We start from the raw sequence: 144179 nt of genomic DNA on the forward strand, positions 1-144179 counted from the left end.
CATGCTCATGACTATGACTTAGACCATCAACCTTTAGCCTTTTCCTTCACTTAGTACCACACCCGAACCTATTTCAGTGGTTTTTGAGTGTTAATGTTTTTTTCGCTGAGTCATTGTCATTTTTGTTCAGTCATGCTCATGACTATGACTTCTACCAGCATCCTGTAGTGCTTCCTTCACTTAGTGCCCACGTCCGAACCCATTTTAGTGGTTTTTGAGTGTTCATATTTTTCACGGAGTCATTTCATGACCTACATTTATAACCTACATGCGTGTCACGTAGGTCATGACCTACGTTTATGTCATGACCTATTACTTACAGACACTAATGTCATACTATGCCAATTTTGGTGCCTACCAAGTTAACGAAACGACCATAAGAGCACCATGACGTAGGCGGTTGTTTCATAACCTACATGACACGCATGTCATGATATTCATGTCATGACATATCATTTATGCTCGTCATATGCTCTTGTCATAGTATGCCAATTTTGGTACATACCATGTTAACGAAACGAGCATGAGAGCACAAAGTCGGAGGCGGCTAGATAGATAGATAGATAGATAGATAGATAGATACTGTCAAAGTAGCAAATGTTCGCTAAGAAATGCTTGATATTTAAAAAAAATGGTTGCAATATATATCGCCAGACCTCTGGATTGTCAAATGGCAGCTTAGCAGTATCCACGTAAAAAAAAAAAAAAAACTCCGTAACCACTTCTTTCTGCAAGTACTAGCCTATGGCGCAAGAACTTCAAAAATTGCGAAGGAATTGGAGGAGCTGAGGAGCACGCAATAAGAAATTGAACAGAAAATAATAGGCGTAGCATGAACAGACAGGACATTGTGAGTTAGAAAACGCGGTTTGTTGATATTGTAGTTGGTGTTAATCGTCATTGTGAAGCTGGGCAGGTCATGCAATGCGTACGGCTGATAAACTGTGGTTAATTTCAGTAACAGAATTGGTGAGAAGAAAATAAAAACCAAGTTGAGGAAGACACAGAAGGTAGTGATGGGATTAAGATATTTTCAGCTACAGGATAGAGTCCGCTGATGCAATGTAGGAGTAACTGCTTTTCCCTGGGAGAGGCTTTAGTCTTGCTGATGACATATACCGGCTGAAGATAAAAACCAAGTTGAGGAAGACACAGAAGGTAGTGATGAGATTAAGATATTTTCAGCTACAGGATAGAGTCCGCTGATGCAATGTAGGAGTAACTGCATTTCCCTGGGAGAGGCTTTAATCTTGATGATGACATATACCGGCTGAAGATAAAAACCAAGTTGAGGAAGACACAGAAGGTAGTGATGAGATTAAGATATTTTCAGCTACAGGATAGAGTCCGCTGATGCAATGTAGGAGTAACTGCATTTCCCTGGGAGAGGCTTTAGTCTTGCTGATGACATATACCGGCTGAAGATAAAAACCAAGTTGAGGAAGACACAGAAGGTAGTGATGAGATTAAGATATTTTCAGCTACAGGATAGAGTCCGCTGATGCAATGTAGGAGTAACTGCATTTCTCTGGGACAGGCTTTAGTCTTGCTGATGACATATACCGGCTGAAGATAAAAACTAAGTTGAGGAAGACACAGAAGGTAGTGATGAGATTAAGATATTTTCAGCTACAGGATAGAGTCCGCTGATGCAATGTAGGAGTAACTGCATTTCCCTGGGAGAGGCTTTAGTCTTGATGATGACATATACCGGCTGAAGATAAAAACCAAGTTGAGGAAGACACAGAAGGTAGTGATGAGATTAAGATATTTTCAGCTACAGGATAGAGTCCGCTGATGCAATGTAGGAGTAACTGCATTTCCCTGGGAGAGGCTTTAGTCTTGCTGATGCCATATACCGGCTGAAGATTATGCTGATAATGATGATGATAACTTCAAAAACTGACTCACAATTTTTTAGCCGTTTTTTGCTATTTACTACGACCCAGCTGTTATTGTTTCAGCCGTATACGTTTCACGCCAGATCTGTTGCGTCAGCAGCTGTCTGGTGTGTATGTCTGTGCGCAGAACTCAACATGTTGCTCAACGATTTCAACTGAGAGTGACAGACAGAGGTATTTTGGTAGCGAGCTGAAGCTTTGTGCGGATATACGGGAGTCGAACAAATAGAAGGCCGTTTTCAGAAAGGAGCTGACGTGACTCCTTACGAGCACAAATAATACTGACAATTTAAATTATATAAATATATAAATACCTGTCATAATTGTTTAGCGAGCGATATCGCATAGCACATAAGTGTGTTCACAGTTTGTGAAAGATAACTGAGAGGAATCAGGGTAGTGAGCAAGCAAATTGCATTTTGCGAACTTGAACGTAAGTTCCTTGTGTGCAAGGTTCTGACTGGTGTTGCAGAAGTCGCGGGGTGCGGTAACGCTGAACTTAGCGTCATCAGTTGGCGGCTGGGAGTGATTATATTTCTTAATCGTTTCTTTTTTTTACTAGTTGTAACAGCGTGCCTTTATTTTGTATTGGCGGCTCCTCCAGGGCACCAAATCCGCCACGGGGACCCCAGAACTGAAACCGCGTGCTGGTCCGTGGGTTTGGGCTCGCCGAGGCCCGCGCGTGCCAGAGGTGCATGACATCGGCTGTTCGCGATAGCGGGCAGCCAATTATGTATGCGAACACCCCCTGGCACGCTCCGGCCTCGGCGGGCTCAAATCATGGACCACCCTCCTTCCAGTTCTAACCTCCCGCTGCCCATTGGATTCCCCGGAGATCCTGTGCCGTCACCTTTATTATAATCTCAGGTGCGCTGCTGACGCTTCCGTTTGCCGGTTACATGTGGCCTGCTGGAACAGTATTGTAAAAAATACAATCTATCGTCGTGACGAAAAAGCACTCCGCGACGGAAAAGTGTCCCACGACTTCTGCAAAACCAGTCAGAATCTTGCTTTTTTTTCTGTGAAGTGTTCGAGCCATTAAAGGCAGAGCGGCGAATTACTAAAACTAACAAAATTTCCGTGAGAACAGCTCCGTGTGATATGAGTATGCGTTTGGAAATTGTTAATGATTGATGTACAAAGAAAAAAAAAACTTGGCCTGAAATAGGAGACTCATACAGTGTGGGAGCAGAACGCGACGTTTGCTACTAGGAATAGCGCGGTGCGCTGGCCCACCAGTGACAGCGGAGCTTGAGGCTTGCGATGTATGATATCAGTGGCTCAAAAAAAAAAAGGAAACAATAAAGAAAAAAGAAGCAAGAAAAAACGGCCGTTCAGTGCACTTTGGCAGATAACGACGGTGCGGTCCGACTTACGTAAGTTGGCTCTAGGAATTTCGTCTGAAGCTCGTCGCGCTGAGGGCACTAGAATTGGAGCGGGCGACCAGGGTGAGCTCAAAGGCGAGAAGATAACAAAAGGGCAAGCGGTGCGACATTTTTTTTTGACGGTCCGTTAAGTTTCCCAATTGTGCTAGTGTGATCATATCTCGTACCAAGCGGGTGGGCACGTCTGAGACGTATATAGTGAAGGGCTAAAATAAGTAAAAGGGCATGGATCTTTGAAAGCGTGGTTTATTTCGCGGAAGCTTTGCCCTTGATAAATACAGAATATGCCCGACATTTGAACTACAAGAAGAGACCGGTGCAGTGGGTATTTTGGGAGGCGAACCTTAATTGCTCAATCAGTTTTTAGTGTGAATTTCTTGAAAGCGCGCACGCATCCTGCCAAGACTTTCTATAGTTTGTGTTACCGACTGAAGTACTTACGTTACTAAGAAATCCGCGCACGTCCTGCCGGGTTTCTCTGTGTAATGTCTGTACTCGAAGACTCCGTTCCTGACTTAATTCAGCTGAGCAGTGCGTTCAAAGAGGCTTAATCGTGGTACGATGAATAGGAAATGGTGATCATTACAAAGGAGGGATAAAAACAAAAAAAAGAACCTTAAAAATTTTGAGTCCTCACTAATGGTCACTATACTACTTCAGTCAGAACATTTTCTGACCCAAAATACTCAGGCGATCCGCTTAGCTTGGAGGTAAATCGGGCAATCATGAAAGTACCTTTTTCTTCTTCTCAGAACGGAATATGTGTCTCTTCTGATAACGTGTTCAGGGACAAGAACAACAGGTGGCATTGCATGTAGTGCCTATTCATCAATTACTAAGCCTAACAATGCATACTACAACGGTGTGATGTACTTTCCTGAAGCTACTGAACTAGGAAAGTAGAGAATATGGCTACTGGCGTCGTGTACGTATACTAAGTGAGTGGGGGCCCATTATCTAGTCTGGATTTGTTCTCTTCTAAACTAAACAGATTAAACTGGTTGTAAAAAAAGAAAGAAAACATATATTTGCCGAAATATGTTGTGAATACTGTACCCCATGCTAAGGAGCAGTTTTGGATTCCATATGGATAAATTTGTCATGAACTCTTAAAAACACGTCAGCAAAGAACGTGTTTGGGCATCCGATTTCAGGAGAAGATATTTATTATCTTTATTTATTTGTTGGGAACAACATTGGGGGCAGCATAGAACAAAGTACTGTAAACGGTCACATTTGCCAAGTTAGCTTGGGCGTACATTTAGCATACAAGTGATGCGAAGCTCTCCTCAGGTACCTTTATAAAAAATGTGCCAGTTTACACAATGATACAGCGAAGATTGTCAAATAGCAATGACCAATAAAGCGTGCCGCATGGTTGCTGTCTAACATCTGGACTAGCATTTACAAATACTGCTTTATTGCATTGCGTTCTTTTCACCTGATTTTTTTATTCTTTAATCATTGAGTAATTTACAGTTTATGAAGAACGTAGCAACGAAGCAGCTGCCAATATTTATAAATTCATAAAAAAATTATCAATTAAAACAGTGTTCTTCCTGTAGTGGCTTGAACAGAACTTTTCTTTAGATTACTTAAAAAAAAAACTCAATTTTGCAGTTGGACGTTAAAGGTGTGTCCACAGTTTGTATGATGATGCTATTTTATTCACTTCCTGAGAAGGTATTAGAACTGTTTCTTGAAGTTATCAATCCCGCGAGCATGCTAAACGCGCATTTTTGCTTTATTAGAAAGAGAACAAGGCGGCAGCGGTCCTTCGATGTATTATAATTAAAGATACAGACACAGAAGAGTAATAGTAAAGAAAAAAGCGGAAAGCTAATTAGAGGTTGTCACCGATACGTATATAGGGAAGCCTTTACTCGGCTATAATATCGTTCGATTTGTGGCTTTTCAGATATGCCAAAGGACATGATGAGACACTTTTTCACATGCACGTACAAGGTTCTTCAGAAGGATGTAAGTGGCATAGTCAACATACTTTTTCTGTTTTAATACAATGGAGCAAACTGGCTCTCGCGCCACGATTGTGCCAGTTCCCATGCAGCCCGCGATGGAAGCGCGTACGGCTGCAGCGGAAAGCACGACTTACGTGGTCCTGGTTCTAAGCGCCCTGCGCGCGAGCGTGGCGCGAGATTTGGAATATAGTACGACGTTTCCAGCGTGCCAAGTTGCCACCAGAGTAAACGAATACGTCACGCTCGCGACGTCAGGAGCGCCGACAATTTGCCCTTTGTATAGTTGCGTGCTCAGGACTTGGCCACCAGCACCTCTGCGACCAACTCTTGACGCAGCACATGCGCACCAGTGCGGGGCAAGTGAGCGCTTTTTCGTTCTTTCGTTTAGCGATGACTTGAACTCCGCGAACGTATCTCAGTGCACTCGAATCTGTTTGCCGGCATGCAGCCGGCCAGCCAAGCTAGCGGTTATGATGTGAGGTAGGGCATGTTCTATATTTCATAGGCTTACCCACCAGGGTGGGGCCAAGGGAGGCATTCCTCCCTGCCCAAAGTGAAATCCTAGGGAGAGGGGGGCGCAATGACATACTTCGCCTCTGCCCCCTAACTTTTCAAAGTGGGCACTACAGCCTACAATGGCTGAGACCAGTAATGCTTTTTATTACGTATCCCTTGCTTCGGAAGCGAGGATTCTCTTTCATGCTTCGCACCGACATCAATTACGCTGGCGAGTTCCTGCGAGTCCGAGAATGATTTAGGACCTTCAGGCTCCTGCAAGTGCTCGGCAACTCGTATGCTGCACTATCTGGTCTGCCAGATCTTCGCCAAATGTACGTCTAGGTAGCCAGCCAGGTTTAGGATCTTCGGGCATCTGGAAGGCGTTGGCGACTTGTACATTGCCTGCTCCGACACTATAACGTTATGTGCACCAGTGCACAAGGGTTGTCATATACCGGCAGGGCTGCTGTACCATCGCTGCCAGCCGTCGTGGGCCAGTGCCGTCGTGGGCCAGTGCCATCGTGGGCCACTGCCTCATGTTCGCAGGATAAGGGTCAGTGTGGGAACTGCCACCTTGATCGGCGACATCGCAGCCAGCCATCGTGGGCCAGTGCCATCGTTGGCCACTGCCATCGTGTTTGCAGGATAAGGGTCAGTGTGGGAACTGCCACCTTGATCGGCGACATCGCAGCCAGCCATCGTGGGCCAGTGCCATCGTGGGCCACTGCCATCATGTTCGCAGGATAAGGGGCAGTGTGGGAACTGCCACCGTGATCGGCGACATCGCAGCCAGTCGTAAAAGTAGATCCTTGTGAGGAGGCGCCATAGCGTGTACCGAAGAGTAAACACAGGTATCGAGACTACGCGGCGCACATGTCACATCGCTTGACACGTGGCACGATACGATGCAATGGTACATGGCGTGCCACCTGATGCATTGATATGCCAGTGCAATGCAAAGTGTGCACGCACAGATGCTGCTCGGCGCGCATCTCACATCGCGTGACGTCTTTAAAACGACAGGACGCGCGGCTTCGGTTTAAAACGACAGGACAAACGCTTCAAGACCAGGATCATGCTTGTCTGGCCTTCTTCTGTCTTACGCTTCCTCACGCGTTGTTAGGCCAATCATGATTCGTACAGCTCGCCCAAGTTTAGTTTCTTCAGGAATTTCTCGGAGCTTAGTATTAAGTTTTTGTGTGCCAGTGTCATGGTAATTTGCCACCATAACTGAATTCAGGCTGTCGAATCATGTTGTGAGCTGTGCTGAGGCTAACAGCCTTTGACATGTTGACTTTATTTATAGAAAAATTCCAACACTAATGCTCCGTCTAAACAGCTTAAATATCAATTTTCTATGACAGGTCTTACAGGTTGTGCGAGCGCCATTTTATTTCTCGCGAAATAATTTTACCATAAGGGGTCGTTTTTTTGTGAACATTGTGCATCCGTGCGGGCTTTCCTTTCCATGCAGGTGGTTACCTTACTCAAGACTAAGAACAAGCGTTTTTTCAAGGGGCGTGATCTGGTGGACGCCATTACCGACATGTGCATCAATGCTTGGCCCATGCTCAACAACAACGTGAGTACTCGACAACGGTTACTTCCGTCAAGTGTTAACGTTCAAAATTGAATAAACGGGGCTAGTTGTCGCACGTTCATAGCTTTAGTGGGCTGCGTTCTAGGCTGGAAAACGTAATAACATAGATCGTATAGGTGACACTTTCGTGCCACCGTTATGAAGAAAAAAATTAAATGCATGTAAGGAGATGTTGACGCCGGCCACTCCTCTGCTCCAAACACCCCCAGGAGAACAAAGTCATAGCGACGCAAAAAGCGCGCAAAAACAAGTTTCAGCAAGTATTTCGCAAGTCATGACACATAAGCCAGAAATGTACACGTTTTTACGCTAGCCCAGTGCTGCCCGTGTGAAGACAAAAATTATGAAAATTATTATTATTATTATTATATTTGGCATGCACACATATACACTCAAGGACACGAAGAAAATTGGGAGGGAGCAAGCTGACAACTGCCACCGAGAGGGGCACAACGCCTACCTACTCTTTCAGGGGGAATCAATAGAGGAAATGAAAATAGGAGGAAAAAAAGAGGAAATAAAGAAATGACGGAGACACAGACAGAAAAAAACAAAACACAAATAATGTCTATAAACGGGAGGCCAAGTCAGTATCCTTCAGAATTGTTAGCAGGGCTTGATGGGCCTGGTCATGTCGAGCAGCGCACCCCCTTGGAAACAGGCAATCGTCAAGGGTGGCACATTGCAGTCCAATACATCTATATTCCATAATTAGCAATGCGTGCTGCGCAATGAATGCGGGAAACTCTAAAACGAGATGTTCAAGTGTCTCACAGTAGCCACAAAACTTATACGACGGATTGTCAACACGTCCTCGTCGGTATCCTACGCACTGCGGGAATCGATGCAAGCGAAGCTTTCTGTAGTGTTTGCGTAAATTCGCGGGGATGACGTTCCCGCCAATGTTGATGTTGATGGCGAATATAAAGGTTATTGAGCGCTTAGTGCAATGCGAGAGTGGTGAGACGATGTTTTCCTTACAATGTCTGGTTGTAGCCGCGCACGTAGCTCTACGATTCGCTTCTTCAGCAGCGGTTCGTACCTTGCGAGGAGACGCCATGACGTGTACCGAAGAGACATACAGAATACGTGGCACACATCTCGCTTCGGGATCGTGTTGACTGCGCGCCTCGTCTGAATCGCATCTCGTTGTCTCCGCCTGCGCACGCTGCGTTTGCAGGCACCTTAACTAGATGGCGCCACCATACTGGCGGAGGTTCAGGTCGTCTGCGCCTGCACGTTTGCCTAGGGCGCATTTATAGGCCATTTTTCCGCTGCCTGACAGCGAGCACTTGCGTGACTCAGTGGTAGACTATCCGACTACCATGCAGCGGGCGCAGGTTTGATCCTGGCGGGAACCGGGTACTTTTTTTGCATTTCCGGCCAGTGCGGTTACGGACAAGGCCGCCGCCTCGGCAGACACCATCGCGAACCGAAACGGTATTGGAATGAGCCCATAACAGCTTACGCTGTAAAAGGATTAGATAAATTTACCATGACGTTTGCTGCCCGTTGCGCTCAGGCAAGTGTCTATGCACCACGGTGTGGTTCGCCCACAGCTACTCAGCTGCAGCGCTAATGTGTGCCCGCACAGCGCTAATGCCAGCAGTGGAAGCCAGAACGCTGCCCTGGCTCCGGCTGAGCCTATATTGCGCAACGTGAGGTTGCGTGCAGTTGGTTTGGTTTGGAGATCTGACCCTCCGCGCCCTGGCCCCGTATGCGCATCGGGACTGTGACAGCACGACAACGCCGACGGCGACGTCCCAAACGCGCCTCGAGCGTCCGTATAATAGCTATCGCAACAATAATCACCCGGTGAGTTGTCGTAAATATTTGCTTCGTCAGCTTATCAATTTCAGAGTCGGGTGGCGTTCACGCAAGTCGCAATTCAGTTTGTGGCATTCGTAAAAACTTGTCTAATAATCGTTGAGGCGGTCAGAAAATTAATCACTGGGACGTAACGACTGTTTTTTTTTTCTAGCAGTATCTATGCCTTGCGCAGAAGTCTTCAGCCGTACTAGCCTACTTTTCTTAGCCGCTTCAGAAATGATCATTCTCAGTGCGACGTCGCACTCCGTTTTGCCCAGGGAACAATCTAAACCGGTAAATCTTCGCTGTTTTCAGGTTCCCCTGACTGTGATGCAAGTGAAGGTGAGTAGCGTCGATAGCATATTAGCCACGCAACTGACACTCTCTAGAACAACCTCAGAATATGTATAAATAACCGCAGATCAACCAACAATAAAAAAACCACAAGCGTAAGAATTTAATCGACTTTTTTCAAACAACTTTATAGCACCACTTTTACTTTCCCTTGAAATTCGCAAAAACCTGAATATTGTAGGGAATAATTTTCTAGCATTTCGCAAGCCCAGAGAGCGTTATATGCGTATATTAGCAGCTCTAGGCGTCGCTGAAAGTGAAACAATCTTTCTTCTTTCCTGAATTGGTTCGTGTGATGCCGGCGATGGAGTCGGAATTGCCTTTTAATTGGTGAAACCTGTTTGTACTAAAGCCGATGCCCAACCTCAAGAATTCTCCAAGTGAGCAATGATCTCTGGTCATTGCACTACACGCAAATTACACGGAAGTTCGGGGAGGTGAACTTTTCTATGATTCTGTAGCTCTACAGATTTTGAAGGTGTCGTGTGTGACTTATAGCACAGCTCCACCATTTCATTTGGTGTATTTAAAGGGTTGACCATTTGTGTTACAAGTGACAATGTTCAATTTTCTAATTCACAAACTTCTCGAAATAAACATTTCAAAGGCCTAGTTCAGGGGCCATTTTATTGTAGAATTAAGGCCTAGTAGAGAACTCTGCTTCTTGGCACATGTTTCTTATACGTGGGTACCGTGACAACCAAAGCATGCCCCAAACGCCATTCGAGGGCTGTGACGTCAAGTATGTACATAAGTGGATGCAAATGCACGGTCAGTAGGTAGTGCTCTCATGAAGTGATGGCCAGCTCCCAGGCCCAGATGCACCATTTGTCTACAGTAGGCCAGCCTCACAGGCATTTTATCAACATAAAAAAGAACCTTTTAGCCGTGATAAGCGCACGGGAAAACACCTGAAAGCGAGAGTGGAAAAAACCGGAAGGTCAGCGATTTCTTCCGTACAAAATGTTAGCCGTGACGTAAACATTGTGGTGAACACACGCCATCGGCGGTGGCGAGGGGCATAACAATAGGCCATCCATCGTCCGTTTTGACACCTGTGCTAAGGAACGACTGGCGGGAAACCGCCACGCGCGTGGAGCCAAACCACCAGGCACATGAGGCCAAAGCATTTGGTGAGGATGATAGTTTTTTTCTACACGCGAACACGATCGCGGGGAACCTAGCTCTTAAGAGCTTCGCTGTAAAAATGAATGGTGAGATTCCCTTCCACGGTGCAAGAGAAAGCCGCAGTGGCAAGATTCCCGAAGTTTTGGGATGTGTGGACGGAACTGTTATAGCGATCGTCTACCATAAGAAGCTCTGCCCTGGCGAAACAGAATTCTATTGGAGCCGCAAAAGGTTAACAAACACCATAATGAAAACTGCACTCTTTCATGAAAATAACGTCGTCTTTACAGGCAGTCGAAATGAAGTGGCGTAATTGCACTGCTTCTTGATTTTATTTTTGTTATTTTTTGTTTTCTGTGTTATTTGATCTGGAATACGGGAAGTGCCGGCTATTCGAAATTATTTGCCATGAAAGTAGCAAAAATAATGTAATAAATGAAATGGAGAGAAATAAGAAATAAAAGAAATAAGAGGAAGGGTATTTTCTGACAAATGTAATTTTTAGGGCAAAAATAATACTTTAAACCTTATAAATAATAACTGGTATGTTTGCCATTGTGACAGAGCTTCTAAACTCCACAGGACGAAGACAAGTCATTCACCGAACATGCCCTCTGGACCTGCATGAACGCTACGCGCTACATGATGGCGCATGCGCATTGAAGTGCGCTTCAATACACATCACGGGACCAATAAAATGTATCTTGAAAATTCTGACACACACTCCGTCGCAAATGTACAAAAAGGACGCGGAGGAACTTCACGAATAGGCCGCCACTAGATTGACTGACGTGTTGTCACACGTCTTCGTCATTAGCCGAATAATATTGTTAAAGGTGTCTATGTGGCAAGACCGGCGCCTATCTTCAACTGAAAGGCTAGCCAAGCAATCGATAAGAGCCTAACTGTGCTGAACTTGAAAAAAGCAGACGGTAAGTCACCATGCTGTACCTTTGTACCAAGGAGTAGGACTTGCTAAACTTGAGAAACCTGTCAAACACTGCAATATGAGCTTGACGTATTTTCATCGAAACAACGCACAGATGCCCGATTTTCCATTTGGGACGATTGTTAGTGAGAATGGCTGTTGGCAAGTTGTAGTAAGCCCTTTTCTCACTAAAGCCGTATAAATTCTTACACGCTTAGGATCCCTTTAGCACGAAGAACTGGATGGATGTCATTTTCCTTTTGAAAAAAAACCATTTATTCTATTTCGCATTTTCAAAATATGCTCAAGCGTTCAATTTAGGAGTGGGCGAATAGTAGTTTGTTGAGACCGAACTGAATACGAATCTCGAATAGAGCCACCATCGAATTAAAACAGATATAGAATATTTTTTGAATAGTTTACGAATATTGTGCAGCCGTCTTACCATTAATATCAAACAATTCTCGCATCCTGGTATTGAGAACATTAGAAAGTCTATCATTACACTTCACATTATAAAGCATGCTTTATTAAAAGCAGAAAGGGAGCATTAGAAATAACTAAGCAAACGGTTCGCGAAGTCAGGGCTCTTATAGAAGCCTACATGGTCGTGTGTTATTATTTTACATAAGGTCAAGAAAGACATCATTGTGGGCTAATTACCATTTTTGTATATGTTCAAGACCAATCCAGAAATGCGTGTTATCTGCGGCGATGGCAGAGCGAAAGAAAAGAAGCAGCTTTTGAATTCATATCGGACGCCACACTTGGTGGTACCATTGGCCATAGTATTATTCACCATGACTCCCAAAGTATGAGAAGTTAATCAATTTGACTAAATCTGAGACGGTCGTCTGCAATTCATATACTACGCGTGATGGTCCACTAGGATGAACACCAATACTTCATATTCTATTCATCAGCATGCAAAAAAAAAAAACCATACTGACTTATTTTCATCGTGGGGTAAGGAAGATTACATTAACGGATTTATCTATAAAATTTGATCAGATCGTTTCGTATTTAGAAATTCTTTGAAAATATGCTGCTTAAGGCGGGAAGAGCGTTTTAGATAAAAAAGTTTACTCAACATACGATGCTGAAAAGGCGTACATATATGTAATGATGTGCGCTTATTTTGAATACGCAGTCCATTTTTGGTTATCTCCCCTCGCTCTAAACCCATGCAAAAAATAATTTTTTGCATGGGTTTGCAACAGATTCTTCTTTAGAGTTTGCTGAACAGGGTATCAATGGCTTCTGTGTGATTAAATGAATGCCGTAAGACCAGCCTTATTGCTTTGCCTTACCTAGAACACGAGTAGCGAGACTTCAAAGTTAAGGACCAGATAAACACAGGGGACCCTGATCATGAGAAAGAAATTTACAGAAGAATAAAATTGGGTTGTAGTGCATATGGCAGGCATTGCGAAATCCTGACTGGGAGCTTACCACTGTCGTTGAAAAGAGAAGTGTACAATCATGGCATTCTAACAGTGCTAACATATGGGGCGGAAACTTGGAGGTTAACAAAGAAGCTCAAGAACAAATTAAGGACCGCACAAAGAGCGATGGAACGAAAAATGTTAGGCCTAACGTTAAGAGACAGGAAGAGAGCGGTGTGAATCAGATAACAAATGGGGTTAGCTGATATTATAGTTGACATTAAGTGGAAAAAATGGAGCTGGGCACGCCATGCAATGCGTAGGATGGATAACCGGTGGACCATTAAAGTTACAGAATGTATACCAAGAGAATGGAAGCACAGTCGAGGATGGCAGAAAACTTGGTGGGGTGATGAAGTTAGGAAATTTGCAGGCGCAAGTTGGAATCAGCTAGCTCAAGAAAACGGTAATTGGAGATCACAAGGAGAGGCCTTTGTCCTGCAGTGAACATAAATATAGGCTGATGATGATGGTGATGAAACATTCTTTCGAGCTTCAACTTCAAAACCTCGCGACTCACATTCTAGGTAAGGCAGATCAATAAGGTTGGTCTTACGTCATTCCTTGAATCATAAAGAAGCCATTAATATCCTATTTAGTGAAATCTAAGCACGAAATATTATGCAAATTTGTGCAGGAAATATTTAAAGGACACTTGCATAAAATTGGAACCACAGGAGATAAACAAAAATGGATTTCATGTATGCAATAAGCACATAAAATTAGATATATGAACAAGTTTCCAGTGCCATACCTCAAAGAATAAAGATTTTAAATATTCTCCGGTCACAGACCCACATCTCCCCTTAAGAATGCGGCCTATATTCGTTGTACGAAATGAGGTGAAATAATAGAGGTTGCTATGTCTGTGTTACCATGTATCTTCATCATTACCATCATCATCAGCCTATATTTATATCTACTGCAGAACGAAGGCCTCTCCCAGCGATCTGTAATCCCCCCTGTCTTGCGCCAGCTGATTCCATCTTACGCCTGCCCTAACGTTGCGAACCATTTGCTAAGTTGTTTCAAATGCTCCCTTTCTGTTTTAATAAAGAATGCTTGATGATGAGCAGTGTAAAATTCTCTGCCGTCCTGCATTTAGCAATTCTAGTATAGTGGTGGTTATCCACCCTACGGATTACATAGCCTGCCTAGCTCCATTTTTAACAGCGGAGCTGTTTAAGCTGAGCGGTAGTCCGTAACATGCGAACGGAAAATGTGGGCCGATCCTTGCGGTATAGTGCAGAAAGGGTCCAAGCGCAATGGCACGTACCCCTGTGAACTAGCGAAGCTGAGTCTGGCTAAGTCTTGCTAAGCATGGTTTGGACAACTTAAGCTTAGGCAGTGATCGATAGCCAATTGCTAGCCAATCAATAGGTTATTGATAAACGATAAATAATAAATTCCGCAAAATGCTGGCGATGACTTGGTCGCACGGGCTTAGCCTAGCCCAAATACGTGACCAATACCTTGCGATAGCCAATCGATAGCCAATAAATCGCTGATCGATAATCGATCAATAATCAATAAATTCCGCAAAATTCTGGGGATGCCTTGGTAGTGCAGGGGTCAAATACGCGGCCAATACCTTGCGATAACCAATCGACAGCCAATCAATAACTAATCAATAGTGAACAAATAATCAATAAATTCCGGGAAATGCTGGAGATGACTTGGTAGTGCTTAGCCTAGCCCAAAATCCAGGACTAACTAGGTGCCCATCAGCTCCGCTGTCTAGCATTGCGCCTCCATACAAACTACTAATTTTTTTCCCTCCTAATGTCAACTAGAATATTGGATACTCCCTTTTAATCTCTAATCCAGACCGCTTTCTTCCTGTGTCTTAACGTTACGCCTAACATTTTTCTTTCCATCGCTCGTTGCACAGTCCTTAACTTCTTAATTTTCTTTGTTAACTTTCAAGTTAACAAAGCCTTATTGTTAGTACAGGTAGAATGAAATAACTGTACACTTGTGTAGGGTAGCGGTAAGCTGCTGGTCATAATTTAATGCCTGCTGTATATGCTCCTACTCAGTTTTACTTTTCTGTAAGTTTTCTTTCCCTGATCAGGGTGCCCTGTCAGTAATTTACCATGTATATAGATATTTTAAGATTCAGTTCATAACTTTAAATGTGGTATTGCTATTATTAGTAATATTAGGCTTGAAACATTGGGTACCAACTCGTACCAACTCGCCCAAAAAGAAGTATTGATGAATATTAGGCTTGCCTACATAAGGAAGGCCACCGACGGTAGAAAGAGTGCCAGCGAGCAAATGCTACCCGCAAGGGTACAACGCCTGCTAGCTTTGGAAGAGAAAACGTAGCCAGAAAAAACTGCTGCGGCTTAGCTCAGCGACGGCCGCTCGATAAAAAAAAATCACAGCATATCCACGAAGTGAATGATGATGAGTGGGCGAAGCACCGGAGGATCATTCGGGTAAACCATGCACAGCTACGGACGAGAGATAAAGAGAGCGCGCGTCGGGAACGAGAGAGAAAATTACACCATCTTCCCGTAGGGGAACCCTTAGTAGTATGCGAAGCAGCCATGGGGTCGACTCAAAGTAGTTTTATCAGCTGTATAAACTTGGACATGCAGCAGCACCGGCAACGCGCAGAACTGTTGTCGACGCCGTCGGCGTTTTGCCCGCGTTCGCACCGAACGCGCGCGAAGTGGAACCGGAACCGGAAGTGGAACCGGAACCGGAAGTGGAAGCGGAGCCGGAACGCCATCTAGTGAACACTTCATAAAACTACAGGTGGCTACATACTACTGCTACTACTACTACAGAGGAGGGAACGACCCACACCCTAAGGAGCTTCGCCCCTAAAAAAACTTTTTTTATCCAGCGGCCGTGGCTCAGCTAACCCTGGATATGCAAAGCGAAAGCTTGATTTAGCCTGGTTAAGTCTTGGTTTGGTTAGCCTAGTCTTGGTTAGCCTTTGGTTAGTCTTGGTTAGCCTTTGACTTAGCTGTAATTATTATACTTAGGTGTACACTCATCGATATAAGCCAGGTATAAATTATAAGCCGACAAGTCCAAGCGTTTTATGAGCCGAACGGCTATAAAAATTTTTTTATAGCTCTTCCTCAGTCTCCGACGCTAGCTTCGCGCGCTTGGCATTCCGGACCCTCTCCAGTGCAGCAGTTCGCCGGGAGAAAGACGCGTGTCAGACGCCGCTTGCGGCGTGGTCAGACGCCGGTAAGACGCCGCGGGGCGATCAGGCCATAGAGAAAGAAACGCTGCCAGCCAGCTCTGCGGTGGTTGCTTGGCAACGGCTCATTTCGCGGTGCTGCCACCGTCCACAACGAAACGTCGAAAATGCGGCCACTGCAGTTTTCGCTACAAAATAATAGTCAATAAACCAGAAGTAGCAGGTGGTGGTGGATCAGCAGAAGAGTATCATCAAGTTGGGAGAAAACATGCGGACGAATGCCGCACTCATTTGTGCAAGATGCGGATCACTTCTTCATGGCCGGCAATGCGCACGTGCGACGGAACCCACTGATACCGTGATGCGATTGCGCAGACAGAGTTGGTAATCCGAAGCACGATAGGGCTGTCATAGTCTGCTTGCTGTAGGTGACCAAGCGCTGCGCGTGAGTCACTCAGGAGTACAACTTTACAAGCGGTGAATTGCTCCTGCATGTATCTGAGCGCTACGTCGATGGCTACTGACTCAGCAGTTCTGATCAAGGCTGGCTATAGGTATTCGGATGAGCCTCGTGTTTCTGTTTCCGGGCATAACAACGCAGCAGATATGTACTTTTGTCATGATGCATTTGAGGCGTCAGTGTATATTTGTACATGGCCAGACAATTAATTTTTCATGACAGATTAGAAGGCGTTTTACAGAGCTGGCACTCAAAGTCACAACTTTTTCTGAATGCCAGGAAAGGGGAGGCGTGTGGGAAGTGAACTTCCCTTAAACTCTCAGCGACATCAGCTGATGAGCAATGCTCACTAAATGTTGTCGCAAAGTGTCATCGCCATTGTTCCAGTGCGAGATAAAAGACAGCTGTGGAGGTATTCTGCAAGAGTCCATTTAGTGGACATGTCCATTTCGTCGGCTGTTGGAAGTTCTGATTGGCTGGGCTGGGGCGCGCTTCAGCAAGAACCACGCGCCACAACGAATCAGCACTTCAGCAGCCGACGAAACGGACATGTACCCTAGGTGGACTCTTAGGGAATACCTCCCCTGATGAAGCGGGCAAGGAGAGCTCGTCCATGTAATACCTGCTGAAAACGCTTGATGTGTTGTAGTGCTCATTCATCTGCTTGCAGGCTGAGGGGCATCTGCGGCGCTTCTGTGAGTAACGGGGTAGACTGTGCGCCATGGGGCAAGCCAAGCATAGCTACAGTAGCAACGTGATGGTCGCACTACAGCTGAGTCATCAGGCAAAGTAGCATGCTCAGTAGTGGTAAAATGTACAGAGCGTCGGAAAGTATAGAGCAACCTGATAGATTTGCCACGTGGTTGCTTGATCGTATCCAGTTCCTCTAACAGTCAGCGCCGCAACAAACTTTAGAAGGAAGCGTGACTTTTGTCGTACAGATTTCATAGCAGACCCATAAGAGATGTTATCGACAATTATGGCACGTAGGCATCAATATTGTCGCACACAAGGTACTGTTGTCTCGTCAAATCTCAAGCAGCTCCTTAATCGACGGGCACGCTTTCCCGGATGGTAGGCTATGACCGCTAACTTCTCAGGTGAAACTGCTAGGCCGACTTCACTAAGATAATCTGCAGTCACATCAAGTGCTGCTTGCAGTTCTGCACGAAGGCGCAGACCATAATTTGGAGGCTCGCTAATCTACGGAAGATTATCATCAGCATTGACTGCGATGCCTACAAGATAGTTGTAGTCTTGCGGTAACTGGATTGGAAGAGAAGCAAGAGCACAGTGAAAAAAATAGCAATGTCAACTCTAGTTAACATCTACGTAGCATTACGTAGATATCAACAGAGTATGTGCCCATGGGACAATACCCAGCAGCCCATATCCAGTGGCACATACCGAGTGCTCCCAGTGGTACATAATCAGTTACACAAGCTCATGGATCCAATGTGCCGTGGCGCATACTCATTAGCACATACCCAAGATGGCGTCAAATAGTTTCATTGAAGCGCGGCACATATTCACTAATGGCACATACCCGTGGCAATGGCGCACTTCTTTAGACTGAAATACCTCGGGAACGGTTCCCGATAGTCGTTACAGACAACTGAGCTGAATTCGGCAGGAATGCGTCGCATTAAGAGAAGGGGTTTTAGAACAATGCCTACCCGCCGGGGTGGCTCAGTCAGCTAAGGCGTTGCGCTGCTGAGCCCGAGGTCGCGGGATGGAATCCCGGCCCCGGCGGCCGCATTTCGATGGAGGCGAAATGCAAAAACGCCCATGTGCTTGCGTTGTAGTGCACGTTAAAGAACCCCAGGTGGTCGAAATTATTCCGGAGCCCTCCACTACGGCGTGCCTCATAATCAGAACTGGTTTTGGCACGTAAAACCCCAGAAAGAAGAAGTAGAACAATGCCTTACGGCATACCACGTGTCACAGACCAGATTTAATTTGTCACACTTGCCAATTCGTACTTCCATTAGGCGGCCAGATAGAAAGTTCCGCAGGAAATTGTACAGATAACCTGTGATACAAGCACACTCGCAAGGACCAAAAAAAAAAAAAAAAGGAACTGCGACTCGGAGGTAAACAAAAGCTCGTACAACATGCATGGTCAGCAAACATACATTATCCACACTTGCCCTCCAGCTCTGATCATTCCTTTCTTCCGCATGTCTCTCTATCTGCTGCCTTGGAATGTTCGACCTTCGAAGTTTTAGGCAGCCCCCACATACTGTTCGTACGCGACTCTACCTGACAATTGACGCTGGTGATTATTATTATTCACGTAAACCAATATAAACGCGACAAAGAGAGAAAGAAAAGTGGACTTGCAATCATCTCTTAAATGGGGCAACGTGCTCACTCGTTTGTAGAGGAGAGAAAACAAAGATAAAGGGTAATGGAAGGCGGTTGAGATAGGAAAAAGGAAGAGGAAGGCACACCACAGCACATTACACTGCACGCAGAGTACCTTTAATGAACATATTTCAAGCAGTCGTGAAAAATGTACTCAGTTTCTTTCGTTTTCACTTACCGATGTCGACCGCCTTCTGTAGGGTTCACCTTTATGGGCAAGCACCGTACATTAGCAAACAAGAAATGAAGAAAAAAAGAAATAAAGAAAAATCATTGCCCTTTCCACTCCGTGAAGATGGTCGAACAGCGAAGCTGTGTTAGTTACACCGAGGGTTACAAGTGTTGCATGTGTTGCACGTGATGCAATTGCGTAAACACGAGTAAACACAGATCTACAACAGGAACTTATATTGGAACGTTCCGAGGCGAGAAGAGGCACTGGCTTCCGATCGACGAGTGTCTAGTTCTCTGGCCGAAACCTGCCGAGCCGCCACCAGGGGCATCGGCTGCAGTCACGGACACCGCGTGCGTTCGGGGCGAACGCGGGGAAACGCGGACGGCGTCGGCAGCCGCTCTGCGCGTTGCGCGTTATCCGAAAGGGCTACTACTAAGTGGTTCGTTATGAGAAAAGGGAAGGTTAGCGCTATCTTCTGCAGTCCTTGGGGAGCACGGCTCAGCGCCAATCCGAAAGGGCGCGCCGCACAGAAACACCTTCTCTTATCACATCTCCTCCTTGCGCCCAGCGCGGCCTTTCATTGGTCGCCTCCCCCCCCCCCTCACAGCGCGCGCCCTCGCATTGGTCGCCTCCTCCCCCAGCGCGCTTCTCCTCTGCTGATCACGTGATCTGTCTTCCCCCTTCGCGGCTCTCCTCATGTTAAAAAGCGCGCCAGTTAATAGGCTTTTGTCACACATTTAGTCTGTCTGTGAAATGTAGAAGCCCCTTCGTTTTTGTCATACGTAACTTACATAGATGCTAGCCACTACAAAATTTCAGACAACGCCAGCCATGTCTAACAGCTGGGACTATACTCGCGGACAACTTTCTGTGGCAATGAAGGGAAAGCTACGGAGGCAAATCGTGCACAGGTGAGAGTGCTTCTGAAAAGACTCCCGCGTTTTTATCTACGTTGGTTTAGGCTGCGGAAGAGAAAGCATAAACAGCTTATTAGCAACAGTTAAATAAGACAGAACACCACGCTGAGTGTAAAAGTTTACTTATTTTGCGGTTTTCCCCATCCTCGTCTGGACAAGCGCGAAACCATCGCACGTGGAAGCTGCGTCGATTCAGCGTCTGTTCCGAGTAACCAAAGCATTGTCAAACGCTGCCGGACTACTTGGCGCGGTAACACATGTGCAGCATCCACGCGGCCGTAGCTTTCCCTTCATTGCCACAGAAAGTTGTCCGCGAGTATAGTTGTTGACGAAGTTGACGTCGTAGGCTCTGTTGGCCTTTCTGCGTCTGGTGAGCAGGCAACTTAATTTGGTCGATAGGCCGTTGCACAGCATCCGCTGTTTACTACGAATGGGAGCAGTGGTATGCAATTTGGGACCATTGGATACAATTAGAAACGTTTATTAAAGCGAAATTCACTATTCCTCGCTTTCTAATGGCTAGGCGTCTACGATAAGTACGTATGTCCTCTGCTGACGTATAGCCTATACCAGAAAAGATTGCATCTTTTCAGCTAATGAATAAATATTGCTATCGCACTAGTGTTTTAGGTATGTTTGATTTAACGACTTTCTCAATTTAACGAAATTAATCTTTGCTGCGATCCACTTCATTAAATCGAGGTTGAGCTGTAGTTAATTATGTCCTTCTGAGCTTCCGGATTTTTTTTTGAGACGTATATTTGCCCGTCGCTAAGCTTCTTGCCGCATTTCATTAATTGTGACCAGTTTCACGTGGACGTGCTTTGATTTATATTTCAGCTGCATGGTGAAATAATTAACTAGGCAAGATGCGCAGCTTTCTAATAGCTGTTAGAAGGACCATTAGAATGCCGTTAGAACGCTATTATAAGGCCCAATGTGCTGGTACAGTTATAATTACGAGGCTATGTATATATAAGCGTTTTACTGCTGCCTTCCGTGTCCTTGGAAGGTGTGTCGGCTTCTTCTGTCACGTGTCTTGTTTCTGTTGATGACAGTCTCCATAAGGTGCATTTTGTTTTGGGATTCATCGCTGCGGGCTTTGAGCAATTAAACGTTTCGGAAAATTCTGCCATGTTCATCATGGGCACATTGACTCTGGAAGAGAAATGAAAACATAAACATTATTGCGTGTATTTAATTTGATGCTTGTGTTATACGATTTACCTTAGAAAGTTTGCATCAAAAGAGCAAAGTAATAGCTATTCGCTTCGGACGCCTGCTTCGTTTCTGTACTGCACGTGTTATTATGCGCAGTCGTATAACGGATGCCATTGAAATAGTTTTGTTGATGATCACGGTAGTGAAATAAAACATGACTGAGGGAATGCAAGTGATGAGGACGCAGTGGCATCTCTATTGTACGGGCTCCAAGATTGCCTGTTTGATGTCGACACCTGCGTGGCTGGGAACATCTTCCTTGTTTTACACTGTTTTTGAAGCACCGTTGACGCTCGCTGCTGGTTCAGATTTCGTCGTTCCTCGTTGATAAGTTTTCGTTGTTTCACTCTATTAAACAGCGAAATTTCGAATGCTTCCAAATTGACCATCTATAAAAAGCTGCCGTTGGCGCTTCTATATGAGCGATAGCATGCGCTGTCATTTCAAGCTTTTTGCGTGAACTGTGGCAGGATATCGCTTGCCCATTTGTAACAAAAGACACTTGCGGGGTGGACTGTGACCGGCAAGTTGCTGGTCGAGAACGTCGTCAACAGCTGGGTCTTGACAAGAAGGAAACCTTTCTGTACACTACGGACATACGCGTATTTAATGATGAAACCAGGAACGTCAGGCAAATGGGGACCGTGTAGGCAGCCTAATTACACTCAAGAAAATTCTCTCCACCGCGGGTAGCCTTCATGCAAGGCGAAGACATCTGGGGCCGAATTCACAAAGCTGTTTGTTCGTAAGTGCTGCTTGCCATTGACCAGCCGCCTTCACTAATAATATGTCCAACACTACTATTACCTGACACCTGCTTCTACGAACACTTTTAGCGTAATAATGTGGTACCCATTGCATACCTACGTATAAACTACAGTAGAGTTCTCCTGGGCACTCTTCCGAAGCGGCTTGATGTTTTAACCTGTTTTGTCACGTCGGATTTGTAGGCATAGCACCAGTGGCAATATTTATATTTTGAGAGATTACACGTCTTTATGGAAACCAGAATTGTAATAATTTGGGCATACTGGGACAGCCTGAATAGAGAAGCGGAAATTGATTGTACAATAATATTTGTGGAATCAGCCTTGTCATGCTCTAAAACTATTAGAGTACTTTCCTGCAGGGTCTGACTATTGTGTGCATTGCGTCACAATGATGTGCTGCCGAGAGTAACCGCACTATGGCGCAGTGTGGGACGGAAATATAGAGCTGACGTGATATCTTTCTAATCGTCATTGCCGTACTTGCACGCCACTTCGTCAGCAAATATTGCATGCGCCTGAAGAGTGATCACGAAATAACGAGAGCTTTACTTGCCTGTATTGGTTTGGACTGTACCTGCTATTTTCAATATCCCACCGGAGTCCGTCCTCAGTGATGACTTCACACCATGCCTGCAGAATGAGAAATGGTTGTCATTTCGCTATCTTCATCTGAGATCCAACGAAATAATATGTCGTTTTACAATTATTCTTGTCAACAAAACATACCATTGCATTCGATAGGAAGAATAATTCTTTTCCAGAGATGTGTTCGAGGCCATTTAATCGAGTGTCATTTTTCTCGCATCGTTTCTTTATTATTTCTTGATACGCCTGTAATTGTGACATATTTCATGAAGACTTTAGGCTGAAATCAATGACATGGCATGTTTGCTGATGTCAGAAGCCAACCGCAAGCCAAGAAACGCTATATGAAAAGATTCAGGCAGCAGCCATGTCTCGTTTTCTGTAGAAGTTATTGCGATTCGCATTCAAGTAATCTTGTGACACACTGTATTGCTGAAGACACCTTTATTTGAAATCGGTCGTGGTCATTGTGAGATTCCCATCTCCCCGGCTATATGAAACGTACACTTTCTCCGCGAGTGGCCGCCCACTTTGTTACGACCTTCACTCACCAGAGTAGGCCTCGACTATGACCATAACGATATGACGACAACTGTATAGACGACGAGTCTTGCCTAATGAGTTTTTTTAATTATGAGGTTTTACGTGCCAAAACCACTACCTGATTCTGAGGCACGCCGTAGTGGGGGACTTCGGAATAATTTGGACCACCTGGGGTTCTTCAACATGCACCTAAATCTAAGCATACTCGATGGGGGCGAAATGCGGCCGCCATGGCCGGGATTCGATCCTGTGACTTCGTGCTTAGCAGCCCAACACCATAGCCACTAAGCAACGACGGCGGGTTGAGCTGTACTATTTAATGACTGTGTAACGTGGAGCACTTTCTACGGAGAAAGGTGCGCAGAAGAATAGTTCATATGAAATGGGTGCCGGGACCAAGGTAGCGGCCATGCCGTCTGCCGATACCGACAGACACCTGTATGTTTCACTTATATTACCTTGCCGTAAAATTGACTTGATAGTTACATTTGTCTTGTAGTTAACGTTCATGAAGGAATAGTGGAGCCAGGGTGCAAGAAGAACAGGTGCTCCGACGACGCGGGTGCCACTGGTAAGAAACGCCTCTCACTAATGGTGGTGTTTCACGTCTGCACTGCTGCACGGCAGCACACGTTAGGAGGATGAAAAAGAGGGAATTCCGAACGTGTAATTGTAACTGTACGTAAAATTACAAAAGAAACATTGCTTCCGATTTCTTGCTAATGTTAGTTCACGATATCACTGATATTGCGACGTTCAAAAGGCACATGCAGGGCACCATACGCTTGATTGTCATCTTTTGGCGCTGAGACAGGGTTGCCTGGGCTCTTTTCAACGCCAGAGGTCCGTGAGTTAGCTGGATATTTGCAGCCGACCACTTCGACGCGACAAGAAGAGAAAGAAGCGACAGACGCTGAGCCCGCTGCACTGTTGGAAGAAAATCGGTTGTATGCGGCGGCACCACCGACAGCAAAAGACGCCATTTGGTAGCCATTTCCTGCTTGCATCTACTCTCGATTACGGGAGAGTTTTTTAGACAGCTGTTCCTATTTATACGATATATACGAATGTTTAGCCTATTTCGAAACTCTATAGTGGCAATTGCAAGGGACATACAGGTGTAACTCACCGCGAAAGCCATCCGCAATCCAACATTGTCTGCGATGTTTTCGTTAAGAGTATCGCTTCCTCTAAGCTGCGTTGGCAAGATATAAAGCATGAACGTGTAAGACGACAAACAGTTTCACTGATTAAGCTCAAGTTCAATAAAAATATTATGAACTATGATAGCTGCAGAGTTTCATGTAACCTCTTAAAGGAAATTTGGTCGTTGAAGGAATTCGTGTGAACTCTGAACTCTGCTATGCATTTTGTTTTACGGGCACATTCGAACACACACTCAAGAAATCCACTGGCCTGGACAAAGAACTGAAAAATGCATCCGGGAGTACATGTTTTGCAAGAAAGTATAGGTTCTGCATACCAACATATTGGCGGAATTTCTTTGAGAAGTAGGCTCGCGAACTTAAGAGAATGATTACGCTTCGGCAGGAGAAGAGTTGACAATCCTAGTAAAGGTATGCGTAGGCACGTAAGCGCGTAGAATAGAAAACGCTGACACTCAATTTTCAGGATTTGATCATAGGACATTCGAATTTGGAAATAGCCAATTGTCAGCGGGACGACCAGATATGCAACATATGTATTGAGATACGCAAGATATGTAGCATATACATTAAAGAAAAGTTTGTTAATGACAGACACATATCACGCTGGATACGCAACTGGGGGCACGTTCTCGTCGGATGTGGTATTTGCATGATCTGGATAGAATTGATGGGTGCTATGAAAGTCCCCTTTTAAACGGGGCGGTCAGTTGCGCCGCCTCTTTTTTTTCTTATTTTGCCGAATGTCATACCTATCTCGCTTTTTTACAGAAAATGCCAGCCTCACGCTTTCTAAGTCAATATACGGAACAATGTTTCTGTACCCCTCCGTTGTTTGTGGTGTCCCTACTTTTCTGCCACAAAACCTCCAACCTGTTTTGGACATGTTAACTTTCTCGCTGCTATTCCTGAACCCGAATGCTTCAAGGAGGTCAGCGAAGGCTAAACAGAACGCCGGGTAGATTTCGTTACATTCTAATAAAATTTATTTCATTTTTTCCCTAGCTTTGCCGCAGCAAGCATATGCTTCTGCTTTCTTGGTGTACCTCGCTTTATAACTACGCGTTTTAAGGCGTCCTGATCTCGCTTCGAAAAATAAAGAACGTCCTTTTGAATTATCATGAACTGCTTTTCTCCTGCTTCGTTTTTACCTCTTCGGTGGATACTCATAGCTGGTTTCTTTTCGATTGGCGCCACCCAGGAGATTACGTCAGACTCTCTGACTTTGCATTTGATGTTCTGTGTTGCCAAGTTGCTTACTATACTGGTCGCACACTACCTGGCCAACTTCCCACTTTCCTTCCACTGTGAGCCAATAGTTTCCTCGACAAATACTTGAACACTCTCACAATTCATTTGCTTCCTTGCTTATTGCTCAGACGTTCTTAGAAATCAATTTCACTCTGAGCTTCCCTAACTTCAAAGCTTGTCCAGCCCATATCACACTATACAGCTCTATTTGTAGCCTTCCCGTGAGCGACCAATGCGAGGCGTCCCACTGACCTATGGTTACCATCGAATCCTGATTGTACCTCTAACTTCTAGCAAACAACCGCATTTCCAAATGTAAGTCCTGGAACCAGTACACCTTTCCATATACCCGGAGCACCTCGTAAATATTGTAGCTCCAAATAGCTCTATGTTTCACAGTGGCCGCATTGCTCTTACCCCATTGCTATTATTGCGACAGAATTATATGGACCCTCCAGGTGGACTTTGCCGCTGGCGTCGACGTCGCCGTGCGGTTCCGTATAAAGTGCAAGGGCGATAAAGTCGTCGGCACGACTGTATCCTGTATGTACGAGTAAACGCGTGCGAGGGTGAGCTGGCGATCGCGGCTGACTTTGGGGCACACAAGGGAGAGGAGCGTGAAGGAAGCGCGCCGTCTTCCAGTTGCGCGCAATGCTGCGGGGGAGGGTAGGGAGGAGGGGGGGGGGGGGCGTTCTACTCCGGGCAGCCCGAGTGGCCACGTGTGCCCGCCCTCAAGGCTCCAGGGGGAGGATAGGGAGGGTAAGGGGAGGGGACAGTTTTACGGCGCGCGCGCCCGCTCGGGCCGCTGTATCTTCAAAGCCATCTGTTTTGGAGACACAGTCCGCTGCGCCCTGCCTGTTCGCGGCTTCGTTTGCGATGGTGCGAGACACAGCACGAAGGTCGATTCGCTCGCTGCTGCTGGCGCACTCCTCACTCCAGCGTTTTGACAGCGAGTTTCCGAGGTCATTGAGTGAGATGTGTTCAGGTTTGCTTGTGCGCGCGTGACACCATTCTTGTTAATTTAGTTAGTATGCCTGTTTACAAGTTTGTACAACTGATAAAACTAATATCCTTACTATTCACCAAGATAATTTCCAGAAGAATCAGGGCAAATTTTGACTTCAATCAACCTAAAGAACAGGCTGGCTTCAGGAAGGGATATTCTACAATGGACAGCATCCATGTCATCAAGCAGGCAATCGAGAAATCTGCGGAGTACAATGAACCTCTCTATATGGCTTTCATAGATTGTGACAAGGCATATGATTCAGTAGATATTGCAGCAGTCATAGATGCATTGAATAATCAAGGAGTACATGAGGCAAATATCTACAAAGATTCCACAGCTACTTTGGTTCTCCACAAGAAAAGTTGAAAGTTGCCTACCAAGAAAGGGGTCAACAAAGGAGACAAAATATCTCCAATGCTATTCACTGTCTGCTTAGAAATATTCAAGCTCTTAGACTGGGAAGGCTTAGGAGTGAGTATCAACGGCGAATATCTCAGTAACCTTCGGTTTGCAGATGACATTATCCTGTTCAGCAACAATGGGGACGAATTACAACAAATTATCGAGGACCTTAACCGAAAAAGTGTAATAGTGGGGTTGAAGAATAATGTGCAGAAGACAAAGATAATGTTAAATAGCCTGGCAAGGTAACAAGAATTCAGGATCGCCAATCAGCCTCTAGAGTCTCTAAAGGAGTACGTTTATCTAGGTCAATTACTCTCAGGGGACCCTGACTATGAGAAGGAAATTTACAGAAGAATAAAATTGGGTTGGAGTGCATACGGTATGCATTGCGAAATCCTTACTGGGAGCTTACCACTGTCGTTGAAAATAAAAGTGCATGATCAATGTATTCTGCCGGTGCTAAAATATGGGGAAGAAGCTTGGAGGTTAACAAAGAAGCTGCAGAACAAGTTAGGGACCGCACAGACAGCAATAGAATAAAAATGTTAGGCCTAACGTCAAGAGACAAGAAGACAGCGGTGTGGATCAGAGAACAAACGGGGATAGCCGATATTCTAGTTGACATTAAGGAGAAGAAATGGAGCTGGGCAGGCCATGTAATGCGTAGGATGAATAACCGGTGGACCATTATGGTTACGGAATGGATACCAAGAGAAGGGAAGCGCAGTCGAGGACGGCAGGAAAATAGGTGGGGTGATGAAGTTAGGAAATTTGCCTGGCGCTAGTTGCAATCAGGTAGCGCAAAACAGGGGTAATTGGAGATATCAGGGAAAGGCTTTCGTGCTGCAGTGGAACTAAATATAGCTGATGATGATGATGAAGTTACGCTATGCGCGAATGACAGAGCAACACCTATAGGTAGCATCCGTTATCACAGGACGCAACTATTCAATGTACTTCACATATGCACGCCATGTTGTATAAGATATTAGTGCTAGAATTCAAAAGCAACTTCATATATTTACTTCAATGTCAGCAGTAAAAAAGAATTCTATCCATAATTTTATGCTTGCAAACACCTATCAGTAAAAATAAGTTCTCAGAAACCTAATCAGTCTGCCATTCCTGCTACATTTAACGATGTGTGGGTATCCTATAGTAAAAGAATATACGTACCGTTAAGTTTACATCTGGGTTAATTATTTTGCCATATTGACTTATAAAACAAGCCGCCTTTGCCTCGTAATTCTTGTGCGTTTGGTCGCTCCACCAAGGATCCAGTTGACCTTCTGCATCATACTGGCTTCCTTCGGATACAAGTAGAAATTGAAAGGTAAACTTCTGTCAGCTTGAGTCCCACATGTATGGAATAATTGACTTTTGTAGTTAAAAGACATGGGCACGCCTAACATGGTAATTTAAATATCCCGATTATGCAGCACAGGTAATGTGCCTATTCCATCCTACGGGGAAACAAAATTCGCTTAAAAAGCCTTAAACATCTTGTCTTGTTTGCACCGCCAAAGACTTAGTGCTGGTGACACGAGAAGATAAAAACAATCTTTTGTCTTGTTAAGATGGAATGTTTTGCTTGTACACTGTTGCACATTGCCAATATTTATTTTGAAGTATTTCTTCAGACATTGAAAAATTCAGTTGTCAAATGTTTATATTGCCCTGGCTTATCTTTTTTCACAATTTCTTGCATGCAGCTCATACAATGAGACAATGAGATAAGGACACTATGGGATTATGGGATGATACAATGATACAAGACGGTAAATTCTATGCCGTTATTATTCGCTGCTGGTGTAAATTTCGGCAGCAGCACGATTACGCCACTGCCGAAAATTCACACTAGCAGCGAAGTAGAATACACTTGGTTACGGCAATATTAGCTGTTTTTGTCTGTTTGATCTCTGCGCCACCAGGTGGCAGTACCATACAAGCAGCTCACGTTTACGCCTCCGCCCCAACGCCTCAACGCCCAGTCTGCCTGCGTTAGCCCGATTACCGGACAAGCTAAACCTCTCTATTGTGGTAAATGCTTAGGTAGTGGACGTAACAGATTGTTATCGGATCAAGGATTGTTATCGGATTCGCGGCCACCATCTGCAGTGGCTGAATCTTCGCTTGTATTTCGTTATAGCATTGCCTCGTGCTGCTGCTGACTGGCTGCTGACTATCACAAGAAGCTCAGCTCTGCTTTCACCCTATCTGTCGTCCATCGAGGCACCACGGGACAGCTGCGGCTCGCCCCGACGTTACCACGACGGGAGCGCCACAGTGGTCTTTATAACGGAGCATGAAACATCACCGGCTTGGGATTCGCGGCCACCACCTGCAGTGGCTGAATCGTCGCTTGTATTTCGTTATAGGTAGGCATTTGAATTCTATATCTAGCTTACAACTTTTGTAGTTTTTGGCTGCTGATCCCCTACCTTCTGTGTCCATAGTTTGTTGTGCTTTGATGCGCGATGGGTGTTGATGTGTCCACGTATTGCGCGCGGATTGGCTCTTTTCTCACTCACAGTCAGCGAGTAAGCGCCCGAAATAGTTGCTTCAGCTCTGAGGCAAACTTTTACCGCTCTGTTTGCCCTAGACCTTGCCTGTTACTATCCTTGTTTCTTGTTTTGCTATTGCTTTGGGCCGGAGATGTGGAGTCGAACCCTGGTCCCACGATTGATGACGTTCTGTCCCTAGCCAATGAATGCCACGCTGAAACTATGGAAATGCTAAAGAAAATTCAACAAAACATCACTGGCATTGAAACTAGGGTAACAGTCATTGAGGGCATGTTGGGTGGTGTAGCTCAAATAGAAACCTACTGCGAGGGTATGAGCGACTCAGTAAAAGAAGTCAAGACGAGCATAGCCAGAGTAAATGAAGAACTTGGCGATGTTCTTGATGACACGAATAACAGAATGCGAAGGAACAACCTGCTTGTCAAGAGCTTTCCTCAAACAGAAAATGAAAACTACGCAAAAACAGAGAGCATCGTCAAAGAATTCTTTTCGGCTCACCTTAAACTAACTCTCGGAGACATAGAACGTGCCCATAGGATTGGCCAACGCCGGACTGGTTTCAATCGTCCTATTATGATTAAGTTTCTCAACTTCAAATCAAAAAACAGATGCACTGCGCAACGCTTTCAAACTAAAGAATCTTGTCTCACCCAAAGTACGGCTGGAAGAAGACTTCTCGCCTAAGATCCAGCTGGCACGTAAAAAGCTTCGAGATTTTGCCAAGGAAAACCGCAAGAAAGACGAGCGTTTTACGCTCCGTTTTAACACTCTGCACATGCAGGATGGCCCCTATCGGTACGACTCGTTGTCTTAGTCTCGTTCTAGTGAGTAAACAAAGGCAAGCCTTGAATGAATGACCAGCCACAGTTGTTCACTACAAACTAACTGCGCATAAAGTTGCATTGCTTCTGGCAAACTTCCGAAGCCTACTTAAGAAAGTTGATATCTTAAAAACACTTATACTTGCATGTGATGCCGATATCATAATCGGTACAGAAACGTGGCTTACCGAGCATATTGCTGATAATGAACTATTGTTGCCGAAGTCATTTGCTGTCTTTCGCAAAGACCGAAAAGTGTCACGGGGAGGTGGCGTAATAATTGCTGTCAAAAAGGAATTTCAGCCGCCTCTTATTCCTATAAACTCGCCGCTTGAAATGATTTGGATCGTTGCGCGTCATTGTCATGTGCACTGTGTTATTGGTTCGTGCTACCAACCTCCCGATAGTCAGCCCGATTTTGTCGATCTTTTCAACGATGCTATCGAACAGGTCATAAATAAGTTCCCGAATGCCATACTTGTTTTGGCCGGTGATTTTAATTATCCTGCAATAGACTGGTTGACACCTTCTGTTCTCGGTAACAATAATTGCCAAGAATGCCTTCACTTTCTGCATACTGTAGACCTTCATAACCTTTCCCAATTAAAAAACCCTACACGAGGCGAAAATATTCTAGATCTGATATTTACTAACCATCCTGAATACGGAAGCGCTCTTGTTCTCGAGGAAATAAGTGACCACAGGGCCGTTCACTGCACTCTGGAAGTACCACGCCCAAAGAAAACAAAAGAAATGCAAACAATACTTGACTATGCTCGTGCAGATATCGCCAAAATGAACCACAAGTTCACGGCTTTTGTGGCCGAATTCTTACTCAATTTCGCTAGCCGATCAGTGAACCAGAACTGGTCTTTGTATAGAGACAACCTTAAAAAATTGAAGATTGCTGCGTACCAAATCCAACTCCCGTCTAAAGCCGACGTTACTTGGTTCACACGTGACGTGAACAGAACCATGAACAAGAAAAAACGGGCGTTTATAAAAGCGTCGACATCAAATACCAATCTAGACTGGGTAAACTACAAAAGGCTGTCAAAATTTACGATGACCTCAATTAATGAAGCTAAAAACAAATACTTTAACTGTACTCTTCCCAATCTGATGATTACCGACGCTGCAAAATTTTGGCGAGTAGTAAACCCTAAAGAAAAGCAATCCAGTGTACAACTCAAATGTGAAAGTAGTTACCTGCTGTTGACAGAAGAATCTGCCGAAAATTTTAATCAGCATTTTGCTTCAGTTTTCTCAGAAGAGCTGCCGCTTTAAACTACGATGCTTCAAGTGCAAGCAATTTCTCACGAGTTTGCAACTATCTCGATAATAGAAACAGGCGTAGCACATGCAATAGAGAGGCTACCATGCAAAATGTGCCCTGGACCGGATGGTATCAGCGCAAAACTTTTGTAGCTAACATCAGATAATTCATCTTACATTTTATCACTAATATTCCAGCAGTCACTCGACACTGGGTGTCTTCCTGATGACTTGAAGATTGCGCATATCATTCCTTGCTTTAAATCTGGAGACAAGCACTTAGCTAACAATTACCGTCCTATTTCTCTTACGTCTATTTCCGGCAAACTTCTTGTACATATCATTTACAGTCACATAATATCTCACATTGAAAAGCCAGCAGCATTTGGCGGTTGTATTTTAAGTAGTGGTATGTCATTATTAACACGAGATGAATGAAGTTGCTGCTGCATATATGCTTTTTCTTGAAAGGCTTACCTGTCAAGTCAAGTCCGTGTGTGATTTCATGTCCAATCACCGCACCAATAGAACCAAAGTTTAGTGACCTATAGCAGAAGTTTCAAGATTTGCATCAAAGTCGTTTCTGTGTGTCAGTTAATTTATCAGGTTTCAAGTGCGAGAGGACACTGCTTCATATTCTCACAGAGAGGAAGAGCGTGGAAGAAATGCATATATACACTGTTTACCTGTAAAGGTGCAGTGACTGACACGCAATATGGCTCACTAACGCCTCCAGCAAACGGTCGGCTACATCTTTTCTTTCTCGCTGTTTCGCACGCATTCATGTTTTCCAAAAACGCTCCTATGTATATCTCGTGTATATCACTGCCGATGGGCGGTTATGGTCTTGAAAAGGTTTGCCAAATTGTAGATGTACTCAAAGTGCTCTGACAAGAACTGAATTTATTTTTCAAGCACGTAACCACGCTTCTGCTTGCCGGATACATTCCCACCTTGTAATTTTTATGTTTTCCCGTCAGAATGAATGTTTATCTCATAATTTATGGATACGCATAAGTGAAACATCAGCGAGAGAAACCGTATTCTCTATGCATCGGTAGCACAATTGCGGTGACTGTTCAGGTTGCTGCTCCAGTGACAGCATATGCAGACGCACTTGCGAAGAATAAATAATACGCGAATATCTAATTTTTCAAATACGAAGCGAATACGAATAGCAAGTATCGAATGTCGAATCGACTATCAAATAGTCAAACGCAGTCGCATAGAGACTTACATCAATATTTAGAGCCAACATATTTATTTTTGTGTCATAAGGTGTCCCGCCTCTACTGACTAGTCTAAACGAGACAGCTGTGGGGGACAAGCAATCAGTTTTAAGCACAAGAGCACTAATTCTTATGGGAAGACGGCATGAAATCCTCACAAGATCTTTAGAGCTGGTTTGAAAACAAAATTTTGAATAATGAATGGCTACTGAATAGAATAGAACTTTAGAAAAACGCTAAATGAATAATTGCCGTGAAAGGATCACTAGCTTACAAAAAGAAAGAAAAAGCTGAAAACACCTCATTTTTCGAATAAAACAGGGTAATTGTATTTGTTTAGGGGCAAGGACCCGTATTCGCAAACAAAGTGGCAGTTTCGACCGAAAGGCGGAGCATTGATTGCGATAGCAAATTAGTAGACAGATAAACGAAGTAAGGGTAGTAGTTTTGTCGGCCGTATAAAAGCGTAAACATTCGCTTATTAACTAAATAACAAGCACGATGTCATGGGCGCACAGGCCAACAGAAACACATCTCACTCACTGAGCGCGGACACTGGCTGTCAAAACGCTCACGTGACGAAAAGCGGCAGCAGCAGCGAGCGAGCAAATTAACCTTCATGTTGCGTTTCGCTTCAACTTGAACTAAAACCGCGAGAACACAGCGCAGATGAAACTATGAGCCCTCGACTCACCGAGACTCGGTACTCATCGCAGATGGCTTTCAAGATAGGACTCGAGCGGCCGCGCTCAACCGCGTCATGCGCAATCGCCGCTTGAGTACAACGTCCTCAGTGCCGTGCGCGCGGCGAAAGATGGCGTGCTTCCTCCCCGCCTTCCTCCCTTGCGCGAGCGAGATCGAGGCACCATAGTCGGCTTCACTCGCATCTACAGCGTATGGAGTGTGGTCCCGGTGTTATAGGACTTGAATTTTATACGGAACATCACGCCGACGCCGACGACAATGGCGGAAATGCGCCTGGAGTGTCCATGTACTTGCTATCGCAATAAAACGTTTTAGGCTAGAACTTTGTAAAAGCAGGTACCAGTTTTTCGGGATGTCGGACATGTTATCGAAGGCGGCCGGCCCATGGCAAACAATAGAAATGTACGAAAAGATTTGCGAATTGGGCCCCCGTGCATACCTTAGATTTGTGTGAATAAACCTAATGAGTGTGCCTCGGAGCAGGTAGGTTCCGTCCGGTGTTCCGTGAATTTCGGTGGGACCCGAGCAGCAGCGGCATCATGGTGACTGTTTCTGGCCTTTCCATTCTGCAGCGGAAATTCGTAGCTAAGCAATTTAACTTTTTCTCAAAGAGCAGCGCGCCTCGATAAATAACAACGTGCAATAAATGCACGTAAAGTGGCAGTGAAGGGCAATTCCTCATGCGCGCACGGTGCCTTTTTTTGCCAAACTACGGTTTTGATGCGACAAAAATGAATAAGCACGTATGGCGGACGAAACGTTTTCGCGATGTCTCCACGTCGGGACAGCAGTCAACTCAGATGATTTATGCAAAGAACAGCTCACCATGGAAGTTCATGTTTGAAAAAGAGATCCTGCAGTATGCCAGAAGGAAACACTGAAAGAACACACGAGCACAAAAAGAAACCTGAAATATTTCCGGTCGCACACATACCAGGTCATGCGTGCACAGACAAACATATTTATATATATGGAAGGCGGAAGGTAAAAGCGTGGTTTTTAACGTAGAGGGCTCCTTGGCCGCCGTAACAAGGAGTCAAACCCGCGACCTCGTGCTCAGCAGCACAACGTCATAGCTACTTAGTCACCTCGGCCACTCAAACTAAAATTCAATGAACCAATGATATTTTTATGCTTTTCGCACCAAGCCGCTAAACTCATTAGTGTTGTGAGCAAGCTCCACACCCTCTCATTCCAAGCAGATGACTTGCCACGCTACAAAAAAAAAAAAAAAAGAAACTTATCAAGTATATTTACGATTACTTCATTAAAAGGGTCACTAACTAGTATTAGACTGTACCTTCACTTTATTTGCGGCACGAGTTTTATGAAAGCATTTTTGTAGCCCTTAAATTAACACCTTGTGAATCGTCACTAACAATTGCTTGTCGAGATTATCGGAGAACAATTTCCTTCGTTTTCTTGATGAAACATGAGAAGATATACTGAAAGTTATCTGAGTGTACGAGCTGTAGGGTAGGACAGTGTTATAGCGTGCGAATACCTTGCGCCCTAGATCGTGGTTATGCATTGCCGCGATCATGTTGGCAGCGCACGCGGAACCTGGGGCCGACAGTACAGGCTACGCTATCTGCCGTCAACATGAAAAAAATATTCGTGCCCGAGGTTGCCTGTGTGAATCTGTTAGCGAGAACATGCTGACGTATTGATGCTAACATATGTTAGCATGAAGTGAATGAGTTAGTGATGTTTTCTTTAATTATTGTACGCATTACCGTACCAATATATAGTAATTGCCGAATTCGAAGCTGTCCAATTCCAGAACAAGTTTTGCTAAAATTTCGATTACCGTCGGCCTTGGAGGTTTCTTAGCCTTATAATCAGTACAGCATGTTACATTGACCGTTGTGTTATCACCCTGCCAAATGTTCATGTGAATTGAAGTAATGCGTAATGCAGGAGCGGAAGAATAATATTCTTTATCACTACATGAAATTCTTCTTGTTATTAAAATGTGCCCTATCGCCTTGCACAAATTGTTTCTTGAAGCCTGAACTCAAGAGACTTCCTTAATAAAGCTGACTTATTTGGCAATACTTCCGTGGTTAGATCATAATTAGAAGGTGCAGTTATTTTCAAGAAGCCACATATTAATCTAACATTCTTAATTCTGAATAGATTCAATGGAAAGTTGCAAACCTTATATATAGCACATTATCAAAACTAGGATACCCCTCAGAACTTATGAGAGCTAGTAGTTCTACGAGCCAATATCATGCAAAAAAAATTGTAGCCGATATAATTCTCATCTTGACGCCTCACTAACAAACTTCTTCTTTAGCACAGTATCAGTGATGTCAGCAACGAGGCTTCAGCGGCCACGTGAACGTACATTCTTTGCCACCTTACTTTGCCACAATAGATTCAGTCAAATAGTTTTTTTTCCAAGGACGATAACATAGTGGAGCGGGTTACCGCAATTTTACATTGTGCAACCTGTCTGTATGTATATGCTCTCTTCTTTTGGGCCCGCTGCTTGGCCCCGCATATTTTGTGCAGTACATAATTATTAGCGAATATGATTGAAAGTCTAGTTCACTTGGAGAACTACTGCCATCACTAAAGAGAGTCTACTTGCCTAATCGCAGTTGTCTCATAGAAAGGGTTTACTCCACCTTTGTTGACGGAATGGAACGCTACTGCGGCCAGATTTCGATCACATTCAGGGACAGCGTGCTCTGAACCTGTGCAGAGCCACGTTACGCAATTTACAGCTAGCAGTGATTGACTGGGCGGGTAATGGGTCCTTGCAAGGATATTTTTCTGCTGATGACTGTAATAGTGCTCTCCGAAACGACCAATTATGGTTAGATGGTCTCACGTACTGAAAATTGCGTGATTAGATTGAATTTTTAAACATACTCAAAATTTCGGGGACTAGCATTTTTAAGGTGCCCGAAATTACCTCCTGATATTATACCTTCAATGCAAGAAAAAAATATATCGGTGTGTCTATTAGGCAAAGAATCTTTGGACTATTTTCTTACCCACTTCATTGCCATGTGGATTGTAGAAAGCATTGACATTGGCGGGTCCGACTGGCCAACTGCAATGAGTAATAGAACGGCAAGAACAATTGTGTCTCAGTCATTTATAATTACTGTGAGTTTTATGTCTATTCAGCAGCTTTTAAAAGTGCCTTGTAAACCATGCGATGGGATGGGAAAACGGATGGAAGTGGATGGGAAAACGGCGCCGCGGTAGCTCAATGGTGAGAGCATCGCACGCGTAATGCGAAGACGTGGGTTCGTTTCCCACCTGCAGCCAGTTGTTTTTTCATCCATTTTCATTTTCATTAATTTATCATTTCTTTAATTCAATTAGTAAGTACAAGTAATTTCCTCTATGTTGTCCTTGGTGTCACTGTTTGTTGGCTTCTTATATGATTAATAGAAATCGGCCCCTCGGTTCCCTTTCTTCTCGTTATATATATATATATATATATATTTATCAGTGAAGTAAAGAGTAACCGGAGCCGGCACAGAAGTAGTTCAAAAAATAGAAGCACGTACAAGACTTTACTGGCGTTTCGGCCGGGGTTCGGCCTTCATCAAGACTCAATGGAAATATATTGTATTGGGAGTCTGGTGCCTTGAACGGCTTGCAAGCGGCACACGACAGTCACAAATCCCAGCCATCCCACAACCAACTATTCCCCTGACCCACTGCTGCTCCACCCGTCTGCTTGCCCTTCTTTTCCTCTTCTTTCACTTGCAGCGTTCTTCGTTACCGTTAAGCTTGCCGCCCCATCTCCCCTCGAGTTCGCATACGACTAAGACACGAGCTCAGTACAGGCATCACGAGGGACGTAAAGCTTCATCTGGCTGGCTACGGGCCATCTGATGCGCAGGGCCGTCCGGTGTGATAAAAAACGTCTTGTCTGCGATGTTCTCGTCGAGCCCGACCTGCCAGTAGCCGAAGAGGAGGTCGAGTGCAGTAAAAAATCTAGCCCTGTGAAGCTGATCTAGGGCGTCGTCGAGGCGGGAAAGGGGGTGTACATCCCGCTTGGTCATGCTGTTTAGGCGGTGATAGTCTACGCAAAATCGCGTAGTGCCGTCCTTCTTTCTCCCGAGAACTACTGGGGACGACCAAGGGCTGAACGAGCGAGATATGAGGCCAGGCTGTAGCATGTCTTCCACTTGAGTTGTCACTTCAGCGCGTTCACAAGCAGAAACACGACGAGGGTGGTGTCGCACTTGTGCATGGGAGCCAGTGTCGATCTTGTGATGAACAAGAGTAGTACAGCCAAGTTCGATCGCTCGGTGATAACGCCGAGAACCATCGAAAGATCACCAGCAATGCTTGGATATCGGACTTCTCGGATGACGTTAGGTTTGGGCCGAAATGGAACACATTAGGTCGATGGATCGTTCATCGCCACTAGCTTTATCGGCCTTAGCTCGTACTTCCGCCGCTTCGTGAAAAATTTTCGCGGCGATAGCATGACCACTAACCGAGCTCTTGAAAAAAGAGGCCTCGTTCTCGCCCCTTTCAACTGGGGCGAGAGGGAAGCCTTTGTGTTCTCGCATCAAATCGCCGTTCTCCCTACTCCACCCATTCTGGGCCATTCTGATTCTTCTGCACCTACCGAAGTCTGTGCCGTTGCCAGCAGCCACGGAATCGGCGGAGTACTAGCACAACTCCAGCGCGGCAAACACCGTGCCCTCGCTCACGCCAGCAGGCTCCTCTAGGCCTTTGAGTGCAACTATTCTATCACTGCACTGCTTACGTGTCTGGCCCTAGTTTGGGTGGTTGCGAAGTTCCGTCCCTACTTATACGGCCGACCCTTTTCAGTCGCCACAGACCATCATGAGCTTTGCTCGTTGTGCTCACTGAAAGATCCTACAGGACGACTTGGTCGCTAGGCGTTACACCTACAAGAGTATATATATTGTCATATACAAATGTGGCCGTCTCCACAAGGACGCTGATTGTATATCTCGCTACCCGGTCAACGAGCCTGAAGACACCTGCCGTAGCACCGCAAATGGCATTTTCTCTGTGTCTGCTTTCGTTAACATCACCGATGAGCAGTACCAGGACCTATCGCTGCGAGCACTCATCGAGCGACCGCACTCGTCGCGCACCGACCCCTCGGTTCGCCGATATGTCTTACAGGGTGGCATTCTCTCCCGACGGAACTTCCTCCCTGGTGGGTCTGGTCTTCTTGTCATATGCCCAAACATCTACGACGGACTGTGCTCTTTGAGCTCCATGACGTACCCACGGCAGGACACCTTGGGGTCTCTCAAACGTACGACCGCGTCCGCCGCCGCTTCTATTCACCCGGTTTCGCTCGTTCCGCCCGACGCGATGTTGCTGCCTGTGATTTTGCCAGTGTCGGAGAACGCCTCAGGTGCTGCCTGCCAGTCATATCCAGCCGATAACCGCCCCTGAGAAACCGTTCTCCCGTGTTGGATAAGATCTAACTCAGCCCCTTTCCCACGTCATCCTCTGGGAACAAATGGGTAGCGGTTGCAACTGATTGCGCCACCCGCTACGCCATCACACGGGCTCTTCCGACCAGTTGCGCCATGGACGTCGCAGACTTTCTCTTGCATGACATCATCTTGCTTCATGGCGCCTCCCGACAGCTGCTTACTGATCCTGGTCGTAACTTTTTGTCGAAAGTTATCACCGACATTGTGCGTTCCTGCTCCACTCAACATAAGCTGACCACCTCATATATCACCATCAAACCAATAGAATGACGGAACAGTGGGACCGTATCCTCCTGGATATGCTGTCCATGTACGTTTCGAAGGACAACTATGACAGGGACACTGCCATTCCTTACGTCTCATTTGCCTATAATTTTTTTCAGCACGACACCGCCGGAATTTCCCCATTTTATCTATTGTACGATCACGAACCGACCTGGCTCCTTGATACTGCACTTCCTCCTACGACCTCAACAAGTGAGTATGCGTGCGACGCCATCGTCCTGGCCGACCATGCACGCCAGCTTGCCCGTACTCGACTGACGGCCTCGCAAACTGCTCAGCAGCGCCTGTACAACGCCCGCCACCGTGATGCACAGTTTTCGCCTGGTGCACTCGTGCTCTTGTGGTCACCTTCTAGTCATGTTGGCCTTTCAGAGAAGCTCCTTTCCCGATACACGAGACCTTACCGCGTGCTGCATCAGGTGACGCCAGTGACATACGAAATTGCTCCCGTCAATGCTACGTCACCCTCTACTCGGCCATCCAGCGATGTCATGCACGTCAGTAGGCTCAAGTCCTACTCCACTGCTCCCGATCCCGGCCTTTAGTTGCACCGGGACGGCTCTTTTACCGCGGTAGGTTTGCTATGGACCCGTAGTTACGGTAACGAAGAGGAGTGTTGTGAAGACGACGACGACTGTAGAGGCTAGTGCGGAATGTTGCTTTTCGGCCAAACGCAGCGCATTCACTTGTAAATGTACTAGTATATTGCTTGTCGTCTGCATCTTCCCGCGGAAGTATATATATAGGGTGTTTCAGCTGATAGGGGGTTTATTGGCGTTTAATCCCGTTAGGTCCAGCTCAACGAGCACCCGAGCAGCTCCAGCCAAACGCCAGCGCGAGGCAAAACCAGCGACACCGATCCTTTCGTCTTTCTCTTCCTCACTTCAGGAGCCATGCGACCACAGCGACGCTTGTGCTAACTTCGTCATTACAATGGCCCCACGAGAGAAGACCAGCCATCCTGGCGACTCACGGTGACGACACGATAGAGGGATCGTAATACGGTTTAAGCCGGCTGACGTGCACAGTCTCGCGACCACGACCCCGCAGATTGTCAGACAGCATGAGAGGTTCGACCACATAGTTTACAGGAGATGTACAGGCGACGATCCGGTAGGGTCCGTGGTATTGAGCCAGCAGCTTAGACGAAAGACCGGGAACGTGAGGCGGAATCCACAACCAGACGAGGGAGCCGACACGGAAAGTGGTAGGGCTCAGGTCGGTGTCATGTCGATTCCGCTGGTGGGCTTGACCCTCCGTCGTGAACGTACGGGCAAGTTGGCGGCATTCTTCAGCGTACCTGGCTACTTCTGATATGGGTCGATATTCAGAGGCGTCAGGTTGGTATGGCAATACTGTATCGAGCGTGCACGAGGGTTCTCGTCCATACAATAAAAAGAATGGTGAAAAGCCTGCGGTTGCTTGAGTCGCGGTATTGTAAGCGTAGGTGACAAAAGGGAGAACCATGTCCCAATTGGAGTGGTCCGACGCGACGTATGCAGCGAGCATGTCGCCAAGAGTGCGATTGAAGCGCTCAGTTAATCCATTGGTTTGCGGATGGTACGCGGTTGATGTACGGTGGACGACGTGGCACTCGGCAAGCAGAGCTTCGACCACTTGTGAAAGAAAGACGCGTCCTCTGTCACTGAGGAGTTCTCGAGGAGCGCCATGTCGAAGCACGAAATTGCGCAGGATGAAGAAAGCGACCTCACGTGCTGTAGCGGCAGGAAGGGCGGCAGTCTCTGCATATCGGGTGAGATGGTCAACACCAACGATTATCCACTGGCTTCCAGACGTAGTGCATGGGAGTGGGCCGTAAAGGTCGATGCCGACCCGATCGAAAGGCCGCGCGGGGCAAGGTAAAGGCTGAAGAGCGCCGGTCGAGCGTTGCGGAGGAATCTTGCATTGTTGGCATGCTTCGCAAGCACGGATATACTTTAGGACAAAGCTGTACATACCGCGCCATTAGAAGCATTGGCGCAACCTTGCGTAAGTTTTCAGCACGCCTGCGTGAGCACTCTGTGGGTCGGCATGAAAAGCAGCGCAGATGTCGGAGCGCATGTGACGAGGTATTACGAGAAGCCACTTGCGACCACCCGGTATATAGTTGCGGCGGTAGAGCAGGTTGTCTCGCACGGTAAAATGAGAGGCTTGACGGCGGAGCGCGCGGGAGGGCGGATTGGCGGTGGAATCCGACAGAAGGTCGAGAAGGGCAACAATCCACGGATCCTTCCGTTGCTCCGAATGCATGGACTCGACGTTGAGCGCTGAGATAGTGGTGTACTGTGCCGAGAGAGACGCTGTATCGGGGGGTAGAGGAGAGCGAGAAAGGGCGTCCGCGTCAGAATGCTTGCGGCCAGACCTGTAGACCACTTGGATATCATACTCTTGAAGCCGCAGGGCCCACCGACCGAGGCGGCCCGAGGGATCTTTCAAGGTCGACAACCAGCAAAGAGCGTGGTGGTCCGTGACGACCACGCTGACATCACATTCACGAGACCAGTGAGACATGTCGGTGCCAACGGTGAGAAGTCGCGTCAAAGGTGCGATAACGGTCGCGAAATTGCGCACAAAGCGACGAAAATAAGAACAAAGGCCGATGAAGCTCCGGAGGGTCTTCAGTGACGTCGGCTTAGGGAAGTCGGCGACAGCTGGAAGTTTCGCAGGATCAGGGAGGACGCCGTCTTTGGACACAACGTGGCCCAAGATAGTCAAGGTGCAAGCTGCAAAGCGACACTTTTTGATGTTCAGCTGAAGACCAGCGTTCTTAAGACATGTCAAAACTTGGTGGAGACGTGAGAGGTGCGTCGAGAAGTCTGAAGAAAACACGACGATGTCATCCAGGTAGCATAGGCAAATGTTCCATTTGAGACCGCGAAGTATGTTATCCATCATGCGCTCGAAAGTTGCGGGCGCATTATAGAGCCCGAATGGCATGACGGTAAATTAATATAGCCCATCAGGGGTGACAAACGCTGTCTTCGGTCGATCGCATTCGGCCATGGGAACCTGCCAGTAGCCAGATCGTAGGTCCAATGACGAGAAGTACTCAGCGCCTTGTAAACAATCGAGTGCATCGTCAATGCGGGGTAAAGGGTAGACGTCCTTCCGTGTGACTTTGTTTAGGCGGCGGTAATCGACACAGAAACGAATAGAACCATCTTTTTTTCGCACTAGCACAACTGGAGAAGACCACGGACTCTGGGATGGTTGAACGACGCCACGCTCGAGCATGGCATTCACTTGGTCGTTGATTATACGACGCTCCGCCGCTGAAACGCGATAGGGGCGTTGTCTGAGGGGAGAGTGGGACTCGGTGTCGATGAGGTGGGAAACACTGTTCGTACGACCCAAGGCGTGTTCCGTACAGTCGAACGAAGAACGGAAAGTATCTAGGAGAGACAGGAGTTGCTCGCGGTGCTCGAGGGAAAGGTTGGCGTCAACGCATGAATCAAAGACTTCGGTAGCCAATCGGGAGCTTTTCGGAAATGGTGTCATGGCGTCGGGCGAAAGGCCAGAAGAGGAGCCAGGCACGTCCAAACACTCAGACATGTCAATAGGTTCGACACAGCCGAGGCACTTGTCGCGAAGCAGAGTCAGCGGGTATTGGAACGCAGCATAATTGTTGTACCAGCGGCTACGCCAAGAACGGCGAATGGAAGTGGTAGAGATTTGCGGTGAAGAAAAACAGATGAAGGCGTGAACAGTACCGAGGCGTCGGGCGCCGATGGACACAACAAAGCGACTGGTGTTGAAGTGCTTGGTGGCAGATCAGTATCGGCGGCGACAATAATCTTTAAGGGGGCGGGAGAGGCGGCAGGCAGAGTGGTGTTAACGACAGACAGAGCCACTTCGGCACGGGCACAGTCAATGACGGCACGGTGGCGCGACAGAAAGTCCCATCCCAGGATGACATCATGGGAGCAGGAAGGCAGAACAAGGAACTCAATTGTGTAAACTACGTCCTGAATAACGATCCTAGCGGTGCATGCGGCTGAAGATTCGATGGGCTCCGTGGTGGCAGTACGAAGTACAAGGCCAGAAAGTGATGTGGTGACCTTCCTAATCTTACGGCAGAGTCTCACGTATGACGGAAACCGCAGCGCCCGTGTGGATGAGTGCGAATGTAGCGGCTCCTTCAACCTGTATTTCTATAATGTTTTGCGGTGATAGCGGAGGTCTTGGGCATTTCGACAAGCGTGAAGCTCTTGCCTCCGACGCTGCAGCATTTAGTTTCCCTCGTTGGAAGGCGGGCGACGACGCATCGGCGATATCGAACGGCGACGCGGTGATGGTGAACGACGGGGACTGAAGTTCTGACGACCGGTCCAGAAGTTCGGCGATGGGTTCGAATCAGCATGCTGGTGGGATGCAGGTACCTGTGGCTCAATGACGACGTCCTGACGCGGCAGGCGACGGCGACAAAAGCGCGCCACATGTCCCGCGATACCGCACGAGAAGCATATCGGTCGATTGTCCCGCGTGCGCCAGGGATCTTGTGGCCGGAAGTACTCAGGGGGCATTTGAGGGACAGGGAGAAGCGCTGGGCGAGGTGGCGGCGCCGAGTAGGGGAGTGTCGTTGGTGTAGGACGCGACACGACTTGGTGCAGCAATCTGCAGCATGCAGCAGGGACAAAGGTGCAGCAATCTGAGCTGGTGCAGCAATCTGCTGGACTGGTGGAAGAGCCTCTGCAACCTGCTCGCGGATGGCCTGCTGCACGGCCGAGGACAAAGGTTGGACAGGTTCCTGGGTGAGACGGAGCAGCGAGAGCTGGCGGGCCACCTCTTCACGAATGAAGGCTTTGATCTGAGGCAGCAGAGACCCGTCATCAGCCTGTCCGTGAGCAGTCACCAAACTGGAAAGGGAGGCCACTTGAGGAACAGTTTAGGCGAGCGAGCGCTCGTTGCCGGGGTAATTCGTCGAAGCTTTGGCAATATGTCACTACGGCTGCAACGGTGGTAGGATTCTTGGCCATGAGCATCTGAAAAGCATCGTCTTCAATGCCCTTGAGGATTTCTTTAATCTTATCTTCCTCAGTCATCGTTCGGCTCACGCGGTTGCAGAGATCTATGACGTCCTCGATGTAGCTAGTGAAAGTCTCGCCCGGCTGTTGCGCTCGGTGGCGAAGGCGCTGTTCAGCGCGAAGCTTTCGCACCGCAGGACGGCCAAATACCTATGCGAATGCAGTCTTAAAGTCATTACATGTCGCAATGGTTGCTTCATGGCTGCGGAACCAGAGGTGGGCGACACCCGCAAGATAAAAAATAACCTTGGTGAGCTTTGTCCGATCGTCCCATTTGTTGTGGTTGCTCACCCGTTCGTATGACGAAAGCCAGTCGTCGACGTCGGTATCAGCGGTGCCACTGAACACAGCCGGGTCTCGTTCACGAACGGCACCACAGGTGACTTGCACAGTTGACGAAGTGGGTCGCTCACCGGCGTCGTCTGGCATGGTCGTGGGGGTAGCGGAGGGCAGAGTGCGGCTGCGGAGTTCCAGGGCGAGTTGTTAGGATAGTTAGGATGCCCAGCACTTCCACCAAATGATATGGGGTTTATTGGCGTTAATTCCCGTTAGGTCCAGCTCAAAGAGCACCCGAGCAGTTCCAGCCAAACGCCAGCGCGAGGCAAAACCAGCGACACCGATCCTTTCGCCTTTCTCTTCCTCACTTCAGGAGCCATGCGACCACAGCGACGCTTGTGCTAACTTCGTCATTACACAGCGAACACTTTCAGAATTTATTTTAGGTTGTCTGTGGCAGATATCCCAATTCTAGTTCATGAGCTGGTCTACTCGAAGAGGCGGACATTACTTGCACAAAAAATTAAAATGCATAATCGACTAATTAACAAAAATTCACTAGTTATGTTTTGAACTGTTTACCTGATGGCCCATATTGCAATTTACAAATTGTAGCCGTGTACTTCGCAAGGCGGATCCACTTAGAATTAATTCTCAGAATGACACCAGTTTCGAGATACTAATTTCCGAATTTTGCGGAGAAATGCATTGGCGTTCCAGTTAATTGTGTGCTTCAATGCATAAAGCGACGTTTTGTTAACAACCTAACTGGAACGCCAATGCATTTCTCCGCAAAGTTCGGGAATTAATATCTCGAAAGTGGTGTCATCCCAAGAATTACGTTCCAAGTGGATGCGCCTTGCGAACTCCACGGCTACAATTTGTAAATTACAATTTGGGCCATCAGACTGATTAGTTAAAACTTAATTAGTGAATTTCAGGTAATTATTAGATTATGCATTTCAATTTCTTGTGCAATGTCTGCCTCTTTGAGTACACCAGCTCATGAACTAGAATTGTGCTAGCTGCCACAGGCAACGTTAAAGAATTTTTGAAAGTGTTCGCTGAAACACCCTATATATATATATATATATATATATATATATATATATATATATATATATATATATATATATATTGTGACAAGTGTATTCGGCTTGTAGATTTGACGAAGCTTGACGGTTAAAACAAGCTGGCTCGTTGAAAACCGACCTAGCGCGAACCACACGATCGTCAACGTCTTCCACACTGGCTGGCACAGAGCTGGTGCCGACGTGCTCCGGTACAATCACTCCCCACGCAGAAAGGAGTCAAACTGGCGACTTAGAGGAATGGCAGCACAGGAGGGTCGTAGCACGGTTTCAGCCGAGCGACGTGAACTGTTTCACGCCCTCGGCAGCGGTGGTGGGAAGATGGCTCTAGCGGCTCGATGATGTAGTTCACGGGAGACGTTTGCTCTACTACTCGGTAGAGACCATGGTAATTCGAGAGAAGCTTGGTCGAAAGGCCGGGAGTAGTGGACGGGACACAGAGCCAAACTAGCATTCCTGGGGAATAGTGAGCACTAGATGCGGATTCGTCATGGCGAGATTTTTGGCGACATTGGTCTTGCGCGATAAACGAGCGAGCCAGTTGACGATACTCTTCAGCATAAGCAGCCGCTTCGGAAGCAGGCGTGGCTTCAGAAACATCGGGTCGGTAGGGCAGAATGGTGTCCATGGAACATGATGCTTCACGTACATATAGGGGAAAGAAAGGAGAAAAGCCGGTGGTAGTTTGCGTGCCGAGTTATAGGCGTACGTGACGAAGGGGAGCACCCGGTCCCAATTGGAGTGATCATCGGACACGTACATCGCAAGCATATCTCCAAGGATGCGGTTGAAACGCTCCGTCATGCCGTTTGTTTGCGGATGGTACGCAGAGGTGGTGCGGTGAACAATGCGGCATTCTTGGAGCAGTGCCTCAATAGCGTTTGAGAGAAAGACGCGGCCACGATCGCTTAATAATTCACGGGGCGCACCGTGTCGCAAAATGTAACGGCGAAGAAGGAATCGAGCGACGTCTATCGCGGTGGCAGCTGGCAGCGCAGATGCTTCAGCGTACCGTGTGAGATGGTCGACGGCGACAATGATCCACCGGTTGCTTGCAGGAGTGTTCGGGAGGGGACAGTAAAGATCAATACCAACACGGTCAAATGGTCGTACAGGGCACGGTAAAGGTTGAAGAGGTCCCGCGGTGCTATGAGGGGGAGTCTTGCGGCGTTGGCACGAAAGGCATGACCGCACGTACTGGCGAATGTATCGATACATGCCGCGCCAGTAATACCTCAGGCGTAGGCGGGAGTAGGTCTTGAATACACCAGCGTGGCCGCATTGAGGATTGTCGTGGAAGGCGGTGCATATGTGCGAGCGCAGATGACGGGGGATAACAAGCAGCCACCTGCGGCCATCGGTTTGGTGATTGCGGCGATACAACAAGCCTTCGCGAACGACAAAGTGTTGCGCTTGTCGACGAATGGTGCGTGAAACAGATTCAAGCGAACGGTGAGAGAGAACGTCAAGCAGAGAAGCGATCCAGGGATCCTTGCGTTGCTCGGCCGGCATGTCGGTGATGCTGAGGGACGACGAATCGCAGGTGGAAGTTTGTAAGCAAAGTAGGCCAGGAGGCAGCGGAGAACGCGATAGGGCATCGGCGTCTGAGTGTTTGCGTCCCGAGCGATAAATAACACGTATGTCATACTCTTGAAGGCGTATAGCCCAACGAGCGAGGCGGCCAGTGGGGTCTTTCATAGATGACAACCAGCATAAGGCATGGTGGTCAGTCACAACGTCAAACTGGCGTCCGTAAAGATAAGTACGGAATTTTCCGATCGCCAAAATAATTGTCAAACATTCTTTTTCCGTTACAGAATAGTTTTATTCTGCCTTTGTTAGGGTACGGCTGGCATACGCAACGACATACTCGTCATAGCCGTCTTTGCGTTGGGCGAGAATGGCACCAAGACCGACACCGCTATCGTCCGTGTGAATTTCAGTAGGAGCATTAGGATCGAAGTGGCGCAGTACTGGAGGGGACGTAAGGAGCCGGCGGAGCGTCGTAAAGGACTCGTCACAATCGGGAGTCCACGCCGAGGAGCTGCTGGCAAGTAGCTGAGTCAAGGGGGCGATAATAGCGGCGAAATTACGGATGAAACGCCGAAAATAGGAGCACAAGCTGATGAAGCTACGGATCTCTTTAAGAGTGGTTATATATATACACACACTATTGGTGCGCCTTGTTTTGGCACATACCACACCGACTTCAGATGGGCAATTACCTCCACGGCACTCTACTGCATGTCATGAATTCCTCCATGTACACAAGGGACTGCGCATTCTGTAAGAACCAAGAGCCATCTACCATATGGTCTGGGAATGCAAGATGAACCCGCCGATAGCGCCCATCCAAGCACCAACACAAGACCAGTGGGAGGCCTAGCTGACAAGCCAAAGTCCTGAGGTCTAGCTACGGCTGGTGAACAGGTCTAGGCTACCAGCACAGACCACGCCTACCTGGAATAATGTGGCCACCCACCTTCGAGCACCTACAACTTGGTTTCTGAAATAAAGTTTATTCACTTATATCTCTCGCCTACTTACTCTGCGTCCTCGTCGTGGTTTTCGTGAAGCTGCTTCAAATTATTTATGTAGTTGCTTTCTAATATTTTGTCCCATATATATAGGAATGAATTCTGGAGGGTGACGGGTGGAACCTGCACCAAGGGAACACACCCGCATAGTGATTACATGACAGAAATGCAACATGAAAACGGCAGGAAACGGGGTTAAATACTTGAGCAGGCATAGCGGTGACGGCGACATCTATCAAAATCACTTTATTTCACGTTATTTCAGGGCATTTCCTGCGGAGACAGAGACTAAAGGCTGAAACAGCCTGACAGGGCCCCTGCCCCCGTTCAGTTCATACAGCGTTTACTAGTACAATAACGTAAACAATGAGGTGCACATTATATAAAAATTGCAGTTGCACTCAATGTACAGCCGAAGAAGGAGAAAAAAAGTGAATTATAGTACATCAGATAACAAGTATGAGATGCATACCTATGCACACAGATCACGCAGATAGATATATACATATGCACAATGTTCACACAGGATTCATGTGTTAGCTAGTAGGCCTTTTTAGCGCGTTACAAATATGTAGAGAATGATTATGCACCAGTACACTGGGCGTACAAAAAAAAGTAAAAAAACATGAGAAAATGCTATGAATAAAGTAGAGAGTAATGTAAGACAGTGTACAGTACACATGCTGTTGTGACAAGAAACGTTTTGTAGATACTTTTAAGTTTACCAGGGCTATCTGTTCAATTTATTATGTCTTTCTGTTTATTTAGAATCTGTATAGCTTGATATGTTAACGATTGTTTCCCGTAATTTGTCCTGATCTTTGGAAGCCTCCTCCTATTCTGCCTAAACCCGTACTGATGTTCAACTGCCATATCAATGTCTTTGTATATGTTTGTGGCATGAATATGTTGCGCTAATTTATAAAGATAAACTTCATTGGCCATAAGCAGGTTGTGTTTCACAAATAACTCGCTGGTACGTAAGTCACGGTTATCCCCAGCATAATTTTCAAAAATGCGTAGCACGCGCTTTTGTAGTACCATTAATCTATTATAGTTGCGCTGGGTGGTGGTACCCCATACTAGCGAACAATAGGCAATCTTAGAATATACTAAAGTGTAATAAAGAGTTTTTTAAGCCGAAGAGGTATTAGTGTAGAAATCTTTCTAATGCATCCTATTGATCGAGCTATATCGACTACGAAATGGTACACATGACATGACCATGACAAGGACTCTTGGAACCAAACGCCTAGGAACTTTTGCTCAGTTGTTTGCTGAATACTCTCGGTTCCATACGCAATATGCATGACATGTTGGTCGCGTTTATTTGGAGGAGAAAAAATGATGTATTTGGTTTTAGAGGCATTTAATTGTAGACAATTATCATTTAGCCATTCGGATAGGTTTTGTAAATAATGATTAGTCTTTTCTTGAAGTTAACGTTTTGTCCGTGAAGTAAAAAATATGTTTGTATCGTCCGCAAACATTACTATATCAAGGGTGTTGTCAATCTGAGTAATGTCATTGATGTATAACAGAAACAGGGTAGGACATAATACTGATCCTTGGGGTACTCCATTTGTTACATTTAACGATGTAGAGGAATAATTATTAACATCTGTAAATTGAAAGCGCTTCGCAAGATAGCTAGCTATTAATTTCAATGACATGGCACGTATTTCATAACATTGCAGTTTAAGAAGTAGTATACTATTTTTAACCGAATCAAACGCTTTTCGCAAATCTAGAAAGAGCCCTAATGTATAATCCTTATTTGCAATTAAAGTTAAAATTAAATTATGGGGTATTACGTGCCAAAACCACGATATGATTATGAGGCACGCCGTAGTGGGGGACTCCGGAAATTTCGACCACCTGGGGTTCTTTAACGTGCACCTAAATCTAAGTACACGGGTGTTTTCGCATTTCGCCCCCATCGAAATGCGGCCGCCGTGGCCGGGATTCGATCCCGCGACCTCGTGCTCAGCAGCCCAACACCATAGCCACTGAGCAACCACGGCGGGTTCCTTATTTTAAATACCTTGAATGATTTTCTCGTTTGCACGATGTAGCGCTTGTTCAGTTGACTTGTATTTTTGAAATCCAAATTGCGAACTTGATATGATATTATATTTCTCTAAGAACTTTGTTATACGATCATTATTTGCCCACTCAAAGACTTTTGATAAAACAGGTAATACCGATATTGGCCGATAATTTGTAAGGGCGTTTTTGCCTCCGGATTTGTGTATCGGAACAACCCTTGCTATTTTTAGTTGGTCAGGGAAGATACCAGTGTCAAACATTAAGTTAATATTATGGGCGAGAACGTTTTTTAGTAAGCTGGAAACATACTTTACTGGTTCAGCCCTAAATTCGTCATAACCAGCGGCAACATCGTTTTTTTATTCTATTAATTAACTCTTCAGTCTCTTGCGGGGAGACATGATACAGAATAAACGAATTTGGTAAAGAGCGGATGTGCCTGGTTGGTTGATGACCGCCTATAATTGAGCTATCTGCCTTCCCTGATTCTATAAAATACTCATTGAAGGTGCTAGCCAAACGCTACCCTGCTAACGCATTCCCATTTATCTCAATCTCTTGTACGCTGGTTGTTGCATTTTTTCTGCTTGTCAATCTGTTCACTGTTTCCCATATCTTTTTCCCATTAGTTTGATGGCGAAAAAAATACAGAGAAAATAAAATTGAAATACAGTAACACGTGCGACGCGAGTGTAAGAGAGAAAATTACCAATTTAGCTTCCACCTTTTTGGTGTACAGGCTGCATAGAAAATATAAATTTTGAAGTGCCTAAAATACGGGGCTCTCCTCCTTTCGCTTAGGGTTTAATTTTGCAGTAGCTGCGAAGTAGATTGCACACTTACTCTGTTATAGAGTTCATCGATATAATCGGTGCTCGTCAACCGCAACGGGTAGCCAATCTTCGATTTCATTTTGATGAGCTGAAAGAAATACAGATCACAGTATGTGAAATCCTCAGGAGGCTCCGTTTCTTAGATTTGATGCGGTCACATGCTTTATACACGAGCTAGTAGCAGGGGGAAAAGAGAGAGAAAGACAGATAGAATAACCAGTATGTGTACCGGCTGGCTACGCTGCGCTCGAGTTAGGAGTAAAGAGAATGAAACGGGGTAGAACGAGATGAGGGATAAAAATTGCACTTATCCCACGCACTGTGAGAAATCGGTGTTATGTGAAGCATTTTGCAGATATATCTGGTTATCCAGTACTGCTTGGGGTTATAAGGTATAAAGCGTTACCCGCTAGAGTAACGCGTTTGTGTAAATCGAATAGTTGTGTGTGACACGAGCGTACATGTGTGTGTGTGTGTGACGACAGCCGTTTGACGACGATGACTGTGACGACGATCGTATGAAGTCAACGGAATGATTGCTGCTGGGTCCATTCGACGCGAATTCACACGACATGCCGTTTTTTGGGTTCTGCAGAGTTATTGAACGAGTGTAAGCGAGAGATACATGGATAGTGACGTCATATGCGGCTAATCAAACGTATCTAGGCCTATGTCATGTATTCCATGTCACAATGGCGAGTTAATTTTTATACTAGCGAAGAAAAACTGATAAAACTGGGTCGATCATGAAGGCGGTACAACGTCGCACAGCTTCTACGTAATGTTAGGTGCTACGCGGAAAGTACGGGGCAGTGTGGGCTGGTTACGAAAGTTAGGGTGGGTGGGGGGGGGGGGGGGGGGGTTGGGCGGTGCAGTCTAATACAATATATCAAAGCGCGAGCTGTTGCAAGGCAAGAGCACGTGAAACTGGCACGTGACACACATGCCAAACGTCTCCAAGGGCTAGTCGGCTTTGGCGCTAGAGAAGTATGCGTGCGATTGTGACCCTGTGATTCTGCTTCCTGCCACACAAGTGTATGGTCACGGAATGACGAACTCCGTTGGAGCGGCATCGATGACGTTCAGTCGCGGAAACAGGATTGTTGATGCAGCAGGTGAGTATTACGATATAATTTTGCCGCATCTGCCAAGAGGTCGGCTTGCTCTTAACACGATATTTTTGCTTGGAGACGTGCGTGTGAAGATCTTCCGCGTGGAAGATTTCGGAGACGAGCAGGCGAAGGTTGGCGCTTCGGGAGGTCGTGGCGCTGGGGGCATGTCAAATTAACCCCGTTTGTGCGGTGTCAGTCCGGAGGCGAGACAGAGGCAGACTGATTTGACGGAACTACAGGCGAAGGGTTGCCAGTGTCTGGTCAGTGAACTCTTTGGGCGAGCCCATGAATGAGGGCCAACCAGCTGATGGCGCCACTCGTAGTTCCGGCGTCGCCGTACAGATGAAGCGGCCTCAAGATGTTGTCGCAAGCACGGTAGACGAAACCGCCGTCAAGGAGCTTGAGAAACCGCCAGAAAAGGTACCTTCAGACAAAACTTTGTTACTGATCGTACACTGCAGCATTTTTCTATGTCATTATGAGTTCTGGGGACGATGTAAATGTTTAGTAGCGGCGCTGACACCTCGTTCTCGGTGGTTCACGTGCAATCGCGCCTTATGGTAGTGGAGTTTAGGAGATGCAATGAATGCTATACCCCCGCACCGACTCTATATACCACCTGTACTTGCATGCGTGGCATGCTGTATTAGTGCCAACTGTATAAACTACATGTAGTCTGTTTCATGTAGCACACAATGTCTGGCTACTTGAACGCACGGACATGCTGCAGGGCACTGAATGAACAGGAAACGCTGTGGTGGTTCATGGACCACTGAAAGTAGGATACATACCTTTTCGAGTGCTATTTTCTTAGTGTGGTCATCCATCCAATCGCTGCTCTGCACAATTTTACTGAAAGACTCTGTAAGCTTCTCGACTATATATTCCACCTGTAAATATTTGTAAAAAAACACTAAGAGAAACAGATGCAGAGATAATGTAAGCCTTTGTAATGGAAAGCTTTCAGCGGGGTCTAGAATGCTTGAAATATGGGAGCTTTCGTCTTAGTCTCAGTCTTGTGTCATGTACCGTCTGTGTTCCTATCGCTCCCCCTATATACAGGTTCCCCCAGCTTGGCATAGCAGGTTTTGACCATCAAGGCTGTCATAACGACGCTTGCGCCTTTATTTCATTTTTTTTCTTGGCCGCTATCTGCGATTCAGTTACATTCTTAAAGCGCAGCGTTCTGAAAATGCCGTCATTGTTTGTCAAATGGGAAGAAATATTCCCCCGAATGAAATAGTAATTAAGGCAACTGAATACTAAGAATTGCCCAATGCTTTCATAATGGCATGCTCACCTCTCTCCATAGTAAAGTGAATGCACTCGTCAGGTAACTGGAACGTATTCTTACTGTCTAGTCATGGTACAGTTCCCTCGTGCTGTCATACAAGATGAATTTTTATTACATGCGCTTCTGCTTGTGCCTTAAGGGTGAACACGGACGTTCGCCGTGTCGCGCAGGGTGAGCCAGCTTGTGTGAGAAGGGTGTGACTAATGCCAAACAATGTTCTCTCAACATGAGTACACATACCTCACTGTCGACACAGTTGTTAGCTCTTGAGATTTTATTATTGTTATTATTATTATTGTTATTATTAATATTATTAGACAAGATACAGTGCAAAGAAATATATAGGAGAGGTCCCGAGGTCAAAGACTCTAATGAGACCTCCTGTACAGCGTATAAGTAAAAGTATATACAACAGTTACAGCAATTAATGTCAGAAAAAAAATAGCAAAAGTAGTATTGGTTTAGGTTTAGCAGTATGAATACAAATCAGCTACAGACATGCAAGAGAGCAAGTATAATCATTATTATTACATTCAACTAATTACAGAGATAGAAGTAACTATAACGAAATTATGAAAGTAAACGGATAATAAGACATAACCAACTGAACTTTTATTTGTGTAGCGTAAGTATTAACAAAGTGTGCATTTGGAGGGACAAAAGGAAAAAACAAACAAGGACATAACTAAGTGGTTGCAGATGATAAAATGCGGTCTTTGAGTTTTCGTTTTAATTCAAATGGTTTAGATGAACTAACAGTAACAGCTAGTGTGTTCCGGAAGGAAACGGGCGAAAAATGGACACACTGCTTATCACAATTGGTGCGTACGTTGGGAAGAATAGAATTATTGTTTAATGCAAATCGCGTAAGATTAGTACGCGTTATATGATATCGGAGCATCAGACGGCCGCGGTGAAAGTCATCTAGTGGTTGGTATAAAAACGTACCAAGACTAAAGGTAATAAGTTCGTCTGCAGTAAGAATGCTATAGATCCGTGGTAACTGTTTGGCATTGCAATGGTTAGGACTAAAACTAATTATTCTAACAGCCTGGTTTTGTAAGACTTGTTGTGTTTGTAAGTGGGTAGCATACGTATTGCCCCATCATGTAATGTAACAATTAATATGTGAATTAATAAATGAGTAGTATAAAGAGAGTATTGTTTTATGGCTAAATACATACTAATAACATGACTGACATAGTCCTATGGCAGGAATAAAAAAAACTGTAGCGCAAGAGCTAGAGACTACAATCATTATTCGACGGATGCTTGCCTCAGAAGGGACCCTGAAACGATTTTGCCGATTTTGCACAAACGTACTGATTCGTCAGGGTAGTTCCTTCTGATCGTTAGGTGATGGATTTAATCGCTCCGCGTAAAGCGTGTAAATAATTATAAGGTTTTAAAAATGTACATTGCTAGTGATCACAGGGGCATCGCTCCCCTGAGTTTTCAGCCGTCCCCTCACAATTGACGTAGTTAGCCCAATTGACGTCAGTTGGGTGAGCTATCTGATTGACGACCCAGGTTGCGCCATCGATAATGTTTCCTACTTTATTTTGAACAAATGCTGCTTGTGATAGCTGGAATGTTGATCAATTTGTTTCTATGAAAAATAAGGAACAGAAAGAGAAATAACAGCCACAATTTATCACTACACTCAACTACTTCCGGCACACAGCAGGTGTCGTCTGCTTGTGTTACAACGATCTCCACGTTGACGTGAGCTGCGCGGTCAGTGTTGGTCTCGACCTTTCTTTTCGTGAAACCCATAGATCGCCCTTGTTACGTTGTGGGCTGCAAATGTAGCTACCGGCAACATGTCAAGTTGCGACATCGTGTCCCTCTGCAAGGAAACAATTTGCAAGTTGAGTGGCTGCAGCGCATTGGGCTGTCGGTGTCCAACCGGCACCAGCATCTACGCGTTTCCGGCCGTCACTTCACGCCCACTGATAAGTACCACAATAAAGGGATAAGCGCAAGCGCATGTGGCCCGGGCGTTTTACGGGAAGAGCGGAGGCGCTACCGTGATAGCCCTACACGTAGACGATACGACGTCAAATCTTGACGCAGTGCCAGTGAAGGCAGAGCCTAGCCCCGATCTCTAGGCGAACGAGTTGAGGAGAAAGCACACATGCCTAGGGAGGAGGGTAACTTGTAATCGTCCTTAGCTCTCTTACTATGACACGCTTCCCTCAAATTGTGGCGCGAATGTATTATTATAGCTAAAGCCTAAGCGTCTACAAAATTTGTCAGAATCTTTTCAGGGACCCTTTAAGAATTTCCCTCGTGGAAGCGACGTTTTTCTAGCTGCCAGCGAGCTGCTCCTCTACTGAGCACATGTACAGGAATGTTGGGCGTCGCGCCTGCGGTAATCTGTTCAACTTCACCGCAATACACCGGCGCAAATCAATAAATGATGACACAATGTTACTGCGAATTTTTTTTTACAGTGAAATATTCATTTGGAGGTTATATTTAGGTTCTTGTTCATGGCTGGGCGGAGATTAGGCAGAGCCTGTGCATGTGGCACGTATGCTCCTTCTGTTGCCAATGACCACGGCACCGGAAGAGCACCGAAGACGCACTGCGAAGCGGCAAACATGAAACTGCGGGCACCCCAGTGACACTCGCCAACCACTGACGCTTCCACATTACGGACTCTGTATCGATAGCTGTGATCCCATTTGGCCCGCACCTTAAGCGGCCCTTATACGGGAGCAAAGCGCGCCATCTTCTGTAGTAGCTAGGCAAACGTACATTCGAAGCAAGAGTTCCCAGAAAAAACGAAAAAAAAAAAAAAAAAAACGTGGGCAGCTTGCACTAGTGGTGCAAGGCTGGAGTAAACAGCGGAGCTAGTGATCGACCTGGCTTCTTTCAGGTTTTGCTAGGTTTGGTTAAGTTTTGCTAGGCAAAGCTAAGTGCTGCTATAGGCACGGAATTCGGAAGCGGCTCACCGCGGACGCGCAGATTCTCGCTTATCCGCGCGACGCGCTTCAAAATGAGCGGCTTCTTATCTTGACGGGATCTTCTTTGGTCGTTCCATGTCAAGGCTACATGTATACTCGCCACAGAATCAACGAGAGTTCTTCCGCAGTCGCGGCGGCAGTCGAGCTCACGGTGTTCGAAGTATTGGTCGAGTCGTTCAGTCGAGGAAGCGATGCTGCATGTTGGGGTACACGAACCCGTTCGTCGTGCTGAACTGTGGCAGTTTCCCCCTGAGCAGAGTCTCGCGGCGAGTCCTAGAGACACGCATTTCCTCGTGGTCGGTAGCTTCGGGAAACGCTTTGCGCAGCACTTGGAGTCCGAGACTACGCTTCTCCGAGTCACGCACGCAGTTTAGCATCGAGAGGTTCTCGTCAAACCAAAGCCGCGGTCATAGACGTGGCACGAAAGTCCAAACTCTATGTTGAGGAATTTTCGCTCGAAACGGCCATAAGCTCCTCCCATGGACTTACGCCATGGACGTACGCTCCTCCCACGGACTAACGAGCTCGGCGTCGCGATGCCTCGGCTTCTCTGTAGTCCGGGTTTTCGCGCATGTTCCGCATACCGATCCGCCTTCGTTCCCTCTATCGATCGGTGTATTCGGGATGTTCGACTCTGCGCCGTCGCTTGGCTAATTAAGGCTTCCTCGGCACTCTGCAGGATCAGCTCGACGCCGGGGACTGTCTTCTTGTTTGGCCAAGCGGCGCGATTCCCGGAAAACGGCCTCTTCCTCGGGAGTGCGGTTTTTCCTCGGTCTCTCCATGACTGCTACTATACCGCCCGCACACCAGCAACCCCGCCTTCACACCTTCTACGCGGAACGTTTATGGCAAGCGGAGCAGACGCGCTACGCGCAGTGTCTAGGCGCGGAGACTTGCGAAGCTATCGCACAGCTGCTATGGGGTCGCTAGGCAACGCAGTGACGTCATAGCTCGGTGAGGTTTTGCGGCTCGCGGCACACATTACGGCGGGCTTAAACGGCTCCGCTGTTAAACGGTCTCACATCTCGCAAAACTGTCCAGAAAAACTCCCCTGACGTCTCTCTCGCAACTGACGCACGCGCACGACGCTCGGGCCAATACGAGAAATACGCTTTCATGCGTTCAGCTGGCACGCTCTCCTTCCCGCTTGGATCGCGATATAATCTGTCAGCTCGAACTCCAAGCAGGCAGGTACCACCCGAATATGCATATTCAACAAGGGTGAATGACGTGCCCCATGGTGGAATCGAGCCTCGGTCCCCCAGGACAGCAATGTGATGCCCTATAACCATTACGTCCAATTGCACGTACGTTTCTGTTATGCCAACACGCGCTATCTCTTTCAGATGTTCGCCGTGGATACCACATTGCGCGGCACGAATGCGTGACAGCGCGTGCGCGCGCAACAGTTTTCCTTACGCCGCAGACGAATCAATAAAATGGGCATATTTATAGCAATTTATTAATCGCTTCACGAAAGGTTCGCTGTAAATGAGCTCCAAGATTTGCGTTAGATTAACATAATTTTTTTCTTGGTGAACTAGACAAGCAACCGTGATGATAGAATTCCGGGGTTTACGTGCCAAAACCACGATTTGATAATGAGGCACGCCGTAGTGAGGCATGCCTCGTATTGGCACGCCTCACTGACATAAATTTTGACCACCAAGAGATCTTTAACGTGAGCTCAATGCACGGGTAGCCGGCGTTCTTGCATTTCGCCCACATCGAATTGCGGCTGCCGCGTCCGAGATTTTATACCACGACCTCGAGCTTATCAATAGTTATAGTATACGATGCGGACCATGAATTTCAATCCCTTGGTGAAATGTTAGCGAAGTAATGATGTATTAAGCGCAATTTATTTTTATTTTTGAGATAACAAAACAAGGTAGCCTTATACATAATCGATGCATTCCGCCTCCAAATTTTCCGCCCGAATTTCATGTTTATCAGCAATATGTTAGGCTCCCCATGCTTTTGATAAGTTATTCCATGTTACGCCAATGAATTCATACCTCTATCTTGCCTTCAAGGCTGAACATTTCTTGCACATACAAATAGTCCATAATATCTGTCGTTTGTTCTCTGAACAATTGTATGCACTTTTTCCAATCATAATTTTCAGTGGGATCTCCTCTCACTTCCGATAATGCATTTCGAATTTCTTTGGAAGCATATTCGCCCAAGCTGATCACCATGCGGAAGCCGGCGTAGTTGAACAGTACGTCACTGAAAAAGAAAAGAGATCCCTTTTGAAGGAGCTTTAGTAAAGCGGAAAGATTCAATCGCTTCTTTTTTACTCTCTAAAATAGGTTTTTCGTGAAGAAGGAAAATTTTTGGACCTTTTGAAGAACACTATTTACTACTCTTTGAGCCTTCACCACGCTTTGCCATATGTACAGCTTGAAAAGTATTAAAATTGAAGGTACCGCCACAAACAAAAAGTTTACCGTTAGGCATGCTTTCTTACGCCCCATAGTATTACGAACAAAAATGTAAATTCCGCACATAAGCTAATCATGTTACAGGTCTTTTCTCTACTTCCGCGGTAACGACAACGAATATGCAGATTGAGTCATTCAGTTCTCTGATTGCAACGCTTCGTTATACCTATACTTCAAACATTGGCATTAGCAGGAGTGAGAATTATTTTGGATTTTCATAACATGGATAGTGACCGCACATGTTCTCGCTAGAAGTGGTTTGCTTTAATTTTAAGTATCTTCGAAATCGACGCAAAATATTCCGGCGCTTGCAACTGGAAGCGCATCACTCACACTCACACGGATGCCAACTTGTCAGACGCTTTGCTGTGGTAGTTCCAGTGATATAATTTTCATTTGCATCAGTGATAGCTACATTAATGGGTTCATATCGCGATCCATTAGCTACTTTATCAGCATGACCGTACACTTTATCCGGAAGCTTTTTAATGAATGTAAATGGTAGACTGTATAATTTTTCTAGAAAGAAATGAAGCAATTGTCTCTTAGATGAGGCCAAGGGCCATTTTCTTCGAACTAATGTACTCGAAAATATCAAGTTCCAAATGAAAGAAGGCGACGTCGTCTGTTAGATCAGCCGGAAAATTCTTACCCTTATCACATTATTTGCGTTATGAAAATGTAAATGCCTGAACTGTCGTTGCAAAGGCTAGCCGATTTCTTTGGAGTTGGTCAATAATTATAAAGATGAGAGCAAACGGGAAGTCGTAACCACTTGGATGCAAATTCTTTTGATTTACTGGTAAAGCCGGTAAAGTCATACAAATAGCTTTAGTTGCAACTTACGGCTTCACTTGATGGAGGAACTCTGTCAGCTTGCTATAGTAGCTCATGGCATAAAAATCTAGATACTCCGTTTCATTCAACGTGATATCGGCCATGGAGAACTCGCGGTTGAGCAGTTTCAGCAGGGGGAACTGAAGAATAGCAATGGAGTAATGATCACTACATGCATGGCCTCAAAGGTAGCGGGTCTATTCGAAAAAAAAAATAAGAAGAGTATTTCAAGATGAGAACCAACAGTACGCATTCGGCAGGCTTGCACTTCGAAATTTGCTCTTTCCCGGTATCCGTTATGTGTAGTGCTCAATGCAGATGCGCTTCAGCAACTAATTCTCACTTTCAGAGCTAAAAAATTATGAGCTTTCGGTGTGGCAGGCGTTGTGTTTGATGGTTAAAAAAGCGTTTTTCATTTCTATAAAGCTTAAGTGATGTCATATATGTGAGCTTTAGAGTGCACTGCCTTTTTGCCCACGAATACGTTCATCGCCGGCGCGTGGGCCAAGAGTACTTATTATTTATCCATGAATGAAATTAGATTATAATGAATTAGAGGCGCCAAGTGTTTTACAATAGGTTATTGCTTATTCCCCGGGTAACCTGTTCGTGGGTAAATTTCGGTGTATATCTGGTACAACAAGAAGATTTATAACAGGTAACTGTAGTGCACACACATTGAAAAGTATGGTTGAAACACAGTACGATAGACAGCATTAAGGAAGCAAAGGGCTGCTTAAAAAGCTGCAGAAGGCAGCTTATAGACTTACAGGCCTTACAGATTTAACCACCTTATCGAGCAACGTGAACTCTTGCTGGCGTCCTTCATAATTCTTCGGTTTATTTATTTATTTCATTTATTTATGTTATCCTGAAGGTCTGACGGCATTACAGTGGGGAGTCGTTAACGGGAAGCATAACGACGAAATGCGTAAAATTAAAAAAATGTTGCATATTAGTAATTCCTAATTATGCAATTTTATGTAATGTCATGCCTAATAGTTTGCGCGTACGACAAATAATGTAAGACGAAGCACGTAACTGACACACTAATACAACGCGCAAGACAAAGCACGTAACTGAATCGTCACCGAGTCAAATCAGCGCGTACAGCGCGTCGTAATTGCAGCCTCCGCGATCAACTTCAGAAACATTTTCAGAGCTAATTGCGGAGGCCACGCTCCGCTGTGCTGAGTACGGTGAACGCCACCTGTGAAGACGGCGTTGGTAGTGCTTCTTGATGCCAGCGTCCCTTCGAATGCTGGCATCGAGGCGTCGTAGTGCTGAGACCACCGAAGCGTTCACTGTCGGTGCGCGTTAGTGTCATAATGCAGTACTTCTCTTTTCTGCTCGTAGGCGGCGGCACCGCCCCGAGCAAGAGCGCGGGTACACGGAGGAGTGTTAGATATATAAGGCGCGTCTGTGTAGCTCTCTGCAAATGCGTTTGTGGCGCAATGGGTTAAACGCTCGGCGATCTATCGTCGCGGACCGAGAGGTCGTGGGTTCGATTTCCAAATTTTGCATGTTTGTGAAATAACGTCTTGATAATTCCTGTTATACAATGTTAACTAATGTCTTGTTTATCGTTCGCGAGTACGGCAAACAAACGAAATAACATGTTATTAAGACCTAATTATACAACGTTAGCTAATGCCTTACGAAAGAGTTTGTTATCGACAATGGAGACAATTTTTCCAGACACACGGCCGCGATGATCTGGAAAAACAAAGATTGACTGAAAGTCTTATTGCTGGCTGTTTCAATTCCGACTTTAAGCGATGATCGATACGGCTTTACTGGTAATGAGGCTGAAAAATAAAGTTATTGTCAAGGGAGGACTGGTAATACAATTTATAAAACAGGGTCAAACGTGGTATTGTTTTACGAGATTTTAGTGATGAAATAGATATATTGTCTTTTGATGGAATAGATATATTGTCTTTCATTGATGTTATGCTAGCGGTACTGTTATAATTTGAAAATGTGAAGTTGATCTCAGGTCTAGAGGAGGAGGAAAATTGAAAAAGGATAGGCAGGGAGGTCAACCAGACGCACGTCCGGTCTGCTACCCTATACGGGGGAAGGGATTTAAAGGGATGAAGAACAAGGAAAGGAGAGAGAGAGAGAGATAAGAAGATACTTTCAGTGTGAATGCGTGCGGTTGTCCAACACTACACAATCGGCCACTGAGGCGATTCGAGTTCATGAACCATAACAATGCCCGCGTCCCTTTGTAAGCCTGCGACGTATGGGGCCAAGATAGTGGTAATTAGACTCCCGGACCAGGACGAATTTTTCTTCAACTGCGGGACTTCTCTTTCGAGGAACCCGTATGAGTTTCCTTTGTAGCAATTGCTACGATTGGGTGGATGTATCATCTCTCCTTAGCGTGTTTCTGCTGAATTATTACGTCAAACACTTGCCTTTGCTTCGAGTTGTTGATAAATTCGACTTCGCCCTGCCATCTGCCAGCCGCCTGGTTAGCTCAGATGGTAGAGCGGCTGCCCCGGAAAAAGGCGGTGGTCCCGGGTTCGAGTCCCGGGCCAGGACAAATTTTCCTTCAACTGCGAAGCCTTTCTTTCGAGGAACACGTATAGATTTCCTTTCTAGCAATTGCTACGATGGGGTGGATGTCTTGTAGTATTATATTAAAAAAAGAAAAACACTCGAGTAACTCGCTCTCGCCTTTCTTATAAAGAAGGCGGCACACCGTCTTCATCACCATGAGGTGCGCGATATGCGGTTAGGAAAACGTTGGGATGCACTGCGGTGTCGCTATTGCAAGAACACCAGTCTTTACTTATTTCGGCTCACTCGAAAGCAAAAAGTACAACAAAAAACAATTTTCCTCCGGTATTCTTGAATTACGGCATTAGATTATGGGGCTGAAATTATAGTAGAGTTTAATTTGCGGTGCTTTCTTTTACTATCATAGGCTCGGTGAAAAGCAAAATCCACTGATAACGTCGGACGGAGACAGGTTCTTCAGTTATTATTGTTGCGGGGTTGATTGTTATATAACTCTGTTCATGCCAGGTCGTAAACAAACACAGGCAAACATTTTCACGTTGTTCAACCAATAATTTATGAGAACTCATGATGTCGTAAACATTTCTGGAAGGTGTTTGTAACATATTTTAATGCCGCCAGGTGTACTCTGGATGATGATGTTAGAAAAAGATAAGCATTACTTACATCCGGATATTTCTTCTGCAGTTCGCCGATAGTAATGTGGTGATAAATATTTGAGACATCCTGCCTGTCTTCTGGTGGAGTAGTGAGCTGCAATATTTAAACAAATCTAAAATATGCGGGCGAATCAATGCAGTGAGATTTATGGGAGCGATATGGCGTACATTACTCACAGTTTCAATTCAGCCATGAATATAGGGTTGCGACGGCTGCCAGCTTCAACTAGTGACAAATCAACCGCTGCTTCTATGCATAAACATACGTTTGAGGCGCTTGATAAGGTGGTTTCAGCATGAATCTTGGGAATATTTTTGCTTAAGCGTAACAACATTTCCCCGTTTGCCAACTCTCCTCCTGTAGCTGAACTGTTGTTAAAAGGCCCCTGAACAACCTAAAGGCCGAAATTTAGTTGCAGTGTTGCAGCTATGCACGGGTCTACAACGAACACGCAGCCGCAAGAATTTTTCGAAATGGTGCTGTAATAGCGGAGTTCCACGCGCTTGATGATCGAAACACGGTCCTCGCTCGTTTCGCTCTTTACTTCGCTACGCTCCGTTCGTCGGCCGGTCTCTCCTCATCGCCGAGTGCACCTCCAAATGACATGTCACATACGTCATTGCCAAATAGCTTTTTAAAACACTGTCCACTTCCGGTTAAGGTACGTCCACGCTTGCGGCAACCATACCGACGGCGACCCGGCCTTCAGTGCCGTAGAACGTCTGCCGCGCGAGGGGTCGCGAGAGGTGCCCAAAGTAGATGCCAGTACGGCCGGCGCACCGCCCACTGCACGACCGACGGGCCAATCGACGACCGCGAAGCTGGGCGCCTCCGCCACTGGCGACGCAGACACCGGCTGCAGTTTCTGTTCCAAACAAAATAATTTCCGCTAGATGAAGTGATGTGTAAATCGTAAATCTTACGAAAAATGATATCCACTCTCAAACATTAAACAATAGCTAACGAGAGCTCCGATACTTGTCGAGCTCAGCCGCAGTGCACGGCTATCGACGGCAGACGACAGGCTCGGCTGTGCTCGCATCGCAGCCGACTGGCACCGCTAATATCACCGTATTTTCTTCTTTGCGTACAATTATTGTTAAGATCGACAACAACGGTAAGATAATTTGCTTCTAGTGAGCGTCGGTAATCCATTGCGAAGCGCCGTCCGCTTTAGCTTTGAAGTGTACCGGAGTAGGCCTAGCGACGATATCGGCGCCGTCGAGCGATCAGCGGCGGTGGGGCGGCAACACAAATGGGTCCCGGTCTCATCCGCTCCCCGGCAAGGAAATCTCGCCTTTCGCGAACAAAACCGCCGTCGAACGGCGGCTCGCGAATGGCAAAAGGCGTGCGGCGAGTTATACCGTGCCGGTAACGTGGACGGACCTTAGCAGTGACTCCGTGCTTCTCGGTTACCCGCTGTTGCGGCCGTGTCGGCCCGTGCTTATGCGAAGCGTGCCGCTATGGACCCTGTGTTGAGCGCACGTCTAGAAAGGGCAACACTGTCGCACTCTGTTCGCGCAGCTAATCAGACCGTCAAGCACGACTGTGCTGGAACGTGAGCGATTTGGCACTTGCGTGGCGGGCTGTAATTATGTATTTGCAAGTGCGCACAAGCGAGCAACACGACGATAAAGATCAGGGAGCGTGCGTTCCTGCTAGCAGACTAACCGCAAGTCGTAGGTTCTTGTTCGACCAATCGACATCATCGCCCCCGTTGACATCACCAGATGCACCCTGGTCACGTCATGCCGACCGCTGGGGATGCGTTTGGCATCGTTGATCATGACGGCATTCTGAACTCGATGCACGTGTTTACCTAAAATGTTAAAAAGAATATCGAAGGTGGTTTAGGGGCTCTTTAAGGAAGACTAGCACTTAAGAGCGTGTGAAATCTCGGTCGGGAAATAAACGTCTAATTTATTATTCACATACAAACAGATTTACAGACACCTTGAGAATAACAAATTATTTTTTCATAACCAGCATGGTTTTCTCTCATGCGAGACACAATTACTTGAATTTACAGCAGATCTACACACTAACTTGAATTATAACTTACAAATTGATTTTTTTTTCTTGATTTTTCGAAGGCTTTTGACCGTGTCGCACATTGTCGCCTAATATCAAAACTCTCCGCACTCAGATTGGACTGTCGTACCTTATCATAGCTCCGTAACTTTTTGTCAAATCGTCAGCAGCTTACTATTGCAAATAACTACTCTTCCTCCATAACAGACGTTACTTCTGGTGTTCCACAGGGTAGCGCCCTCGGTCCCTTGCTTTTCCTCATCTTTATTAATGACCTACCACACAATGTATCGTCCACTATAAGAATATTCACCGACGACTGCATAATTTATCGCTCAATTAAAAGCTCAGACGATCATCTCATTCTTCAGCAGGACCTTGAACAAATTATTAGCTGGTGCAACAAATGGATAATGACGTCAAATACTTCAAAGTGCAAAGTAATGACGTTTACCCGGAAGTCGACAACTTCATCGTATCCATACCATATTATTAATTACCCTGTTGCAACGGCTAATCAATATAAGCATCTAGGAGTGCTATTCACATCGAATCTCTCTTGGTCAGAACACATCACGTCCAGAACGCCTCCCGATCGCTGGGATACCTGCGACGCAACTTAGGAAATCTCCCTTCAAATGTTCGCAAGCTAGCTTATGTAACTCTCGTTCGGTCTCAGCTGGAGTACGCGTCTCCCATTTGGTCCCCTCACCAAAAATACTTAAATGAACGGCTAGAACAGATTCAAAATAGGGCAAGTCGTTTCATCTTGAACGATTACAGCTACCAGTCCAGTGTAATTCAAATAAAACTTAAAACTTTCATTGCAATCCCTGAACACTCGCCGAGACATTGCCCTGTTAACTGTTTCACAATTTCATTCATTTCACTCGACCACCGGCATGCTTGCGACGACCCTACTCCACGTCACACAGGCTTCATAATCATTTCAGCTACGCCTGCATTTACGGTTCTACTCAAGCATTCCAATACTCTGCCCTTCCTCGTGCCGTCAGGTTTTGGAATTCTCTCCCGGATACCATCGCATGCCTGTCCAACCATGATTCATTCCGTGACGCCTTGACAGACTATACGTATAATAATATGTGAAATTTTATGATTGTCGCACCACGCATTCTTGTATTTACTCTACGTTCTTGCACCTTATTGTAGCGATGGTACCGTTATGTCGCCGTGTTTACTGCTATATCACTATCTCGCGTTAGTACTCCGGTTGAGGATCCGGTTGAGTTAGGCCAATTGCTTCTGTTTTATGTATGTCAAATATTCTATGTATTTTCTGTGTGTTTTCTATGTACTGCCCCCCTTACTCAATGCCTCAATTGAGGCCTGTAAGGTATTTTTAAATAAAAAAATAAATAAATATACCTCCCTTAAGTGCCCCAATGCTAGGTTTTCTTTCCTGAGACTAGATTTCGTGAATGTCGGCAGGAGACTGTTTTCTCAGAACTAGCCATGGGTTAAATCATAACCGCATTTAATAAAGGTAGAATAATTTTATGGGGAACATTATTCTTGAAAACATATTTCTTTTAAACGCTCAGCTATGTACAAGTCGCATTGCGCGAAATGTCGGGTGAAGAGGATTACTTGATTTTATCGGGAAACTGAACACAGTTACATAAATATGTGCCATTTATGATTCTGAAAAATATTACACGACAGAAGAAATAGAATATTATAAGCTAGCCCCAACTGCAATGCGAACAATTATGCCTACTTGACTTGCTTCTATAACGTTTTCCTCTAAAGGCATAAACTTTTTTTATGCCACTGAACTGATTTAGACTCTAAGAAGCCACAGTGACTTAATGAACCATCACGCAAGTAACCTACTTGTCAGAAGAGCGTACATACACAAGTGGGATAAGCTAAACTTCTGCGTGAAGATTTGATACTGGTTTGTTGGAGTTATTGAGAAATTATTACCATTCAGCTAATCACAAATTATGGGTAGTGAAAAATTTTGAGCTTCCAATTTTCTTGTTACATTTCTTCTTCTTTCTGGGGTTTTACGTGCCACAACCTGTTGGATTTTGAGGTACGCCGTAGTGAAGGGCTCCGGATTAATTTTGACCCCCTGGGGTTCTTTAACGTGCACTACAACGCAAGCACACGGGCGTTTTTGCATTTCGCCTGCATCGAAATGCGGCCACCGCGGCCGGGATTCGATCCCGCGACTTCGTGCTCAGCAGCGCAACGCCTTAGCTGACTGAGCCACCGCGGCGGGTTTGTTGTTACATTTACGAGTGGTATTCAAAAGGGAGTGAGAAAGAGTGAGATACATCTTAAGGACGAGTTAACTCTTGGACCTCCGAGCTATTACTGTACAAAACGTGATTGCATCTTGTGATTATTGTATCTCTTGCATCATAGAACGCTACGCTACGTTAAGTAACAGCAATAGATTAGTATCGAATTACTTGTCGGCACACCTTTAATTTTAGAAATTATGTCATCACAAACCGCTGCCATCTATGTGTGATACGATACATTTCTCATTGACATACTGTGCGCAGCTCTGAAAAAGAAATGGTTCAGTAGGGGTCTGGTGGTCTTATTTCAACCTCGAATCCAAAGTCCGAGTTTTAAATTCGTACAGTTTTTTTTTTCGAATTGCAGGGGGTTTTTAAGCACCACCACGCTAGAATGGTTGTATTCTTAGTTATGAAAGTGCGATGTCGGCGCAGGCTAGGATTTGAAGAAATGCAGACACCTGATATCTTTATAACAGCAGCCGAACATCAGTGTGAAGCGGTTGCTATAGATCTGTTTTGATGAATGCATTCTTCACACTATAGCAAGGTAATCCCGGTAACACAGTGACGTAATGCTCTGAGGGTGGACAATATTAATGGTTTGAAAGAAAATGATGACTATCAATTAAAAGGTTGGCACTATGGCGGAAAAGAAGGAAGACACAAAGAACCTTTTTAGGCATCATGTGGGGAAGGCAGTGTCATCCAGTTAGTAATGCAGCCGCGGGTCCACTCTGGACAAATATTAGTGCAGTAAGACAATTGTTTTGTGCGAAGGATATTCGAAGGCTGACGCGCGCATATGCGGTCGGAACTAGTGACGTGGTACGCCTCGGCCATGAGAGACACTTCATCATTAATGCTTCTAAAAAGAAGTTCGCTAACTTCTGAGTAGTAAGTACATTTACATCTGCGAGAATGCAGCGGAAGTTTAGGCAGCGATACACAGTGGAAGACTGTTTTTGCTCATTTGATCTTTCAATCAACGAGCTGTCTGCCTTCTTATCCATGAAATCTCAGTGGAACTTTTCATTTGATAGTTGGTTTTCGTATTGTCCCTCGTGCTTCTTTTGCGTCCGTATTTTCACGCCTTACTTGTCCAACCCTTATAGCTGGTAAGCATACCGTCTATGTTATTGTGTGAAGGGTCTGATATAATTTGTATTACTATTATTATTGTTATTCGACATAAAAACATGTACATAATGTCTGCCAGAAAATGCCTTACGGGGAGCGCTTGTACCTTGTTTATTGTTTAAGGCCGTACCTATATAAGCCAGTCTACTAAGACCTCGCTTTCATGCCATCAGTATAATTCGGTGCAAATGTAAACGCGTTATATTATGGACACGCAAATGAGCTACGTGACACACACTGGCTAGTTCAGTAGTCACTTACGAAAACTCAGTAGAACACTGCAAACTGATGATAACTTTGATGGTTTCTCAAAAACTAGCGAAAATATTTCCCGGCAGGTTTACCGTTTAAATTTTATCGCTTAAATAATACTTCGTAAAAAGGAAGTTTGCGTTAAGGCAGTGGGCACTACGAAGTTCTCACATTGGCCAGCTGCCCCTCAAATTCCAGAAGTGTCTCCGAGATACTGGCGACCTCTTCTTTTGAGATGTTTGGTCTCACGAACTCCATTGCTTTTTCCATTAGCGTTTTGTAGGTGTCAATTACAGGCTTGTTCTCCTCGCTGCCTGGGTGCAGGAGTACGTCTCGTTGCAACAAATTGAAGTCAACTTGGTCAAGCTAAAAACAAACACATATTATAGAAGATTGTAATAGCAGTATTAGGATTAGGTTAAAGGCATAATTTACAAATGATCTAAAATTATACATTGAATAGCATATATGCATACTAAGTGCCACTTAACGACTTAAGAATTCACGCACAGTATAACGATTTACAATTAATTCTACCGTAAGATTAGAAGTATGCAGCGTTGCCATATTCGTATGAGATTTATGCGTTTCATTTCCTATAATATAACAGCTTTTCAATAGAACATTTAGGAAATATGACTCGTGCGCTTGCACTGTTTGACAACTTTTTTTGTAGTCTTCGTGCTAATGCAACAAAATTTTGTGCTTGAGAGTATTGGCTATTGTATACCGTCACGGACAAAATAACTAACGAGAAGCAGATTTTATTTCTCGTTGTACTGGATAGCCAATTTAGATCGTGGTCACTCCCACACCGCTATATAGGCGCGTACGCTCCGATCTCGCGTGCCGGACGACCAACGCGGGTTCGAGTACCACGAACCGCCGAGCACACAAGGCGCCGCTTCCGCGTCTGCCTCGGCCGCTCGGTGTGCCGACGCGCCGGCGCGCGCGCTCGACCAGCCGCTCTCAGATAGTGGAAGGCGAGACCGCGCTGACCCGCTCAGGCATCTTAGGCGAAGGTCTCCGGAAAGAACAAAGAACATATTAAGCTTGGGTTCGATAGAATATAAGTTTAACAACACAACGGAATCTGAATCTAACTGCTGCAGAACATTGCCAAATGGTCGCCGGTGGCCGCTAACGGTGCACCGCGGCAGAGAAAACAAAGAACCCAGTCCATAGAGTGGCCGCTTATCCTTCGGCCAGCGCCTGCCATTGCGAACACCCACAGTGGAGAAAAACAGGGCAATAGACGAAGCACGATTGGAAGGCGCTGCCTGAGGACACCGAGACGACAGAAGAGTGTGCGTGCCCGCTAAGTAGCAAAGCGGCCGCCACTGGCCGTCACGGGCCGCCACTGGCCAAGCGGCCACCACTGGCAGCAGCGCGCACGCACCTTCAGACGCCTGGATGTGGCATCTCCGGCCCCGTCTTGCGCGCGCGCACCCTGAGCGCACGCAAGCATGAGCCCCGAGTCCCGCCAAAAAGTCGGCCAATGGGGGAAGCCCGTTGACTTCTGTGTGGGCTGGATGGCAGCCGAGTACGCACCTTCAGACGCTTGGATGTGGCATCTCCGGCCCCGCCTAGCGCGCGCGCACCCTGAGCGCACGCAAACATGAGCCCCGAATCCCGCCAAAAAGTCGGCCAATGAAGGAAGCCCTTTGACTTCCGCGTGGGCTGGATGACAGCCGAGTACGCACCTTCAGACGCCTGGATGTGGCATCTCCGGCCCCGTCCTGCGCGCGCGCACCCTGAGCGCACGCAAGCATGAGCCCCGAATCCCGCCAAAAGTCGGCCCACGGGGGAAGCCCGTTGACTTCCGCGTGGGCTGGATGACAGCCGAGTACGCACCTTAAGGCGCCTGGATGTGGCAGTTCCGGCCCCGTCTTGCGCGCGCGCACCCTGAGCGCACGCAAACATGAGCCCCGAATCCCGCCAAAAAGTCGGCCATTGGGGGAAGCCCGTTGAGTTCCCCCTGGGCTCGATGACAGCCGACTACGCACCTTCAGACGCCTGGATGTGGCATCTCCGGCCCCGTCTTGCGCGCGCACACCCTGAGCGCACGCAAGCATGAGCCCCGAATCCCGCCAAAAATTCGGCCAATGGGGGAAGCCAACTGGGCTGGATGACAGCCGAGTACGCAACTTCAGACGCCTGGATGTGGCATCTCCGGCCCCGTCCTGCGCGCGCGCACCCTTAGCGCACGCAACCATGAGCCCCGAATCCCGCCAAAAAGTCGGCCAATGGGGGAAGCCCGTTGACTTCCGCGTGGGCTGGATGACAGCCGAGTACGCACCTTCAGACGCCTGGATGTGGCATCTCCGGCCCCATCTTGCGCGCGCGCACCTTGAGTGCACGCAAGGATGAGCCCCGAATCCCGCCAAAAAGTCGGCCAATGGGGGAAGCCCATTGACTTCCGCGTGGGCTGGATGACAGCCGAGTACGCACCTTGAGACGCCTGGATGTGGCATCTCCGGCCCCGTCTTGTGCGCGCGCACCCTGAGCGCACGCAAACATGAGCCCCGAATCCCGCCAAAAAGTCGGCCATTGGGGGAAGCCAACTAGGCTGGATGACAGCCGAGTACGCACCTTCAGACGCCTGGATGTGGCATCTCCGGCCCCGTCTTGCGCGCGCGCACCCTGAGCGCACGCAAGCATGAGCCCCGAATCCCGCCAAAACGTCGGCCAATGGGGGAAGCCCGTTGACTTCCGCGTGGGCTGGATGACAGCCGAGTACGCACCTTCAGACGCCTGGATGTGGCATCTCCGGCCCCATCTCGCGCGCGCGCACCTTGAGTGCACGCAAGGATGAGCCCCGAATCCCGCCAAAAAGTCGGCCAATGGGGGAAGCCCGTTGACTTCCGCGTGAGCTGGATGACAGCCGAGTGCGCACCTTGAGACGCCTGGATGTGGCATCTCCGGCCCCGTCTTGTGCGCGCGCACCCTGAGCGCACGCAAACATGAGCCCCGAATCCCGCCAAAAAGTCGGCCATTGGGGGAAGTCCGTTGACTTCCCCCTGGGCTGGATGACAGCCGAGTGAAAGTGCTTCGTGACTAGCTGTCATCTCGTCCAGGCAGGGAGGCGAGCGACACGGAGTTCTCATAAACGCAACGGCGTCGAACAATCATTGCGAGCGCTTAAAAACCAACATCGTCTAGATAACAATACTCTTGCAGCGCATTTACTTACCTGTATGTAATAGGAAGCGGGATCTATCGCACCTCTCCCGACATAAAAGCCGAGTACAGATTGCATTCCAGTTTGCAGCAGCATTTCTTTCGAGCTTGTCTTGATTGAGGTTGGATCACTGATTTCAGGCGCAATCGGCCACCCTTCAAGTCCAGATGCCTTCAATATTTGAAGGAAATCTTCATACGGCTCTTCGGCACCCGAAAGAGCTGCATTCGGAATAATTTATTGAAATAATTAAATGAGGAAACACTAGGCTAGAGTGAACGAACCAATATTTTAACCCGCATTCAAAGCGTAATGTGTTCGAGGAGAAGAAGTTGAACGTTGTCGGCTTTTATGTAATTTTCCATAGATACAGCTTCTAGTGTCCTGTAAATAGCCAGTAAAGCTGTATTTATCGATGATTATCATGCGAGTGCGGAAGGATACTATTACGATACCAGCGACAGATGCTAAAGAGACGATTTACACTGTATTTTTTACAGTGGAGCCATACCGCAAGGCCGATACTAGCTCGTGCCAAGAGCCCAGGCTTTCTGGTGGCGGCTCTTCTCTTTCGGCTCGTCTCGGCTCATTCATAGAGCTCGATCCATTCGTCAACGTCGTGTCCCTCCAGGCCAGAGAAGACACCAGGGTCACAATGGTGGGCAACCATGAGGGTTGGAGCCATCTGACGAGCCGCAGCCGTTGCTGATGCGGTCTCTTCATTGGGAAGCACGGTGACAGCACGGAGGTTTAACAAAAAAATATGGAGTGGCAGCGCTCGCTACTGTGTACCAACAGGGGTGAAGCCAGCGTTTTCCCCGACTTCACCTCTGAAATAGTTCCGCGCAGACTGCAGTCCGCGCACACCTTAATTTGTTTTGCGAATGTAAACGCTAGGGTAATTGGAAAATAAAAGATCGTTGTTTCTAGCTAAAATATTATCCTTGGCTGAGTTCTTGAGAGTTTTAAGACCTCTCAGAATATGTGTCACGGCATTCAGGTTTCCTCCTAAAACAAGTGCAACAAAGATGTATATTCAATATGATCTGTGCACCGAAATTAGCCACCTTAAACATGGAGGAGTCGAAAAGAAGGCGCTTCCTATATTCCACTATTCCCTGATGTCTCTTCGTGCCTGCGTTGAGTAAGATGGCGGTGCCCTGGCTTCACTCTCAAAGCAGTATTGCCACTACTAAATTTTTTTAAACCTCCTTGGGTTACAAGATCGATAAGCCTTGGTTTAATTGGAACTGTTGCAAATAATTATTGAACTCTCGTCCGTTGACTATTTTCATGCTTCATAAGAGGTTAGCAGTTGGTCCCTCCGGTATTCTCCATGAACTAAACTACCTTGTTTATATTTGCCATATACAAGGAAAAGGTTACGGGGAATGCTTCGGCAAAGGACAAATTGTATGCGTTAATTGTGACCTTTGCAGTGTAGTTGACCAGCGAAGCTGTGCTATGGTGGGGATTATCTATTTCCAATTATGACTATTAAGATGTGATGGTGTAATTGGTTATTTGAACTATTAAAGAATGAGAAATACATATGATCCGGTGGTTTTCATTTATGTAGTGACCACAGGTACAATAGCCACATGGTCGCTACGGTACACGTACCGCCATAGGGTGTACTTCAAAGGTTGGCACGTTCTTCATAAACACGTCGCCAACATCGCGCGCGTTCGGTGCGAACGCGGGAAAAACGCCGCCGCCGCCGACAACCGTTGTGCGCGATGTTTGTGTGACCGCACACAACCGCTGACACAACGCTGGCTACGTTCGCTCTCCGTAAAAGCGCATGTCCCTTGCCCTCGCGGGCTTTCACTCGCACATACAGCATACGGCCAATGAGAGTTTTTTTCTATTGTCGGACGCGACCATCGAAGAGTGAGCCCTTAACCGCTTCGCTGTAAAAATCTGGACGTTGCAGAAACGTACTCGTAGCGGGTACTCTCACATTTGTCAGCACAGGTTAAGAGCTACGCATGGAAACCCTTAATTGGGCTCTCCAAAGCTTCATATAGACATTCCAATAAGAGTAGCAGTAAAATTAGGAGGTTTATTTTATGAAAAATAACCACGATACATGTGTTAGCTTTCCTTCATTTCTGTTTTTGATTGTGAAGTGGCGCTGCTCGATAAAACCTGACTTTTCAGGTGGGACTGTCCCGGTCTCGCGGCAGTAAGAGACAAACACAAGGGATGCGGCATTACCTCACTGGAGGCATAGACCACGCCGCCCCCTCAGGCCGATGCCCGACGAACTATCAACTCCTTATGGGAGTTTGTGCGGGAGGCCGGCTTGACCGGCTGGTTATGAATGTGTAGTGTTTTTTTTCCTTGTGAACCCCGCCATTGACCCTTACCCCTGCTTAGGCCATTGAGCCATTCTTGTTATTAATGTTCATTTTCTCTCTCAGATGCGCGCGTGGTTGCCTCGTGGCGGATGTGCACTTGCGAGGTCGATTTTTAAAGTTATATATCCCTGTTGCTTCAATACTGTGAGTTGCTATTTTTGGTGAGAGCACTGAGTACCTGACCGGCTGTGTGGTTTCCTGACCTTTGTGCTGTTTTCACAATTAACCGTGTTGACTGCTGGAATCATCAAACAGTCGCAGTTTCGCCCGAAAGGCAAAGCATCAATTGTGATAGCAAATCAGTGGCGAGCTATACGGAGTAGGGATAGTAGTTTTATCGGCTGCATAATCTTGGACACATTCGCTTACTAACTGAAATAACAAGCATGGTGTCAGCGCGCACAAGGAAACATGAATAGATCACACTCGATGACCGCAGACAACCACTGTTAAAACGCTGGCGTGAGCAAGCGCGGCCGCAGCAGCGAGTAAAGGTTCGTGCGGTCTATCGCTTCAACAGAAACTGAGCGCTGAAAGCGCAGTGCATACAAATGTCGTGTGGAGATCGCTTTAAGATACGGTGCGCGCGCAAAGTACTCAGTTGCTGGCAGAGTAGAAGCCGCACCCCCTCCCTCCCGCGTTGCCTTCACGCTTTCCTCCTTCTGCGTCGGAGATTTAGTGTCCAGTTCCCCCTTGCGCCCTATCGCAAGATACGCATCTAGTGCCGCAGCTAAACGTCCTCTCGCCTCCCATCCCCCCACGGCCCTTCGCACGATGGAATACTTCGCGTTTGCTCTCCGCCGTGCGTTCGCTCTCCGTGAAAGCGCGCGTCCATCGCACGCTTTCACTCGCACATACAGCATACGGTGCGTGGCGATAATCTTATCGCCCTTGGACTTTATACGAACCTTACGGTGATGGCTACGACGACGGCGACCCCGATGGCAGAAATCCGCTTGGAGTGTCCATATAATTGTTATCGCAATAAAATTACTTACCTACACAGGATTTGAACGCTATGGCGATCTTTTCTACGATGGTCTGATTTTCTGTTACAAGTGGAATATTTCCCATTATTCCTGCATAAGAGCAATAGAAGGAAGTTAACCGCATTATAGAACTATATGCGTGCTGTTGAACGAATGCAGGATACTTGAAATGTTAAAGTTGTGCTTGCAGAAACGATAGCTCTTGGGAGCTTCATTATGGGAAAATAGCCTAAGGAATTGGTAGAGGTTATTTATGCATAAACTTCCATTTGACTGCACTAAATAATTAAATAAAAGCGCTTCTTTTCTGCAAAGATATAATGCATTATGTCTTCCTGCTCTTTAGCTTTTTTTATCTCACCTTATTGGTCAAATAACAACAAACTGATCGCAGCTTTAAGCGTTAATGTGTATTTGTAGAAAAATTATTGGCTGACAGATTTCTTGTTTTGTACAGGTGTGGTCTACATGCTGCTTAAATTTCTAAAAAGGTGATGTTCCATCATTCGCGATAACAATCTTTCAAGATCCTAGATAAATAACAACGCTTGTTGTACGAAACGCCCGCATAAGCTGTCTGTGATATTACTGCATACTGACACAGATGTTAAATTATCAGAGTAAGCCTGTGACGAGGAACGGTGGAGAGTGGGAATGTATAAAAATTTATGCACATACATAATGTTTGTATAAGAACTTGACAGCCGCAGCCACAAGTCCTTTCTTTGGCGTAATAGCCGAAAGGTATATTTTGCAGGAATACCTCAAGTTATATTTGAGGTATGCAGTCATATACACTTTGCAACGTTACCGAGCAAATTATGTGCTGGCAGACTGACACGGACAAATATATTAGATAGAAATGCGGCGCCGTATCACCTTGTAGTAAAGGGAAATGCACATCACCATAGTTTCTTTCTTGCACTAACAGATATACCATGTTAACATTCTCAAATGTTCAGGTATCGTCCTACGTCATCATTTGTGTAATATTCTAGATTTGGCTGCGTTTATATCCTAAGCAGCTTTTAGCTGTGGTTTCTTCAGATATTTAAAGTTGGCACTGCATCAAATGGTAAAGTCCTGTAATAAAACAATCTCATTCCTTTCCCTGGCTACCTGCAGTGGCTGAAACTATGAGGTCCGTGTCAAACTTGTGCCTGTAGGATTTCGTCTTCCAGCACCCAGCCGCAGCCTCAAGAAATCACTACTCCTGCATATGTTAGAAATATTATTTTTTGAATGCGTTTTTTAATTATCACCCAAGGCCCTTACGACTGTTGATTGCACGTTTGAGCAATAAAGCAAGGAAACTTAGAAAGTGTTGAGCGACGGTTTTCTCGGTATACAACCTAAAAACTGTTTATAAGTGCAAAGTGCTTGGTACGAACACGTGAACTGGAAGTCAGACATACAAGTGTTCACTATCAACAGGTGGTTCCTGATAGAAATAGCATATTATAATGTTGTGAGAAAGAAAAACACAGCTTTTCAACCAGTGCGGCGCCTGCTCACTTGTGGCTCCTCTTTTCTTGCTTCCAGGTTGCTTCCCCAGTTCACTGCCTTAGCTGCTTTCTTTACACTCAGCCATAGTGCTTCCTTTTCTTCTTCTTCTTTCTGGGGTTTTACGTGCCAAAACCAGTTGTGATTATGAGGCACGCCGTAGTGGAGGGCTCCAGATTAAGTTTGACCACCTTGGTTTTTTTTAACGTGCACTACAACGCAAGTCATGAGGGAGGTAGTGCCCGAATACTGCACCAGGGAGGCCAATTCAACTTTGTTGAATCTTAGTGGGCCTTCCTAATTTGGCTGCACCTGGACTAGTAAGTATAGCCCTACTAGATCTCGACGATATTTTTTTTGCTCTCGAACTTACGACCGTCAGATTAGAAGCTGGGTGTTCTAACTTTGCTCCACGCGACCACGTGCAGAGTACTATCAACCTCAATATATGGCTTTCATAGATTATCAAAAAGCATTTGATTCAGTCGAGATACCAGCAGTCATAGAGGCATTGCGTAATCAAGGAGTACAGGAGGCATACGTGAATATCTGGCCAAATATCTACAAGGATTACACAGCAACCTTGGTTCTCCACAAGAAAAGTAGACAGTTACCTATCGAGAAGGGGGTAAGGCAAGGAGACACAATATCTCCAATACTAATCACTGCATGCTTAGAAGTATTCAAGCTCTTAGACTGGGAAGGTTTAGGAGTGAGGATCAACCGCGAATATCTGAGCAACCTTCGGTTTGAAAATGACATTCTCCTTTTCAGCAACAATGGGGACGAATTACAGCAAATGATTGAGGACCTTAACCGAGAAAGTGCAAGAGGGGTTGAAGAGTAATGTGCAGAAGGCAAACACAATGTTCAATAGCGTGGCAAGGAAACAAGAATTCAGGATCGGCAGTCAGCCTGTAGAGTCTGTAAAGGAGGACGTTTATCTAGGTAAATTACTCACAAGGGAACCTGATCATGAGAAAGAAATTTACAGAAGAATAAAATTGGGTTGGAGTGAATACGGCAGGCATTGCCAAATCCTGACTGGGAGCTTACCCCTGTCGTTGAAAAGAAACGTGTACAATTATTGCATTCTACCGGTGCTAACATATGGGGCATAAACTTTGAGTTTAACAAAGAAGCTCGAGAACAAGTTAAGGACCGCACAAAGAGCGATGGAACGAAAAATGTTTAGCCTAACGTTAAGAGACAGGAAGAGAGTGGTATGGATCAGATAGAAAAGGGAGATAGCCGATATTCAAGTTCACATTAAGTGGAAAAAAATAGAGCTGTGCGGGCTATGTATTGCGTATACTATAGGATGGATAACCGGTAGACTATTAGAGTTAAAGACTGGATACCGAGACAAGGGAAGCGCAATCGAGGACGGCAGAAAACTAGGTGGGGTGATGAAGTTAGGAAATTCGCAGGCGCAAGTTGGAATCAGCTAGCGCAAGACAGGGGTATACTTGGAGATCGCAGGGAGAGGCCTTCGTCCTGCAGTGGACATAAGTATATTCTGATGATGAAAACGCAAGCACACGGGCGTTTTTGCATTTCGTCTCCATCGAAACGCGGCCGCCGCGGCCGGGATTCGATCCGGCGACCTCGTGCTCAGCAGTGCCACGCCTTAGCTAACTGAGCTACCGCGGCTGGTTCAGCCACACTACCAGTTTGACGAACGGGAACAAATCACCGCAAACATCACTATTGTGTTGTTGTGGATGACGAATCTTCTTTTTAAGGCGGAGCGTGTGTAGAGAGAAATTGTTCTATTCACGTCTGTCGCGGTCTCCTTCAACGCGCCAAGTGTTATCACCGAGGGGTAAACACTTCTAAAACCGCATGTTTCTTAGCCAATCCCCCGTTGTGCCATTGTTGAGCTCGTCACGACTAGGCGGGATTGTCAATGGCTACAGCGTTTAGCTACTGACGTTGTGGGTTCGATTCCGTCCACGATGGCCGCATTGCAGTGCGGGCTAAATGCCAAAACACCTGTGTTTTCAGATTAAAATGCACGTTATAGATTCCGACGTGTTCCAAGTTAACTGGGCCCCCACTACGGCGTGCTTTTGTAAATAAACTTATACAAATGCTACAGAGCTTTATGAGTGTGTTTTCAGAAACGGCGTAGAATTGAGCTAGTTTTACCAGAAGAATTATAAGAGCCACCAAGGTAAAATTTGGCGAGAACTGGAGAACATTATGAATGATGTGCACACATATACTCGTGTTTGCGTTAAGTACGGCCTTTGCTACAAATTCTTCAAGCAAGTGCTTGTAAGCATCATATGCGGCAACGTTTTTATGTTAGTGGCTTAATTACAGGCAACTAAAATTCTCCATGCGACTGCTCAAAGAAACAGCTTGCTTCGCTGAAATTGAGTTGTGATTCTTCAAGGTCGCATAAGTCTGCTGCATGTGGTTGTGCAATTATGCGCTGAAAGCCTGCCATAAAGTTTGTTAAAAAGTAGCACTCTTGCACAAAAATGTGCACCAAGCCCGACAAGGCATGGCGCAGTTTATTTAAATAGTAACAATACATTATGTTTCTAATCAGTCTATGTGAAATGTTTCTCGGCTCTCTGTGAAGTTTAACTTATTATTTTTAGGCACAAACCAGCAAGGATGTCTCAAACAGCTGTTCACTTTCGAACTCTTCTATAACATATCAGGCAGAGTACACAAGAGCAAGCCCATAGTCATAGAAAGAGAAATATGCACTTTTTAGTGTGCATAGGATAAAAGTGAACTGACAGCTTACTTTTCAGGCTTTGTCTCAGATTCTCACTGAGCATCTGAATAATACCAAAAGACGATCGTCCGTTAAGTTTGTCGCTGTTTTTTTCCCTCCAACCACCACAGGCGTAGGCGTAGAAATCATCGCAGGGTCCAACGGATGTGTCTATCGAATCCATAATTTGTTTTGCTGGAGTATAAATGCAAGGAAATATAGATTTCCCGCTAGCGCTGAACTACACATTTTATTTTGTGAATGAAAGAGAAAATGTAAAAGTGCTGACTTGATTTGTCAATCTTAAAAAAGTTTCTTCCGTGTTTTCTTTTTTTTTCTGTGTATGTTCATCCATAAAGACAACTCGCTAAATTATCTAGTGTACTACATTTGCCTAAACACTTACCTTAAGTGTTTTTTAGCAGCCATCAAATGTTTCCTACGTTTCGCTCTATCTTTCAGAATATCTACTTTTCCTACGTTTCGCTGTGTCTTTCACAAGATCTGCTACGCTTCTTACACGATTATAAATTTCGTTGCAAGCTGGCCTCTAACAGCTTTCTCCCCAAATTAACGACAACATTATGACCGAACCATGAAAAATGGTCACGTGCATGTAAGGTTCTAGTTGAACGAATCAGGTCGCTGGTGTGTTGGGATTTGTCATCAATAGCTGTCTGTTAACACTCTGTGTGTAGTCTCGTTGCTCTCTAAGTATAAGCGTCTGTGCCATCCTAGCTCTAAAGGCAAGCCGCAACAAAGGCACGGCAGCGAGGGAAGACCACAATTTCTGCTGCGAGTGAGCTCGTTTTGTCGGCTTGAGAAGCAAAATTAAGAAGAGAAGAAACTTTAGTGGCCCAGTCACGTAAGGATTGAATCAGCGGACAAGGAACGTCGACTGCTTTTCAAGCCGGCTGTGTCTGCTTGAGAAGCAATAGTAAAGAGACAAGATGCTTTAGTATTAGTGCTACCCAGATATGGATATATTGTTGCCTGTCGCAAGTGGAGGAAAAATATTGAAATGCAGGAAGCACTGCCATGACTGAACTTCAATATTGCAAATTTTTCATACCTAGCTGGCATTGTGAGCCTATACCGCGTATTTAATACCATGAACGAATGATAGTGCTGGGCAGACATAGTTGAACGGTATAGTGAGAGGAAGAACCGAGTTTTACAGGCAGTGTCATATGGTTCTAAGAAATTTAAAGCCTAATTATACATTAAATAAGCGTAGAGCAAGGAATAAAAGCAGAACCCTCACCCCGCTCTTTACATACGTCACTGTCACAAACGTAGTATCCTGCAGAAATAAAATTGGTATATTAGGTTTGTTATGTATCACAGGAATGTTGAGGATTATAACGCTCGCATTCTTTCAGTAAAGTTGGAGAATCAATTGTTCAAAAAATATAGTACGTAAATATTTTTCGTGGATGCTTCGCTTCACTTTGCGATCAAACTTCGCTTTCACGACAGTTTTCAGCCTTGAAGAAATTAAGGGTCTCTGCCATTTTTGTGCTCCCACACTAATCTACACCAACGGAAAAAAGATTTTTCCTTTTCTATGCGGATATAATAAAATGAAAATAAATGAATTTTATATTTTGCAGCGAAATAACTATGATACAAGAAGGGCTTAAAATGTTAAACTTTTCCAAAACTTACTAAATATTGCTCTTCTAACTCTCTAGCACTAGATATATCCAATACTTATTGGACATATCTAGCTCCAATTGAGCTCCACTTCTATTTGGTGAGGCCAGTGAGGCCGCATTTTTCAAATACTGTAGTGAACTGATGCAGCATTTCTTCGCCTTATAGTCGAAAGCCGGCCCCAGTTTGGACGTCCCAGAGTACGATGAGAAGCTTTATTGCAACTTCAGGACAACTGTGAATTGGGCTAGTTTATATTTATTCCTAATTACTACAGTGCAAAGAAAGACTAAGAGGTCGCGAGCTTTTTCTTGATATTGTCACCCGAAATGAAGCGCAAGAGTGCGTTAACATCTTAAGAGACATCAAAAATTTATTTTGTTTGGCTTTCAGATTGTGTTAACACTAATCGTAGGACAACAGGGTTGTATGCGCCGCTATTGCATGCATGCACAAATGACATTACGTATCCTTATTATGTCTCGTGATTCTTGCATGAAGCTCCTAATTCCTACATGGCAGAACGTTTTTTTCTGAAGGCCTGTTCACATACACCGTGCTTCTTTCAGTTCCAAAAAATCTTGTTTGAAAATCGTGGGGAGGAATTCAACATATTTAGGTGGATTACCAGAAGACGTGATTGTACGAAAAATATTGCTAATTCCAGAATTCCTAAGATCTTCCCTAATTAACTTTCAGTCGTTCACTTTATGATACATGCTGGAAATTCCGAACTGGAGCCTAGCAGTAATGACGTCATGTCTGTGGAGCTCAAATCCAAACTCTCGCAGCAGTTTTGAAATAACCGCCCTGAAAATGTGTAGAACAATAGATTGACATTTCACTGGAACTACTGGACAATTATAGCTGCATGCAAAATGCCAACGCATTTTCAGCAGAGTTTGGCAACGGATATTTTAAGGAGTCGCTCTTTTCAGCATTGGCACTAAGCTAGTGTCACTGCATGCACTACTCTTACGACGGAAATTCGCTACTTCAACACGTATCGTATAAAGCAATAAATTGAAAGATAATAACTGTATCTATTTAATTAGCCACTTTGATACTGCTATTTATCATGTCGACAATTTACGCCTCATTCAGAAATCTATTTGAAAAAGCAGTATACGCCAGCTTTTACAGAAAATTTATAAAATATATATTCAAACACAATACAAAAAGACAGGTGGTGTAGTAATTGTTCAAAACAGTGGATGTTCGTTAAACACATCGCCTTTTTAGCATTTAGCTCTGACTGCGTTGCTCAGTTCTATTAACTGAAAAAGCGGTTATGGATTTTCGCAGGTATTACGACACTTAGAAACGTACCTTTTTTCTCGCCCTCTTGCAGTGTGTCTGCGAAGTATCCCATTTGGCAAAGGATGAGCAGTAATTTTCGATTCATATTTTTCAATCTCCACTTTTCAACGACATAAATAGGTATTCATGAAGTTTTAAAGAAACGCACTTGACAATACCCTAAGCAAGAACAAGAAGACAAGACGTCAATTTCTGTCGTTACTTTTAGTTTTTTTCCCTCGTATAACGATACTGATATATTATTGCAGATATCGAAAAGGTAAACAGCTACTACTAAATACACTTTGGCTGTGCAGAAGCGTGATTTCAGAATATTTCAAAGTTTTCTGTCAAGCGACAGTTTAAAATATGACAACTGCATAATCCAGTGGGCAGTGTTATAGGATACAGATGAGAGTGCGCGAGATTTGCAGAATTTCTACCATGTTATTTTATCTTAGTGCTCGTGATAGCCACTGTAAGCATTACGACCTAATCTGGCTTTAATAATACACATTATAAGCGACCCTGTCTCGGTGCTCTACAAAGTTGCAAGTCAGTAGTGCACCCACGAAAATAAATGAAACTACATTATGCGCTTTCGTTAGCGTGTAACTGAAGCAGAAAGATGAAGATCTTAATTTCGAAGTTCAGTTCTTAACGATCCTTTTGAATGCACCTGCAGTTATCTTGTGTTGAAGAGCATGTTGGTCATGGCGGCGTCCGCCCCGTGGTAGATTTTGCAAAGTATAGCAAGCTGTTACCACAGAAAGAGTTATTCTGGCAGTGAATTAATATTATTTTCTGCGGTGAAGCCATAAATGCCACACCAAATTGATCAAATGTACAGCGCTATCCGCTATTGAAGGGAACACTCCTATGCGCGGTTTTCACTTTGCTGGCGCTGCAGCTGCAAGTGACGGCTGAATAAATTGCAATGCACTGCACAGGTGTGTACAAATGTTTCAGTGCCACCAAGAACAATCATCTTTTAGAAGCCCCAGCTATTGTACACTATGACGAACCGGTTCCAAGCAACGCGATGGTGACGTGGCTCGCTAAAGTGCCAGTTTTCCTCCTTACAATCGCCACAGCCTTGGAAGAGTAGGCATTCTGGCGATCTATAGGCAGGACAAAGTGAAGGGATAATATTACGGCTTGAGTAGGTCGATAGGCACAATTGCACGGCTAGAGATTGCGTAACGGTTTCAACCACGTTATTAACAGGGGACGTTTGCGCAATGACATGACTCGGACAGAGGTACTTTGGAAGGAACTTGGACGATGGGCCGGCAGCAGTAGGCGGAATCCACAACCACACGAGGGAGCCAACTCGAAAAATGTGAGCATGTGCTCTCACGTCGTGATGCTATTTTTGGTGGCACTGCTCAGCGGACGTCAGGGAACGTGCAGCGGTCGGTATTTCTTGGCGTGTTGAGTGGCTGCAGACACGGATGAGCACTCAGCAGGGTCAGGAGGGTGGGGTAGAATTTGGTCAGTAGTACCGGAGTAAAAAGGAATGGCGAGAATGCGGTAACGGCTTCGAAGGCGGAGTTGTAGACGTACGCTACAAGCAGAAGAACGAGGTCCCACTTAGGAGTATTCTTAGGCAACATACGCTGAAAGCATGTCCTCAAGAGTTCTGTTAAATATTTCTGTTCAGCAGTTGATTTAAGGATGATGAGTTGTAGTGGTATGGTGAATGAATTGACATGTTGAGAGGCAGGACTGCACGACATCTGAGGAAAGCACGCCTTCTCGAACGCTCGACAGTTCGCGAAGCGCTCCATGGTATAGGACGAATATGCGCAGCATGAATGAGGCCACGTCGCGTGCTGTTGCGGCAGGTAAAGTGGCGGCTTCAGAATACCGTGGTCAACAGCGATGACGAAGCAAGCGGGCTCTTTCTCCATACCGCATCTAGAAGGCGTCATCTTTACTTGATTTTAGGATGTATTTAGTCTTCTCACAGTCAACCATCGTAACATCTACACGCTTTCACTCGTTGACACCATCTTCTATATAACTGGCGGACGCTTCACCATTGTGCTGCGCACGGCCACGCAAACGTTGTTCGGCGTAAAGCTTGCGAACGGCGGGGCACCCGAACACCTCGATGAAGTTAGTTTTGAAAGCCACCCATGTTGGAATTTTTGCGTGATTCCTGTACCACAAGCTTTCGATGTCGCTCAAATAAGAAAGGACGTTACTAAACTTTGTAATTTCGTTCCTTTCAATAATTCCAGGTGCTTATCCAATCATAGATGGTGAGGCAGTCCATCACGTCATGGTTTTCTGTGCCATTCAAGATGTAGGAATCGCGTTGAAGCACGGGACAAGAGCACACGACGGAAGGCACCGGGGTAGAAGATTGTGAAGGCAGTTTTTAAGGAAGGATGAATTCGGCTTGAAAGTCCGGTTGCCAAGTTCTACAGCTTATGTAGTAATTCCGCACATTCAACATTTTTTATGGGGATTATTCGGGTTGGTACACTGGCTGCAAGAAACGCAGCGGTAGCACCAAGGTTCAGCTAAATGACGAACGGGGTCCTAGCCAAACAACAGCGATGTAGCTTGCCAACGTACCAGCCTTCTCCCTTACAATATATATATATATATATATATATATATATATATATATATATATAATTCTCAGGTTGACAACCACAATTCGAGATATTTATTCCCAAAGTGTGAGACGAAATACATTGTCGTTCCACCTATATTTGCACTTCAATGCAGAAATAGCCTGTGTTAAAAAAACCCAAAGAAATGAATTTTCACGCAAGTTCTGTGGCGCATAGCCCGAAACCGATGTTACTGTTAGAAATGGTTCCGAGTGGATATGCCTTGCAAGTTCAGGGGCTATAACTCGTAAATTGCAATATTTTTTGTAGAATAATTTGTCGAACTAAATTACTAAACTAAATATCCTCTTATTTAGTAAATTATACATTTTATTTATTGAGAAAGGGATGTCCGTCTCTTTGATCAATCCAGTTCAAGAAGCAGAATTATACAATCTGCCTAAGAAATAAAAAAACTTTTACACTCTAAAAACACTAAGTAGGTAGATAGAGAGATAAATAGATACATAGGTAGATAGCTAGATAGATAGACGGATAGATAAATATAGTGATCCACAGAAATGACTGAGCTAAGACCGAATGGCGACGAAGGTGAAGGCAAGAAAACATAGGAGGGCAGACACAACAGAAGGAAGAACAGACAGTGAATGTAAAGCGTCAATAAAACATCGAATGCCCTGTGCTTTAGTCAGTTTTTTACATTTGACGCAGCCGACTACTGAACACGATTTGGATGACATTACTCAACGAAACGGCCGACCTATCGTCATAGGTTGCCGACTCTACGCAGACTACTTCCCTTCTATACAAGAGGAAGTGACAGCCACGGCTCTACTAAGAACTATTGCTGCCAAGGTCAACGCCACACTTGGCAACTTCATCGCTAAGGGTTCCGGCAATGTTGATGTGAATGAGTTTAGGTTCATGATTAAGCCAGATCTGTCTAACACTCCTAGCATCACTGCGAGTGTGAGACAGATATGCCTTTTCTTCAACGCAGAGATTGCCAGACACATTTTTGTAGTAGCTTGTTGAAGTTGAAATCCAGCGAGCCAGCAACAAGTTCTATTGAATAAGCTCGCCAATTGATGTAGGAACCGATCACAAATAGAGCCAGAAGTATTTAACGGCTTCTCTTCTAGTGTACATATTATGCTATAGGACGGTGGCGTAATCAATTGGTCTTCGCAATGCAGGTCGATAACGAGTACGCTAGTTTTGCTATAAAAACTAGCAAGTATACTTTCAGGTGCAGCTGCCAATCCCTTATGCTGTACCGCCATTGCTGCCGAGAGTACTTCGTCATTAGATTGTTACTTTTGTTATCTGGTGATATCGAAACTAATAATGGTCCTAACAGGAATAATGTGTTTGCTGAAATGAAAAATAGATAACAACCGGACGGCTCAAACAATCAATTCTGAGAATATTCGCATTAAGAACCGTGTACTAGCAACTGAAAAAAGCATTAACTAATTTAAGCAAACGATTGGCAGATCTCGGAAACCTATACTAGCAACTTATTCCCATTTAGTGTGAAATGGGCAGCGTTCGATAAGACAAGCGTGTGCTTCAAAACGTTGAGGCATGCCTAGACGACGTAGAAAACCGTTCACGTCACAATAACCTCATTTTTTATGGTTTGCCTGACACTAACGCATCCGAAGCGTGGCCGCAATTCGCCACTGCCGTGAATACCTACATATAAACCATAAACCTACAACGGAAAGACGTATGTCGTGCACACTGCCTTGGTCGTAACGTTGCTGAGCGCTGCCGTCCCGTAATCGTCAAGATCAAATTTCATAAAACAAGGGAATCTATTTCGTTTCGACGCCGCAAGTTAACAGGAACTAATTACAGTGTGAGGGATGATTCCTCGCGTTTCTTTCGCACCGACCGAAAACACCTGCTTGCCTTCGCTAAAGCTCAACCAGCTCCTTTCATCTTTCGGTACAAAACGCTCGTTACTGGCTCAAAGCGCCACGTATCTGATGACCGTAGCACTGAGTTGAACAAACACAGCAATCCTGGAACAATAACAGTAATACACAAATACAATACACTTTAGGTAACATGCCCGAATAATTTTTCATATTCGTAACCTACACTAACATACGCAGCTTTACCGAAACGTGTCTTCTTTTGTTTCTTCGTCCGGTCACAACATTTTGATATTAACCGAAACATGGCCGACCAGTAACATTACTGATTCTGAAAGAATAGCCGACTTGCACAATTTCCACCTGTTCCATAAGGATGGCCATAATAGGCGTGGAGGAGCTGTCCTCATCAGTGGAGGCATACAGTTGTCCTTGTCTACCTTAAATGTTACGTCCAACCTGGAAGTTTTATGGCGACTCTGTCGTTCGTCGCCTCAGTCTGTCATAACCAGCATCTGTTACCGACCTCCGAATAAGAGCCCATAATTTCATACGATCTTAACAGCAGCGTAAGCTAAGTCACTTCAACATATTCTAAAGCTCACGTTATTGTTTTCGGTGATTTTAATTTCTCAAGTAATATTTGGAATGACACAAACTCTTTATCGCTACATTCAAACTCTGAAACAAGAACTTCCCTGAATGTATGCCTACGTTTTAATCTCACTCAACTTGTTTCTGAACGAACATAACGAGCTCCGGCCTCTGCTAACATACTTGAACTTATATTAACCACTACACTTCACAGCCTATTATCTCTCACATACCTCGTAGGATTAAGTGACTACACCTAAAGTCTTAAAAGACCTAAAGTCCTACAAGCGTCTTTCAACTTTGCTCCCATTTCTCACTAAACCCATCTGAAAGCAAACATCTTGCATGATGGTAGAAATTATGAAGCAATTAACGACGAAGTTGCAGTTCTCGTTCCAGTTTTTCCAGTTTTAAGTACAACTTCTACGACCACTCCATTGATGCAAACCGGTTACTTTTGGGACAAAAATAGGCTGCTCTAGCGCAAGAATTCATCCCTAAAGTCACATTCCGTACTTACCCAGATAAACCATGCTTTACCAAAACCTCGAAAGGTGGGAAGCGAAAAAGAAACGTTAATATTGTCCAGCCAAACAACGAAAACGTCCTTGCGCATGCGGGAAGTATCGTGCCACGAAGGCAGCTAATTCAGCTACCATGCGCATTGCAGAGGAATCATTTCTGCACATGGATTTGCCGAAACTGTTAAAGGTGAACCACAGAAAAGATTGGCAAGCAATGAACCCTCAGCAAGCACACTATGTAATGATCAAGGCAAAGTACGCTCTGTCATTGACTGTGTTTATATGTTTAACGCAGCATTTTGTTCTGTTTTTACTCCTGAAATGGACGTGCCTTGCTGATTTTCATCTTACACTATGCTTTCAAGGCGGCTCTGGGCCTGCCTAAATCTACCTCCACGGAGCGCATGCTAGCTTTGGGAGTACACAATACTTTCGACGAACTGAGGCAGGCCACTCTGATGCGACAGAGGGAGCGCCTCAGCTTCACAAAAACTGGTAGGGCAATATTGGCACGACTTAATATCCCAGCATACCCAATTTATCTCACCGAAGAGGCTGTACCTCTCCCTCCTTCGGTGCGATCCAAAATTACAGTAGCTCCAATTCCCAAGAATATGCATCCCGAGTACAACAAGGAAAGGCGCAAAGCACGCGCACAACATATTCAATCGATGTACTCCAATAACGCTAGGTACAATACGTACTACACGGACGCAGCTGCGTATGCAGAGGCTACCGGGCAGCGCTACCAAAGGAGGTACGCCCTGGCAGTCGTGAACGCGATCAGCCAGCAGCAAATTACCGCGTCGACCACGGCGGGCTCCCCCACCTCAGCCGAAATGTTAGCAGTGGCGATCGCGCTCGCTCACGCGGAGCGTTCGGAAAGGGACTCAGTCGTGGTCACTGACTCCCGGGAGACATGTTGTATGTTTCTTAAGGGGCACGTGACTGCGGCTAGCCTCGCGATAATCCCCAAATCGTTCAACCACCGCCATCGCCTACTCTGTTGCCCGGGACATTCGGGGGTACAGGGGAACGAACAGGCTAACGCTTTAGCTCGAGCGTCTACTAACCGAGCGATGGCGTCCTCTTCGAACCCCAACCCCTCACACTATCCCTCACAAAATCCCATCAATTTAAATGTAAAAGACATCCTTGCTCATCAGCGCGGAGTCCGCAGAAAATACCCGCCGCCTCACTCACAACTTAGCGGGGAAGAGGCCGCCGATTGGCGCAAAATACAGACCGGGGTATTCCCCCATCTAAAGCTGCTAAATGCCATGTATCCCACCCGCTATAGGGCCACATGCCCTTGGTGCGTAGGGATGGTAATATCGATGAACGATTAATCGATTAATCGACTAAAAGTACGCCGCAAAACGATTAATCGTCATCGATGTGTACCTTTAATTTAATCGGTTTAATCGATTAAAGCAGTTCGATTAATCGTTTTCCAGACAGTGACTAAAGTGGCGTGAAAATTTTGAAATCGTACTGTAGAATGCGGAGTACGAGCAATGACCACGCGGCTGCGAAGACCGAGAGCGACTGTCGACTGTTTTCCCGAGTCATGTCGAGCTGGCCAAGCGCTTCCCCGCTTTACGCGCACGTCACACAGGCTGCCTTGGGCCCGGAGAGAGGCCGCCCCCGTGGAGGAAGAAATAAACTAGGCGAGAGCATTACGTGAGGCAGCTAGTCTTGGCAAGCGAACTCACCGTCAAGCGATTTCCTTCGCTTTTTACTTCGCAGTAGGGTCAACACGTGACCCTGAGTGACAACGTATTGACCGATAATGTTTGGTTCGCAGCAGTTTCAAATCAGTGCGCACCCGTTCAGCTGCCCTGCACCCGGCAGCATTAAACCTACCGCGCGCTCTGATGTGGCGATCACGTGTTGCGCCATTACTTCTTGACGTCAGTCGTGCTGCGATGTTCTCTTCTAATTATTCCTTCCTCCATGCCCACCCTCCTCAGCAAGCGCCATTTTTAACATACAGGGTGTTCATTTTTAAGTTTTACGGAATTTTTAGAAATCGCCTGTGGCAGGTAGCATAATTTTATCATTGAGCTGGGTTATTCGATGAGGCGCAAATTCGCACGAGAAATCGAAACACATATTCAACTAATTAACAAAAAATCACTGATTAACTTCTTAGTTAATTACTTTACGACACATATAACAATTTACGAATTGTAGCCGGTGATCTTGTCAGGCGTATCCACTTGCAATGAATTTCCAGAATGACACCAGTTTGGAGATATGCGCCATCATACTCGCCGTAAAAATGCACTGTTCCACTTAATTTTTTACCAAAATGCATTGAAGCACAAAAGTAACTGTAACGTCCATGTATTTCGTCCCACACTTTGAGAAATAGTATCTCGAAACTGATGTCATCCTGGAAATTCATTTCAAGTAGATGCGTCTTGCAAACTCACCGGCTACAATTCGTAAATTGCGATATGTGTCATAAAGTAATCAACCAAGAAGTTCATTAGTCAATTTTTGTTAATTGGTTGAATATGTCTTTCGATTGCTCGTGCTACTAATGTCCACCGCTCAACGATAAGAATTATGCTACCTGCCACAGGCGATTTTTAAAAATTCCGTAGTAGTTGTCACGTAGTAGTTACGATGAAGAAAACAGTCGCAAAACTTTGAATGACGAAACGGACTTTTTATTGGGCGAGCCTGTGCCCACAAAAGCAAATTTCACTCGAAGCACAACGATAGCCGCGAACAAAATCGGCGATCATCGAAATCTGATCAGCGGCGAAGCGCGTCGGCTTTTATACATGAGTCATCGAAGGTTCCAGAGTAATCTCTGGTACGCGCGTGTCTTCCAGAAGGTACTAGACAATTGGCGTCGCTCATACAATCAGATTACATGCATAAGCGTCGGTGACAACTGACAACGGATAGAAGCATCGATAACGTTCGAGAAAATTCCGATACTACATGGAGGCACTTCCTGCGCCGAGCGATAACGTTTAAGGTGGCGGTCCGGCAGCACCAGCCCCCCGTTTTGAGTACCTTTGGAGCAACCGCGGTGGCTCTTCTACTTAAGATATAAAGTCGTGGTATATACCATAAAAAAGCTTAATTCTTGTATATTCTAACTATAGATAATATTAAGAAATTGATTAATGTGATTTAGAAATAAATCTTCAAGAACAAGCATGAGATGCATGGTTTTTGCGAACTTTGTCTCAGTTGTGACCATATTTAGAAGAAATTACCGCATTTACTGCATTGCGGCTTGCTCTGTAACTTTAGGACATATTTATCTATTTCCTAGACGCAGCAAAACAATGTTAAATTTTTACTTTTTGGATAATTTGCTTTTGAAGTTTGCCAAAATATCGCAACTTCTGTTGTAAACAGCCCGGCAACTACACGCTCAAGGAAGCTAAATTTTGGACAAATTAGAGATCAAGCAATTTCCAATTGGGATGCAAAATTTCATTTATGTACCTTTCTTGGCTTTCCTAATAATGCGACCTAAATTAAGCAATATTTAGAATTCTGGTCCTACTTTTGCCCATTTTTGCGGGAAAGTACTAAAGCTACGAAGGTGCGGTGTAAAACTAATAAAGGTACATGAATGAAATTTAGCGTCCTACATGGAAATTTCTTGAACTCTAATTGTCCAAAATTTAGCTTTCTAGAGCATGTAGTGGCCGGGCTGTTTACAACAGAAGTTGCGATACTTGGCAATCTTCAAAAGCAAATTATCTAAAAAGTAAAAATTCAACATTATTTTGCTGCGTCTAGGAAATAGATAAATATGTCCTAAAGTTACAGAGCAAGCCGCAATGCAGTAAATGCGGTAGTTTCTTCTAAATATGGTCACAACTGAGACACATTTCGCAAAAGCCATGTATATCATGCTTGATCTTGAACATTTATTTCTAAATCACATTATTCAATTTCTTTATAATATGAATAGTTGGAATCTACAAGAATTAGGCTTTTTTATGGCATATACGACAACTTTATATCCTAAGTAGAAGAGCCACCACGGTTGCTCCAAAAGTACTCGAAACGGGGGGCTGGTGGCACCGGACCACCACCTTAACATTTGTTAGCCGGTGAAAAGCGGTCACCGGGGAAAGATAAACAAGTACACGTGTCAATATGAACACTCTGTATATTGCTTATTCCTTCACTAGTCACTAGTGGCAATTATAGTTGACCTCTAACAAATTAAACATTACTCTTTATCAAAATTTACACGCTTCTATGTCTTATCCTGGTTCCACCTTTCAAGCGTTAAAATAGGTACTTACGTGAATAGATAACAATGTTTCAGCCTTTTTAAAGCGCCCGAAAAAAAAGTCGATTAATCGATTAATCGACGAAAAACCCCGCATCGAAATCGATTAATCGATGATACGCTAAAGCGACGAACGATTAATCGTTAATCGATTAAAACATTTAATCGACCATCCCTATTGGTGCGGTGGCATACCTACACTAATACATGTGACCTGGGAGTGTAGTAAGCACCCTCATAGGCCCACTAATAATATCTCAATGGAGCAGTGGGAGGCACAGCTCGCCCGTTCCGACTTGGCAGGACAAAAGTCCGTAATTAGCCAGGTCAGGCAGGCGGCAGAGGCCAGTGGGGCCCTGGACTGAGGGGCTCCGACCACCGCTATACTTAAAATATTTTCCAGCCAAATAAAGATTCTATATACACTATGTTGTCTTACATTTTTGCCATTTCATTCTTTGGAGCTGGGAATAGAGCCATAATAGCTGTATTAAAGCTTTTATCATCGGCAGGTATCGCTGAAATAAATTGCAAGCTGCTAAAAAAGAAAAAAAGAACATAAGGCTGCAGAGTACTTGTCCTAGCTGTTCGCGCACTTCCCGCCCACAGTCAGCATGCTGCGGTAATGTAAAGTATTGCATTTTACCCGCCGTTCAATTCCACTTGTTTTCCCATACACAATTACTCGCCTACCAGTCACATGCCTGTGCTCTTTCATATACATTGGTGTCATCCTATTTAAGGACCTTTCTTGGCTACACGTGTAGCTGACGTGATGTTTTCAACTAATTGAATCCTTGGTTTATCAAAGCCTCGCATGCCGCAATCGCCCTCACGCGTAAATTTAGTCGCGTAAACGTCATTCGTAATTAAGAACTCAACTGAAACATGCATCAGTCATATGGAATCTGCATCGCTCTTACCTTGCCAATGAACTCAAATTTGTTCAAAATCACGCCACCAAATTCATTCACTCCGCGTATCATACCATATCAGCGTTTCTTCTCTGAAATCACGATCACACTTGTAACCTCTCTCATTCCGTTGTCGCATTGCAAGCCTGGAATGGTTTTACAAGTTCTTTTATTCTTCTCTGCAGTGCGCAGTTTATCTTAAAGTTGCTTCACACATATTCCGACGTGTAGGTCATTCCCTACAGGTCGCGCGATCACATGCCCGTACATTACTTTTTGCCGCTTTATTTTTTTTTCATGCAGCCACAGATTTCAACAGCCTGCCCCATAACATCACCGCCATAACATGCCCAGAAGCGTTTACAAAGGTTGTAACTTCGCCATTTTTATGTTCACATATAGTTCTCATCGTGTTGACGCGGTTCTTTGATATTTAATTGTAGTGTGACATTTGAATTTGCTTATTACTTGCTTCTTTGTTCTTTACACCTAAACATCTTCGGCCGAATTCACAAAGCTTTTCTTTCGTAAGTACTCTTTGCCATTGGCTAACCGCCTTCGCTAATAATATGCTCAGTATCCGGATTGGCTGAAATGTTCTACTGCGAAAACTTTTAGCGTCGGAAGGTTTTACGAATTTGGGCCCTGGTTTTTTCCATGAAATAAACAGCTTGTATTACATAGGAGTGTGCTTATTTACCACGTTATTTTCTATCTGAATTGCAACATTGAAATTCAATGCTTAAAGTATATTGCCGCCACCTCCTCCTTGTGTTTGAACTTTGAAGCTTATTTCAGGCAGCCAATAAAATACATACGTACATATATGTATATACACACACATATACAGTTGCCTAGGGGACCGGCGAAAAGGCAAAAACGCGTGAAAGGGCGCCTGCCCCCTGAAAACCCAAATTCACTTCCAAAAAGACACAATGCTCAGTGTTACAATTTAGCAAAAACTATTACAGTGCAGAAAAAATTAATGGCCATAAGACAGAAGAAGCAGCTCAGTACAGCAACGCTTTTGTACGTAAATATTAATTTTCACATTTAAGTCAGAAGAAGGTACACAAGTGAAACCAAAAATGTGACAAAATTAACGCAGGCAAATGACATCGAATGAATTGATTTTAGCGAGTTCCAAATGAAACAAGGTGAAAAAAAAAGACAACAGCAAATACTTTTGACAACATAAAACATGAACAAGGTTTCTGGTTGTATTGATAATAAATATCAATGTACCTTGCTTTTTAAAACATGGTATGAGTCGATCTCCTCAATCAGGGTAGCTAGAAAAGTGTGTTGGTTTAAAAAATGCGGAATCTGATAGCTCAGTTTCATAGTTCCCTAATTGGTGCGTGGTTTTTCTTTTATATAAATCTTATGCCGTAGTTTGTGGCAGTGGCCTTTCGTAAAATGCACCTGAAAAAACCTGAAGGATTAGATTTTACTTGATTGTAAGTAACCATCGCCAATTTATTTCATGACGTTTGTAATGATTAATATATAAGAATGTAAGAATGTTTATTGGACGGCACTTGAAGCAGAGCAAGGGCGACAGTCCAAAAGCGCAGCATGAACTCTCAGCACGAGCGGCACTCGAGAGCCGAAGAAAACGACCCATTAGAAGGTACTGCAGAAGGAGACCCACTTCAAGGCGCTGGAGCGGATGATCCACTTCGGAGTTCCAACGCTTCGCTACAGTTACTACTTCATATTTTTTGAAAAGAGGTGCCTTAAGAAAACTGTGTGGTACTCCTTCGATTATTCGTATAGCTTTCTTTTGCAAGAAATGAATTTTATCCGTGTTTGATTTAGTCGTAGTCCCCTATACAAGAAGACAGTAGTGGATGCGCGAGTGAACTATTGTGTAATGTAGTTCTTTTTTTTGCCTATTGTGGAAGCAGTTCTCGTAATTTACAAGTAATACCCGTAGATCTTGAAATGATGGAGTTGGCGTAATTGGTGTGCATGAACCAGTCTAAGTGCTCTTGAAAAAGTACCCCAAGAAATTTATGTGCTGTGACGTGCTAAATTTCTTGCCCCTTAAAAGTTATGTTAGCTTCTCATGTGATAGTCTTATCATGAGGATTAATTTTGACTACCTGGGCTTTTTTAACGTGCACTACAACGCAAGCACACGGGCAATTTTGCATTTCGCCTCCATCGAAATGCGGCCGCCGCGGCCGGGATTCGATCCCGCGATCTCGTGCTCAGCAGCGAAACGCCTTAGCTGACTGAGCCACTGCGGTGGGTCATGCCCAATTAACAATTTAAATTACTTTGTGAAACTTTTCATTCTGTAAGCCTGAACTTACTCTGCATGCCTTGGATAGAAGTTCATCTTTGTGACCTGTAATTGTTGTTCCCATGCCGTATATAATGGTTTGATAGTAGTAGAAGTCCTTATGCCTTCATGTAAATGAGGGAACTATGCCACTCATTTAAACCACTGCCATTGATCTAATATGTCTATTGTGTTTATGGAAATGGTGAAGTCGGGCGAGTTGGCATTGAGCTTCTCGTAGATCGGGCAGTCGTGCCACTAAACAAAGTTCAAGGTTATTGCTCATCATTACGCAATCAATGACGACCTAACAGAGCTTCACAAAAGGACCCGTTGAACCGTGCATGTACACTTTAAGGAGACAATATTTCTGGCACTAACTGTGAAACCTGACAAACAAGAACTGATCGATATTCGAAATTATAACGTCGGACAGACTGAGGAAGCAATAACAAATCGCCGGAGCATGAAATCAGTGAGAATAAAACTTGGCGTAAGACAGAGAAGTTGTATGCAGTGAAAGATTAGCAGGGTAATGTCATCAGCAATTTAGATTATGTAGTAAGAGCTGTAGAATAGTTCTATACTGACCTGTACAGTACAAAGAGCAGCCTCCCAACCTTAATTCAAAATAGCGATGGACAGGATACAGAGACTCGTTCTATAACTAGCGATGAAGTTAGGAGGCTCTTACAAGACATGTCCCAGGGAAAAGGGGCCGGAAAAGATGGAATAAGAGTCGATTTAATCAGAGATGGAGGAGATGAGCTTCAGACGCCTGCGGCACCTTACAGCCTCATGACTCCAAGTGTACCAGAGAGAGGATAAATGCCAACATTATACTAGTCCATACGAAGGGAGACATTAAAAATTGAAGAATTATAGGCCCATTAGGTTGCTTTCAGTATTGTATTAAATATTCCCCATGATAATTTCCAATAGAATCAGGGAAACACCTGACTTCAATCAACCGATGTAACAAGCTGGCTTCAGGAAGGGATATTTCACAATGGATCACGTGCATGTCATCGATCTGGTAATTGAGAAATCTGCGGAGTAAGGTCAACCTCCTTTTATTTATTTATTTATTTAAAAACACCTTACAGGCCCTTATAGGCATTGTGTAAGGGGGGAGACTACAATCAAAAATAACTTAAACAATAATTAAAATACACATGAGAATACATATACAAGAAATATCGGGTAAGCAATGCGTTATTATACAGTAATATAGCGTTACAGCATGTACAAGGAGGAAACCGAATGCTTTTGGAAGTGACAACTCATTCAACAGCAAAATTTCACACAGCAAAACATAATGAATAAAATTACAGAGCGAGCAAGACATATACTATAAGAAAACAGTAATTACTGCGTAGTTGCATATTAATAACGGGAAAGGCATAGACAAAAATAATAAGTTAGGTTATGTGGAGTTCTTAGAAAAATGCGTTGCAAGAAGAAGCCGGAAGTTTTCCTGGACTCTCTCAAAAACTATGGCGTTAGGAAGGTTGTCCCAAAGACGAATGGCTCTTGGAAGAGCGGAGTAAATTAAACGAATTAGTCTTTCCCTAGATGCGCATGAAATTTGACCGATTGTACAATCGATGTGACCTGTAAGGATTGAGTTTCATGAGGCAGAACTGATGGTGCTGTGTTATGGACGTATTTATGAAATAAGGATAGCAGGGCTATATCAAGACGATTATGTAAAGGCTGTAGTGAGAGGACAAGTTTTCTTTGTGTAATGCTTTCAGTATAATCATAACAACGTGAGATAAAACGCGCGGCCCTATTGTGAATCGCTTCTAGTTTTTCAATCAAACAGTTTTGATGGGGAGACCAGATGGATGCAGCGTATTCAAGCGGAGATCGAACAAATGTTAGCTAAGCTAGTTTACAAATATCTTTAGTACAATTATGGCTTGCATAGATTTAAAAAAAAACATTTGATTCAGTAGAGATACCAGCAGTCGTTGAGGCATTGCATAATCAAGGGGTACAGGAGACATACGGGAATATCTTGTGAAATATCTCGAATGATATCACAGCTACGTTGATTCTCCACAAGAAAAGTTGACAATTACCCATCAAGAAAGCGGCCAGGCAAAGAGGCACAATCTCTACAATGCTATTAACTACATGCTTCGAAGAAGTATTCAGCTATTAAACTGGGAAGGCTTAGGACTGAGGATCAGCTACAAATATCTCAACAGCCTTCGGTTTGCAGATGACATTGTGCTGTTCAGCTGCACCAGGGATGAATTGCAAGAAATGACCGAGGGCTTTGAACGAGAAGGTGTAAGAGTAGGGTTGAAGATTAATATGCAGAAGACAAATGTAATGTTAAATAGCCTGGCAGGAAAGTAAGAATTCAGGATTGCCAGTGATTCTCTAGAGTCTGTACAGGGGTATGTTTACCTAAGTCAGTTAAACAAACGGGACCTGCTCATGAGACGAAATTTACAGAGTAAAAATTGGTTTGAGTGCATACGACCGGCATTACCGATGCCTGATTTTGAGCTTAACGCTTTCGTTGAAAATAAAGGTGTACAATGATTGCATTCTACCAGTGATAACATATGGGGCAGAAAGCTGGAAGTTAACGTAGAAGCTCGACAACAAGTTAAGGACCGCGCAATGAGCAAGGGAAAGAAAAAATTTACACGTAACGTTAGGAGACTGGAAGAGAACAGTGCGGATCGCAGAGCAAACGCGGATAGGCGGCATTTTAGTTAACATTAGGAGAAAAAAATGGAGCTGGGTAGGCGATGTTGTCCGTACGGAAGATAGCCAGTAGACATTACAGTTACAGAATGGGTGTCAAGGGAAGGGACGCGCTGTCGAGGAAGCAAGAAATTAGGAGGGCTGATGAAATCAGGAAATGTGCAGGCGCAACTCGGAGTAAGCTAGCAGAAGACAGGGGCAATTGAAGGTTGCTGGGAGAGGCCTACAGGTCCTGCGGTGGACAGAAAATTAGGCTGTGGATGATGATGATGAGTCCTGCCTTTGTAGCGAAGTGAGCGGGGCCTGAATGGCTGCTGCAGGGCTGTCCTTTGAAGGTGCGCAAGTTGCGCTTTGTAATCACGAAACAACAACTGCAAGTGATATCAAGATTTCTGTTGCTTTTCTCCAATATTTGGATTCCTTTGCATTGTGCAGGACAATAAAAATAATTCCCTCGCGGGGTCGCACACGTCAAGCAAGAACCACGCACACTATGGTGCGGAAGCACTAACGTCTTCGCCTCTAAGTATGGTTTTCGTACATTTTTATAATATGTTGTACTGCAGGTGCATCTAAAGAAAAATAAAAGAGAACAAGATTCTGAAGCCATCACAGACACGCTAACGAAGTATAAGGCTAAATGTTATATATACGCTTCGCCCTTGTACTTCGCGGGTGTTGCAGCTGGCTGCTCAAGAAAATTGTATGTGAATGTAAAAAATACGTAAGGTCGCAAAAATGTAATTCTAAGACATTCCCGCCTTTCAAAACATATTTGTTGCAAGTGTATAGAGAAGGTAATATATCGCAGCAAAAACACAGCTGCACCGTCTTGACATCACAAAAGATATTTGAAGCTTGTATTTATTATAGAGCATGTGATTTCCGTTGAAATAGCAGAGAAACATGTAACGTAATTTGCGGATATCTGCACCAGAGACATTTAATTTATTTCCACGCATAAAAAAGAGACGCGCAAACATTGAACTACAGGATGTCTTGCAATTTTTGAAGCATATTCTACCGTTGGCTGTTACAAAAAGAGTGCCGTTACCGTGAACAAAAAGAAAATTTTAAAAAATCAGCAACTATGAGCGATTCGTCTAGCTGCGACATATTTATTCACTACGACAGTAGCAGGCTTTCAACGCGGGCCCTGTCCCCTCTTCAAGAACAATTTCTTTTCGACAAGTACAACGACAAGCTTGTCTGTAATATTGTCTGTTGTGGCCTCTTTAAACAGTACAGACACGCCACCATGGTTTGGGCCTGTGCCGAGTGCAATACATTGGAGAAATTACCAAGCGCAAATTTCGCGTGACAGTGCAGGGGTTAGCGTGTGCAGCTGCCAAGTATGCAGGCGCAGTGGAATTTAACTCATCAAAAGGTTAAATAGTACAGGAGACAGAACAGCCCCCTGGGGCACCCCTCTTGTCTGATCGAACTTTGTTGAAGAAAAGCCGTTTTGAAAACAATTAAATTTTCTGTTTCTTAGAAATGCAAAAATCTATGTCGTTATATATTTCGGAAAATTGTAGGACTGTAATCTGTCCAGTAGAAGTGGGTACTCGACACTGTCATAAACTTTCGGCACGTCAAGAGTCACTAAAGCACTCAATTATTTTCTATTCCGAGCAAGTTGAATACGGCTTTCCAAGTCTACATGCGCACACCAAATGGAGAGACCAGGTCGGAAACCTATTCGACTTGGGCTCAGTAACAAATTTTTAGATATATGATCCATCATGTGATCATATAGAACTCTTTCAATAAGTTTTACCATATTTGACGTAAGAGAAATAGGCCGAATATTGTCAAGATTGTAGCCAGCTCCTTGTTTTTTAAGTAGCGGAATTATTTTGGCTGTCCTCCATTCTTGAGGAATCCAAGCATTTTTTAGAGAATAATTTGCTGTGTTCAGAACAGGCAGGCAAAGATCTAACAATATTGAAAAGCTCTGCCATTGTGACTTCCACAAAGTCCTCTGCGATAGGAGGTCTTAATGGCCCATTTGGCAAACATGATGTTAAGCGTTGTGCTAAGCCCTTTGCTATGAATTCTAATGAAGCAGACATCTCGCGTGGTGAAAGAATTACCAACGCAATATTCACTGGTGTTGGTATAAACTTTCTATACCAAAGGAATCTGAATAGAGCTTTTTTGTTGTTAGGCTTAAAGAGGACTGCATGATGTTTTTCATCATATTCGTCTTTGGCATGTGATACTGTTCTCGTGAATGTGGCAGCTGCAAATTTATAATCACTCCAGTTATTCGGAGACTGATTGTGAAGTAGTTTTTTCCAAGCGGCTTTTCGGCGTCTATAATCCCGCGTGCACTCCGAATTTCACCAAGGAGAGTGAGTACTTTTATCTTTGGTAACATTGAACTGAGACCTTTTATAGGAACTTTTTAATATGGCGTAAAGGCTCATGGCTTTGATGTCATCCGGCACCGTTATCTGGGAGTTAAGGGTCGCTTTTAAGATACTCTGAAATTTCTGGTAATTGACAAAAATGCGCGCCGGAGACTCTAAAGAAGTAAGAGGACACACAATATCAAACCGAATGGGGAGATGGTCACTGTTTGAGGCAGAGTCGACTGTAGACCAGGAAGTGACGGACATCCGCAAACTGGCAAATGTCAGGTCCAATGCTGATTTATAAAGGCCTTGAATAAAGGTAACTGCTTTCGTATTTAGGCAACAAAAATTTTGATTATTCGCCCAATCCAACAATCTCTTTCCACATGAGTCTGTTCTGAAACCCCAAGCCACATGATGCGAATTAAAGTCTCCCGCTATCACAATTTCTTTCCTACAAGATTTTACAACGGTATCAAGAAATCTAATGTCGTGAACACTTGCGGGAAAATATACATTAACTAAAGAAAACGGGGAACAACCAGGAATATTTACATCCAATGCTAATATCTCGCACTCCGTAGACATATACTGATATGACATGTTTGCTTTGTGGCATATTTTAGTTGTTATCAAGAACGCAAGTTCTCCGCCTCTCGATGGACGGTCCAATCTAAACAAACGATGGTTTCTTATGTGGAAATCTTGGCCATTTGAGAGCCAAGCCTCCTGCAAAAGAATAATGTCAGGAGAAAATTGTGAACAAAAGTGGTCGCAGTTTCACCCGAAAGGCGAAGCACCAATTCCGATAGCAAATTATTAGAGCTATACGGAGTAAGGATAGTAGTTTTATCAGCTGTATAAACTTGGACATGCAGCAGCACCAGTAACGCGCAGAACTGTTGTCGACGCCGTCGGCGTTTTGCCCGCGTTCGCACCGAACGCGCGCGGAGTTTTTATATAAATACGTATTTGGTGCCGCAGCTAAACATCGCCTCCCCTCCCTCCCTCCCGTCCCCCCACAGCCATTCGCGCGACGGAGAAAGTTGCGTTTGCTCTCTATATACAGAAAGGAGGAAAGAGACGCTTAATTCTGCGGGCCTTCAGGCAGAAGATAGCGCCAACCTTTCCCTTTCCCTCAAGAACCACTTATCATCATCAGGGAGCCCGGCGCTGAACGCACGTTTGCTCTCCAACGTGCGTTCGCTCCCAGTGAAAGCGCGCGTCCCTCGCGCCCTTTCACTCGCACATACAGCGTCCGGAGCGCGGTGACGATTTCATCGCCGTTGAGGTCATACGGAACCTCACGGCGACGGCGACGACGACGGCAGAAATCTGGTTTGGAGTGTCCATATAATTGCTATCGCAATAAAAATATATTAAAACTGTAGCTGCAGAAATAATGGAACGGCAGTTCTACTGCAATACCTTTAAAACACCTATGATGAATTAATGCCTATACTTTAGAAATCACTTGCTCTAAAATACTGTCTTTTAAAAAATCTCTCGTCGAAAGACTGTCTTTACCGTGTTTAGTGGGTTTTGATGGAGGGATAGAACTTGAATTAGGGTTAGCATCTGTCTTGGAAAGACTATAACAACTTTTTGGGTTTTTGAGTGCGGGACAGAGGTGGATGAATTATCTTATCATTAGGTGATCTTGTGCGTTTAAGCGTCGGAAGACCCATTTCTACATCCTGGTTGTTTTCCGACACTGATCACTGTATTGACATCTATATAGTTGCCATCTTCCTTCTCTTCTTCTCGTGTGTCGGCCCTGCTAGACTGCGAGGCCATCTTCGACTTCGTGACCACTTGGTTTCAGCTCGGTCATCTGCGTGGATCACTGTACCCTCCAAACCTTCTTTTGCAGCCCTGCTTCGCAGGTATGGAAGAGCATTGCCTGTCGAAGCCTCTTCTGTTTGTTCTCCAAATCTTTCATAAGAGAATGGCTTTGAATTCGTGCTGTTTTGCTGCTTTTAAATGCTGTGTAGGGACCGTAAAAAAGAGACTTTACATCAAGACGTTCACGCACCAAAACCACGTGCGGAGGTAGATATCTGGCATCTATGGCTGATGTAATTTGTGAAAGTTTTTCTTCATTGTGTACCGGTATTAACAAGGGTAAGGAGCCCGTACCGTTGTGCCGCGGATAGCTAAGTTTCCCCAAGGGATAAATTGTCTAAAATGCCCGGTGGTTTACTAGCGGCAATTGCCATGCACTTTTCCCAAAAGGCACAAAATATGAACTGCATGCGAACCCTGCAGTATAAAAGCGATTATGACTCGCAATGCACAACTATGTGTGAGCCTTTCGAGCCACCCTTGAAGTGCGGGTAAGGTACTATAAACGCCTCAAAGTAACGCACCACCCTTTCGGCAATAGAATGGGTTACGGGATGATATTTCGGTTTACGTGCCTCGTAATCAGAACTGGTTTTCGCACGTAAAACCCCAGAAAGAAGAAGAAAAGTAGCTGGACGTGCTGTAACACATGTGCAGTTTTTGTTACTAGCTCTTTCGAAGCGAAGCTTCTATAGGCTAGACTGCGCTGGCGATGCAACGCTAAAACTACTACGGCTCATACCCACATTTGATATGTTGGTGTGAGCCTGGGACAACAAATAAAAACAGAAGGAAGGAAAGACAGAAAGAAAAGAAGGAACGAAGAAAGAGCAGGTGCGGGGAAAGCTGCGCCGGCGCCGGATCACGTGACGCGCGCTTGGGAGGGAAAGGGAAGAAAAAGGGGTTGGTGCCCGCTCCGCCGGGATTTCCTCACCACAGATCAGTTTCGGCTACCGGATGGGAAGGCCCGGCGTGGTGCGTTCCGCCTAGGAGCACGCTGCGTTTGAGCAATGGCGCGACGAACGCGCTCGCGAAAGGACTCGTCGTCGACGTTCTGACTCTAGCGTGAGGCCTTCCGAAGCCCAGGCTAAATCCCGAGTGTCGGGAGCGCGATGTTCGGGAGCGCAACGTCAGCGAGGAGCCGCCTACCCTGAGTTTAGGGCAAATGAAGCGGAACGCTTGCGACAGCGTCGCCTTGCCACAAGCTTCGCTTAGCCCCATTTCCTCGACAGGGGAAGGGCTCTGATTTTTTTCTTAGTTTCGATTCATCAACAGAAACGTTTTGTTTTGTTGTATTTACATATTGTGCATTTTGCGAAAAAGGTCAGCTATTTCGGTCGTCTTTCAGCTGCGATTGAGGGCCGGCGATGTAGGTTTAGCCGTACTGCTTAAGTGCAGCTTCCTTATACATATTCTTACTCAAGAGAGAGAGAGAGAGAGAGGTTTATTTGAAGAAAGGCAGAGAGGTCGGCTTGAGCGTTAGTTTGCTCTGGCCTGCTACTCTACACTGGGGAAGGGGGGAGGGGATAAAAAGAGCGATGAATGATGATGATAAGATTAGGAGGTGCGTATGTACATGTCCATCACGTTGAGGTCATACTAGAGCCGTGCATGGAGTCCAGTGGCTTGAAGGAAGGCTATAGTCGCTTCGATGTCCACAGCTGCGCCGTTGGCGTCAGGCCAAGGACCTAAGACAATCTCGTCAGACACTAGTCTTTTAGTCATTCGCTGAATAGTAGAAATAAGGCTCTGTCGTTCTCGCGCGTACGCTGGGTATGAGAAAAATATGTGCTCAAGTGATTCTGGCACTGGGCAGTGATCGCAGTTGGGACCAGTGTCACTGCAGCCGATGATATGTGTATAACACCTCGTGAGTGCAACACCAAGACGAATCCGGTGTGACATACTTGTTATGCTCCTCTTTAGTTTATGAGGCATGCGGAACTTCATTTCTGGGTCCCATTTGCGCAGTCGCTTGTGTCGTCGATCAGGATTGGTCCAGTACTCAAGTGTAGAGTTCCGCATAACACACCGAAACAGGGCATTCGTGTCTGTTCGTGAGAACGCGATGCTTACTTCGGGCGCATTATTTACAGCTATTTTAGCTTCAGCGTCTGCTTGTTCATTTCCTATCACGCCACAGTGTGCAGGTATTCACTGAAAGGTGACGTGGTGGCCGCATTTGGTCGCAATGTCGAGAAGCTCTGCGATTTCTAGAGCTAAAATATAATAAGGGCCTTGTCTCATAACGCACTCAATGGCTTGAAGAGCGGGTTTGGCGTTGCAAAATAAAGTCCATATGTGAGGAGGCTCTCTTGCAAGAAATCGTATTGCCTCGCAGATAGCAACAAGTTCTGCGGCAGTTGAAGTGGACTTGTGGTCTAATTTAAACCGCCGAGCGATGGACATTTGCGGGATGACAAAGGCTGCGGCGGAGGCACATGGAGTAACAGAGCCATCGGTATACACGTGAGAAGTACCACTGTATGCTGTAAAAATGTGCGATAGGGTAAGTTGCTTGAGGCCAATGGATGAAACACAGGACTTCCTCGTAATCCCAGGGATTTGAAGTTTAACAAGAGGTGTAGGCAGGAACCACGGAGGTGCACTAGGAATGCATGGGGAAGTGAATCTAAACGGCAGAATGTTCTCATGACGCAATATAGTTCTTGAAAATTTGCAGTTTGGGTGTGTGGCAGGGAGTGCTGATCACGGTGTAGGATATATACTCTTTAGGTGGGGACACTTCTCGGCTTGCTTGCTAGACGTGATCGACCAGATAAAGTAGCACAGGCGCGCGTCTATCGGGGCGGTGACGGCAGCGAATACCTATCGGCGGAACGACGCAACTTAAGTTAGAACGCAGGCGAGAGCGAGCGCCGACAAGGAACGCGCGCATGCCCTCTCCCGGGTGACCTACTTTCGTGCGTCACTCAATCATTTCGGATTTCCCGCGAACCGCCGGTTGCTATAACAACGGGAGATTAAACCAATAAAAAGCGTTCTGCGTTGAAGTTGCGTCGTACTGCCGATAGGTATCCGCTGCCGTCACCGGGCAGATCGGCGCGCGCCTTTGCTACTTTATCTGGTCGATCGAGTCTGGCGAGTGTCCTCACCTAAAGAGTATGTATCTTACACAGTGGTGCTGATAGGGGATGTTGCCTATGTCGGGTCAACCAGCGTAGGTGCACTCGAAGAGGTTCGCAGAGCATATATACGTTGATGGGACAAGCCCGAGCTTCCGCAATGGTTCCATTCGTTGAGGTGCAGCGTGGTAGGCCCAAGTACGTGCGCAATCCTTGAGCTTGTATGCTCTCTAACGTCCGCACACAGCTGGGTCACATGTTCGAGAGCACCGGCATGCTGTATCTTATATAGCCTACGAACAGGGCTTGGTACAATTGAAGAAGAGACGATTCCGACGGGCCCTATCTTGCTCCTGCCACCACCCGAAGCACAAGGACAAAACTCTTCAGTTTTGACTTCAGTGCAGTGACGTGCCTTGATAAGGATAGTTCACGGTCGATGGTTACACCAAGGAACTTGGGATGTGTTACGTAAGGTATCGATGTTCCTTTAGCGACTATCGGATATTTAGTCATTTGTTTGCGCGTGAAGGCAAGCACTGCACATTTTTCAGTTGAAAGTGTGAGGCTTTGACGTCGTAAGTACGTGGCTGTAATTGTCACTGCACTTTGCAAACGCGCACGCAGTTGCGGACGCGTAGCTCCAGATGCCCATATGCATATGTCGTCGGCATATGCGCTAATCTTTACTATGTTGTGAAGCTCAGACGCAAGTTCAATCAATGTCACATTAAAGAGAGTCGGACTGAGAACTCCTCCTTGGGGAACACCGCGGTGAATATTATAATGACCGGTGTCTCCATCGCTTGTCGACATATATACGGTACGGCCATTGAGATAACTAACGATCCAATTATATAGTCGGCCACCAATGCCTAAATCGTCAAGCGTATCAAGGATCGCGTAATGCAGAACATTGTCATAGGCGCCCTTAATGTCAAGGATTACTGCCCGACTAATCTGCATCGACTTCTTTCTTGTTCAACATCGGAGATCAAGTTGACCACATTGTCAATGGCAGATCGGCCACGTCTAAACCCATGCATAAATTGGGGAAGCAGTTATTGCTTTATAAGAACCACTCTAATCTAGACAGTACCATCCTTTCCATTACTTTGCCGATTCAGCTTGCTAAGGCGATCGGCCAGTAGGATGGAAGTTCATTAGGGCACTTCCCTGGTTTGAGCAGTGCAATAATGCGGCTGCATTTCCAATTGGCAGGAACATTTCCTGATTCCCACGAGATGTTATAATAGGATAACAGGATTTGTCGTGCTTCTGTGCCAAGATGACGGAGTGCAGCGTACGTGATTCCGTCGGGACCTGGACGCGATGAGCGTCAGGAGACTGAAATTGCAGCGTCAAGTTCTTGCATCGTAAAAGTCACCTCGAGACGCTCATCAGGTGACGGGGGCGCTATGGTGGTAAGAGCTTCAATTTCGGTTTTAGAGGTAGCCACCACAAGTTTACAGTAGCCATTGGCCACCTCCAATTCGCTCCGGCCTCGATGTAGAGCCACGGCACGGAATGGGTGGCTTTGTTGTGGACTCGTCTGCAGACTTCGTATTACCCGCCAGATCTTAGATAAAGGCTGTCTTGGGTCCAGAGAGCCGCAGAACGTCCGCCACCGCTGCCTGTCAAGCTTGTCGAGATGTCTAAGAACGTGTCGTTGCGCTCGGCGAGTGGCTGAAAGGTCTGACGGAGACTTCGTTCTTCTGTATCGTCGTTCTGCGCGGCGGCGGATTGCACGAAGGGCCTGGTATTGTGAATCGATCGCTGATCTGGGCTTCGGTAGGTTAACTTGTTTCATTGTGTCACGCAGAGAAGTAGAAATGATGTCCTCAACCTCGGATGGTGTATGCGGGTACTGACATCTGGTTTTGATAGATGCCTTAAATAAAGTCCAGTCTGTTTGGTGCGTGCATCGTGAGGCTGAGCGGCGGAAACTCCTTACTCAATGTTTGTATACAACGGTTGGTCCAAACATAGTAAATAAATGTAGCTTTATCCACAGATAGGTCCATATATAGTCTGCGAAATTGTTGTTTATTTGTGCACTAAATATAGGTGGCAAAATAATTTCCTCTGATGAAAGCTCGATTCATCTGCCGGATTTGAGCCCACGACGCCAATCCTCTGCTGAATTGGCGTCGCGACGTGAATTCGCGCCAGAATGAAGCATAAAACATCAATAGCAAAACAAGCGCCAATGTGTCAATACCTAGGCCTTCGTATTCACAATTAGTTTGGAAAATATGAGTGTAGTCATTTGAGAATTTATGGTTCATAGGGTTGATCACAAGAAACAGTGTCGATGATGCATGTATGATGCTTTGAGAAGAAGGGCCACTATAGCAACGGCGTTTCTAGCGTTCGTAAGGGCCCACCACACTTCCTGCGTCCAAAAATTTCATCTCACATCGGCACAAAGTTCTTTCGCGCTTGGTTCTGCTCATCGAGAGTGAAGGCGTAGCCTCCAAAGAGAACCCGCCGCAAAGGTAACACATGTGAGTCACGGGTTTTTGCGAGTATTTTCATTATGAATTTGTTGCCGGTAAAAAAAAAAAAAAACTGCACACTTTAGAACTTTGCCCACATATGACTCATCCGTTTAAAATGTTGACTCCACATAAAATCTTCAAGCACTTGGTTAAGAAATTTTAGCAAAGGACGTGCTCCTCGTACATATATTTTAAAAGACGTAAGGATCTCGTCCGACATTCACCAACGTTGGTGTCGGGGGCGTTATAGGTTTTCCATAATGAAGAGCTGCATTCTACTTATCCCTATTTTCATGCATTGTACGAGGCCACCGTTGCGTGGTCGGTGAAAGAAACGTATGATATTATTTACACTTCGCGCAGATAAATGCCCGGGTATTGCCGATGTGAAGGCAAAGTGAGAAGTGTGTGGGTTAACTGCGGCCTCTGCATTGAAATATTTATGGATGCATTCTTGAACGTTATGAGTGCGTTTTACGAAAAGCGTCAAATTTAGTTGGCTGTTCTGGAAAACTATGGCCGTCACCGAGACGAAATTTCGTTAAAATTGAGGGAAAGTTATGGGTGGTGTAAATGCAAACTTTTAAATACGCAGGAGGGGAACGCGTAAATTATGCAGACCATGTGGTTCTTCTTCACTCTGAACAGCTCGCCCCTTGACACTATAGCGGGAAGCTGGAATAGACGTCACTGACGGCAAACCTGCATCGCAAGATGTAGGTTTGCATCTGTTTTCATCTGTTGGAAAAGAAACCGCAAGAAACAATACGCCGACAGGTGACAGCGCATCAAAGTGCGCTCTGCTGCAAAATCTTGGAACAATTTCTTTTTATTTATGCAGGCGCGGCTAGGAATTCTTCTAAAGCCTAATAAGTGTAGCAGCGGTATCATGGGTGGTACTTCCTAATCTCGAAGCCCATTCGTCAAGAATGAAAGGTGATTTGGCAGCATACATTACTACAGTTAAGTGGGCAGCTGTTGTCTTATTAGCATGGTGGGGTCACGGACATTAGAAAGCCTGCAATGCATAGAACAGCTCTCACATTTATATCGACTCGAAAGCAGCATAAAATGCTTGCTATAGCCAACAAAAAGTTCACATGCCGATTGTTGAAGGCGAATAGTTCCGTATTTCGTCAAGATGTTCTTGAACTTATGGAGTAAACCACATCCTTCTGGGTGTATTGGTGTAATGTTGAAGTGCGCGCCCCCCCAAAAAAAACAATTCCTTGGAAACATTTTGTTTCTCAAAAAAGTCAGCACCAAAGGTTATCGAATAGTTCCCGCAAAGTGAAGTAGCAAATGTGAGCCAACAAGTCGGATGTTAGCTATAAAAATTTAGGCAAACACAGCTACAAGTACACAATCAAAATAGGGTAGCTCAAGTTGTGGCTAGGTAGTTATATGAATATATTTGTTTTAGGAATCAGTTAACAAGCTGTACACATTAATATGGGTTTTACACGTATGGCGCTTTTATATAACTGTTGCATTCGAAATGTTTTTCTAGCAAGCAAAACGAAAATACTATCGCACAACGGAATCTCTCATAATGCATGTATACATTATAGAAAAATATGTGAGAGGTCCATTGAGTTAAGGTAACATTCGCTTCCTCACTATTCGTCTTATGCTGTGTTCACGTGTAACGTAATCTGAAGCGTAAGAGTGCGAGTGTAGCTTATTGTAGGGGCGCAGCTCCGGATCCCGCTGCCACCGGACAGTTGTTCACATCAATCAGCAGACTATCGTAATGGTCATGGTTCTAGGGCAACTTTTGTGCCGTTGTTTCAGAATATGCAGTGTTAAATTTTTAAATTTTCGTAGTAAAGCTGAACTGAACTCGTAGAAATTGCTTACAAGGCACTGTTTTCAATCAAGAACGGGACGCGTAGCCCATAATGAGCGAAGACGGTAAAACGCCAAACTTAACATGACCCTATAATAACACTATAATTACCCCTCAGGCCCTGAATTGTTTCCTTAGGCAGACATTTTTTGAGCTTCACATATTTAGTGTGAAAAAGCTCTTAAAGTTATGACACTGAAAGAACATTTTAATTTTACAATTTTAGCAAAGTCACAGATACGGTGTCAAATACGCCGCCAGGGCTCAAAGGTTGAGAATGACCATGTGAGATATTCTTTGAAAAACATACAGCTTTGCGATATTTCACATTGCAGGGCATGAATTATTTCATTACTGTCAAACGCTATGCTGGCTCTTTTATCGCTCAAACAAAGTAATATAATTGCAAAAAATATAAATAAGCTAATCACAGGTGCTGAGACCTGCTGTTCTGAGTCGCAGTGCGCGCTGAGTTCTTGATATCCGAAGGCTAAGCTACTCGAAGAGGTCTTCAATTTCTTTTTCATCTAGCGAACATGTTGGGCAGACGAGTTCAATCAGTCCTCCTGTTTTTGTAATCAATAATCTACATGCACGTGAATGTCATATGGACTTTTTCAGCTAAATAACAGTCCCGAATGAGTAAATAAGCCGAGAAACAACAAAAATGCCCATTATGTGTCTACAAAACGCTTCGCGAAGCATAGGAAACGAAACGAATTGGCTACTCATATTCTCAATTTAGCAACCACTTAGCCCTGGCGGCGTGAAATTTGCTAACCGCAAAATGAGTTATTATCTGAGTCGCGAAAATCACTTTGCTCATGTTTCTTTTTTCTTCAGCAGTAATTGAACATAGTTTCATTGTACGATAAGATTGTGAAATCAGACGACAAAGCTCTTTCGTGCTGACCACGTCCTAAACTGAAACGAACAGTGCTACCGCTACTATTGATTTTCTTAGATTTTTCTGTGGAACAATCATTTCTTGCACCATTCGACCTGAACTTCTGGCTATTGCCTCCGGACTATGCTGACTTCACGTCGAAAGTTTAAGTTGTTCTATTTACTTAGTTTCAATAATTGTGTGGGGCGTTCTCTGTAATGTCGTCAACTGACACCACTAGGGCGGAAGGAAAAACTTTTATTCAGCATTTAATAAGAAAAGTTCAACCGTAGAGATATAGATCTTTCTTTTTTTTTCTGGATGCAGGATATAGCTTCGTTTACTGAACATTCTTTATGTCAGGATCTTCCCACAGTCTTCATTATGTCCAAAAATGACTAAAATAAATGCTATTATAAGACATTGGCCTAATCAAACGCAATACTTCTGACGTAAATTAGAAAGCAACATATCCGAATTGAAGCCGTTACGGAAAGTGTTTCAATGTTCAGTGCTCGGAGCAAGCTGTGACAACAAGGTTAGGAAGCACACATGCTATACGCATAAGGGATTTCCTTTTACAGCAAAGCTGCCAATATGACCAGAAGCCACTCAAAAACGTTGCATGCATGTTTTCACTGTTTTCTAATATTTCTAAATCACTCAAGAAATTTATATTTCAAGGAAGTGGGGGCGCCAATTATTTGAAAAAATTAGGCAGATAAATTTTGCAATGTCTGCGTCAATTAGAGGCAACATGAAAATTGTTATACCTTTATTATTGTCTCGTTTATTAGCGTTATACGAAACGCTTAGAAAATTTTAACGCGACAGCGTTAAGGGCCCTATGTCGTAGAAAATCCAGTGTTGGCGTCGGCGGTGGCGTCATAGAATAAAGAACCACCTTTAGAAAAGAAAAACTGTAGCTTCCACAGTGGTACGAAAATGAGAAGGAGAAGCGCATGGGACTGACATAGGCATAAGACAGATGGAGCTGCTCAACAGAAAGCGGAAATGAAGTCTTTTTTAGAACAAAATCTAATATGGCCCCTTCTACTGGTAGCGTACGCGGGTACGCGCCGTGCTCGCCCTGTTGGCTTTTCGGCATGCCTCATTGCCTTGGCAGCCGCGTAGCTGGTGCGTTCTAATTGCCAGGAGACCAAAGAGCCTCTACTGATGCCAATACATACAAGCCACGAGTGAGTCAACAGAACGTGCGAGTTTATTGGCCGAAGACAAGCAGTGCACCTTCTCGTGCAAGTGCAGAAATAAAATTTGCATGTCGAGATACGCTAGAATAATTAACGCGAGCTCGTAAATGGCTCACCTTCGTTGTCGCACATGGCGGTCTGGTAACGAGCAATAACCATCAGCGCAAGCAGATTGGACGCATTGTCCTGTCTGTTTGCACCGACAGTCACCGTTTAAGATGAGTAATTTGCATTGCGAAGCAGTCGGGTGACAGAGGCACTTGCCGCCGCAGGCAACACAGCGACATGGACTACACGAAAATTTAGCGTTACCACCATTCCAACCTGCACGTTTCTTTTTTGTTCTTTTGGGGGCCGCTAATGTGTAGCTCACACTTCGTACCCCTCTATCTTTCAATATGGCCATGGTCGGTTTCGTGGGCATCACCTTCGGCAGCCACTTTTGTGGGCCTTTCCACCCACGTGGCTATCAACTTCATACACTTCGGACCTTGTAAGCTAGTAGGCTGGTATTCCTTTACGCCAAATCACGGCCGATGAAGGCCGCAAGCATAATTTGCCCACGGCTGCAGCAGGAAAGAACGAACGGGGAGCACCAATCACGGTGCGTGTAAACAGGGAGTCTATGTCGCTGTGCGAACTGCAGGAGCAGGTGCTTACCTCGAGAGACTGTTGCCCAATGCAACTGACCAGGCCGCCACATCTGAGAAACATAACACGGCGACCATGACCAAGTTGGACAGCAGCAAAACTATATTCTGCAATCACTCACTTCGGTGTAGCTTGCGCCAAAAGCGAGGCTATTGAGCAAGAAGAGCAATCCTGAAAGAGACTAGGAATTAAATATGAGAATGAGAAAGCTTGCATTCAAGAAAGAAGCCACTCTGCAAGCACTGAAGGCCAAAAACATTAAGAAAAGTCAAATGTTACATAGCACACGGTGCAAAGGTAAACGCATGACACATGCCGATGGTGCACCAGCTATTTCAGGAGAGGAATTGCACATGGCAACGTACACCAGAAAATACTCATACATGTATGTTATGCTACTAGACAGCGACTGGTATCACGTATGAGCAAAGAATTGGTTGACCTTACGTTTGGATGAGGAAGAAGAATGATCTATAACAAGAATGGGGAAGGAAAAAGCGTCCATTCATAGCAAAAAATTATGCTTGGACTAATGTAATTTTACAAGGCCAGAAAGCTGATCAATGGAAGCGCAAACTGACGGAATTCGTTTGGCCAGCGTGGTCCGTGCTTCTTCAGAGGTTGCAGGTGCATCTGAACACGAAGAATTTCTTTTGTTGACGTACCTGGATGACTCGGCCAATATCCGTGCTGATGTAATGATGGCTGGGGCTCTTTTCAGTATTGACACTCTCCTCCGTAGGCTTGATATCTCATCCAAATACTTCTGGATCCGCTTCTTTGTTCGTGGTGTAAAAGCCTTGCGAATTCGGCTTGATCCCTTACTGTCTCAATCCCTTCCGATCTGGATGAGGACAAGATGTGCTTGGTGCAGACTCGGTTGTGGCGGAACAGTAACACATGAGATGCAGCACAGATTAGCCAAACTCATGTAGTGTTTTCTATATGTTTGAACCAATTATGCTCAACCGTAAATAGGAAAAAACTTTCATATCATATGCTTCAAACAAATGACATGAGCAACATGAGAACACGGCGAGAGCAGGAGCCAACGTTTCATGAAATGTATCTCAAGACTAACAAGCTAACACATCATATATCAGGCATACTTATTTCTGAATCTGGTGTGGCTTACTTTGTAGTAGCAGCAAAAGTCCACACAATGGCCTTGTTATAGAAGGCAGTAGCTTCTCCTTAGTGTGTGGAGTGTGCTGCTTCATACTGGGGCCGTCCTCTTTACTGCATGTCTCGAACAGGAATATTGACTGCAGCAGAAATTGAAAAAGCATAATTTTGCAATATGAAATACAGAAAGCTGTGATGTATATATTGTAATGGTTTGTGACTGCAGAAAGCATGCAAATGTATGCTATTCGTTGTAGGGTGCTTGAGCAGCATATTATTTAAATAAATATTGCTACAGTCCGTAAAATTGATGCCTGCCTAAATACAGACGTGTCACCAGCTTAAGTACTATTAGGATCACAAATGAGGACATTTGTGCCCTCATTTATACACTAGAAGATGATCACACTGCGGGTTCCACAAGCTAAGCCACTAAGTTATTAGAACTGATGCATACTTTTACTGCATGAACGTGATGCACCACTTCACTACTGCAAAAATAAATGCCCTAAGGTAGACGAAACTGAACAGCAAGAACATTGGGAAACAACAAGTGCGAAATGTGGGTGAATTATCATGCGTGCAACTGCTTAATACATTGAATTCAGTACTTTCACTTCAATTTACCAAAGGGGTATTCGGTTTTGTGGTAGAAAGAAGCTGCCGGCGGAATTGAAATATATATATATATATATATATATATATATATATATATATATATTGGTAAGGCTACTCAGTCGCCCATGGCCACGGCTACAATGAGATGAAAAATGTGACGCGCGTTCCGACATCGCTCTCTCTCTTTCTTTCGTGATTGTGTGTGTATAACGATGGCCTCGCAACTGAAGGTGTACTTCGTAAACAGCAACGGAGGGTCCTGACTGCCCATACAAACGCAGGATCTAGTTCGTTAACTTGTTTCCGCTTGTAAGTTAACCAGACGAATATTACATAACGATACAAGCAGCATAATAAACGACTCAGCAGTATTGCCGTCCTCAGCCGCAGCAGAATCCGGCTCCCGTTTCGATACAGACGTGTTCCACATGGCTCCCGACCTAAACCTAGCCTTCGGGCTTACATCTATGCTTGCAAACACGTCACTTCACCCCAAGTCAGATAACGTGAGGTATCAAAGCTCAATAAACTGGTTTTAGCGAAAAAATAACCAACAGGCTTAAGTGTAAGGACCAATGAATTCTTGCCTGCCGTGCATGCGAACATACCAGTAAAAATATTTAAATCGACGGCAGAAGTCACGTGGGAAGTCGATGATACTGAGCGTTATTTTGCGTTTATAATGGCAAAAAAAAGAAGAACACGGATACTACTCAAGAGCACAATTTATAATTAGGAATAATAATTCTGCACTCTTCGTTATGTAATACAAACGTTTCGATGAGTATGAGAGAAAGCTGGCCGATGAAAATTGCGCTTCTCACGGCGCCTCTAGCGGGAGCTGTTGCACTCACGCAGGCATATTTTTGAGTGGATGTCCTATGCTTGTTTTATTAGGAGCCCGCATGGTCAATTTTTTCGCCCTCTGTGGCAATTTGTTGAACTCAAGAGCGCGCTACACCTGGTGGCATCTGCGGCCAAGAAAATGATCACGAACCACGCATCCCTATCTAAGCAGGTCCTCCGCGCGGCGCAAAGGCGTTACTCAACTATAATTGAATATTTGAAAGTAAAATGCTTAAGAAAATTTGTATAATACGAATTTATTTTCTTTGGGAAGGACCATAAACGGTAGAGATTTCACATTTTGAAAAAATCAGGATCGCTTTGTGGAGGATGTGCACCGAAAGTTTGAAGTGTTCGTGGTAATTATGTGCTTTGAAAGTATTTGCTGAATAGTCTTTTTCTCATTTTTATACGTTATACATATGGCATGTAGTAGTTGTTCGCCTGTCTTATTGGTGAACTATACGTGGCACGGCGTTTGTAGTCCCGTTGAAGTAAGAAGCTTGCCATGCAGGACCAACCATAAATGTTTCATCTCTATAGCCTAATTAAAGCCTCTTAGAACGTTACTTATTCAAGCGTTCAGACTGTCATAATGTCGTTATTCGCTATATTTCTCCTAATGAAACTGCACAGACACAAACTTCAAATTTGGTTAAAATAGTGGAAAGGTCAGGCGTATTGTGTGGCGAAACTTTCGTGTTCCTGGTGTAAATAGAACGTTTGCAAAGAATAGCTGAGCCCTGTTTTTTACTTTATTTTCCTATGTCAGACCACATTTGTAGTTGGTTTCTCCAATGTCCTGGGTGAACTATACTATGCACCTTGTTTATATTTCGTTAAAATAAGGCCCATGTTATGGCTAATGCGTACGCAAAGTAAAAAAAAAATATGTGGGTTAATTGCGGCATTTGAAATAAATTACGTATGCAAGCGTTCCGGAGATTTATGAGTGTGTTTATGATCCGGTGCAACATTAGGCCGCCACCTTGACATAGCTAGATATTCCACCAATATCAAAATCCGAAAAAATGGGAATACCTCAATGGCAAATCTGTTCGCGAAGTTAAATGTGTGTGGATGAAATACAGCTTCTTAAGAAAGTGTTCGCAAGTGTTACGCGGCCATTATTAACTACGTTTCTCAAGGTCTCGAGAGAACTCTGCGTTAGTAAAACGTTTAGTTTGCTAGAATTGTCTTTAGGACAATGCGCTGCGAAGTTTTAGCGTTTGTGGCTTTATTAGGAGCTTTGTTAAACTTCTGGATGTTTTTTTTCGCTATTTCAAGGCGGTAAACAATCTTCGGCCGTAGTCCGAGGTGAATTAAATAAGGTAAGTTGTTTATGCTTGCTGAAAGTTAGGACCAGCAATGGGTGGTCCGTAAGAAGAGTGTGAAGTGTTAGTGTCAAATGTGGCAGCTCTAAATTGAGCGCGCCGCCCTCAGATAACTAAGAGCGCCACCAATATCAAATTTAGTGAACATGTGGCAAAAACTATCGAAAATTAGTGTGCGAAGTAAAATTCGTATGAATTAGGCATAAGTTATAATTTTGTAAAAAAATTCTTTTGACATGTGATCAAAAGTACTATGTCAACATTTTACGCTAAATATTCCAGTGTTCTGAAGAAGCTCTACGTAACACAAACTTTGCATTTGGCTATTTGGTTATGAGTTTTGTGTAGGCAAAATGGAAATTGCTTTGGTTAATCACGTGTTTTGCAGTAAATTGCGTAATCCAGTGCTCCAGAGTATATACCATTGTCTTTTACGAGTGGCGCGAAATTTTCCATGCAGCCGTGGTATAACCTAAATTTCACCCCCGTGGTGGCCTAGTGGCTACGGATTTGCAATGCTAAGCAGGAGATCACGGGATCAAATATTGACCGAGGTGGCCGCTTCTCGTTGCAGTTGAAATTAGAAAAACGCCCGTGTACTTTGCATTGGGTGCATGCTAACGAACCCCAGGGACCAAAATTAATCCGGAGTCGTTCACTACTGCGTGCATCATAATCAGATCGTGAATTTGGCACGTAAAACCCCAGAATGTAAGTTTATGTTGGCTTTTATTATTTAAGCTTAAGAAGTCGTACCAGAAAAGCAGTAAAATAATAAGGAAAATGATTTATTACGGGCCAGTGTTGTCCGAAGAAAGCGAATTTAACAACCCATGTTGGCAAGTCCGCAGGAATGTCGGTACAAAAATTATCTCCTTGTTGCACAGAAGTGCTAATGTTGCTTACTGCACGTGTAAACCGGGCCAGCGTTGGCTAGCTATTAGAATGGTACTGCCAACATTCGCGCAACGCTGTTAACGTTAGGGCATCATTGGGCCTGGAATTAGAATGGTACTGTCCACATTGCAACAATGCTGTTAACCTTAGGCCGTCATTAGCCCAGGAACTGCCAATACGTTTCGAGCGTTGGACTGAGCTGACTTGCCGCCGGGGTTTACATGATTATTACATAATTAAAATATTAGTAATAACAATAATAATTGAAGCAAACTTTTTACTCATTCACTTACAGGAACAACTTTAGTACTTATTTCATTGGTGAAAGACTCGTTTTACAGGCCCCGACGCCAATTCGGAAATAACCAATGGAGCACACAGCGCACCTTTTAGAATTGCCCAGAAGATTCATTGTTAAACTTCACGTTCTCCTTGGTATGCAGATCACACACCATTCATTTAACAGGTACACTTCAAAACCTTATTTGTACTTGTACAGTGGCACCAGAGGAGCTACAACATTAGAATTTCTACAAGACGTTTACTCCTGCATATTGTGAAGTTTTACCAAGGTTCATGTTTAAACGCATGAGAGCTCAAAAATGGCCTACTGTTCGATTGCCTTTAAAAATGTAATTAACAGAATTGCGGTATTCTTTGGCAATGTAGCCTAATTGGAGCAAATATACATTGGCTGCAGCGCAGTGCCATTGTGATGCCCTACGTCTCTTTTAAATTCAACTGTGCTAGCTCCAGCGATTAAATTAGTTTTGATCGATTGATTGATTGATTGGTTGATTGGTTGGGTTTACTGTCAAAAGCAACACACGCAACACTCAGACGCCATAGTGGTGTGTTCAAAATTACTTTTGACCATGTGGGGAACCTTGACGGGAGCCCAAAGGTAAATAGACGCGTGATTTAGCATCTATAGCACGTGGTCTCTGAGTTCGCACCGTCAAAGTGTTCTGGTGCGATCTGAGAGGCCATCATCTGTGACCTCGTGCTTTGAACCAGAACACCAAAGCCACTGAGTCATCTCGGTGGGTAAATAAATTATTCATTGACAATTGCAATGCGCATTTTCTTAGCCTGTACTTCACACCATTACCACGGTAGTGTAACGGCTCTTACGCAACATTTGCAATAGTCCTATACCTTATGCTATTCTATGAACTTCTTACGAAACGATAGACATGTAGGAGACTGTATTCCTCTGGTTGCATTTATATAAACATATTGTTACGAAGGTATGGGTTTATTTACAGGTGATGATAGATGAGAACACATGAAGGGAGCAGCCAAAGGCGAAAACCAGTCCGGTACGATCAACCGCCCAGTTCAAGCACGCGCTCCACGCCACCTCTTCGTCTTCTTCTAGCCTCCGCGTATTGCCGTTACATTTTCCCCGGGGGCAGACGAAGCTCGCCGAGCAAGTTAAATGGGTCGGTGATAATACTGCTTGAGGCGAGCCACATGAACAACTTGTGTCACGCGCGAACGCCGGTTATTTGCAGTCACTTGGGCGACAACGTAGCTTACGTCACTTAGACGAGCGAGAATTACGAAGGGTCCAGAGTAGGTGGCGAGAAACTTGCGGTACAGCCCTTTTTTGCGAACTGGTGTCCACAGCCAAACATAGTCACCGGGCGAAAAGCTCACGGGAATATGCCGGGCATCGTAGAGGCTTTTGCTGTGGCCCTGTGAGGACAATGTCCTCAGACGTGCGAGTCGCCGTGCTTCTTCTGCACGACACAAAGTCTGAGCGTTGAACAGGTCTTCATGATGCTGGAAGGGTAGGAGAGTATCCAGAAAGCTCCGTGGATTGCGTACGTAAAGCAAAAAGAACGGCGCATATCCAGTAACTTCATGCTTGGCAGTGTTGTACGCGTACGTAACGAAAGGCAAGACGGCGTCCCAGTTTTTGTGGTCAGCGTCGACATACATGGACAGCATGTTGGTAAGGGTGCGATTCGTCCGCTCAGTGAGACCATTAGTTTGCGGGTGGTAAGGAGAGGAATGCCGATAAGAAGTACCACAAAGCCGCAGAAGTCCTTCAACAACGTCGGCAGTAAATTGCCGTCCACGATCACTGATAACAACCCGTGGAGCGCCGTGACGTAAGATGACGCGGTGCAGCAGGAAGGAAGAGACATCAGCTGCTGTGGCAGATGTAAGTGCCGCTGTTTCCGTGTAACGAGTTAAGTAATCGACGCACACTATAATCCACCGGTGGCCAGATGATGTCTTCGGGAGTGGTCCGAGCAAGTCAATGCCAACTTTTTCAAAAGGCGACGTCGGTGGCGTGACAGGTTGCAAATAACCTGCAGGGCCACTCGTTGTTTGCTTGTGGCGCTGACAAACAGCACAGCTGGAGACGTACTGCTTCGTTGTTTTCCAGAGTTTCGGCTAGTAAAATCTCTGGCGGAGCCGGTGTAGTGTGCGTGCGAAGCCAAGGTGGCCGGACGTAATGTCATCGTGCATCGAACGAAGAACCGCAGGGTGCAGGTTTTCTGGCACTACTAAGAGCAATGGAGGGCCGTCAGCTGAGTAATTCTTGTACTGCAAATCATTAGAAATAGTAAATGGCTGCCCTGGTGAATCATGCGCAGATTCTAAGAAATGTTTCAAGGCAGGGTCACGATGTTGCTCGCTCTTGAAACTACTGAGGTCGGGGAAGTCGGACGAAATAGCAACTAAATAGTCGTCGAAGTCATCGTCCTCAGCGTTTGCGTACGGTGACGGGAGGCGCGAGAGGCAGTCGGCATCCGTGTGGCATCGTCCGCTCTTGTAGGTAATTGAAAAGCTGTACTCTTGAAGGTGCAACGCCCAACGGGCTAATCGGCCGGACGGGTCGCGGAGCCCAGCAAGCCAGCACAGTGAGTGGTGGTCAGTCACTATGGTCAACTCGCGGCCGTGCAAATACGGCCGGAACTTTTGAATGGCGAATACAACTGCTAGGCACTCCAGTTCGGTGACGGTGTAGTTCTTCTCCGCTTTGGTAAGTGTCCGACTAGCATAAGCGACGACATGCTGCCGACCGCTGCAGATCTGAACGAGCACAGCACCAACACCAACACCACTAGCATCAGTATGCAGTTCAGTGAAGGCAGCGGGATCGAAGTGCATCAGGACCGGTCCGGAAGTCAGTAAAAACTTCAGTTGCTGAAATGAAGTCTCACAGGAATCCGTCCACACGTCTGACGTCCTTGTGAAGAAGGGACGTCAGAGGAGAAGCAAGCTGTGCGAAATTCTTGATAAATCGGCGGAAATACAAGCAAAGGCCCAAGAAACTTCGGAGGTCTTTCACCGTCTTTGGTTGCTGAAAGTTACGAACCACGGCAACCTTTTGTGGATCTGGTCGTATTCCCTGGTTGTCGACCAGAAAGCCCAGTACAAGAGCTTCACGCTCACCGAAGTGACACTTTTTGGAATTTAAAATAAGGCCAGCTCGTCGTATGCAGTCAAGCACGATCGATAAGCGGTGATTATGCTCTTCAAACGTCGTGCCATAAATGATCACGTCATCTAGATAGCACATACAAATTTCCCATTTCAGTCCGCGGAGCACTGTATCCATAAACCTCTCGAATGTCGCCGGAGCGTTGCACAAGACGAAAGGCATAACGTTGAACTCAAAGAGGCCGTCGGGTGTTACGAAGGCTGTCTTCTCCTTGTCCAAGGGGTGCATGGGAATTTGCCAGTACCCTGACCGCAAGTCAACGGAAGAAAAATATGACGCGGAGTGCAGACAGTCGACGGCGTCATCTATACGTGGCAGGGGGTACAGGTCTTTTTTTGTGACGGTGTTGAGACGGCGGTAGTCCACACAAAACCGCCACGAGTTGTCCTTCTTTTTGACGAGAATCACCGGAGCTGCCCACGGACTGCATGATTCTTGTATGACTCCTTTCCGCAACATATCTTGCACCTGCTCGGCGATTATTTTCCTCTCCGAAGGCGAAACGCGGTAAGGCTTCTGACGAATTGGCGACGCTTGCCCGGTATTGATTCGATGTTGCGTACGAGACGGCGGCAGCGTATTGGTTGATCTTTCGTCTTGCGCAAAATCAAACACGGAAGCGTAACTTGCCAGCACCTCTTGAAGGAGGCGCCGCTCAGCAGAAGGCCGCGACTTGTTGATCATGCGCTAAAAGTCAAGGGAATAATCAGGGTAGGAATCAGGATGGGATTTGGCTCCGGCAGACGACAGTTCCACGGTTTGTACAGTCATCGTAGTTTCTTCGTCAAAGCTTGCCAGTTTAAGTCCTGCCGGCAGAGATATCGGTTCTGTCGAGACATTTACGGTCCACAAGTGGGTAGAGCCGTCGACGGCGAGCACGAGGCAACGAGGCACTATCACATTTTTCTTGAGCGCGTTGTTGAAATTAGGCTCGACTAAACCATAGCAGGATCCCGTACGAGGACTAGAAGAGTGTACGGGTACGAACATTGCTGTCCGTGGGGGCACACAAACATCTTTCGACACCGAGAAAACGTCCGAGGTATCATTAATTAATTCGGCCACGGGAGTACGCACGGCGCTGCGCAGAGAAATGGCGCCACTACCACAATCCAAAGTCGCCCCACATTCACGCAAGAAATCAATACCTAGGATAACGTCATGGGTAGCGCGTGCGAGCACAGTAAGTTCAGTCCTAAACTTTTGAATACCTATGGTGATCGATACGCAACAAACACCCATTGGACGCAACATTTCTCCACCAACACCGCGAAAGGTAGCGTTCCGGTCCCAAGCAAACAAAACTTTTTGTCCAAGACGATTCTTGAAAGCCAGACTCATTATCGAGACTGCTGCCCCGGTATCAACTAACGCTACCGTACTCACATTGTCTACATAAACACACACTTTGTTCTTTAACATCACTGCACAAGGGGGTCTTGATGAAGGTGATCGTACTGCGGCCTCGCCCCCATCGGTCGCACCTGCTAGTTTCCCAGCGGTGGCGGTGACCGAAAGCGACGACGCGGGGACGGTAATCGCCGTTGTCGCGTCGGTGGCGGGGTAAGGCTGCGGTCGGACATCGGGGAGTCAGCTCGTGTCGCGCGTTCCTGTTGCCGTCGTTGAAAGGAATTGGGGAACGACCACGGCTCGACTGCGAACATAGGAGGGGTGTAGGCATTAAATCGCGGAGCTCGCTGCTGGCGGTGAGGGCAGTACCTAGCGATGTGTTCAGGTAGACCACAGTGGTAGCAAGTGCGGGAGTCGCGATTTGTCGACCCCGGTGAGAACGGGCTGGCTGGTTGGTTGTAAGCGGGAGAAGGAGCCCGAGTAGGAAATCTTTGGGGTGGAAGTGGCCTACGTCCCTGGTTTCCGCATGTTCCTGCTTTCACACCACTCGGTATAGGGCACACGAGGTTCCGGATAACTCTGGCGAGACCAAGATGTCTGTGGTGCATGAGAGCGCTGGTCAAAGGCGCATTGATGACACTCATGAGCTGGGTCGGCAACGCGAAGCAGAGCAAGCTCTTCTTTGACGACTTGCCGTATTACCGAGGAGATGTCATCAGATGGGACTGTCAAACTTGCAACAGTGGTTACATTGTCTAAGCGCCCAAATTTTGGTAAAATTCTCCGCATTTCAAGGGCTTCAAACGTCCGACAGTGCTGTCTTAGGTCGGAAGGGGTTCTGAGGTATTCTTTCGTTATCAGAAAATTATAAACATCTTCTGCGATTCCTTTCAGGAGATGCCCCACTTTATCCTCATCAGACATTGTCGCACTCACTATTCCGCATAATTTTAAAACAGCCTCAATGTAAGTTGTGCATGTCTCGCCAGGTAATTGAGCCCTGCGTGAAAGCGACTGCTCAGCCTTGTTTTTTTTAGACATCGAGTCACCAAAGCACTTCTTAAATTCGTCGACGAAATCGTCCCAGGTTGTCAACACGCTCTCATGGTTATCGAACCAGAGAAGTGCGGTCCCGCCAAGAAAGAATACCACGTTCTCGAGCTGCTTCGTAGTACTCCAGTGGTTGTGGCGACTTACTCTTTGGTAGTGCTTCAACCAGTCTTCCACGTCTTCATCCGGCTTTCCCGAAAAGGTGCTCGGATGTCGCTCCGGTGTCGCGTAGCCATCCTGGCCTGTGTGAGGGTCTTGGGGCTCACCGCCGATGGCACCTTCTCTTGAATCTTCCATGTCCGCTGCCTGTGGTGGCAAGCCAGCCAAGCGTCTGCTCCGTCGCGAAGCCGGTAGAGCTGCGTAGTCGTCCAGGGCGATGTACCCAGCGTCTCCACCAAATTGTTACGAAGGTATGGGTTTATTTACAGGTGATGATAGATGAGAACACATGAAGGGAGCAGCCAAAGGCGAAAACCAGTCCGGTACGATCAGCCGCCCAGTTCATGCACGCGCTCCACGCCACCTCTTTGTCTTCTTCTAGCCTCCGCGCATTGCCGCTACAATATTTATAGTAGTGATTACGGTAATTACGATACTGAAGGTTCAGGAAATCAGTCAAATCAGCGCCCATCACATAGCTTTACACTACGGATCATTCCTTAGATATATGTGCGTAGCACAATTATTCACATTTGTATGTCTAAAATGTGACGTGTTCTGGCTAATATAGAACAAAAGACCGGCATTTCCGGGAGTATAGTTTAGTATAAGATCTAAATTTACCACCTACAGTTAAAAGTGGATAGGTAGATGGTAAAAAGTCGATGGTTATCTTGATCAAATTGGTGGAGTTTCAACAGGAAATTAAATTGTTCCAATTGATGTCAAAGATATTCAAGTCGCCGAACAGATGTAACAGATTTAGCTCAGAATATTAAAGAATGACTTGGAGCAAGTTGATGGCCTTAAGATGTACAAATATTGTACATGAACACAGGTGAGCGGAATTAATTATGAATGAATAATAGTGTTTTTATTGGCAAATCAAAGACCCCCTCTTGTTCTTACACCCCTGTCTTTTCGAAAGATACGGTATTCATTGCAGCCGCCTACTATCTCTGTCGTTGATATCTGAAAATTGGCCACGTTAACATTAAAAGAAGTATGTCGCCATAGGTGTTACGAAGTATCAAAAAAGTTATCAGCGCTTAAAAATATTTTACGTAAATTACGTAATGATTGTGCTAAATGTGTCGTTTTACTGATGTCACATGAAGGCTGGAAAATATCAGAAATTGCTCAAGTGGAGAGCTGTGGGCTAGCTATCGCGAACTTTTTATTACGGTGTCTAAGGCTGTATAGTATAAGTGAAAGTAAGTTTGGATACTGCACTTGTGAGCTTTAAGTTTGAAAGAAATTATGTTTAATTTGTCAAATTTAAGCCTTTTTTTCTGGAAATGTGAGATTCAATAGACGAATAGTCTCGTATTCTATTGGCAGGTAAACTCGGGTGAAACGAAGTAGAAGTGAGAGCTACTGCCTCAATTGAAACGGCAATAGCAAATTGTTGAAGTTTACCACTGCCGGTGTCAAGGCTATTTCTCGCTTTGTTTGCAGATCATATTCGCCCTAATACAGACATAATTTGAGCAAATGAAAAGCTCTTGTAGCTGTGCCTGTGGTAGGCATTGCGTCACATCTATGCCACATTAGCACGTGTGTAGGTTATCTTTAAAAACCTCGCTGATTATGATCCAGTAAGTAACGCGTTTCTTGCGAAATGACGACATCACGGATTTCGCCATCTACAGCGCACGAAGTTAGCTGAAGAGCAATGGCTTGCAGGAAAACAGGCAAGCATCATCGTCAACCTTCGCGAATGAACGCGTTCGCGAGCAACCTTCGCGGGCAACCTTCACGAACGAATATCTATTCAAGCACGTCTTCTTGCCCACACTTCTCACTCGACACGGACAACCAATCGGTGCATGTATCTCACACAATTTGCACATATTCTACATGTACATATTCGTCGCTTGCTCAAAGGAACGTGATTACGCTTAAGGGGCCTGTCGGCAATGCTGATGATGGGAAACAGAGTTGCATGAGTCACCGATGGTCGCCTTGTACAGACTTCGAAAGAAAAACTTTGGCAGAACAACAAGTGAGAGAGAGAAAGCGCTAAATGTGAAGGTTGCTTGTATTGCTCATGTGCGTTCGAAAAATATTTTATTGCCCTTGATTTCTTTTTGTAAGCTTCATAGGGTACTGACGAGTGCTCGTTCGGCTGCGGAGTGAAGAAACAACGGTGCATGGGCTCGTAACTATTCGAACTATTAAGGGTTAAGAAGCAAAACGTCCTAAAGTTTCCCAGGTGATAAATAACGAACAAGAAAAGCTGAGTAAGCTTCACGAAAAGATTAGAAGTTTGCGATGCTTCAAAATGAGTGCTGTGCGCTGCGCTTCATTGAAGCACCAATGCGTAAATGTAATGTTTCTGCTGCTACTTATTGGTACTAAGTATTGCTCTCCCTGTGGTACTTCGTGCCGTTCAAACATCACCATTTTTTTACCTGCCGCCGGTGCGGTAAATTTGCATAGGAACATGTTACACAGGCAACCACGACTCATCTGAGCCAAAACCACACGACGAGGTGGTAGACGGCAGTGATCTAAATTGCAAAATGTTTTCGTGGTTGAAAAAGTAGAGCAGACAATCCGTACGCCCCAGCTTTAAGTGAAGCTGAGTTCTATAGAAACAACGTTACATTAACATGTCTTAGGCAAACCTTGTTTTCTTTTTTGTCTTTTCTCAAACATACTACAAGCACAAGTCACGGAGAAAAAGTACCAAGCTAGCGTGGTCGTATCAGCGATGGGTGTCCAAGGCAGTTTAGCTTGCGATGCAAGTCTCTCAAAACAGCTTACTCCCGTTAGTTGACCGCACAAGTGAGGACAAAATAACTAACACTGGTGTTGTCCCCTTGCACAATATACAGGGATGTTCTAAAATTGTCATCTAACCAGTTTTGGTCTTCGAACTCGACAAGGGCAAGAACAAAAATAATTTATTTAGGTCAAGGTAATGAGGTCGGCCTGAGCTCTGTGCTGGGTAAATTCGAAAGTGGAATTAAAAAGGATGAGGGATTATCCAGCAGAATGCGATGTTGTGCTAGTGGGATCACACTTGAAATGTGGTTTTAACGCAAGGACAACTAAGAGGAAACAAGAAGGTACAGAATGAAGGCCACTGTGCTAAGCGTTCTTGGCGTTCGGGCAAACCCGTTCTTGCTTCTTCCTAGTATCTCGGTAAGATGTAATTGCACCTTACAGGTGCAGGCAGCGCAGTGAGCGGGACAACAGGCCATTTCTTTACTTTTAATAGTCAGCTGATGTTCCTGTGTGCCAGTAAACCAGTTGTTAATCTGCGTTCGATCTTTCTGTGTGTCTCTTCTTGTGTGGTGCCCTGTTTCCCCATTTTACGCACTTAGCGATCAGTCATTTCAAGAGTGCACTTGTTAAATATACAGGGTGTCCACGCTATTAGATACCAACTTAGGAAAGTGGAGGGTTCTGTACGGGTAAAATTTACTTTATGTTGTGAGCAGTCACTTGAAGAAGCCTCGAGTACTTTTATGTTCTTCCTGCTTTTGTAGTAATAACAATGAGTACACTTACACTTTATAAATAAACTCACGGTCAGCACGCCAATACGAGTTTTTAGAGCACAACTGAGAACACTGGTATAAGTTTTTGCAGTCGTTTTATTTTCTACTCAAAAAGCTGTGTATAGAAAATTTGAATAGGAGCCGTCGAAGACGTTTGCTTGGAGAAAACAACAGCACTGCTATGGGACACGCTGCGAACAAACTAATTCGCCCAGTGTAACGGCCAGTCTCGCTCATAAATGTTGACACATGTACTTAATTATCCCCCAATAAATAAAGTTTGGCCAATAAAGCGTAAGTTACGTGGTTCACAGTTGTCACTACTGTTTTCTTCACCGCCGCTACAACGTGACGATATAAACGAGAAAGTACCTGTGAGGCTCAGAATGGCACTAAAAGGTTAGAATTATGAGCGATCGTTGCTTGGAAACAGATTAGGTGTTTCCTCTCATAGTCCCGACCAACGTACAGAATGCTGGCCGCGAAGCGCAAGCAGATGTAGAAAGCAGAAAAACAAGTTCTCACATATTTTTAATGAGTGGAGCTTAGCAAACACGTGTCTCGCTTTTTGTTGTACGCGGAACAAAGTTCAAACTTAAAATATCATCGTCGACTGTAAATTTCCGCTGCACGATACATAATCATCATAACTTTTCTCCTTAAAGACCCTAATATGGCATTACATAAGAGTGGATGATGAAGCACTTACAATGGGTGCCACAACGAGAAAAAAATAAAACAAAAGACATGAGTGTAAACACTCATCACAAGATAAAGATAAGTCACAAAGATAAAAGATTGGGGCATTATTTGATTATTTTAATACTAATATGGTCATGTTATTTGGAGGTGACAAACCTTTGTAACTCGATTGTGAATTGCTTTTGTATAAATAAGCTCGTTAGGGGCTCCAGATGGTCGATGCATGCTCAAGCCTCATGCAAATGAAGGTTCATAGGCTAGCTGACAGATGGAAGGAGGAGAGAGAGAGTGAGGGATTTTCTGATGAAGGGACTGCAGCTAGCTTGAGTATGTGATCTGATCAAGACAAGTTGCTAGTGATTGTGACGCCAAGATAGCAGTGTGAATCTGTGTGAAGATACCAGTGTGAACCAGGGTGGTTGGAGGATGAGGATGTTTCTGAGATGAAAACATTGATCTTGTGCGCCCTCTTCTGCTGAGTGACTGCCGAATGACATTTAGTATATTAGAAGCATGTGGTTTGGAAAACTAATCCGTTCACCTGATTTCAACTAAAAATGTGTAGATCAAGAGGGTTTGCGCCAAGATGGGGCCGAAACTATACGGACTCTTGTGCAAGAGTTGCGACGAAGTGCATGTGGCATTGATTGGATAACTTCAGACGATAGCGAAGAATTCTTACAAATGGCCGTCACAGCAACGAAACTTAGCTTTACGGTTAAGACATTAAGGGGAAGTCCAAAACCAAGGATTGAAAAAAAAAAATAAGCAGATTAGCTGAAGACAAAGAAAGCGTGAAAGAACAAACAGAAAATTGGCTGAGATTTAACTCTCGTAAACGTAGTTATCACGAGCGAAAGGTCTGTTTGGCTTGGTTTTCGAAAGACTATGCACGCAGTGTTTCGTTAATGAACGATTCCGCGCTTGGTAAGCTTCTCTATAATATGCTAATCAGGCGACCGCTCGCTCCGGTGTTTCAGCAGCCAACTTTACATTTGCTTGAGATTTCGCAGCCTGCCGTCTAGCTATATCTAGTGGATGATTGGATTGAGCCTGTCGCTTGCGCTGAAGCGCACCCACAGACGGCCCAGCTGGCGCGCCATCCATGGCGAGATTTTGCGACCAAGCGCCGGCGAAGCAGCCGTTAAACCCTCGCCTAGTCACGTGGAATCGCCGCGGCGAGGTTCCCAGCGAGCGCAGCGGCGACGCCTCCCCGAAGCTGATCACGTGGCGTGACGTAACACCTGCCACACGCGCTCCGGCGGCTCAAGGTCATTGCGAAGCGATGAATGACCTTGTGAGGCATGGCGTAGTAGAGCTTTCGCTCTAATAATCAGAGGTATGTATACAGGGTGTTTCATTTTAGCTGCACCAATTTTTTAAAAATTGCCTGTGGCAGATAGCACAATTATAATCCTTGATCTAAACTACTCGATGAGGCGGCCATTACTTCCGCGAGAAATCAAAACGCCTAATTGAATAATTAGCATAATTACGCTAGTTAACTTTTCAATTAATGATTTTACGGCACATTTTTCAATCTACGAATTATAGCCGCTGAGTTCGCAAGGCGTATCGTATCCACTTGGAACGAATTCTCAGGACTGAACCAGTTTCGCGGTAATAATTTTTAACGTGTCCGACAAAATGTATGGGCGTTCCAGTTAACTTTTTGAGGAAAACGCTGTTTTATGCATTGAAGCACAAAGTTAACTGGAACGCCCATGCATTTCGTCGGCCACTTTGAAAATTATTATCTCGAAACTTGTTCAGTCCTGAGAATTCGTTCCAAGTGGATACGCCTTGCGAACTCAGCGGCTATAATTCGTAGATTGAAAGATGTGCCGTAAAATCATTCATTAAAAAGTTAATTAGCGTAACTTTGCTAATTACTCAATTAGGCGTTTTGATTTCTCGTGGAAGTAATGGCCGCCTCAACGCGAAGTTTAGATCAAGGATTATAATTGTGCTATCTGCCACAGGCTATTTTTAAAGATTTGGTGCAGCTAAAATGAAACACCCTGTATGTTGATCGTGTGTAATGGAATTGTGCACACAGAATTTGTACCTGAAGACGAAATGGTCATTACAGCTTACTACGTGGACGTCATAAAGTGCATCAAAGCTCGTACGCACCGCGTGCGATAAAATTTGTATAGAGAGCGCTGCTGTATTCTGCTCCCCGATAATGCGCCAGCTGAATCTGCATTGAAAGTACGGGAGTTTCCGGTAGGCAATTCTGACACAGTGTTACAACACCCAGCCTACTTGCCAGATTTAGCCCACTGTAGTTTTGTTTCCCAAATGCAAACTGCTGTTACAGGGGTGGCATTTCAGGGATATGAGGACAATTCAAAAGGCAACGACATCGCTACATCGCTACAGATGAGGACTTCTAAGCGTACTTCCAGCATTGAAAGAAGACGTGGAAATAGTGCATTTTGTCTCTTGGGGACTATTTTGAAGGTGACCACAGTCATGTATCTGCAAGCTCGTGAAAGTAACTTTTTTTCCACTTATGGTACGTACGTGATAGATCTCGTATTTTCCTGAAGATCAGTTCGGTTCTGTTTATTACTTTTGATGAAATGCAATCGGGTCTAGGAGTGCTGAACATTATGAACTTTCCGATGAGTTTCATACTTCCTTCACTAGTAAATATTACAGGGTCCATTTCAACAAAATAATCATTAGGACGGATGGCCGAGCCAAATGGAGAATCACGACTAAAAACAGGAACAAATATGAGTTAACATCGAATGGGCTTTCAGGAGGATTAAGAAATCGGTCAGGATTAGTTAGAGGAATCTTTCCCAGCGTACAGTGTTTCAACAAAAGAATGTTTGAGGATTTAGTAGGGATAGTGCGAAGGATGTTCAGCAGACAGCCACGAAAACAATTATTTTTAAAAATCTTAACTCTCTCTTATACAGGTACAAGCAGTCAAAGTATCTCTCGTTTTTACCATTGCAATACTCATGTGGCGGCTCGAAATAGATGCGTTTTCCTTTACGATACCTTACCTTCATTATGTCTTAAGAGAACCAGGACATGCTGAAGTGACAGCGTATACAAATATAGATACTCGAGTTAAGATGAAAACGAAAATTTTCTGTTTGTACAATAGACAGTTTTCTTTTACCGATCTGTTCGAACGCACGACAACTTTCCAATTTTTCAGTTCTTGTGTGCGGCTTGCCGAGCAGAATTTTGTTCGCTTCATTTTTTATTGTCGTGCTCACAATAGTTCTCGGTGATTCTAGCTACGGCGTGCATCATAAAACATCAATCTGTCGTGTTGGTCAATGTACGTGGTCGTGTCCTTTCGTTTTCTTTCTTTCAGTCCAGAATCCAGTGGTAGAACTTGATAAAGAAGGCGGATACTGCCTGGTTTATATGGAAGAACAGAATGACGCAATTTGCTAACCACGCCCGCATTATTGCACTCGACAAACTTCACTCCCTTGCTTTCTATGCAAAACTTGGAAAATACAGCAGCTGCAATTTTATCTCCTTTGCACTTCGGCGAATCCATGCAATTTAGCGCATTGAGTAACCATATCTGATGAATACCCAAAATGCGCTTTCTCACTGTTCAGTGTTGCAACATGTCTTCCAGTAAAAATCATTAGCATGTTCACAATAATATTGAGAAGCGTAATTCGATGATGTACTTTGCCAGCGGGATCATGATTTGCTCGAAAACTGCCTCTCTGTGCTTTCTTCACCACACTACCGTGAAGGCGTGCCGGAAAGCTCTGAAACCATAGCGTATACCTCGAGGAGTTATTTAATTGTGGCTACCCAGTAATCATTAAAGCCGAAAAAGAAAATTTCGTGTTCAGGATGGTCAGACTTGTTACCTTGGTTGTTCGAACACAATATTTCCGTTTTATTGGAACCATTCCCCACTTTTATACACGCTCGCTGAGATCGTTCGATACGGTTTCACACGTACGCGCTTGAAAAACGCCGCCCCCAATCTGTATCGCCCCCTAGCTAAAGGGGCGGTAACTCCAAACGTAGAATCATTCAGTTTCTAGGCTTCCTTCAAATTCCTTCCTTTTTATCACCGTGGTCTGAACGCACTCACAACAGAATGACCGAAAGAGCGCAATGTGCTGCTTCGGCCATCACTGTGTACACTCTGCTCCATGCTATCGAATAACGGTAAAGCCTTGAGTCTTCATGGTGCTTTTTGAAACAAAGCTTTCTTTTCCTGCTTCCCCGGTTTGGCGTGACTGCCTGGCTCCTGAGTGCTGTTGGGTTGGTCGCTATCTCGCTGAATATATTTGTGGGTATACATATGTTATATGTGGGCCGAGTGAAAGTACCAGTATACTGTCTTATTGTATGGTGACGAAATATGGCGCACGGTTTCTGCCCGAGAAAAAAAAATTAAAATCCTACCTAACACCTGACGTTATAGTGATGGCTCACAGGCATGTATTTAAAAAGAAAATATATATTTGTTGAGTTATTTTAACGGATTCTTTGATTTACGTTATTTTCCATGACTTTGTCACTCAGGATGTGCCACTTGGCGTGTGCTCGTTCTTAGTTAATCCTTCATAGTGGGCATGTCCCATTACGATTCCTACTTAAAACCTGAACATGTCATGGCTCTAGAGCCGTGCTCTAGGATATGCCTAGAGAATGAGCATGTTCCACGGTGATTGGCCACTATTACAGAATGGATAAGTTAAGTTCCACTTCGACAGAACTGGTATACGTATCTTCACTGTGTTCATTTGGACGTGACAATGTGACACACATGCTCATTATATTCAACAGTCTCTTTTGTTGAATTCCGCTAAAACTCTTTTTTAAAATGCACTTCACAATAACACACCCTCATTTTAACACGAAAGCTTTTGATGCCGAGCTCACGCGTAAATATGTTCCACGTTCGTACGTCAAGCAATAATCATCACACGAATCCACGAGATGGGGATACTTTGCCATTTAGGGCCTTCCTAATGGTTAGAAGTGTAGGCATAGAAAGGTTAGAAAAGGTTGTATTTACGTATCATATCAATAAATAATTTTGTAGAAAACCCTGCCCGGCAGCCTGGACACCTTTAAGCGTAGTAAAGATGGTACTGTTTGGAAGTACCTCGAGTTCATAATTGGCCTTTTCGAGCCTATGTAATGGCTACATAATAGGCATAGAAAACTTGGAAAAGTGTGCCTTATGAAAGCGATTGTGCTCATCACGACATGTATTTGTAGTATTAAGTACATTTAGGTATAGTTTGTTAGACTTAAATATATTTTATCAGTGTTGGCTTAGGGAGGGATTATCAACTCATTTGGGACTAATACTTTTAACAGACAAAATTCGGCAAGCAATTGACATTAGAAATTTTCCTGAAGCATTCTTTAATTATCTGTCAAAGGTATTTATTCACTTGTTCAGGACATACTTTTGCTTAATTAGACTCCATTTGCATAACTGGCCCAGTCCTGGTTTTAATCGTAACCATTTACGAGATAGAGAGTTTATAGTTTCAATTTCTGGCACCTACTCTCACCCTAAAGCAACTAACATTGGTGCACCTCAAGGATCTACCATTAGGGCCTCTCTTATTTCACACACATATATATATATATATATATATATATATTGTCGCAAGATGCGAAAAACGGCACACAGAACGACGGTGGTGCGACAGCAAACACAGGCTCTATATTGAAGGCCCAGCAATAATTGTCCGCGCCAACTTTAACTTCTTCGGCGAGAGAGATGCTTGCGCTCGTGTCCATCCCTTCATTGTCTTCTTTAGTCGTGACATTGCCTCCCTTCTAAGAAAGCATCGTCCCGATGCTTTATCGTGACGACGCCAGGATCTTTCCACGCGTACGCTGCAGTGATTTCATTCGGACAAATAAGGCTTCATCCGGACGACGTGCACAATCTCCGGTGTATGCCGTCGACGCCTTGAGGAATGTGGACTATCGGAAACGACTTCATAGTTGACATCAGAGAGACGTCGTATGACTTTATACGGACCGAAGTACCGCCGCAGTAGTTTCTCTGAAAGGCCACGATGGCGAACGGGAGTCCAGACCCAAACTCTCTCTCCAGGCTCGTAGGAGACTCTTCGGTGGCGAAGGTTATAGCGCCCTGCATCGTACTCCTGCTGCCGACGAATACGTATGCGTGCAAGTTGTCGGGCTTCTTCAGCACGCTGAGTGATGTAGTCAGCATCAGTTTCGACGCCATCGCATCCATGTTCATGCGGCAACATTGCGTCGAGCATGGTTGTGACATCGCGACCGTGGAGAATGCGGAACGGTGTCATCCTCGTTGTTTCCTGCTGAGCCGTATTGTATGCAAAGGTGACATATGGCAATATCTCGTCCCAGTTTTTATGCTCCACATCAACATACATGCAAAGCATATCCGCAAGTGTCTTATTGAGGCGCTCCGTGAGTCCGTTCGTTTGCGGATGGTACGCCGTTGCCTGCCGATGAGATGTGCCACTAAGTGTTAAAACTGTGCCCAATAGCTCGGCTGTGAATGCAGTTCCTCTGTCAGTTATTAATACTGTGGGGGCGCCATGTCTCAGTACAACATTCTCTATAAAAAATCGAGCTGCTTCACTGGCCGTTCCCCGCGGCAGGGCTTTGGTTTCGGCGTAGCGCGTTAGATAGTCCGTGGCTACGATAATCCATCGGTGTCCCGTAGCAGAAGTTGGAAATGGGCCTAGCAGATCCATTCCGACTTGTGCAAATGGAGTTCTGGGTACTTCGATGGGATGGAGGAAGCCTGCTGGTTTGACGGCTGGCACTTTCCGCCGTTGGCAATCAAGGCATGTACGGACGTACTGTTGAACGGTCGCCGTCAATCTTGGCCAGTAATACTTTTGTCTCACTCTGTAAAGCGTTCGTGTGAAGCCCAAATGGCCGGATGTTGCTTCATCATGGCATGCCTGCAATATTTCATTCCTGAGAGATGGTGGGACGACGAGCAAGTAGGGGCTGCCGTTCGGAGAAAAGTTCACTTTATAGAGGACGTCGTTGCGTAAGCAAACGATGGAACTCCTCTTCCAAAGCGTTTTGGCAGAGTGGAAGTGCGACCCTCCAGGAAGCTAATAATGGGCTCCAATTCTGGGTCTTCGCGTTGCTGCTGTGCAAGCGTAGTCGTGTTGACAACGGCAACAAACGCTGTAGCGTCGTCATCTTCTGTACTTGCAGGTTCGAATGGGGCACGAGAAAGGCAGTCGGCGTCCGTATGCCGCTTTCCTGACTTGTACACAATAGTCATGTCGAACTCTTGAAGTTTAAGGCTCCAGCGTGCCAATCGTCCTGATGGGTCTTTTAAGTTCGTCAGCCAGCAAAGTGAGTGGTGGTCACTGACGACAGCAAACGAGCGGCCGTACAAATATGGGCGAAATTTGATCACCGCCCAAACCACCGCAAGACACTCTTTTTCTGTGGTGGAATAATTTTCCTCTGTGCGGGAAAGGCTTCTACTTGCATAAGCTATTACTTTTTCAGCGCCGTCTTGCCACTGCACAAGTACAGCTCCTAAGCCGATATTGCTGGCATCGGTGTGAACTGCTGTCGGGGCGTCTTCATCGAAGTGTCCCAGGACCGGTGGATTTTGAAGGCGTTGCCGTAGCTCGTCGAATGCTTTCTGCTGATCTTCATCCCATACGAATGCTACGTCTTCTCTGGTGAGGCGTGTCAACGGCGACGCAATGCGTGAAAAGTTCTGAATAAAACGCCGGTAATATGCGCATAAGCCTAAAAAGCGTCTCACTGCCTTTTTGTCGGATGGCACAGGAAAATGTTCAACGGCAGCTATCTTTTCCGGATCAGGCCGTACCCCATCATTACTGACAACATGGCCTAGAAAAAGAAGCTCTTCGAAGCCAAAATGGCATTTTTCCGGCTTAAGCGTGAGACCGGCGGACCGTATGGCTTGAAAAACAGCACGTAGTCGCCTCAAGTGCTCGTCAAATGTCGCAGAGAATACAATCACATCGTCTAGATATACTAAGCACGTTTGCCACTTGAGTCCTGATAAAACGGTGTCCATTAGCCGCTGAAATGTTGCCGGCGCGGAGCACAAGCCGAAGGGAAGTACCCTAAATTCATAGAGGCCATCAGGTGTCACGAATGCTGTTTTCTCGCGGTCTCTTTCATCTACTTCTATTTGCCAATAGCCGCTCCTTAGATCCATCGACGAGAAATAGCGTGCATGCCGTAGTCTATCAAGAGAATCGTCTATGCGGGGTAGCGGGGTAAACGTCCTTCTTAGTGACCTGGTTGAGTTTGCGGTAGTCGACGCAGAAGCGCAAGCTGCCATCCTTCTTCTTGACTAACACTACCGGGGATGCCCAAGGACTTTTCGACGGCTGGATAATGTCATCTTGGAGCATTTTCTGTACCTGGTTTTCTATCGCTTCGCGTTCTCGCGCTGCCACCCGGTATGGGTTTTGCCGTATCGGTCTGGCCGTTTCGTCTGTAATAATTCGATGTTTGGTCAGTGGCGTCTGGCCAACTTTGGACGTCGAAGAGAAACAGTTCCGAAACTCATCAATAAGCTCGAGGAGTCTTTCTTTCTGTTTAGGTAGCAAACTTGGGCCGACATCAACGGATAGAGGCACGTTCGGCAGACCGGGGGAATCGTCTTGTTCAACAGTCATGCAGTCGGTAACCTCATTCAGCTCTTCCACGTACGCGACTGCCATACCTCTTGTAAGATGCCGGCGTTCAGGACTAAAGTTTGTTAGTAGGACGTCCGTCTGTCCGCGAGTGATGTCAACTACACCTCTTGCAACTGATACGCCATGACTAAACAGCAGACCAGGAATTTGTTCGGCGATCATGCTGGAGCACCTTGGCGAGTCGCATGTTACAGGCACAAGAGCGCTTGAGTGCGGAGGGATGGTCACATCGTCTTCGAAGATGCGTAAATGCTCACGTCGCTGATCAACACAGGGTACGGCCAAATCTGCATTCATCCAAAACGTGACCGACCTGTCCGGAATGTTTATAATAGCGCCGTATTCGTGCAGAAAATCCATTCCCAGTATCACGTCTCTGCAGCACTCCAGCAATATAACGAAAGTTGCAACAAACGTCGAGTTACCAATATCAATTCTGGCTGTGCATTTGCCTGTAGGGATCATCAATTGACCTCCCGCCGTTCTTATGTGGGGACCAGTCCATGACGTCTTGACTTTATTAAGGTTATCGGAGAGTTTCTGGCTAATTATTGAGAAATCGGCCCCAGTATCTACTAACGCGGTTACTGGGTGTCCGTCTATGAAAACAGCGAGGTCGGCACTTACGACTTCCCTTGGGGTCGGCAGAGGCATATTGTCCGATTGCACAGATAGTGTTGGGGGTGTTGAAGCATTTTGACGGTCGGCAACCTCCCCCCCAAAGGTCGCTTCTGTTAGTTTCCCCGACGAGGGCTTGGGGACCTGCCGCCCCTGACTACATCGGCGTAACTGCGACCTTGCGGCGAAGAGCTCGGTGCAGGTGACGGAGAGCGGGTTCGACGAGTGAACGGATGTCCTTGTGGAGCAACATCGTCACCGTAGCGCCTGTTTTCGAAGCGAACTCGAGGAAAGGTGGGTGGAAAGCTCTGGTATCCGGGGTCACGATACGGGCAAAAGCGGTAAACGTGGCCGGCTTCTCCACAATGAAAGCACAAAGGACGGCGGTCGACGGTGCGCCACATTTCCGTCCTGCGAACAAATGGTCGACTTGTGGGCGTCCTCTGCGGCCAAGCTGTAGTTGTCTGCGGAGGGAAGTAGGCCGATGTTTCCACAGGTACACTAGGTTGCGTGGTCAGTGGCTGCGCGTTGTACGGCGGGGATGCCGGCTCGTTGAAAGCACGAGCCATTGGTTGTGAGTTGTAGGCTGCTGCTGGAGGAGGACGATGAACAGCCGATGCGTAGTTCAGAGACCGTTGGTCTGGTAGGAATTCGGGCAACGAGAATGCCTGCCTGATTTCTTGTCGCACAACCTCTGCTACAGAAGCCCCGACTGACTCCTGCGGGGTCACAAGGAGGTTGCGAATCTCTTCACGAACAACCTCCCGGATGAGCTCACGAAGCTCATTGCCGGCAGCCAGAGCAGAAACGTTGCTCGAGGCGTTGCCTGGGCGATCGAAGGGTCGGCAACGTTGTTGCAGTGCTCGTTCGATGGACGTAGCTTCCGAGATGAATTCCGCAACGGTTGTCGGTGGGTTGCGAAGAAGACCGGCGAAAAGTTGTTCCTTGACGCCTCGCATCAGATGGCGGATTTTCTTTGCTTCCGGCATCTCTGGGTCAGCGCGGCGGAACAGGCGTGTCATGTCCTCCGCAAACATGGCGACGCTCTCATTCGGTTTCTGGATGCGCGACTCGATTAGTTGGTGGGCAGAATCGCGACGATCGTTGTTTGCGAAGGTGGTGGAAAGCTGCTGTCGAAACTCATTCCAGGAAGTCAGTGTGGCTTCCCGGTTCTCGTACCACGTACGAGCGCTGTCCGCCAGAGCGAAGTAGACGCGTGAGAGTTTTTTCTTCTGCAGTCCACCGATTCGCCTTGGCGACTCGCTCGTATTGCGCGAGCCAATCTTCGACGTCCTCGTAAACATCACCATGGAATGTCTCGGGAGTCTGAGGATGCTGCAGAGTCACCTGAGAAGGTCCTGCTGTTGCCATATCGTTAGGTAGAGGTCCGGTTGGTGGGGAGTTGTCCAAGAAGATTACCTCCGGGCTGAGGCCCCGCAGTCGGCGACTGTAGCGGTGGACAGGAGTGTCCACTGGAGGAACTGGTTGCGGGTTAGAACTGGGCGTTGCACTCCGCACAGGAGTTCCGGGCATCAGAGAGTACCCAGCACCTTCACCAGTGTCGCAAGATGCGAAAAACGGCACACAGAACGACGGTGGTGCGACAGCAAACACAGGCTCTATATTGAAGGCCCAGCAATAATTGTCCGCGCCAACTTTAACTTCTTCGGCGAGAGAGATGCTTGCGCTCGTGTCCATCCCTTCATTGTCTTCTTTAGTCGTGACAATATATATATAAGTATATATATATATAGTGACCTCCCTCAGTGCCTCAAGCCATTAGAGTCTGTCCTATAGTTCGAAGTTACTACAATTGTTTTTCCTCTGACAAAAGCACTAATTCATTATTGTCTAAACTAAAGCACAAGGCGGCCAGTTTTGTCACCGGGTGCCGACTTAATATACCACATGTTAACACTACTAAATCTAGCTTTGTTACGTTATTGTCTAAGCAAAAGCCTATTTCAGGGACGTTATCAGTAACCTTTGAATTCCGCCCACATTATCCTGCTGATTGTGTTGTGCTTCTAGGCAGTACATTAGACAAACACCTAAACTTCGATACGTATGTTTTACAGTGAAGCTGTTAGCCTCTAGTTCATCGGGAATTTACGTGGCGTGCTCACCCAAAAAAAACGGTAACCGGAAAAGTGATTTGTGGTTGAGTTTCCGCGTAAAGAAAGAATTATGTTTTCTCGTATATTGCGATTACAATTCGATGCTATCGTGTCTGCAGGTTGCGTGTAAGTCGTACTTTTCGAATTTTCTGACGCATTTTACTTAGAGAAATCGAATCACTTCAATAGGGCACTTGCGCTTGGCGGAGGGCCTACATGAATGAAGATGCTGTGCTAATGGTACCGCCATCTTGCTGCCACAGACTCATACAGAGCTCGAACGGCAGCTCGATAAGGGCTTTGTCTTTCAATTTCCGCGTAATAGATTTGTTTTCTCGTATATTCGAGCGACCATCCGAAGCAATCATCTTTGGAGCGTGTGCGAAAGTGGCACATTACGCATTTTCTGGCGCAATTTATTTTTAAACATTAATTTAGTTCAACAACTTAGTTTTGTTCACACACAGCGGAGCCGTGTCATTTACAGCAAGTTTGGGAAGGCAGGTGACGTAGGATAAGTAGCCATTGCTGGAATAAGCAAAGGTCTCTGTATTGCGTTCAATGTGCCACGTTGCTTCGTAGGCTCCTCGGCTATGTAATTTTGATGCAATGTCACGAGAAACATAAAACTAGTATGTTACACTCCGTTGAATATCCATAGCAAACATTGTCGTAGTTATTTGCATGACATTTACGCAATACATGCGATGACAAATTCACGATGACATTAAGATGTCACAGGATGTTTTTGTAATCTTTCTGGATCACTCGCATAGGTGATAATAAACATCAAGAAGACTTGCCTTATGTGCATGGTGCCGTGGGTTTGCATCAGTGAAATACGGGAATTGCATGTGCTGTGAAAAAGCAAAATAAATGTATGTGAGCAAACATTTAACATAAGTCGGTATCTTGTGCACCAGACGATTAATATTGGTTACAATATACTTTTTTCCGCGGTCGCCTGCTTTTCAGGACGCCAGAACTGTATGTGCTGGGAGTGGGTCTGAAAATATCAACCCACACTTTGAACGCCCGAATGATCTACATTAGAACATTTGTTCAAACATAGACATTCTCTTGAAATGTTTAGGCACAAGAGGCCTGATTTGCAACTCATTGAGGACAGCCATCACGGTAAAGACACCCCTGGTAGGCTTAGACTTCGCCTAACCAAACGTCTAGGGTCCCGACTAATTACGGTACGCAAACACTAACTTCTTAGATATCGCTCCTCTTCCATAAAAATTGTATACGATAAAAAAATCGAATACTGTGTTCCTCCGTCCCACTTCGAAACTCAGACCAATACTCGCCTGTTAATTATTTATTAATTTACAGTACTATGTTTTTGCTACTTTGCTTTGTTCATTCATTTGAGTGTGTGAGAAATGAGCATGCATTAGGTTTGTGTGTATACGTTTGGGCCACAATTCATATATATAGAATATGGCATTTCTTGTACAGACAAGGAGAAACCTTAATCTGAGTAAGGTCGAGTCTAATTGTGTAAAGAGCGTTCCAAGCGTTTTTTGTTTGCGTTTTTTCTTCGTTTTTAAATTATTAATTTGACGTAACGGCATATTATTATATCATTTTGATGTGTACTGTTGCGCTACTGTCCTGAATTGAGATGATTTCAACCTCAGTTGCTATGGCTTTTGTCCGCCAAACTGACTGCCAAGAGCCGGGTCACCTGAAAATTTTTTAACTATCGAAGGACAAATAATTAAATAAAAATATAGCCTGAAAAAGTGTGTTTTACCGTAACCTGATACTACCGCTTGACATCCTGGCCGAGATTGCTATTCGCCCACTAATTCTAAGCACGACACCAGGCGTACTGTGTCGGCGACGCTTGATAGTCTTGTCACGTAGTGAAATATACACTGGTGGCAAAGTCCCCTGGAACTGGTATGACAGACACGCCAGCCTTTCACTTACATGTGGTTCTCAATGCCATCCTCGTTTACTGTAAGGTTGTTTGCCTTCGCTTATGCAAAACATTATTGGGTTCGGTGCTTGAGTACCTTCGTACATTAACCCACGTAATATTGTCGAATTATGGTCAACTGTTTATGCGAGTCAGCCCAACTCTGTTGTGCGTAATAAAGCAATAACTCACTACGTAAAACCTGTTCATATAAAGTGGGCTTATACGTATGTTCAAAGCACACAGTCTTCTGAATAGAAAAGTGCATGATATTAGACACCTTCTTTGATTGCTGATACTTCGGCTAAACTATTATGCTATGCGCCAACGGACACTCCAGCCTATTTAGCGCGGTATTTTGAACGACGAGGTAGTGCCAGTGAGCATCTCTCTTTTCTATGTAATCAAACACTAAATCACGACATAGAACCTTTACATGTAATGTCGACTTGTGGGTGTTTGGAAAGCACACGGACCTCTTCATAGAATAGCGCATAATATTCAACGGCTTTTTAATTTTCTCAACTATCTTACATTTCAGCTACCCAGCTATTGAGCCACTGGGTATGGGCCTACTCATTGCCAATGTCTCATAATATGTGCCAGTGTGACCCAATAGGTGCAGTGTGCTTAAATACTAGGGTTGTTGAATAAAAATTGAGACTGAAGCTCTGTAAACTTTATCTCTGAAAGTTATTCATTGGCGCATGTATCGCTTTTTTATGATCCTCATTAAGTCAAATGCATGCTCTCCGCCGTTTCTGCTAGGCTTAGATAACGTGAGTCAAGCGATCTTCAAGATCGACTCCAATGTCTCACTTATACCTTGGCTTAATAAGTGAAAGCAATGGCCCTTTTTACCATTAGGTACATAAAGAACTTCAAGAGTGCTGCATCTGCACTGTAAAACGGGTAAGCGGATTGTCTCGTTGCTTTGGGGCAGGGTAAAAAATAACATTACTTTGATGTAGGACAAAACATGAAATAGGGCGTAGGAATGCATTGAAAGTGATTTTTAAGTACGCGGTAAAGAATGGCTTGAATCATGTCATCTAGGCGGTGTAGAAACGGTGGGACGCACGCATTGCACTTACTGGGGAGTCTATAGAAAGGGATAAAAGTGCCGAATATTGATTTCAGAAATGAAGATTTCAGAGCCCTAGTCTCAGCCTTTATTGGACAACCAATGCATATTTTCATGTACGTGGCATACAACTCTTCTCATGCAAAAAACATCACAAATATTCTAAAACTCATCACATGGCTGCCTTGATGCCTCAAACTGTGCATCGATCCGCCTGGCATGATGCTTGAATTTGGGCCTAGTTTGTGAATGATGCACTGAAAAAAAAATTCCGCCTCTATTCGACCCTGTGAAAGTGGATGTACGACGAAGCCGTTGCCGACGGTACACAAGCGCCACCACCAGAAGGCGTCGCACTATCGAAATCAATGAAGCGTCCACGACCTAGTTCGCGACTTTTCCTCATACGCGCAAGCGTATGGACGCCCTGATCTCAATTACGGTCGCCGCACACTCTGCGCGACCAATGAAACTGACAGAGCGCCCACTCATCAAATACAGATACATGGTGCGCACACGCTCGTCACGCGCGTACGCAGGTGTGCCGGACAGCAGCATATGTCCTCATTCTAGTGGACCCTCCACCTGGCGCAAGTGTGTTATTGAACTATAATGTAATTTCTCAAAGTAAGTTCCCTCGTCGTCGCCACGCTGCGGTCGTCACAGACACTCCTGCTCGCGTCACACGCACAATTTTTCGCCGTACAAAAACATCTTCGTGCGTCTGGCAACGCATTGCAGTAGCTTAAACTAAGGTTGATAAGCAGCTACCTGCAAAGTGCTTCGCATAACATCAATTTCCACAATGCGCGGGATGTGCAACACTTTGTTTATCGCCGTGCCCCTGAAATCTCCTGTTCCTAACAGCGTATTTTCGTAAACATCGTCACGCGATGCATAGTGGAAATTATAGTATAGCTTACGATGGGCTTTGCGCGAAAGCGTTGGGCAGACGCGCCGCGTCAGTTACCCTGCCCAATTTTTTTGCTCAGTCAAAAGCCTTCGGCGAATGCATTTTATAAAATTCCATGCATGTTAAGGAGCTGGCACACGCTGCTGCGCATTCGTACAGCACCTTTTCGTATTATGCGTGACCGTTTTATATGACGCATCGTTAAAAGCCGTCCCTAAGTAGCTGCTGCATGTTTTAATGGAGAAAGTAGACAGATCGAGTCTTGTGTACAGAGGTCAACACACCTTTCCAGAATACGCTCCTGGCTGCCAAAGTAGCGGTTACAGCATTAGGCGACCAGCAGGGCGAGAGGAGACGAGACATCTTGTCAATGTAGCCGTGCGAGTTCTTATACAGCTAGTTTCGCAGTGAGTGTTATCGCTAAGGAGTGCGGAGGACGCGGCTCGCGCGTTCTGTACAAGTGTCTTGACCTCCGTACTCTAGTGTATCGCTTTTATGGCTCACAAATGTACGGTAGCGGGCATCTTCAGAAGTGGGATTTGCACTCCTTTCTGAAGCTTAGTTGTCGCTCCCGAGCGGACATTGCCTTGTGTACAAAATGAGGTGTTCAATGAAAGTGATGGTGAATTGGGATATAGAAGCTTTGATTCACCAATGGTATTTTTCCTTGCACCATGGCTTGCTTAAGTCCTAATCCCTGGACGCTCGTTTTTCTTGATCTTGAACGTTCGAGGTCATTGCGGCAATATTTCTTATGTCTACAGACATGCGCCCCCAGCGAGCAAGTGTCGCCGGAGGTGGGAAAGGGGGGGGGGGGGTGGCAACCGAGTGTTGTAAAGAGCGAACCAGAACACTTTGATGACTGCTTGTTTACATCCCAGCGCGACACATGCGCGATAGTTCCTGTGTGTCCCACAGCAATGGAGCATCCACAGCACCTGAAACACTTTGAATTCTGTAAGCCATTTAAATTCACAAATGTGAACGCCGCTAAGACTTCGTGATCAGCTCTGCGTAAAACCAGCGCTGAGACACTAATTCAGTATTATTTAGACGGTAACAGCTTCTTACGTTGTTATGGTTCGTGACTCTTGCAACAGTATCATGACCACAAAAATGTTCTCTTGCCTTCAAGATATGCACTAAAACAAG

At 45.3% G+C, this 144179-nt stretch overlaps 1 protein-coding gene across 7 annotated transcripts; it reads right to left on the minus strand.

Annotated features, from left to right (window-relative positions):
- Positions 1-22344: 22344 nt before the first annotated feature.
- On the minus strand, positions 22345-82619 carry LOC119462260 (neprilysin-1). Of its 7 annotated transcripts, XM_049673195.1 has the most exons (19): positions 82477-82617; positions 80756-80794; positions 79522-79686; positions 75264-75344; positions 71915-72123; positions 68893-69087; positions 63029-63115; positions 59843-59973; positions 58568-58781; positions 53075-53173; positions 51182-51259; positions 48300-48412; positions 36623-36681; positions 34440-34491; positions 32158-32225; positions 28236-28366; positions 24358-24423; positions 22827-22931; positions 22346-22730 (listed from the first exon to the last, which is right to left on the minus strand). In XM_049673195.1, the coding sequence occupies exons 1-19, from the start codon at positions 82550-82552 to the stop codon at positions 22596-22598; spliced, it is 2103 nt and encodes a 700-aa protein (XP_049529152.1). In that variant the 5' UTR covers positions 82553-82617; the 3' UTR covers positions 22346-22595. The 7 variants fall into 7 exon arrangements, 4 of the variants coding, with proteins under 4 accessions (XP_049529153.1, XP_049529152.1, XP_049529154.1 ...); XM_049673196.1 differs by lacking the exon at positions 24358-24423 and having other exon boundaries at positions 22345-22730; positions 82477-82618; XM_049673197.1 differs by lacking the exon at positions 79522-79686 and having other exon boundaries at positions 22347-22730.
- Between the last annotated feature and the right edge of the window lie 61560 nt (positions 82620-144179).

Source organism: Dermacentor silvarum, chromosome 8 (assembly GCF_013339745.2).
Source record: "Dermacentor silvarum isolate Dsil-2018 chromosome 8, BIME_Dsil_1.4, whole genome shotgun sequence".
Taxonomy (NCBI): Eukaryota; Metazoa; Arthropoda; class Arachnida; order Ixodida; family Ixodidae; genus Dermacentor; species Dermacentor silvarum.

Excerpts from the sequence above, each read along its gene's own strand:
- LOC119462260 (XM_049673195.1), bottom strand. The coding sequence starts at position 82,552 with ATGAATCGAAAATTACTGCTCATCCTTTGCCAAATGGGATACTTCGCA. Across the intron at positions 63,116-68,892 it reads TTGAGGGGCAGCTGGCCAAT|CTCACTACTCCACCAGAAGA; the intron begins GTGAGAACTTCG and ends TAAATATTGCAG. Across the intron at positions 36,682-48,299 it reads AACCACGACGAGGACGCAGA|TTGGCCAGTCGGACCCGCCA; the intron begins GTAAGTAGGCGA and ends TACTCATTGCAG.